Genomic DNA, 144,179 nt, shown 5'->3' with positions numbered 1-144,179 from the left:
TGTTGTGAGGATGAGATGTCACAAGTCAGATCAAGTATGTGGCCCAGTGAATACGAGCTATTGTCATTATTGTTGCTCATCCAAATCTTGCTTACCTGCAGGGACCAGTTCAAGCCCACCTCTGAAGACCCCTTACTGCTAGGGCACCCTCTGACCTCTCTCTTTTTAAACACCTCTGAGCACTTCTCATCATCACTGCAGGTCACTTCCTGTCTCCCACCAGTCTCCAATTGGTCCATATGTGTATCTGTCTCTTTAGCTCCATTGTAAGTCCTCAAGGGCCATCACTGAGTCTGTATCTTTCCTGAATCTATGACAGTGACTAGCTCTGATCTAAATCCTGAGTGTTAAAAGCCATCCACTGAACTAAAACGGAGGACTCGATGCACACTATTTGATCCTTTCTTAAGGAGTAAATATTGAGTCTTTGATTTCAGCTAACACCATGGGGATATGCGCCACAAGGGAAAACAAATCAAGATGACTTACACCTAGGTGTCAGGAGTTGCACTCTGGTGTTACGGACATCCCAAACTGTTCATAGTAGGGAAAAATCCACAGCAAGCTTGTTTGGTTTGGTTGGACTATGAATGCAGATACTCTTGGACACTTGCTAGTGTGCCACAGTCCCCACATCTCCCAAATACTTAAACTCATCCATGTATGTTACCTGTCTGGCTCCCGCAGCATCAGAGTTCATGACCCCCTCCCGTTGCTTAGAGCTCAGGAAAAACAACAACTTCATAGTCTGTCAGTCTGGCTTTTTTCCATGTGTTTCTAAATGCATTTTATCATTAAAGTTATCCATTTCCCCTGGAGGCTCCAGTGATGACTCAGAGGTCACAGGAAAACCTGGCAGCTTATCATCCTTATATTTCCCTTTACAGAAATACACAGTGGCTGTTCAGTGTTCTGTTACTTTAAAATGCAGTAAAAAGAGGAGCCCTAACTGCGGGGTCCTCACAGGTCCTCCAGAAGGCCCTGGGTGACACAGCTGCCCTGTGGCTCAGAGCTCCTAGCTTTCTCAGTGCCCAGTCTCAGGGGCTGAGAGCTGAGGCAGCCCAGTGCTGTCCCCAACCCCACAGGGATACCAAACCCGGAATCACAAAGGCATCAGCAATTCATCAAATGTAATCATCACAAATTATATCCACAGGGACTGGATGGAGTTAAGAAGCTGCAGGATAAGAGGCTACATTTCTGATTAGAATTTCTCAGCCCTGAGCTACCGAATGTAATGAAAGTCATCACAGGGGAAATAAAAGAAAGGGAGAAGGAAGGAGGGAGACAGGCAGGCTGGCAGGCAAGTTTGGTCCTACTCTGATCTCTAGATAGAAGGAACACAGGGTTTCTCTATAATTCATTTTCCCTCGGGCTCCTGCAACCTCATGTTTCTCTCCTCTGGGACTAGCTGCAGCACAGTCCCACAGAGGTCTCTGTTCTTAACAGAATTTCCCAGGCCTTCACCACACCTACTCAGCAGAATGTCTAAGGATGGGCCCTAGAGCTGTATTTCTCACATACTTTCTGGATTATTCAAAGGCACAGCCAGGTTTCAGAAGCCCTACATTAGTGGAAGGCAGACAGTAATAATAAAGATTGCCCTTTTTGAGTCTTTCTTTAATGTGTTAAAAAGAGTTTTACACATTCTGTCACAAGGGCTCCCCGACACTGCAGCATTGTGCAGTGAATTACATACCCATATGTGAATTACATACCCATAATTCATCATTGTGCCTTGTCCCATGCTCTGCACAAGAGACAGAAAGGTGAAGAAGATCCAGCTGCTGCCCAACAGGAGCTCACGAGTACTCAGGGAAAAGACAGGCAACAGCATGAGGGTGCAGTGTGTTTGTACTCAAAAGAAGGGTGCCATCAGAGTGCCGATGGGAGGGCAGCATAGACACCTGGGGGGAGCCAGAGAAGGCTTCATGGAGGAAGAGATGAGATGGTCTCAGAGAGAACTGGATGGGAAAGGGAGGAGGGCTCCCCACATAGGGGACATCACCAGAGCATCAAGGAGCCCAGTGCTGTAGCAGAGACAACAGTTGACCAGCAAATCCATTCTGTTGCAGCATTGTTGCTAGGCGTATATCTGCTCAGGCAAGCACCACACTGCCCGGCCCCCTTCTGTCCTAAGGGCAGGTCTGAGGATATACACAGGAGTAATGTGAACAACTTCCGAGTCACCTCCCTCTTAAAAGGCCAGCATGCCCTCTGAGGAAGGACTTTAAACAAAGAAGTAATATAATTCATTTGTGTTTGAAAATTCCTTCTGGCAGCCAGTGTGGAGGGTGAATTGTCAGAAAGACAGGAGCCAAAGAAATTTGCAAGAAATTTCTTTCCATTCTTCACACAAAAGACAATGTTCTTCCTGAACTCCACCAGTGGAGGAAGGGAAAGCAGCAGCAAGACACTGGACATGCAAAGATGAAAAGGTGACAGATCCTGAATACCAGTGTGAGTAGGAGGAGAAGTATGGATCTGACTTGGGTGACTAAGGCCACTCCACCTCAAATCCCAAAATACAACTTTTTTATCACATGTTACCTCCACCATTCATTCTATCTTTGTCCCCACATTAGACAGTACCCCCACACACAGCCAGAACTGCTTTCCTGCCAGTGACACAGACCGTGAGACCTGTGGGGATCATCCTGAACATTCCCAGGAAACTGTCCTGAGTTCATCAAGGGAACCTCACCAAGCACATCAAATCCTTTGAGATCACAGGAGCACACACCTCCTAGGAGGATGGATGGAATAACAACAAGCACCTGAAAACAATTCTAAGACAAAATGCTGAATTTCTTCCCAAAATGGTGAGTTAGAGAGAGCATGTTTGGCGAGCAAGGACAGTAAAGGTTTAGAAGAGAGAGTAAGAGAAGCCCTGCACATACTTCATGTGTTAATCTTCATCCATCTCCTGACTCCTCCTCTGGGAGGATTCCTCTCAATTGGAAATAAATAACTCAAGGATTGGCGATATTATCAGAGCTCTTGATCTGGAGTGTGACCTTCTACTTTTCTCTATTTATTTTTAAGATTAATCAGAGTCTTTTCTGGGCTCATGTCAATAAACAACAGGCTTTTCCAATATACACCACCTGCACATCCAATATATCCAAGAAAATAAAAATATGTCAACAGGGATTAGTAGCCATGAATCACCAGAAGCCAAGGCAAAGTGCTGTAGATTTTAATCACCCCAACTATCTATCTCTTCTAAATGGAAAAGAGGTCAGCCCAGCCAGCCCCTGCTTATGAAAAGGAAATGTGATCTAATCTGCCATAGTTTTTACAAAACAGTCACTTGAAGAATACTAGCTGTGTTTTGATGGCTATGTCATGCACAAAAAATACAGATCTCAAAGGCGAAACATAAGTTTAACTGGGATAAAGAAGATAAAGAAGGGAAGGAAAGAAGGTAGGAAGGAAGACAGGGTGAGAGAAGCAGGGAAGAGAGGAAAGAAAGATAGAAGAAAATACCAGCAGAGTACAATGGCTTTTCTCCATGGCCTAGTAGGGAAATCCCTGGACCTCAGACAATGTGACTGGACTTCCCGTCCTGTAGCCACTTCTTAGAACATTGAGAAACCTGCTTCCTTCTCAAGGATTTAGTTTATCCAGCTGTAACATGGTGGACAGAGAAGGCAAACGTGCATAAACTTGACACAGGTGGCTTTGCAAATCATCCCAAAAGGACAGGTCACTCCATACATGGTACTGGAACATTTGATAATTTAAATGGATAACAGTAAAATCAGATTTATTTCTCAAAGTGCCCAAAAAGAAACACAGAAGAATTAGACACCTAGATATGTAAAGCAAAATTTTAAACTTTTAGAAAAAAATATAGGGTATCTTTCAACTCCTAGGTAAGGAAGGCTTTACAAAAGTCACAAACAGCACAAACCATATAGAACACTGGACAATTTGGGGGGAGGAGAGTTATCACTGTGTGAAAGATATAAATGATAAATATCTATTACATTGTTTTGTACACCTAAAACTAATTAAAAAAATAAAAGAAAAGAAAGAAAGAAAGAAAGAAAGAAAGAAAGAAAGAAAGAAAGAAAGAAAGAAAGAAAGAAAGAAAATTTGACTATATTAAACTTTTTAAATTTTTGTACAACAAAAATTATCATAAACAAAATTAAAAATGAAGACACAGACTGGAGGAAAAATCATTTTTTTTGACAAAGACAATGAAAAAGCAACAGGCAAATAAAGAGAAACACTGGCAAGTCCCCCAAAAAATGAAAAGGCCAATAAAAATATGAAAAGATATTCATCCTCACCAGGAATCAGGAAAATGCGAATTCAAACAAAAGCCACCATTTCACAATAAGGAGCAAAGCATGAGGGATGGGGGATCTGATAATACTGGGTGCTGGTGAGAATATGGGGAAACAAAAACTTCTCTTAACAAGCAGCTTTGCATCCGGCAAACCTGACCCCAGTAATTCCATTGGGAATAGTCACTAGAGAAACTCTCACTTATGCACAAAAGGAGACATGTGGACAAGAATGTTGCCAGCAGCTTTGTTTATAATAGCCCCCCCCCCGAAAAAAAAAATGAAAAGACACTGAAGACCTATCAACAGAAGAATGGATAAATGGCTTATGGTATATTCATACAATGGAAATCCCAACAATATAGTTAAAAGAAAAAAGCATGTGCAGAAGGATGCAGTTCTATAATATTGTTTATGAAAAATTTTAAACAGTAACATTTTACAACAGTGGTGTATGCTGTCTGTGACATACAGATATGTAGCAAGTGTGTAAGACATGCATGGGCGTGATAACACCACATTCAGCGTGTGGTTTACCTCTGGGGTAAGACAAAAAGGGATGGGATCTACGAGGGTTAAGTTGGGGAGATTTCCCACAGCTGGCATATTATATTTCTTAACACAGTTGATCAATAGTATACAATGTTATATTTTATCAAAGCGGAAACATGGGTACATATTTATTCATTATCTCATCTCTATATATTTTTAATTCTTTGAATCATTTTATGATAATATTTTTAAATGAAGGGGTTAGTCTTAATCAGCTTTCCCCAGAGTATTTCTGGTGATCTTATATTATTATGAGTGTTCTCCCAAAAAGATTTCACCATCAGATATGTTTGGGAAGGCTGCCTTCCAAATCTCCCTTCTTGAGGATTCAAATGCATGTGAACATATTCAAGGCTCTGAGAAGCCCCAAAGTAAAGAAGTTTTGTTTAACTTCATGAATCTCAGCATTTCCCAAACTTACCTAAACATGGAATTCCTTTTCAGCCTCTCACCTCATTTCAGTTGGCAGGGACCATGAACCTCTAAGTCAATAAAGCCATGTAGGCTCCTTCCTGTGTGGTCCCTTCACCTACACAGTCATTGAACATCCTACCTCTGTGTCTCCCACATGCCTTGAACCCCCTACTCCATTACCCGGCGATGCCCAGGTTCCAGTCTCCACCGTCTGCAATCTGGATGAGAACGTCAGGTTCCTAAAGGTCCTCTGACTCCTCTGTCTCTTCCTCCAGCACAACTTCCAGGCTGCAGGTCACTCTTTCTAGAATACAAAAGTGACCACTGCACTTCCTGAGTCTGCATCACCTTCAAAAGTAAACCCCTTTGCACTCTCTGGACCCTGTTCCCAACTCCATCCTCACCTCCTCTCTTTCATTCCTCCTCACAACTTAAACCCAGGCAATTCTAAATCACTAATTGCTATTCCCAGGACATGCCACAGGCTTCACACCCCCATTCTTAGCTCACCCTCTCCCTGGAAGGCTCTTTCACCTCTTTTGGCCTGGCCAATGGCCAGCTCAGACACCCCCTCCTACAGATGCTCTAATTGCCTTTCCAATGTGTTCTCCAAGCTCGTTGGAGGTAACTTTCTCACATGGGCACACCTTGAAATAAACTGAACAGGAAAATTTAACAGCTATTTTTGCAGCTGGGCACAAGACTGGTGAGAAGTAGTGAGGGAGATACATGGAGAAACTTCAAAATTTTGCTCATGGTGTCCTTGCTGTCTTGGTAAATTTAACTATTCTACACACTTCTAACTCATAAAACAACATAAGTCTAGATTTCAAGATGGGATATTAGATTGCCTTTTTGGCCTCACAGGAACAGTAAAGCATTTTGAGACTTTAAAGTTCATAAAATTTAAGATTTTTCTATTAGTTTTCCCAATTATCTTTTCTCTCCTTCTCAGCACAGCTAACCCATCACACATAAAATGAATAGGAGCCTTAGCTCCCAAGCCAAGCATCTCCAGGTATCAGGGTGGACTTGTGAGAATCAGGTAATGGGCTTAATCAAAATAATATAAATACATTATATTCATATGGAATGTTACACTTTTGCGAAGCATTTCCCTATATCCTAATGTGTTTTGCATTCACATCAATCATGAGACAGATGGAGCAAGTATGGGTTTTCATTTTGCAGAAAACAAAAGTGAGGCCAGAGAGGTTAAATGGCTTGTTTGAATTTCTTGATTAAATTTAAAACTGAAACCCATAAGCTATTTCTTATAAAAGTTAACATGCATCATTTACTGTATGACTATCACGTTCCATGTTTTCCAACTATGAGCTCATTTAATCTTCCCAATCATGTTAGGAAGCGGGTGCTATTATTATCATCTCCACGTAACAATGAGAAAACTGAATTTCTTTCCATTCAACCATAAGTCTACACAAAGAAGGAAACTCCATCAGCCCTTTTTCCTTGTTATAAGTGACAGAAACTGACCCTTGCTGCTGTAAGCAGAGAGCATATTTATTGAAAGTAATTGGATTTGAATGCAAATGACTTCTTGGTGTCAGAAAAAATTCTATTACTTTCATAGCTCATCTTTATCATATTTTTATATTCACTATTGTTTTATCTGAATTTTCTCTCTTTTCTTTAATCAATAAATTTAAAGTTGACTAAAGGTGATACACTTCATATATGTTCCAAGTGGAGTTGGTAATTTCTCACTTGTTCTATTGGAATGTTCTAAAACACTTTTCCAAATTGCAGCACTTTAATCAACTTTCGAATTAATTTTGCATCTCATTTGGAAAAATAAAAAGTACATGGAATGACTGACCAACATTCAGGAGGATACTACGAACCACTATGAAACGGCATCCAGAAGCAAAGCCCAAGTTCACTGTTGACCTGGGCTGCCCTGCCCACACCGCCATCACTCCACCCCCTCAACCCATTGCCCAGGGGCCTGCTGGCTCCCTGCTTGTCATTTAGAGCTGGGGCAACCTCACGACTGGCAACACCCAAGTCCCATGGCTGCCCCAGTGGGGAGGAAAGTGGAAAGCATGAGAGTCTGCATTTCCAGCTTCGACTATGAGTAGCGGGCTCAGACCCACAAGATGGCAGCAAATCTCCCAAACATGGGCAGGGAGCTAATTTAATGCGGCCCAAGGTTCCTTATCTGAAGGTCACCCAGAGGCTCACCCAGAACTGCCAAGTACCCTCCTTCTCTTCAGGCAGGTATGAGTGACATCAAGGGGCCTTGGGCTGCCACCAGATGGCCTATCCTCAGTCACAACTCACCTCCTCTGCTCCTAAGGTGGCAACTAGAAACACATTATGGAGTGATGGGTGTTCATTTTACCGTGACGCAGCTGCCTTCCCCCTTCATCCAGGAGGAAGCCTTCTCTGATCCCTGACCTCTGACCTCTGACCTCCTGATCCCCCTGATCTCCAGATATAGTAAGTAGTCTGATGTTACTCTCACCCTTCCTTTGTGCATCCCTGGTACATACTTATGCATATGTCACACTCCATTTTATGGATTTATTGCATATATGTCTTGAAGCTCCATGAAAACAGAGATAACTTTTATCTTAATGTATAACTTCAGTGCATAACACCATGCCAGGAACATATGTGATTTTAGTATGTAAAATCCATTCTAAGGACTTATCAATCAGAAGGCTGCATGTGCTCACTGATTTCTTGGTACTTACCAAAAAGCAAGAACTTGAATTTTTTTCTATCCAATATTAATCCATAGCTTAGCTACAGAAAACACTATTTAGAGACATTTGCCTGACTAATTTCAGTCCATTTATTTTTCTAAACAAGAATTCACAAACTGGAAGCCCAAGGCAGAGGTTGGTCCTCGGGAGTATTTAATTTGTTCTCTACAGTATTTTTAAGTGTGACTCGAATGCCCTTGCCCAATCTGGTGTTCCCCACAACTCTCTGTTGTCACACACTAGGCACAGACACTATCATTACCTGCCACATCCTGAAGGCATTTGGGTTTTAGATCTGTCCTGCTCAGATATGATGTATGTTACCTTCAGAGTAAGTTCAAAACCAGAATGTGTCATGCCTGGGCGTCATTGTTTCAGTACCATGTCAATTTCCCCTTACTATACTGAGCTGAGAGGGTGTGCCTTCAGCCAACACAGAGATGCAAGGCAAACAGTCCTATAAAAGACATTCCTCCCTGTATTCTTATGAGGATGGTTTTGCTGCTGTAGTCCTTGGAGTAAGGACTTTATGAGCTTTCAGCAGAAGCCACTGGAGACATTTGTGCCAGGAGTATCTGTGCCTCTTGAGAGCTCCTGGTTTATGATTGTTCTCATGGGATTCCATAAATCCTGTAAAGTTGACAGTGTTGTTGATTGTGCTTTCTTCTTGGGCTGGTGTTTAGAAAAAGACAGAGCTACACTTTTGATCCATCTCCAGAAAACTATCTGAGCCCCATGGATATATTTGGGGTAAAAACCATTCCCTGGTTTCATTACATTCCATTTTCTCCACTTTTTAAAAATGTGTTTAAACTGCAATATATCTTTCTAAAGTCTTGTTAAAATAATGTAAACTTACCAGAGGGTAAAGGGGTGAGGTGGGAAATGAGGGTAACGCGGATCAAATATATGGTTATGGAAGGAGAACTGATTATGGGTGGTGAACACACAATGGAATTCATAGATGATGTAATACAGAATCGTACACCTGAAATATATGTAATTTTACTAACAAATGTCACCCAATAAATTAAAAAAAGAAAAGAAAAAAATAATTATAATGTAAACTAAAAACAATAATATTAAAGACAGTCAACTATAATAATCGATCTCCTGGGAACTATCCAAAGGACATATTAGTTGAGGAGGTGGGAAAAGATAAGCAAACCTAAATTCCACTAGTGGAGAATGCAAACCTCATCTGGGACCACGCACCACAGTATATTTTTACTGTACATCTATTTCATTTTTTAAATTATTTCTTAAATGAAAGAATAAGCCCTCAGAACTAAAAATGGAAACAAATCTCTTACATACCCCTGTATGTTCAGACTGACCTGGCATACACAAGAAATCAATACATGTTTGTTGAACAAATAAATGAATGAGTAAATAAATTGAACAAATGAATAAGCAGTGTAAAAGAGGTCTAGAACAGCTGAGCTATGAGAGCAGACTTCCAGAACAGGAAGCAGCATCACCATCTCCATGACAAAGGTAAGCCCATCGGGGAAACAGCCAGCCAGTAGGCAGAAGAGAGTTTCATGCACCTGTAGTTAAGACCAGCCCAGGAAAGGCAACACCCAGCACAAAACCTAGCCGGAGCAGTGAGGATGGTGGCAGAACCAGAGCAGCAGAAGTCTTGACCAACCAAGTCCAACCTCAACACTTGGTCATTTCTCTATGCTCTGCAAAGTTCAATGGTCACTGTGGAGTTGCTTTCCCTGGATTTGACCAAGAGTTGCTCCGGAAGCAATACCAAAGTTGTTGTGGCAACACTATCAGTTCAGAACTCCCCGAAAGCTTTCAGTTCCCCTGATAATGATGTTCAGGAGATGAGGGTCTCCTGAAACATTTGATAATCCCCAGATTTCTGAACACCATAGCATACAATGTCCCCATTAAATATACAAAGTACTGCTAAACACTTATGAATCTTTTGTAACCCCTTAGTAAAAATAATTATGTACTCCAAAATGAACAAAAAATAACAAAACGAAAGGGAGCAGTGCTGTTACAGTCTTAGCAAGGTTCACTCACCAGCTCCTCCATACCAGCTTCACACTACACAGTATTCACATTTTATCTCTGAAAATGACCATTTATCATGGATTAAGGGTCCTTTGGAGGTGCTTTACAAATAAGTAGTAGAAACCACAAATATTAAAGCAGCCAATGGCAAGAGTATAAAGTCATCCTTAGTCCAAAATTAATTTACCAAACTCTTCCTCTCTCTCTCAATATCTCACTCTCTTTCTCTCTCTCTCTCTCTCTCTCTCTCTCTCTCTCTCTCTCTCTCTCTCTCACCCTCTCCCTTCCTCCCATCCTCTTTCCAGCCTCAGAAGAAAAACTATTAAAATGCAGACATTTAAATCCTGAGCAACTTCTGGTCATCAAAATGGCAGTGTGAGGTGAGCCTCTGTAAATCTCCCCTGGAATTTACAACTAATCAAACAACAATAACTCCACAAAGGACATCCTGCACAGCAGACAGGCAAGATGAAGAGGCCCACTATTGAATTCACCTAAAGGTGGGCGAATCGCACTAGCAGAGGAGGACAGAAGGGAGAACTACTGAGAAGAAGCCAAACGAGAGCAAAACGCAGACCCAGCTCAGTGCACCAAGCTCGCTGCATCCTGGAACTACCACAGCTGCGGCAAAGGGAAGAACTCAGACTGGGAGGACTCTGCTTATGGCCCACAAGGCTGAGGGGGCAGCATATAACACAACTGAACCCAACGCTCACAGCAGAGACGTCGGAGAAAAGACTGAGGGAAGAAGGCTGAAAATGGTGGTTTGAGCCCTCACTGCGAGCAGAGAACTGAAGATTTAGACACTGAGAATAGCCGTCCCCACCCTACCCACAAAGCGCTCGCCCCGCCCCCACCTGTCCGGTGCTAGAGCGGAAGAGTAGAAGTGTCAGATCAAAAGAACAGAACATTTGCTGTTCTGAGAACTGTGGACCGCAGACAACGATTCACAGCCCAACTAGTTCCAGCAAAGGGGAGGGAGCTGTGGAAACAGGACCGGGTGTGGTGGTGATCGCCGCCTTTGCTCTGGGCCACCTCTCACAACTTACCCCACCCCTGGCCCACATATCTGGGCAGATCCATGCAGGAGTAAACAGAACTGCTGAAACATGCGGGCTCTGAATCTGGTAAGGAAGAGCTTTAGAACTTCAAAAGCTCTCCGCATACCCACACAGACACTATGACCTGTGACCCAGGCGAACTATTAACAGAGGAGAAGACCATCTCCCAGAGAATCACTCCATTGTGTGAGAAGCTGGAATACTGCAGAGAAAACAGAGCACTACCGTGTGAGAGAGGGAAAAAAAGGCTGCAGTCGGAGAGAAAATAAAACATTCTACCAACAAGTAATAGAAAACAAAAGAAAGATCTCTTCATATCAATCTGTTGCAGAAGCCACTCCTGTAGATGCCTAGGAAGAGAAATAGTAAATCGGTGATTGCCATGAATAACCAAGACAACAAGATAGCTCAGAAAGAAAGTGAAAAGTCTCCAGAAAAGGAACTTAGAGATATGGAAATATGTGATTTAAATGACAGAGAATTCAAGGTTGCGATTGGGAAAAAACTGAACGAGATGCAAGAAAACACAGAAAGGCAGTTAAATGAACTCAGAAACACAATCAAAGAACACCATGAGCATTTTACAAAAGAGATTGAAATTTTGAAAGAGAACCAAATAGAATTTCTGGAGATTAAGAACTCAATAGAAGAAATTAACAATAAAATATCCAGCTTAGGTAGTAGAGTTGACCAGATGGAGGAAAGAATCAGTGACATCGAAGATAGGAACCTGGAATTTACATAGATGGAAGAAGAAAGAGACTTGAGACTGAAAAGAAATGAAAGAACTCTACAAGAACTTTCTGACTCCATCAGAAAGAGCAATATAAGAATAATGGGCATACCAGAAGAAGAAGAAAGAGAAAAAGGAACAGAGAACATATTCAAACAAATCGCCGATGAGAACTTCCCAAATTTGTGGACAGAACTGGATCCTCGAATTCAGCAGCAAATAGAACACCTAATTACCTCAATCCCAACAGGCCTTCTCCAAGGCACATTGTATTGAAGCTGTCTAAAATTAACACCAAAGAAAGAATCCTAAAGGCAGCCAGGAAAAAGAAGACGGTAACCTACAAAGGAAAGCCCATTAGATCATCATCAGATTTTTCAGCAGAAACTCTACAAGCCAGGAGGGAGTGGAAGCAAATATTCAAACTATTGAAAGAGAAAAATTATGAGCCAAGAATAATATATCCAGCAAAGATCTCCTTTAAATATGAAGAAGGAATAAAGACCTTTCCAGACATCCAGAAGCTGAGGGAATTTTCTAATACACGAACTGCACTACAAGAAATACTAAAGGAGGCTATTAGACCACCATCAACAGGGACAACTTGTGGCAACCAAAACATAAAAAAAGGGAGAGTAAAGGCCTGAACTGGAATATGGGAATAAAGAAAGTAAGCGTGCTGAAGAAACTGTAATAGTCTAAATATCAAACTTTATTTTACATAAACTTAAGGGTAACCACTCAAAAAACATCCAGAACTGAAATATATACTGTAATAAAGAAGAAACAGAGAGAAACATCATAGAATACCACCACACAGAAATAATAGACAACAACAAAAAGGCAAAGAAACAATGCAGACACAGCCTTACCAGAAAAACTAAAGATAGAATGACAGGAAATCCTCATGTATCAATAATCACCCTAAATGTAAATAGACTAAACTCACCAATAAAGAGACACAGAGTAGCAGATTGGATCAAAAAACTAAACACAACCGTATGGTGTCTCCAAGAGACACATCTCAGCTACAAGAACAAGCATGGACTCAAAGTGAAAGGGTGGAAATTGACATTCCAAGCAAATGGTACCCAGAGAAAATCAGGTGTAGCCATAATGATTTCCGATGAAACAGACTTCAGGGTGAAAAAGATAACAAGAGACAAAGATGGACATTTCATAATGGTAAAGAGGACTATACAACAAGAAGACATAACAGTAATCAATATTTAGGCCCCCAATCAGGGAGCACCAAAATATACCAAGCAACTACTAACAGAATTAAAGGGAGAAATTGACCAAAACACAATTATACTAGGGGACTTAAATACATCATTAACAGCTATGGATAGATCATCCAAACAGAAGATAAATAACAAAATAGCAGCCCTTATTGACGCATTAAATGAAATGGACATAATTGACATATATAGAACACTTCATCCTAAAACAGCAGACTATATATTTTTTTCTAGTGTACATGGAACATTCTCAAGGATAGACCATATATGTGGACATAAAATCAGCCTCAGCAAATTTAAGAAGATTGAAATCATGCCGAGCAGATTCTCTGATCACAAGGCTTTGAAATTGGATATCAACTGCAAAAAGAAAGGAGGAGAAAACACAAATACATGGAGATTGAAGGACATACTTTTAAAGAACGACTGGGTCAAAGAAGAAATTATAGGAGAGATCAAAAGATACATAGAAACAAATGACAATGAAAATACATCCTACCAAAATTTTTGGGATGCCGCGAAAGCAGTTTTAAGAGGGAAATTTATATCATTACAGGCCTATCTCAAGAAACAAGAAAAATCCCAGATAAACAGCCTCATGTTACATCTTAAAGAACTAGAAAAAGATGAACAAGCGAAACCCAAGGTCAGCAGAAGAAAGGAAATAACAAAAATCAGAGCAGAACTAAATGAAATAGAGAACAAAAAGACAATAGAAAAAATTAATGTGACAAAGAACTGGTTCTTTGAAAAGATTAACAAGATTGACAAACCCTGTCTAGACTCACTAAGATAAAAAGAGAGAAGACACTAATTAACAAAATCAGAAATGAAAAAAGGGATGTTATCACGGACACCACAAAAATACAAAGGATTATCCAAGAATACTATGAAGGACTATATGCCACCAAATTCAATAACCTAGAAGAAATGGACAAGTTCTTAGAAACATATACCCTTTCAAGGCTGAATCATGAAGAACTGGAAAATCTAAACAGACCAGTCACCAGTAAAGAAATTGAATCAATCATCCAAAACCTTCCCAAAAGCAAAAGTCCGGGACAAGATGGCTTCACTAGTGAATTCTATCAAACCTTCAAAGAGGATCTAATACCAATCCTGCTCAAACTCTTCCAAAGAATTGAAGAAGAGTCTGTACTCCCTAACTCATTTTATGAGGCCAACATTACCCTGATACCAAAACCTGGTAAGGACAACACAAAAAAAGAAAACTACAGACCAATATCTCTGATGAATACAGATGCTAAAATCCTAAACAAAATTCTAGCAAATTGAATACAACAATGCATTAAAAAGATTATTCATCACAACCAAGTGGGGTTCATCCCCGGGGCACAAGGATGGTTCAACATCCGCAAATCCATCAATGTGATACATCACATAAACAAAATAAAGGACAAAAATCATATGATTCTATCAATTGATGCAGAAAAAGCATTTGACAAGATACAACATCCATTTATGATTAAAACGCTTAATAAAATAGGTATAGAAGGAAAATACCTTAACATAATAAAGGCCATATATGACAAGCCCTCAGCTAATCTCATAATTAATGGTGAAAAACTTAAGCCTTTTGCTCAACATTCAGGAAGACGACAGGGCTGTCCCCTATCACCTCTGCTTTTCCACATAAAAAAACAGAGGAAGTCCTGACAGAGCAATGGCACGCAAGATAATAAAAGTGTTGTAAGTCCTTGCCAGAGCAATCAGGCAAGAGAATGAAATAAAAGGCATCCATATTGGGAATGAAGAAGTTAAATTATCACTCTTTGCAGATGATATGATGCTATATATAGAAAACCCTAAAGACTCCACCTAAAAGCTGTTAGAAATAATCAACGAATTCAGTAAAGTTGCTGCCTACAAAATCAAGGTACAAAAGTCCATTGCATTCCTGTATACTAACAATGAAATCTCAGAAAAAGAAATACAAAAAACAGTTCCTTTTCAATTGCAGCAAAAAGAATAAAATACTTGGGAATAAACTTAACCAAATATGTGAAGGACCTATATGCTGAAAAGCATAAGACATTTTAGAAAAAATTTGAAGAAGACACAAAGAAATGGAAAGATATTCCGTGCTCATGGTTTGGAAGAATCAACACAGTTAAAATGGCCATGTTACCCAAAGCAATATACTGATTTAAAACAATCCCCATCAAAATCCCAATGGCATTTTTTAAAGAAATAGAACAAAAAATCATCAGATTTGTTTGGAACCACAAAAGACCCCGAATAGCCAAAGCAATCTTAAGAAAAAAGAACAATACTGGAGGTATTGCACTCCCTGACTTTAGCTTGTACTACAAGGCTACAATAATGAAAACAGCATGGTATTGGCAGAAAAACAGACACATAAACCAATGGAATAGAATTGAGAACCCAGAAATAAAACCACATAAATATGGACAGATAAATATTGACAAAGAAGCTAAAAACATACAATGGAGAAAAGACAGCCTCTTCAATAAATGGTGCTGGGAGAATTGGATAGCCACGTGCAAAAGAATGAAACTGGACTGCTATCTGTCACCATGTACCAAAATTAATTCAAAATGGATCAAAGACTTAAGCATAAGACCTGACACAATAAACTGCATAGAAGAAAACATAACTACTAAACTTATGGACCTTGGATTCAAAGAGCATTTTATGAATTTGACTCCAAAGGCAATGGAAGTAAAAGCTAAAATAAATAAATGGGACTATATGAAACTTAAAAGCTTCTGAACAGCAAAAGAAACCATCAACAAAATAAAGAGACAACCACTTAAATGGAGAAGATTTTTGCAAACAGTACCTCCGATAAGGGCCTAATATCCAAAATATAAAAGGAACTCATTAACTCAACAAGAAAAAAACAAACAATCCAATTCAAAAATGGGCAGAGGACCTGAAGAGACATTTCTCCAAAGAGGGCATACATATAGCAAAAAGATATCTGAAAAAATGTTCAACATCACTAATCATCAGAGACATGCAAATAAAAACCGCAATGAGATATCACCTCACCTCACTCAGAAAGGCTATCATCAACAAGACAAATAGCAACAAGTGTTGGAGAGGCTGTGGAGAAAAAGGAACCCTCATACAGTGTTGGTGGGAATGCAGACTGGTGCAGCCGCTATGGAAGGCAGTGTGGAGGTTCCTCAAAAAATTACAAATAGAATTACCATGTGACCCAGCAATCCCTCTCTGGGTATCTGCCCATAAATCTGAAAACATTTGTACATAAAGACACATGTACTCCAATGTTCATTGCAGCTTTATTTACAGTGGCCAAGACATGGAAACAACAAAAATGTCCTTTGATAAATGAATGGATAAAGAAGTTGTGGAATATATGCCCAATGGCATACTATTCGGCAGTAAGAAAAGATGATATAGCAACATCTGTGACAACATGGATGGATCCGGAGAGTATAATGCTAAGCAAAAGAAGTCAGAGAGAAAAAGCAGAGAACCATATGATTTCACTGATTGTGGTATATAACCCCAAAACAACAAAAGAACAAGACAAACAAATGAGAAACAAAAACTCATAGACACAGACAATAGTCTAGTGGTTACCAGAGTGTAAGGGGGGTGGAGGATGGGAGATGAGGGTAAGGGGGATCAAATATATGGTGACGGAAGGAGAACTGACTCTGGGTGGTGAACACACGATGGGATTTATAGATGATGTAATACAGAATTGTACACCTGAAATCTATGTAATTTCAGTAACAATTGTCACCCCAATGAATTAAAAAAAAAAAAATCCTGAGCAATAACTAACAATGCTGGAGAAGCAACAACCTCAGAAAATTACTAAAGACAGCATCAAATATAAATTAGAACACCAATCACAATTTTTTTTTCCAAATTATCAGAATACCTCACCTCTCACTCAATATCATTTGTGTTTTCTTCATTAATTTTGAATTTTACCTCATCTCATTTTCTTCTCTCCCCTCAAATATTTGTATATTGCTCTGTCCGTAAGGTTTGATATGAAGGGAAAATTCAGACTACAAATATTGAATCTGAGCTTCACAAATAGAGTAATAATGGAAAAGTCAGACAGCAAACCTTTGTAATAATAGACTCAGAAAAATAAAGCCTTGAAATCAGCTGGTATAGTGAAGTCTAAATTGTTTATGCAATCAGTTATGCCCTAAGAGCTACCGGGCCTCCTGCCTTTTGATTTGGGCTCTAATGTGTGTCCGAGCATGGATCACCTGGTTTTTTAAAGCTGCTGCCAAAAATTGTCTCTAGGATCACAACTAGAGTATCACCAATTTTCTTTTGTCCATGCCCAGCTCCCAGTCATTTATCAGTCTGATCACTCCTCTAATTTGTTCTGCTTTTGGTGCCATATTCCTCTGGTCTTGCTCTGGCCTGCTCTAAAAAGTGTCATGTGAAATGCTGGTGTCTTTCTGCTTACAATAAAGGCCTCCCCAATGCTGATGATTTGAGGGCCAGGAAGGCCAGCTGAGAGGTAGAAAAATAAATGTTTTTGGAATGTGTTTCATTATTATCTTGTTCTGCAAACAGTAACCCTGACAAGTTAACAAAGTTCCTTAATTTATTTACTATTCCAGCTTAGAACAGCGCTGTCCAATAGAAATACAATTCAAGCCACATATTTAGTTGTTTTTATTTTGTTTTTGTTTTTATTTTTTGTAATTGAAGTTTATTGGGGTGACAATTGTTAGCAAACTTATCTAGATTTCAGGTGTACAATTCTGTAATACATCATCTATATATCACATTGCGTGTTCACCACCCAGAGTCAGTTTTCCTTCCATCACCATATATTTGATCCCCCTTACCCTCATCTACCACCCCCCTTTCCTCTTGCCCTCTGGTAACCACTAAACTATTCTCTGTGTCTATGAGTTTTTGTTTCTTCATTTGTTTGTCTTATTCTTTTGTTGTTTTCAGCTTTATATACGACGGTTCTCAAATCATGGTTCTCAACTTTTTCTGTCTGTCTTATTTTGCTCAGCAAAATAAACTTAAGATCCATCCATGTTGTCGATAATGGTACTATTTCATCTTTTATTATGGCAGAATAGTATTCTATTATGTATATATACCACAGTTTCTTTTTTTGAGGGATTTAGAGTTTATTTTTAATAAAAAGAGAGAAAAAAAACCTAGTCATTCTCATAATTCACTATTTTTTATGTTCTTTTTTTCATGTTTCTTACTTTTTTATCTTTTATTAATTTCAGGTGCACAAGACAAAGTAATACTTAGACGTTTATCATTTATATCCCTCACACTGTGTGGACCCCCTCCCCCCATCTACTATCCCTCTGACATCGCACAGAGCCATTACATTTTCACTGTCTCTATTCCTAATGCTGTAATCCGCTTCTTGTAAGTATATACATATACATATATATGTGTATATATATATATATACATATATATAAATACACATATAGATATAAACTTGTAGTTGACATTCATTATTGTTCAAGTTCAGCTTCAGGTGTACAGTGCAGTGATCAGGCATCTACAGCATCCCTGAGGTGGTCTCCCAAATGGGACAAGTGTCCATCGGATACCCTACAAAATCTTTACAACATTATTGATTACATTCCCCAAATTAATTTTCAACACCCCTTGGCCATCTTGTGGTTACTGACTGTTTTCTAATCCACTTACCTTTCCCCTTATCCCCACCCCCTCCCATCTAGCAACCCTCAGTTTTTCCTCTATGTCTCCAAAACTGTTTCTGATGAGTTCATTCACTTATTTTTTTCTTTAGATTCCACATATAAGTGAGATCATATGGTATTTGTCTTTCTCTGTCTGACTTATTTCACTTAACATAATGTTCTCTAGGTCCATCCATGTTGTTGCAAATGGTAAGATTTCTTTCTTGTTTATGGCTGTGTAATACTCCATTGTATAAATGCACCACTGTTTCTTAATCCAGTCATCTACCGATGGGCATTTTGATTTTTTCCATGTCTTGGCTATTGTGTATAATGCTGCAATAAATATAGGGGTGTATAAAAATTTTTGAATTAGCGTTTTGGATTTCTCCAGACAGATACCTAGGAGTGGAATTGTTGGATCATAAGATAGTTCCCTTTTCAGATTTTTGAGATACCCCCCTACTGTTTTCCATAGTAGCTGCACAAATCTGCAATGCCACCAACAGTGCACAAGCGTTTCCTTTTCTCCACATCCATGCCAGCACTTGTTTGTTGATTTATTGATGATAGCCATTTTGACTGTGGTGAGGTGGTATCTCATTGTGGTTTTTATTTGCATTTCGCTGATGGTTAGTGAGGTTCAGTATTTCTTCATATATCTGTTTGCCATCTCTATGTCCATTTTAGAAAAATATCTCTTCTTGTCCTCTGCCCATTTTTAAACTGGGTTGTTAGTTTTTTTGGAGTTGAGTTGAGTGAGTTTTTTATAAATTTGTAATATTAACCCCTTATCAGATATATTATTGGCAAATATCTTATCCCATTCAGTAGGATCCCTTTTTGTTTTATTGATGGTTTCCTTTGCTGTGAAAAAAACTTTTTAGTTTGATGAAATCCCACATGTTTACTTTTTCTCTTACTTCCCTTGCGTGAGGGGATATATCAGTAAAAATCTTACTCCGGGTAATTTCTGTGAAGTTTCTTCCTATATTTTCTTCTAGGAATTTTATAGTTTCAGACCTTACATTTAAGGCTTTAAGCCATTTTGAATTTATTTTTGTATATGGTGTAAGGAGGTGGTCCAGATTCATTTTTTTGCCTGTGTCTGCCCAGGTTTCCCAGCATCATTTATTGAATAGACTGTCTTTACCTCACTGTACATTTTTGCTTCCATTGTCACAGATTAAATGGCCATATAGGCATGGATTTATTTCTGGGCTCTCTATTCTGTTCCATTGATCTATGTGTCTATTTTTATGCCAGTACCATGCTGTTTTGATTACTGTAGCCTTGTAATATAATTTGATGTCAAGTATTGTTATACCTCCCACTTTGTTCTGGTTTCTCAAGATTGCTGAGTCTATTTGGGGTCTTTTATGGTCCCATATAAATTTTATAATTACATGTTCTATTTCTGTGAAAAACGTTGTTGGTAGTTTGATAGGAATTGCGTTGAATATGTATATTGCCTTAGGCAGTATGGACATTTTAACTATGTTAATTCTTCCTATCCATGAACATGGTATGTATTCCCATCTATTTGTATATTCTTTCATTCCTTTCTTCAGTGTCTTATAATTTTCTGAGTACAGATCTTTTACTTCTTTGGTTAAATTTATTCCCAGGTTAAAAAAAAAAAAATTAACCCAGGTATTTTATAGTCTTTGGAGCAATTGTAAATGGGATTGCTTTTTTTCTTAATTTCTCCTTCTGATGTTTTATTATTGGTATATACAAATGCAAGTGATTTCTGAATATTAATTTTGTATCCTGCTACTTTACTAAATTCATCTATCACCTCTAATAATTTCTTGGTGGAGTCTATAGGGTTCTTTATATATAGTATCATGTCATCTGCATTTGGCAGTTTTACTTCCTCCTTACCAATTTGGATGCCTTTTATTTCTTTTTTTGTCTGATTGCTGTGCCTAGAACTTACATCACTATGTTGAATAGAAGTGGAGAGTGGGCAACCTTGCCTTCTTCCTGATCTTAAGGGGAATGGTTTTAGCTTTACCCCATTAAGTATGATGTTAGCTGTGGGTTTATCATATACGGCCTTTATCATGTTAAGATCTGATCCCTCTATTCCCACTTTCTTAAGGGCTTTTATCATAAATGGCTGCTGGATTTTATCAAATGCTTTTTCTGCATCTATTGATATGGTCATGTGATTTTTTATTTTTCATTTTGTTAATGTGGTGTATCACATTAATTGATTTGCAAATGTTGAACCCCCCTTGCATACCAGGGATGAATCCCACTTGATCATGGTGAATGATCTTTTCAATGTATTGCTGAATTCTGTTCGTTAATATTTTGTTGGGGATTTTTGCATCTATGTTCATTAGAGATATCGGCCTATAGTTTTCTTTTTTTGTGTGGTGTCTTTGTCTGAATTTTTGATCAGGGTGATAGTGGCTTCGTAAAAAGTGTTTGGGAGTCTTCCTTCCTTCTGAATTTTTCAGAAGAGCTTGAGGAGAGTAGGTGATAATTCTTTTTTGAAACTTTTGTAAAATTCACCTGTAAAGCCATCTGGTCCAGGGCTTTTGTTTGGTGGGAGATTGTTGATTACTGATTCAATTTCCCTGGTGATAATCAGTCTATTCAGGTTTTCTGTTTCTTTCTGAGTTAGCCTTGGAAGGTTCTATGTCTCTAGAAAATTGTCCATTTCTTCCAGATTGTCAAATTTGTTGGCATAAAGTTGCTGATAGTAATTTTTTAAAATTTTGTGTATTTGTGCAGTGTCTGTTGTCACGTCTCCTCTTTCATTTCTGATTTTATTAATTTGGCTCGTCTCTCGCTTTTTTTTAATGAGTCTGGCTAAAGATTTGTCGATTTTGTTTACCTTTTCTAAGAACCAACTCTTGGATTTATTGATCTTTTGTATTGCTTATCTGGTTTCTATTTTATTTATTTCCACTCTGATCTTTATTATCTCCTTCCTTGTACTCTCTTTGGGCTTATTTTGCTGTTCCTCTCCAAATCTATTAAGTGTGAAGATAAATTGTTGATTAGTGATGTTTCTTCTTTCTTTAGGTAGGCCTGCAATGCTATGAATTTCTCTCTTAGGACTGCTTTCGTGATAGCCCATAGATTTGGGGTCATCGTGTTTTCATTTTCGTTTGTCTCGAGACATTTTTTGATTTCTTCCTTGATCTCCTGGTTGACCCATTCATTATTTAGTAACATGTTATTCAGCCTCCGTGAATTGGTGTGTCTTCCAGTTTCTTTCCTGTAGTTCATTTCTAATTTCATAGCACTGTGGTCAGAGAAGACAATTGATATAATTTCAGTTTTCTTAAATTTATCAAGACTTGTTTTCTGGCCTAACATATGGTCTATCTTGGAAAATGTTCCATGTGCACTTGAGAAGAACGTGTATTCTGCATCTTTGGGCTGAAATGCTCTGAAAATATTGATTAAATCCAAGTGTTCCAATGTGTCATTTAAGGCTGTTTTTTCTATATTGATTTTCAGTCTGGAAGACCTGTCCCTTGTTGTCAGAGGTTTGTTGAAGTCTCCTACTATGATAGTGTTACTATTGATCTCTGTCTTATGTCGGCCAATATCTGTTTTATATATTTAGGTGCTCCTATGTTGGGAGTAAACATCTAGTAAACATCTAGGGTTATGTCCTCTTGTCAGGTTGATCCCTTTATTATTATATAGTGCCCATCTTTGTCTTTTAATATGTTCTTCATTTTAAAGTCTATTTTGTCAGATATAAGTGTTGCAACTCCAGCTTTTTTCTCGCTTCCATTTGCATAAAATATCTTACTCCAACCCTTCACTTTCAGCTTGTGTGTATCTTTTAATCTGAGGTGACTCTTTTATATACAGCATATACAAGGGTCCTCCTTTCTTATCCACTCAGCCACACTATGTCTCTTGATTGGAGCATTTAATCCATTTACATTTAATGTGATCATTGATAGGTACATAGTTATTGCCATTTTTAAAATTTGTAGTTAGATTCTTTTCATCTTTTTTCTATGTACAGAATTCCTTTTAGTGTTTCTTGCAATGCTGGCTTGGTCGTAATAAATTCCTTTACCTTATTCTTTTCCGGGAGGCTCTTTATCTCTCCATCAACTTTAAATGATAGCCTTCCTGGATAAAGCAATATAGGTTGTAGGCCTTTGTTTTCCATCACTTTGGGTATCTCCTGCCACTCCCTCCTGGCCTTCAATGTTTCTGTAGAAAAGTAATTTGATAGACTTATGGGAGTTCCTTTGTATGTAACCCTCTGTCTTTCTCTTGCTACTTTTAGAATTCTCTCTTTGTCTTTAGCCTTTGCCATTTTTAACTATATGTGTTTGGGTGTGGACCTGTTTGGGTTTATCATGGTTAGAACTCTGCACTTCCTGGGCTTGTATGTTGGTTTCCTTCATCAGGTTAGGGAAGTTTTCAGACATTATTATTTCAAATATGTTCCCAATCCCTTGCTTCCTCTCTTCATCTTCTGATATTCCTATGATGCGTATGTTGTTGCACTTGATGTTATCCCAGAGGTCTCTTAAACCATCTTCATTGTTTTTTATTCTTTTTTCTTTCTGTTGTTCTATTTGGGTGATCTCTGCTAACTTGTCTCCTAAGTCGCTGATTCGATCTTCTGCTTAATCTAACTTGCTGTTAATTCCTTCAAGTGAGTTCTTAATTTCGGTAATTGTGTTCTTTAGTTCTAACTGGTTGTCGGTTATGAGTTCTACATCCTTGTTTATGACGTCTCTAAGCTCCTTAAACATTCTTATCATCAGTATTCTGAACTCTGTCTCTGATATGTTGGTTACCTCTGTTTCATTTGGTTCCGTTTCTGGAGGTTTCTTCTGTTCTTTTATTTGGGACATGTTTCTTTGTTTCCCCATTCTGGCTGACTCTCTGTGTTTGCCTCGATGTATTAGGTAGATTCCCTAGAGTTCTTAGTTCTGCTGGGTTATCTTATGAAGTATATGTCCTTTATATTCTACTTGCACTACTTCATTCTTCTCCTCTGTGTGTGCTCCAAAGGTAACTCTTGTGTTGTGTATATTGACCTGTTAAAAAAGATCTTTAATTGCTTTTCGCTTGTGAGTAGGTGGGGTTAACTCCTAGGCTGACTAGTTGTGAGACTTGGCTCTTCCCACTGCAGGATATTCTGCTGCGTGAGGGTTGACCACTTAAATGTTGTTTGGATTCTATGGGCTCTTGTGCCTGTAGAGAATTCTCTCTGGGTGTGTGACTTGTAGGTCAAACCCGGTAGTACTCTGGTTTGGTCTGGAGTTGGCCTCTGGATATGTTGAATGTTGTGCCTCTTAAGCTGGGCCCTGGTAGGGCAATTTCAGAACAAAGCAAATCACCAAGCACAACAACAAAGAAAAAATCCAATGCATTCACATGTAAAAACAACCGACAACTCCCACTCAACACAGACAGGCAAAGATATCAAAGATATAAAGAAAAAGAAAAAAACAAAACAAAACAAAGCAAAACAAAAAGCAGCACCAGTCTTGGCTTAAGCCCACCAAGTAATCTCCAGGTTGTCCTCTGCTGTACCAAAGAGTCCCCTGCGTATTGTGCAGGCAGAGCTGGTCACCTGGTGCCCAGAGTGATGTTGGGACTGCAGATTTAGACACATGGGGCTGAGGGTTCTGGATGGTAGTTTTTACAAAGTCAGTGCAGTTTCTTCCTTTGCCTGCACATATGCACACTGAGAGTAGCACCATCAGCCCTGTGTCCAGTTCCCCTGAGTCTTAGGGCACTTCTTCCGTGTGTGTGTGTGTGTGTGTGTGTGTGTGTGTGTGTGTGGTGGGCGGGAGATTTCTGAACTGCTGAAAGCCCAGAGCTGCATCTACTATTTACTGCTAATCCCTGGGAGTGCCCCCACAGTTGTAATTGCCCCACCCTAGGCAGGCCAGAAAGAGTGGTGGCTGGGGATGGAGGGGTATTTTCTCTCGTAGCCCAGCCATGTCACACTCTTCCCGCAGGCCAGAAAAGGTGGTGGCTGGGGGTAGAGGAGTCTCTTTTCTCCAAGTCCAGCAAAAATCGCACTCTTCCCAGCCTCTTCCCTGGGTCAGATCTGCCTGCCAGTCTTCCCAGAGCCTGAGCACTAAGGCTTCTCTGTAATCTGACACTACTCCTCAGTTCAGGGGCCAGTTTAAGTCTCTGGAAGGGTGGGGGTAGGATTGGAAGAGTGGGGGGGAGGAGCCCAGATATGGAGTTTGTGTCCTTTGTCCGGCCTAGGGCCCAACTGGAGGTCTCAGCTGAGGTTATTGCCTCAAATAGTGGATATGCTGCCCTCTCTACGGGAGAGATCAGCTGTGGGACACAGGGAAAGAGCCCACCTCGTGGCTTTGTATTCTCTGTTCTTTCCTGGGATCCTCTGTGTCTCTGCAGCTGCAGATGCCGTCCGCGTTTCCACAGCCACAGATGCGGGCTGTGTTTTCACAGCTGAAGTTGCGGGCCGCGTCCCCACAGCCGCAGATGCAGGCCCCATCTCCACTCTGCTCCCTTCCCTCTTCCCCTGCTCGCCCAATTTGCGTACCTTCAAGTAATCCTTGCAGGAGTTTCTTAGCTGTTCTGAGTGATGAGCAGAGAGTCCTTTGATGGTTTATAGGTGTCCCGTTTGTGATAAGATGCAGAGGAGAATTCAAAAAGTGGGCCCCGCTGCCGCCATTCCTATGATGTCCTCATAATTAACTATTATTCAAAAATCAATTAAATGTTCTATCTTGTACCCTGGAGTAAATTGGGCATAATGTAATCCTGGAGTAACAACAAATTTCATGTGCATCTTTTAACTGTGTTGTCAGAGAGTGGGTAGGCATTCCAGGATGTAAGAACAAAGCCTCGTGAATAAATCCAAGGAGGTCAAGCATTTATTGAAAGAAAATATAGTCCCAAAATGCAGTACATAAGTGCAGGAAGAAAGTGACTGCCTATACCACAATTTCTTTATCCAATCATCTATCTAAGGACACTGGTTGTTTCCATGTCTTGGCCACTGTAAATAATGCTGAAATGAACATTGGAGCACATATATCTTTACAAATAACTGTTTTCAGATAGATACCCAGGAGAGAGATTTCTGGGTCATATGGTACTAACAGTCACATGTAAATAAATGAAAACAGATGAAATTACTCTTTAAAATATTTTTATTTAATTCAATATATCCAAAATATTATCACTTCAAAATTTAATCAATATGTCTCCAAAATATGGGGTGTATTTCACACTTTGAACATATATTAATAAAGACACTTATTTGCATCAAAATACTTGATCTATATTTAGAGTTTGTTAAATTTACAGTTGAAATTGTACCCAAATTGTTCACATATGCAAGTTGTTCCAAATGTACATAAAAGCTCTCCAATAACTGAATGGAGTGTGTTTTCAATTTTAAATTTAAATAAATTAAAATTCCAAAACAGTAAAAATTTGTTCAGTCACACTAACCACATTTCAAGTGCTCAAGGCCATGTATGGCTAGTAGCTACAGTCTCAGCAATACATGTTTAGAGAAGGGACTGCCTTTCCAGTGTACCTTATGAGCTGGGCTGTCAAGTCAGTGCAAGCTAGATTGAAATCCTGGCTGGCATACTTACTGTCTGGTGATCTTGGGCAAGTCATTTAACCTCTCTGAGTCTCCTGTTTCTCATCTAGAAAATGGAGCTAACAATGCCTACCCTCACAGAGTTGTTAGATAAAATCTTAGCTATAAGAGGTTCCCTGCTATCAGTACTTAATAAATGCTACCTCCCACTCACCCATTGAAACCTCTACATCTCCTTTTTTCACAAACTGATTTTTGTGATTACATAATGCAATTAACATATAAACTTAATTTAATCAAGTAGGAAGACTTTTCCTCCAAGAACTGCAAAGATTCTACTCAGTCCTATGGTCACCAGTGTCATGTTAAGCCCTCTGGGCCTCTCTACTGAGCAGGTGCCATGGGCACTGTAATTGTCTGTTTACACATCCATTCTCCCACACACTCCAGGAGCCACCAAAATATAGTTTAGTTTTTTAATAAAGGAATGAATTACCCTATGATACTATCTGTGAAAAAAAAGAGTAGGTGGAAAATCCTTGCACTGGAGATGGGGAGGGGGGATGATGACTTCTAAATAGTAGAGATGCATATTATCCATGAAGCTTTCCTCAAAATACTCTGGCCCACAGTATGCTCAAATTGTCTGAAGTCCAGTGAATTTTGAAGGACAACTCAAAAATCCCGCATATAATGCTATGATATTTTTCTCCAGTACTTCCACTAGGCAGCACCTCCTCTCCACTCATCTCATTCTGGTTTATGTATTGGAAAAGCCTTTTCTACCTTCTTTACTATCAGGCATACATTTAATAAATCCTTCAAAATTCAGCTTATCCAGTACTTCCCCGAAGAAGCCTCACCTATACCTTGCCCTTCAGCCCACTGTATTTTCACTACGCCATTTTAAGATTTGTAATAGTTCTCCTTTGCACTTAACGGTGCTACATTTCAAATTGTTCACTGAAGTGTCTGCCTCTTCTCCCAGGACCTGAGTGTGAGCATCCTGAGACAAGAGCTGTGCACCCCCAGTCCCAGCTAAATGTCAGGTGCAGGACTGTGGGGTCAGTGTTTGGGGAACTGAACTGAATTGGACTGAATTCAAATCTGTGAAGTGTATGAATCTTAAATGACTAAAGTTCAAAGAACTGCATTTTATAGTTTTAATTACTGTTTTCTAGAATTCTATTTTTGTGGCATTTCATCTTTTCAGGAAAAAGGACCCAGCATGTGTTACTCTAGTAGTACACCCCAAAAAAATGCAGAGATAAAAATGGGGGTGACTGAAGGTAAGGCAAGATGACAGCAGTATGAACCCCCCTTCACACAAGCACAATGGAGTACACACTTATATAGGAAACTAGTATTCCTGAGAGACAACTGAGGGCTGATTAAACAGCTTCTTAACAATAAGTTAGGGGAAATGATTGAATAAAGAAGGTTGGGAAACCACGAGAGCTCTCTGGGAACTTTGAGGACTCTCCGAAATGGAGGTGCTGGTGAGCAGCATTATTTATATCCACCTCTACTTCAATCGGGTGGACGGAGCTCTGTTCAAGTGCAAGATTGCAATGACACATTCCCAGCCACAAAACCCAGAACCTATTTTTTTTATTAAATTTATTGGGGTGACAATGGTTAGTAAATTTATATAGATTTCAGGTGTACAATTCTATATTACATCATCTATCAATCCCATTGTGTATTCAACACCCAGAGTCAGTTCTCCTTCCATCACCATATGTTTGATCCCCCTTACCCTCTGGTAACCACTAAATTATTGTCTGTGTCTATGAGTTTTTCTTTCTCATTTGTTTGTCTTGTTCTTTTCTTGTTTTTGGTTTATATACCACATATCAGTGAAATCATAGGGTTCTCTGCTTTTTCTGTCTGACTTATTTCACTTAGCATTATACTCTCAAGATCCATCCATGTTGTCACAAGTGCTCCTATATCATCTTTCCTTAATGCCGAATAGTATTCCACTATGTATATATACCACAACTTCTTTATCGATTCATCTATTGAAGGACATTTTGGTTGTTTCCATGTCTTGGCCACCGTAAACAAAGCTGCAATGAACATTGGAGCACACGTGTCTTTATGGATAAATGTTTTCAGATTTTTTGGGTAGATACCCAGGAGAGAGATTGCTGGGTCATATGGTAATTCTATTTGTAATTTTTTGAGGAACCTCCACACTGCCTTCCATAACGGCTGCACCAGTCTGCGTTCCCATCAACAGTGTATGAGGGTTCCTTTTTCCCCACAGCCTCTCCAACACTTGTTACTATTTGTCTTGTTGGTGATAGCCATTCTGACTGGGGTGAGGTGATATCTCATTGGGGTTTTTATTTGTATTTCTCTGATGATTAGTGATGTTGAGCATTTTTTCATATGTCTATTTGCCATTTGTATATCCTCTTTGGAGAAATGACTCTTCAGGTCCTCTGCCCATTTATCAATTGGGTTGTTTGTTTTTTTGTTGTTGAGTTTCATGAGTTCCTTGTATATTTTGGATATTAGATCCTTATTGGAGGCACCATTTGCAAAAGTCTTCTCCCATTCAGTTGGTTGCCTCTTTATTTTGCCAATACTATCTTTTGCTGTGCAGAAGCTTTTAAGTTTCATATAGTCCCTTTCGTTTATTTTAGCTTTTACTTCCCTTGCCTTTGAAGTCAAATTCATAAAATGCTCTTTGAAACCAAGGTCCATCAGTTTAGTACCTATGTTTTCTTCTATGCAGTTTATTGTGTCAGGTCTTATGCCTAAAGTCTTTGATCCATTTTGAATTAATTTTGGTACATGATGACAGATAGCAGTCCAGTTTCATTCTTTTGCACGTGGCTATCCAATTCTCCCAGCACCATTTATTGAAGAGGCTGTCTTTCCTCCATTGTATGTTTTTAGCTTCTTTGTCAAAAATTATCTGTCCATATTTATGTGGTTTTATTTCTGGGTTCTCAATTCTATTCCATTGGTCTATGTGTCTGTTTTTCTGCCAATACCACGTTGTTTTGATTATTGTAGCCCTGTAGTACAAGCTAAAGTCAGGGAGTGTGATACCTCCAGTATTGTTCTTTTTTCTTAAGATTGCTTTGGCTATTCGAGGTCTTTTGTGGTTCCAAACAAATCTGATGATTTTTTTTTCTATTTCTTTAAAAAATGCCATTAGGATTTTGATGGGGAATGCATTAAATCTGTATATTGTTTTGGATAGTATGGTCATTTTAACTAAGTTGATGCTTCCAATCCATGATCACGGAATGTCTTTCCATTTCTTTGTGTCTTTTTCAATTTCTTTCAAAAATGTCTTATAGGTTTCAGCATATAGGTGCTTCACATCCTTGGTTAAGTTTATTCCTAGGTATTTTATTCTTTTTGCTGCAATTGCAAAGAAATTGTTTTGTGTATTTCTTTTTCTGAGATTTCATTGTTAGTATATAGGAATGCAATGGACTTTTGTACGTTGACTTTGTAGCCGGCAACTTTAGTGTATTAGTTGATTGTTTCTAATAGCTTTTTGGTGGAGCCTTTAGGGTTTTCTATATATAGCATCATGTCATTTGCAAAGAGTGACAATTTAACTTCTTTCACAATTTGGATACCTTTTATTTCTTTCTCTTGCCTGATTGCTCTGGCAAGGACGTCTAACACTATGTTGAAAAGCAGAGGTGATAGGAGACAGCACTGTCGTGTTCCTGAATGTAGAGCAAAGGGCTTCAGTTTTTCACCATTAATTATGAGATTAGCTGAGGGTTTGTCATATATGGCCTTTATTATGTTAAGGTATTTTCCTTCTATACCTGTTTTATTAAGTGTTTTAATCATAAATGGATGTTGTATCTTGTCAAATGCTTTTTCTGCATCAACTGATGTAATCATATGATTTCTGTCCTTTATTTTGTTTATGTGATGTATCACATTGATTGATTTGCGGATGTTGAACCATCCTTGTGCCCCGGAAATAAGCCGCACCTGGTCGTGGTGAAAAATCTTTTTAATGCATTGTAGTATTCGATTTGCTGGAATTTTGTTTAGGGTTTTTGCATCTGTATTCATCAGAGATATTGGTCTGTAGTTTTCTTTTTTGTGTGTTGTCCTTACCAGGTTTTGGTATCAGGGTAATGTTGGCCTCATAAAAGGAGTTGGGGAGTACTATCTCTACTTCAATTTTTTGGAAGAGTTTGAGCAGGATTGGTATTAGATCTTCTTTGAAGGTTTGGTAGAATTCACTAGTGAAATCATCTGGTCCCGGACTTTTGCTTTTGGGAAGGTTTTGGATGATTGATTCAATTCCGTTACTGGCGATCGGTCTGTTTAGATTTTCCAGTTCATCATGGTTCAGCCTTGGAAGGCTATATGTTTCTAAGAACTTGTCCATTTCTTCCAGGTTATTTAATTTGGTGGCATATAGTCCTTCGTAGTATTCTTAGATGATCCTTTGTATTTCTGTGGCGTCCTTGTCAATTTTGTTAACCTTTTCAAAGAACCAGCTCTTTTTCACATTATTTTTTTTCTATTGTCTTTTTGTTCTCTATTTCATTTAGTTCTGCTCTGATTTTTGTTATTTCCTTTCTTCTGTTGACCTTGGGTTTCATTTGTTCTTCTTTTTTGAGTTCTTTAAGGTGTAACATGAGGTTATTTATTTGGGATTTTTCTTGTTTCTCAAGATAGGCCTGTAATTATATAAATTTCCCTCTTAAATCTGCTTTTGCTGCATCCCCAAAATTTTGGTAGGATGTATTTTCATTGTCATTTGTTTCTATGTGTCTTTTGATCTCTCCTCTAATTTCTTTGACTTGGTCATTCTTTAAAAGTATGTTGTTTAATCTCCGTGTGTTTGTGTTTTTTCCTGCTTTCTTTTTGCAGTTGATATCCAATTTCAAAGCTTTGTGATCAGAGAATATGCTTGGTATGATTTCAATCTTCTTAAATTTGCTGAGGCTGATTTTATCTCCCAATATATGGTGTATTCTTGAGAATGTTCCATGTACACTAGAAAAAATTGTATAGTCTGATGTTTTAGGATGAAGTGCTCTATATATGTCAATAATGTCCATTTTATCTAATGTGTCATTTAGGGCTGCTATTTCGTTATTGTCATTCTATCTTTAGTTTTCTAATAAGGCTGTGTCTCCATTGTTTCTTTGCTTTTTTGTTGTTGTCTATTATTTCTGTGTGGTGGTATTCTATGATGTTTACCTCTGTTTCTTCTTTTATTACATTACATATTTCAGTTCTGGAAGTTTTTTGAGTGGTTACCCTTAAGTTTATGTAAAATAAAGTTTGATATTTAGATTATTACAGTTTCTTCAGCATCCTTACTTTCTTTATTTCCATATTCCAGTTCAGGCCGTTACTCTCCCCCTTTTTGTTTTGGTTGCCACAAGTTGTCCTTGTTGATGGTGGTCTAATAGCCTCCTTTAGTATTTCTTGTAGTGCAGGTCGTGTATTAGAAAATTCCCTCAGCTTCTGGATGTCTGGAAAGGTCTTTATTCCTCCTTCATATCTAAAGGAGATCTTTGCTGGATATATTATTCCTGGCTCATAATTTCTCTTTCAATAGTTTGAATATTTGGTTCCATTCCCTCCTAGCTTGTAGAGTTTCTGCTGAAAAATCTCATGATAATCTAATGGGCTTTCCTTTGTAAGCTACCGTCTTCTTTTCCCTGGCTGCCTTGAGGATTCTTTCTTTGTCATTGATTTTAGACAGCTTTAATACAATGTGCCTTGGTGAAGGCCTGTTGGAATTGAGGTAATTAGGTGTTCTATTTGCTTCTTGGATTCGAGGATCCAATTCTTTCCACAAGTTTGGGAAGTTCTCATCGATGATTTGTTTCAATATGTTCTCTGTTCCTTTCCCTCTTTCTTCTCCTTCTGGTATGCCCATTATTCTTATATTGCTCTTTCTGATAGAGTCAGAAAGTTCTTTTAGAGTTCTTTCATTTCTTTTAAGTCTCAAGTCTCTTTCTTCTTCCATCTGTGTAATTTCCAGGTTCCTATCTTCGATGTCACTGATTCGTTTCTCCATCTGGTCAACTCTACTACCTAAGCTGGATATTTTATTGTTAATTTCTTCTATTGAGTTCTTAATCTCCAGAAATTCTATTTGATTCTTTTTCAAAATTTGAATCTCTTTTGTAAAATGCTCATGGTGTTCTTTGATTGTGTTTCTGAGTTCATTAAACTGCCTTTCTGTGTTTTCTTGCATCTCGTTCAGTTTTTTCAGAATTGCAATCTTGAATTCTCTGTCATTTAAATCACATATTTCCATATCTCTAAGTTCCTTTTCTGGAGACTTTTCACTTTCTTTCTGAGCTATCTTGTTGCCTTGGTTATCCATGGCATTCACTGATTTACTATTTCTTTCCCTAGACATCTACAGGAGTGGCTTCTGCAACAGATTGACAGGTATGCGAAGAGCTTTTGACGTTCCAAAGCTCTATCTGCACCAGATTCAGAGCCCGTATGTTTCAGCAGTTCTGTTTACTCCTGCAGGGATTCACCCAGATTGGTGGAGTCAGGGGCGGGGTGAGTTGTGAGAGGTGGCTCAGAGCAATGGTGGCGACCACCACCACAGCCAGTCCTGCTTCCACATCTCCCTCCCCTTGCCGGAACTAGTTGAGCTGCGAATCTGTGTCTGCGGTCCACAGTTCTCAGAGCAGCAAATATTCTGTCCTTTGATCTGACACTGCTACTTTATCGCTTCTAGTACCAGGCCGGTGGTGGTGGGGCGAGCTTGGGAGGGTAGGGAGTGGGCAGCTAGTCTTCGTGCCTAAGGCTTCCGTTCCCCGCTCGGCAGTTAGGGCTTAAACCAACGATTTCAGCCCTTTTCCCTCAGTCCTTGCTGCCGTGAGTGTTGGGTTCAGCCATGTTATATGCTGCCCCCTCAGCCCTGTGGGCCATAAGTAGTCGAGTCCTTCCCTCTCCCGCAGCTGCGGTAGTTCTGGGATGCAGTGAGCACGGAGCGCTGAGCTAGGTCTCCGTCCTGCGCCTGCGAGACTCTGTCTCCACACTTCTCCTCTTTCTCCTCCCCAGCTTGCACGATTCACCCACCTGGTGGTGAATTCAGTAGTGGGCCTCTTCGTCTTGCCTGTCTGCTGTGCAGGGAGTCCTTTGTGGGGTCCGATTGTTGTCCGATTCGTTGTAAATTCCAGGGGAGTGCTACAGAGGCTCACCTCATGCCGCCATTTTTTCCCCAGAACCTATTTTTGATTCAAACAAAGGGAGCAATCAGGATCAACAATGCATCACCACACACTTGGCTTCCCTACCTGAAGCCTCTCCAGCTAGGTATGCCAGCAAGTCAGAGCACCAGGCACCATAACCACCCACCTGGCTACAATCAGCCCACCAAAGCTACCCAGCCCACGCAGCCTACACAGAAGTCGCTTATTTACAAGATCACTTTTCATACAAAAAGAGAGAATAACCATGTAGAGAAGACTGGGGAGTTGTGGGAACTCTCTGGAAACTGGGAATTCTCTGGAGTCAGAGGAGCCAGTGAGCACCATTGTGTATGTCCCAGTCCACCTTGGTAGGGTAGACGGGAGCTCTATCCAGGTGCTCTGACCTACCTGCAAGGTCACTGCAGTGCATTTCTGAACACATCTCTTGAGCCCATGTAAGCTCCAAACAAAGGGAGTTAGCAGGATCAACAGAGCATTACTACACACACCTGGCCTCCCTGCCTGGAGCCACTCAATGTTGGTAGGCCAGGGCCCCAGAGATCACAGGCACCCTCTCAGTTCCAACTAGCCTGCCATAAATAAATAAATAAATAAATAAATAAATAAATAAATAAATAAATAAATCCAGCACACATAGACTACACAGAGATTGCTTCTACACAGGCCACTTTTTCAAGGATGGGAGAGATAGCTGTTTTGTCCAATTCATATACACAAACATAGGAAGTCAAACAAAATGAAAAGACAGAAGAATGTCTCTCAAATGAAGAAATAAGAAAAATCTTAGTTAAAAGAAAAAAAACCTTAATAAAACAGAGAAAAGTGAGTTGACTGATAAAGAATTCAAAGAAACAGTCAGAAGGATGCTCATCAAACTAGTAAGTGAAATAGATACCACCTACGGGTGTCACCAGACCCCTACCACCAAACACTTTTGGTCTAATAATCGGAAGAGGCAGTTTGAGCCTACAAGGCCTATATATTTACCATGGTGTTATAGACAATGATTTTACTGGAGAAATACAGATTGTAGCCTCCTCCACTTCCTCTCTCATTTCTATACAACCGGGACAGAGAATAGCTCAACTACTCCTTCTCCCACTCCAGACCACCCATAAATCTGCCAACAATGAGCCTAGAAACAAAAAAAAATTTGGGATCCTCAGATGCTTATTGGATTCAAAATCTCTCCCCCAATAAGCCCATGCTAGATTTAAAACTTGATGGAAAAACCTTTAAAGGCCTTATTGACACTGGTGCTGATGCAACCACTATTAGACAAGAAGACAAGAAGACTGGCCGCTTTCTTGGCCCCTTTCTGACACACTTACTCACCCCTGACCTGGGAGAAACCCTTGTTTTAACATCTGGGTGGTTATCTTGGAATTGGGGCTGAACATGATTACTCCCATTTGGGATAATATGTCACGGCCCCACAGATTTACTGGGAGGTTGGGTACAACGTAAGGTTGTACTGTGCCAGAATTATTTTCTTTATCTAGCCATGTTAGAAACTTGGCGCTTTCTCAGACAACAAATAGAGGCCTTGCAGGCCAAGCCCATACAGGTCCATTACACCAGACTGGAGATGCAAGAGCGAGGAGATCCCTATCTCCAATAATAGGAGTCATAAAACAGGACTCCTCCCCTGTGAGATGAACTGGATAGCCAATGACGGGTAAGAGGACAGCTCTCTAAGTAACATAAAAAATCAAAACCTGTTGCTGTACCAGGTGTCACAGAGATGGACTGTCCCAACCTAAGACAGGCACAGGTCCCTAGGGGCTTAGAGCTCTTTTTTTATAAAACAGAAAAGGGGGACCTGTAGAGGGCGGGTGCCTGTAAGGCACCATCACATGACTGAGAAGCATGAGATAGAGGAAGTTACTTGGGTCTTTAGATAACACCCACATTTCTGTAGGGGGTGTCCGGATGGCTTAAGACCTCTAGCCGGCAGCAACCCTTCTTATGTTAATGCCCCTCCACCCAGCAAAAGAATGTATATAACCCCTGATTGAGCTGCAATAAAGAGAGACTTGATCAGAACTTCTGTCTTGTCTCCGGTCTTTGTGTCTCCTATTTTCCTCCCTTCTAGGTGCTTCGGGGTCCCTCGTGTAGTGTCCCGCGGGTCGGGACAAACATTCACATTATATGGATCCAGAAGAAAAAGAAAGAGGACAAAGAAACAGAAACTTTATTGAAATAAATAATGTCTGAAAACTGTCCTAACCTGGCAAAGGAAATTAACATTAAGGTCCAGGAAATACAGATAGTTCCAAACAAGATGAACACAAAAAGACCCACAACAAGACATATTGTAATTGAAATGGCAAAAGTAAAGATAAAGAGAAAATTTTGAAAGCAACAAGCGGAAAATGACTACTTACATACAAAGGAAACCTCATAACATTATAAGCTGATTTCTCAGCATCAACTTTATAGGTCAGAAAGAAGTGGCAGGACATCTTTAAAGTGCTAAAAGGAAGCACTTTAGCACTATAACCTAGCACTATAACCTAGAATAATCTACCTGGCAAAGTTATCATTCAGAATTGAAGGTGAGATAAAGAGTTCCCCAGACAAGCAAAAACTAAAGAATTTCATCATGATTTAACAAGCTTTATGACATAGGTTAAAGGGTATTCTTTAAGCAGGAAATGAAAGACCATAACCAGAAATAAGAAAATGTGACAAAGGAAAAATCTCACAGGTAAAGCCAAATGTCCATACTACCCAATGCAATCTACAGATTCAAAGCAATTCTTATCAAAATACCAATGGCATTTTTCACAGAACTAGAACAAATAATTCTAAAAATTGAATGGAACAACAAGATACCCCCAATAGCCAAAGTGATCTTGAGAAAGAAAACAAAGCTAGAGGTATCATGCTACCTGATATCAACAATACTACAAGGCTACAGTAATCAAAACAGCATGGTAATGTCATGAAAACAGACACATAGCTCAATGGAACAGTATAGAGAGCACAAAAATAAACCCATGCCTATATGGTCAATTAATCTATGAAAAAGGAAGCAACCATATACAATGGGGTAAAGATAGCATCTTCAATAAATAGTGTTTGGTAAACTGGACATGAAAAAAGTATGAAACTAGATCACTTTCTTAAACCATGTACAAAAATAAACTCAAAATGGATTAAAGACTTAACTGTAAGACCTGAATCTCTGAAATTCCTGGAAGAAAACATAGGCAGTAAACTCTCTGACACTGCTCTTAGTAATACTTTTTCTGATATACTTCCTTGGGAAAGGAAAATAAAAGAAAAAAATAAACAAACAGGACTATGTCAAACTGAAAACATTTTGCACAGCAAAGGAAACCATCAACAGAATGAAAAGACAACCTACTGAATGGGAGAATATATTTGCTAATGATACATCTGAAAAGGAGTTAATACCCAACATATATAAGAAACTTATACAACTTAACACCAATAATACAAACAACCCAATGAAAAAATGGGCAGAAGACCTGAATAGACATTTCTCCAAAGGGGACATGCAAATGGCCAACAGACATATGAAACGATTCTCTATGTCACTAATCATGAGAGAAATCAAATTAAAACCACAATGAGATATCACCTCACACCTGTCAGAATGGCTATCATCAAGAAATTAATAAAAAGCTAGTTTTGATGGGACAACCAAGATGGCGAAGTAGGTAAATGCTGTGCTTACTTTTTCTCACAATCACATCAAAATTACAACTAATCTACAAAACAACCATTATTGAGAATCACCTAAAATCAAGCTGAAATGAAGCCTTTCAACTAAGGATATGCAGAAGAAGCCACCTTCAGAGTGGTAGGAGGGGCAGAGACACAGAATGGGCTGGTCCCACACCCGTGTGTGACCATTAAAGATCAGGAGGGTCCTCCCCACCCCAGAGAGGAGCAAGAGGTCCCAACCCCACCCTAGCCCAGGGTTCCAGTGCTGGGGAAAGAAATCCCCATAATTTCTGGTTGTGAAAATCAGCAGAGATTGTGACTTAGTGAAACTGAGTGCAGCAGCATTCCTAGGCACTCCTTTTAAACGGACCACATGCAGACTTACCAACCAATCGAATCACTCGCTCTGAGCTCCAGTGCTGGGGCAGCAGCTGGAGAGGTGGCAGTGACATACGGTGGGGAACTGTGTTGTCTGGCTTGGGATGTGGGCTGCAGAGGTAGCTTTCTCCTGGACAGGGAAGCCCTCCCCCTTTCCCACATGCAGACACAGGTGGCCTCCATATCTGAGTCTCCGCCAATCGTTCACCATGCCCTGGTGATTTAAGACAACACTTCACCCAACTTTCAGGCCCACCCAGGGCTTCCAGTGTCTTTTTCATAAAAACCACCTGCCTTGGCTCAAGCTGAAGACTTTCTTAGTCTCTCAAAGGTTCACGGAACCCAGACAAGCAGCATCTGGCTTAAGCATGTTCTGTACCTCTAGCTGAGAAGCCCTAAGTGTAGCATCAGTGATAGCCAGCCTTTGTTCATGGCTGGCCCTCCCAAAGCACTTCCAAGCAGAACATCAGTGGCAGTCATCTTCAGATTTCTTTGTGGCTCCTGCTAGGTGGCCCCAAGTGGGTCACGGGTTGTGGCTGAACTTAACCTACAGCAGATCCCCTCCAAAGTGGTCCTGGGGCTGGCATCCCTAGGGGCCAGATTCAAAACGAGCTGGAACATCACCTAGCCATCTCCAAGTACAACACACCCAAGGGGAGGATTGGGCAGGCACCAGAGTCCTGCTGACGCAGATCCTGCTCTGTAGAATCAGTCCCTGCACAACAACTCTTCCACTGTAGTCAAGGCCAGTCCTCACAACCAGTGAGCCCAAGGGTCAGTCCTTCAAACTGATATGAAATTATCAACCAAGGCTCAACTACAAGAGGAGGACACACACAACCCACACAAGGGACACAACTAGAGTGCATGGCTCAGGAGACCAGAAAAACTGTGCCACTGAAACCCACAGCATACCTACTACATAAGGCCACTCTACTAATACTGGAAGACATAGCAGCACTACCTAATACATAGAAACAAACACAGGAGGCAGCCTAAATGGGGAGACAAAGAAACATGTCCCAAATGAAAGAACAGAACAAAGCTCCGGAAAAACAGCTAAGCAAAATGGAGATAAGCAACCTATCAGATGCAGAGTTTAAAACACTGGTTATAATAATGCTCAGAGGTCTCAGGGAGAACTTCAACAGAGAGCTAGAAAGCATAAAAATGGAGATGGAAACCATGAAAAAGAACCAGTCAGGATCAAAAAAAAAATGGCGGCGTGAGGTGAGCCTCTGTAACGCTCCCCTGGAATTTACAACGAATCGGACAACAATAACTCCACAAAGGACTCCTTGCACAGCAGACAGGCAAGACGAAGAGGCCGACTACTGAATTCACCGCCAGGTGGGTGAATCGCGCGAGCGGGGGAGGAGGGAGAGGAGAAGTGCGGAGACGGAGCCGCGCGGGCGCAGGACACAGACCTAGCTCAGTGCTCGGAGCCCGCTGAGCCCGGATCTTCCGCAGCTGCTGCGGGAGAGGGAAGGACTCAGACTGCTAGGGCTCCGCTTACGGCCCACAGGGCTGAGGGGGCAGCATACAAAACCGCTGAACCCAACGCTCGCTCACGGCAGACCTCGGAGCAAAGACTGAGGGAAGAGGGCTGAAATCGGTGGTTTAAGCCCTCACTGCCGAGCGGAGAACGGAAGCCCTAGGCACGGAGACTAGCCGCCCCCTCCCTACCCTCCCAGAGCTCGCCCCGCCCCCACCAGCCCGGTGCTAGAAGCGATAAAGTAGCAGTGTCGGATCAAAGGACAGAATATTTGCTGCTCTGAGAACTGTGGACCGCAGACACAGATTCGCAGCTCAACTAGTTCTGGCAAAGGGGAGGGAGCTGTGGAAGCAGGACTGGCTGTGGTGGTGGTCGCCGCCATTGCTCTGGGCCACCTCTCACAACTCACCCCGCCCCTGGCCCCACCTATCTGGGCGGATCCCTGCAGGAGTAAACAGAACTGCTGAAACAAACGGGCTCTGAATATGGTGCAGAAAGAGCTTTGGAACTCCAAAAGCTCTTCGCATACCTATCAACCTGTTGCAGAAGACACTCCTGTAGATGTCTAGGAAGAGAAATAGTAAATCAGTGATTGCCATGAATAACCAAGGCAACAAGATAGCTCAGAAAGAAAGTGAAAAGTCTCCAGAAAAGGAACTTAGAGATATGGACCTTTGTGATTTAAATGACAGAGAATTCAAGATCGCAATTTTGAAAAAACTGAACGAGATGCAAGAAAACACAGAAAGGCAGTTTAATGAACTCAGAAACACAATCAAAGAACACCATGAGCATTTTACAAAAGAGATTGAAATCTTGAAAAAGAACCAAATAGAATTTCTGGAGATCAAGAACTCAATAGAAGAAATTAACAATAAAATATCCAGCTTAGGTAGTAGAGTTGACCAGATGGAGGAAAGAATCAGTGACATCGAAGATAGGAACCTGGAATTTACACAGAGGGAAGAAGAAAGAGACTTGAGACTTAAAAGAAATGAAAGAACTCTACAAGAACTTTCTGACTCCATCAGAAAGAGCAATATAAGAATAATGGGCATACCAGAAGGAGAAGAAAGAGGGAAGGGAACAGAGAATATATTCAAACAAATCGTCGATGAGAACTTCCCAAACTTGTGGACAGAACTGGATCCTCGAATCCAAGAAGCAAATAGAACACCTAATTACCTCAATCCCAACAGGCCTTCACCAAGGCACATTGTATTGAAGCTGTCTAAAATCAATGATAAAGAAAGAATCCTCAAGGCAGCCAGGGAAAAGAAGACGGTAACTTACAAAGGAAAGCCCATTAGATTATCATCAGATTTTTCAGCAGAAACTCTACAAGCTAGGAGGGAATGGAACCAAATATTCAAACTATTGAAAGAGAGAAATCATGAGCCAAGAATAATATATCCAGCAAAGATCTCCTTTAGATATGAAGGAGGAATAAAGACCTTTCCAGACATCCAGAAGCTGAGGGAATTTTCTAATACACGACCTGCACTACAAGAAATACTAAAGGAGGCTATTAGACCACCATCAACAGGGACAACTTGTGGCAACCAAAACATAAAAAGGGGGAGCGTAAAGGCCTGAACTGGAATATGGGAATAGAGAAAGTAAGCGTACTGAAGAAACTGGAATACTCTAAATATCAAACTTTCTTTTACATAAACTCAAGGGTAACCACTCAAAAAACATCCAAATCTGAAATATATACTGTAATAAAAGAAGAAACAGAGGGAAACATCATAGAATACCACCACACAGAAATAACAGACAACAACAAAAAGGCAAAGAAACAATGGAGACACAGCCTTACCAGAAAACTAAAGACAGAATGACAGGAAATCCTCACATATCAATAATCACCCTAAATGTAAATGGACTGAACTCACCAATAAAAAAACACGGAGTAGCAGATTGGATCAAAAAACTAAACCCAACCATATGCTGCCTACAAGAGACACATCTCAGCTACAAGGACAAGCATAGACTCAAAGTGAAAGGGTGGAAATTGACACTTCAAGCAAATGGTACCCAGAAAAAATCAGGTGTAGCCATAATGATTTCCGATGAAACAGACTTCAGGGTGAAAAAGATAACAAGAGACAAAGATGGATATTTCATAATGGTAAAGGGGACTATACAACAAGAAGACATAACAGTCATCAATATTTATGCCCCCAATCAGGGAGCACCGAAATATACCAAGCAACTACTAACAGAACTAAAGGGAGAAATTGACCAAAACACAATTATACTAGGGGACTTAAATACATCATTGACAGCTATGGATAGATCATCCAAACAGAAGATAAATAACGAAATCGCAGCCCTAAATAACACATTAGATGAATTGGATTTAATTGACATATATAGAGCACTTCATCCTAAAACATCAGACTATACATTCTTTTCTAGTGTACATGGAACATTCTCAAGGATAGACCATATATTGGGACACAAAATCAGCCTCAGCAAATTTAAGAAGATTGAAATCATACCAAGCATATTCTCTGATCACAAAGCTTTGAAATTGGATATCAACTGCAAAAAGAAAGCAGGAAAAAACACAAATACATGGAGATTAAACAACATACTTTTAAAGAACGACTGGGTCAAAGAAGAAATTAGAGGAGAGCTCAAAAGATACATAGAAACAAATGACAATGAAAATACATCCTACCAAAATTTTTGGGATGCCGCGAAAGCAGTTTTAAGAGGGAAATTTATATCATTACAGGCCTATCTCAAGAAACAAGAAAAATCCCAAATAAATAACCTCATGTTACACCTTAAAAAACTAGAAAAAGAAGAACAAGCGAAACCCAAGGTCAGCAGAAGAAAGGAAATAACAAAAATCAGAGCAGAACTAAATGAAATAGAGAACAAAAAGACAATAGAAAAAATTAATGTGACAAAAAGCTGGTTCTTTGAAAAGATTAACAAAATCGACAAACCCTTGGCTAGACTCACTAAGATAAAAAGAGAGTAGACACTAATTAACAAAATCAGAAATGAAAAAGGGGAAGTTATCACGGACACCACAGAAATACAAAGGATTATCCAAGAATACTATGAAGGAGTATATGCCACCAAATTTAATAACTTAGAAGAAATGGACAAGTTCTTAGAAACATATAGCCTTCCAAGGCTGAATCATGAAGAACTGGAAAATCTTAACAGGCCGATCACCAGTAAGGAAATTGAATCAGTCATCAAAAACCTTCCCAAAATCAAAAGTCCTGGACCAGATGGCTTCACCAGTGAATTCTACCAAACCTTCAAAGAGGATCTAATACCAATCCTGCTCAAACTCTTCCAAAAAATTGAAGAAGAGTCAGTACTCCCTAACTCATTTTATGAGGCCAACATTACCCTGATACCAAAACCTGGTAAGGACAACACAAAAAAAGAAAACTACAGACATATATCTCTGATGAATACAGATGCTAAAATCCTAAACAAAATTCTAGCAAATCGAATACAACAATGCATTAAAAAGATTATTCATCACGACCAAGTGGGGTTCATCCCCGGGGCACAAGGATGGTTCAACATTCGCAAATCTATCAATGTGATACATCACATAAACAAAATAAAGGACAAAAATCATATGATTCTATCAATTGATGCAGAAAAAGCATTTGATAAGATACAACATCCATTTATGATTAAAACACTTACTAAAATTGGTATAGAAGGAAAATACCTCAACATAATAAAGGCCATATACGACAAGCCCTCAGCTAACCTCATAATTAATGGTGAAAAGCTGAAGCCCTTTGCTCTACGTTCAGGAACACGACAAGGTTGTCCCCTATCACCTCTGCTTTTCAACATAGTGTTGGAAGTCCTCGCCAGAGCTATCAGGCAAGAGAAAGAAATAAAAGGCATCCAAATTGGGAATGAAGAAGTTAAATTGTCACTCTTTGCAGATGACATGATGCTATACATAGAAAACCCTAAAGACTCCACCAAAAAGCTATTAGAAACAATCAATGAATATAGTAAAGTTGCTGGCTACAAAATCAACGTACAAAAGTCCATTGCTTTCCTATATACCAACAATGAAATCTCAGAAAAAGAGATAGAAAAAACAATTCCTTTTGCAATTGCAGCAAAAAGAATAAAATACCTAGGAATAAACTTAACCAAGGATGTGAAGGATTTATATGCTGAAAACTATAAGACATTTTTGAAAGAAATTGAAGAAGACACAAAGAAATGGAAAGACATTCCGTGCTCATGGATTGGAAGAATCAACATAGTTAAAATGGCCATATTACCCAAAGCCATATACAGATTTAATGCAATCCCCATTAAAATCCCAATGGCATTTTTTAAAGAAATAGAACAAAAAATCATCAGATTTGTTTGGAACCACAAAAGACCCCGAATAGCCAAAGCAATATTAAAAAAAAAGAACAATACTGGAGGTATTACACTCCCTGATTTTTCCTTGTACTACAGGGCTACAATAATCAAAACAGCTTGGTATTGGCGGAAAAACAGACACATAGACCAATGGAATAGAATTGAGAACCCAGAAATAAAACCATATAAATATGGACAGATAATTTTTGACAAAGAAGCTAAAAACATACGATGGAGGAAAGACAGCCTCTTCAATAAATGGTGCTGGCAGAATTGGATAGCTACGTGCAAAAGAATGAAACTGGACTGCTATCTGTCACCATGTACCAAAATTAATTCAAAATGGATCAAAGACTTAAGCATAAGACCTGACACAATAAACTGCATCGAAGAAAACATAGGTACTAAACTTATGGATCTTGGGTTCAAAGAGCATTTTATGAATTTGACTCCAAAGGCAATGGAAGTAAAAACTAAAATAAACAAATGGGATTATATGAAACTGAAAAGCTTCTGCACAGCAAAAGAAACTATTGACAAAATAATGAGGCAACCAACTGAATGGGAGAAGATTTTCGCAAACAGTTCCTCTGATAAGGGGCTAATATCCAAAATATACAAGGAACTCATGAAACTCAACAACAAAAAAACAAACAACCCAATTGAAAAATGGACAGAGGACCTGAAGAGACATTTCTCCAAAGAGGATATACAAATGGCAAATAGACATATGAAAAAATGCTCAACATCGCTAATCATCAGAGAAATGCAAATGAAAACCACAATGAGATATCACCTCACCCCAGTCAGAATGGCTTTCATCAACAAAACAAATAGTAACAAGTGTTGGAGAGGCTGTGGAGAAAAAGGAACTCTCATACACTGTTGGTGGGAATGCAGACTGCTGCAGCCGCTATGGAAGGCAGTGTGGAGGTTCCTCAAGAAATTACGAATAGAATTACCATATGACCCAGCAATCGCTCTCCTGGGTATCTACCCCAAAAATATAAAAGCATTTCTCTATAGAGACACGTGTACGCCAATGTTCATTGCAGCTTTGTTTACGGTGGCCAAGACATGGAAACAACCAAAATGTCCTTCGATAGATGAATGGATAAAGAAGTTGTGGTACATATACACAATGGAATACTATTCGGCGTTAAGGAAAGATGATATAGGAACATTTGTGACAACATGGATGGATCTCGAGAGAATAATGCTAAGTGAAACAAGTCAGACAGAAAAAGCAGAGAACCCTATGATTTCACTGATATGTGGTATATAAACCAAAAAGAACAAGACAAACAAATGAGAAACAAAAACTCATAGACACAGACAATAATTTAGTGGTTACCAGAGGGTAAGGGGGTGGGGGGTGGGTGATGAGGGTAAAGGGGATCAAATATATGGTGATGGAAGGAGAACTGACTCTGGGTGGTGAACACACAATGGGATTTATAGACGATGTAATACAGAATTGTACACCTGAAATCTATGTAAATTTACTAACAATTGTCACCCCAATAAAATTAATTAAAAAAAAAAAAAAAAAAAAAAAAAGAACCAGTCAGAAATAAAGAATACAATAACAGAAATGAAGAATATATTACAGGCAATCAACAGTAGATTAGATGAAACAGAGGATACAACCAATGATGTAGAGGATGTTAGCAGAAAACACCCAACCAGAACAGCAAAAAGAATCCAAAAAATTGAGGAGAGTTTAAGGGGCCTCAAGGACAATGTCAAGTGTACCAACATTCACATTATAGGGGTACCAGAAGGAGAAGAGAGAGAGCAAGGAATTGAAAACCTATTTGAAGAAATAATGACAGAAAACTTCCCTAACCTTGTGAAGGAAATAGACACGGGAAGCATAGAGAAGCACAGAGAATCCCAAACAGGATAAAACCAAAGAGGTCCACAACAAGACACATCATAAGTAAAATGCCAGTGGTTAAATACAGGAGAGAAACGTAAAATATCAAGGAAAAACAGCAAGGAAAAACCTATAAGGGAGCCCCCTAAGATTGTCAGCTGATTTCTCAATAGAAACTTTGCAGGCAAGAAGGGAGTGGCAGGAAATATTCCAAGTGATGAAAAGCAACAACATACAATCAAGATTACTCTACACAACAAAGCTATCATTTAGACTTCAAGGACAGATAAGGAGCTTTTCAGACAAGAAAAAGCTGAAGGAGTTCATCACCACCAAACTCATATTACAAGAAATCTTAGAGGGACTTCTTTAAGATGGGAGGGGGTTAAGGATGGGTGAAAGGGGAAAGGATTAAGAAGTACAAGTTGGTTGTTACACAGTAGGCATGGGGATGTAGGGTATAGCATAAGGAATATAGTGAATAATACTGTAATAATTATGTATGGTGTCAGATAGGTACTAGATCTATCAGGGTGATAGAAGGGAATGGGGTTGGAGACAAGGTGAAAAAGGTGAAGGTATTAAGAAATACAAATTAATAATTAATACAGTGTGGGGAATATAATCAACAATGTTGTAAAGATCATGTAAAATGCCAGATGGGTACTGGACTTATCAGGGAGATCACGTCATAGACTGTGTCCAATGCACTATACACCTGAAGCTGAAGTAGAATAATATTGAACGTCAACTATGACTAAATATATAAGTGTAGTCACAGGATGTGGAGTTCAATATAGGGAAAATAGTCAATGGTATTGTGACAACTATATAAGTTGTCAGAGGGGCAGTAGCTTGGTGGATGGGTTATCACTACATGAGGTGTTTAAATGTCTATTAAGTTGCTTTGTAGAGCTGAAACCAAAAAAAAAAAAATGCATGCTATGTTTCAATGACAGAGTTTCATAACTCCTTCTGCTCACTTAAAGCCCAGCTAAATTCTCACCTTTTCTTGAAATGTTGCAATACCGTAGAACTTCCATGAATTCATAAATGTTGCCACATTTCATCACTTATGATACTGGATTTTGTCATGTTTCATTTTTTTACTCTTTGTGATGAAATGTACATACAAGATCTGCCAATTAAGTTTGCAAACTTGTGGCAACGATGTTGCTAAACTTTTTTGATATCAGAGATATTATTCATTATGAATTTGTACCAACTGGACAAACAGTTAACCAAGTTTACTATTTGGAAGTGCTGAAAAGGCTGCGTGAAAAAGTTAGATAAAAACTACTTGAACTTTTTGTCAACCATTCATGGCTCTTGCATCACGACAATGCACCAGTTCACAAAGCACTGTCTGTGAGGGAGCTTTTAGCCAGTAAACAAATAACTGTATTGGAACACCCTCCCTACTCACCTGATCTGGCCTCCAATGACTTCTTTCTTTTCCTGAAGATAAAGGAAATATTGAAAGGAAGACATTTTGATGACATTCAGGACATCAAGGGTAATACAACAACAGGTGTGATGGCCATTCCAGAAAAAGAGTTCCAAAATTGCTTTGAAGGGTGGACTAGGTGCTGGTGTCAATGCATAGCTTCCCAAGGGGAGGACTTCAAAGGTGACCATAGTGATATTCAACAATGAGGTATGTAGCCCTTTTTCTGGTACAAGTTTGCAATCTTAATTGTCAGGCCTCATATTATTTATGCTGCCTTTAATAATTTGTGAGTATATGAGTTCACAGCATGAATTATAATCACAATGCTGTGTAAGCATCACTACTATCTAGACCCCAATCTTTTTCATCATATCCAACAGAACCTCTGCACTCATTAACAGATCACTCTACCTTAACCCCTACTTCCAGCCTTTGTAATCTCTACTTTCTGTCTCTTTGAATTTGCCTATTCCAGGGACCTCACATAAATGGAATGATACATTATTTGTCTTTCTCTGCCCGCCTGATGTCACTAAGCATCATAGATTTTCAAGGTCCACTCATGTTTTAGTATATTAGAAGATCTAATCCCTTTCATGACTAAATTGCATTCCACACACAAGCATGTACATCACATTTTATTCATCCACTCATCACTTAATGGACTTCGGGGATGTTTCCATCTGTGGGCTACTGTGAATAATGCAACTATGAACATTCCTGTACAGATCTCTGTGTGATATTCCAATGGTGAAAGATATTATGATATTGCCAAAAGTCATAGAATGTCACAGCACAAGAAGTAAATCCTAATGTGAACTGTGCACTTTTTAATTAATAAAAATATAGTTATATTTTTTTAAAAAGCTAATTTTGGTGAGAATGTGGACGAAAGGGAAACCTCATGCACTGTCGATGGGATGGCAAATTGGTACAGCCACTATGGAAAATAGTATCGAGGTTCCTCAAAAAATGTTTAAGAAAATTTAATCTTTTAATAAGAACTATGATATAACCCATCAATACCACTTCTAGGTATTATCCAAAGAAATCCAAAACACTAATTTAGAAAGATGTATGTACCCCTATGGTCATTGCAGCATTATTTACAATAGCCAAGATATAGAAGTAACCTAAGTGTCCATCAATAGACAAATGGATAAAGAAGTTTTGGGGCATATACAGAATGGAATATCACTCAGCAATTAAAAAATGATGAAATATTGCCATTTTTGACAACATGGATGGACCTAGAGAGCATTACACTAAGTGAAATAAGTCAGACAGAGAAAAACAAATACCATATGATTTCACTTGTATGTGGAATCTGAAAAACAAAATAAATAAAAAAACAAACTCTTAGATATGGAGAACAAATTGATGGTTGCCAGATGGGAGGAAGGTTCAAATGGGTGTAAAAAAGAAAGTGAAGAGGTTAAGAATAAACTAGTCATGGGGATGTAGAGTACAGCATAGGGAATATATTCAATATTATTGTAATAACTATGTGTGGGGTCACATGGGTACTAGACTTACTAGGATGATCACTTCGTGAGATATATAAGTGTCTAATCACAATGTTGTACACCTGAAACTAATATAATACTGTATGTCAACTTTAACTAAACATTTTAAAATTAAAAAAAAAGAATTATTACCATATGTACCAAATAAAATTAAGGATAAAAATCATATGATCATCTCAATAAATGCAGAAAGCATTTGAAAAAAATTAATATCCTTTTATGATAAAAACTCTCAACAAAGTGGGTATAAAGGAACATACCTCAACATGATAAAGGCTATATATTACAAACCCACAGCTAATACTATACTCAATGGTAAAAAGCTAAAAAATTTTCTTCTAAGATCAGGAACAAGGCACAGATGCCCACCAGCACCACTTCTATTCGACAAAGCATTGGAAGTCCTGGCCACAGCAATAAGACAAGGAAAAGAAATAAAAGGCATCCAAATCAGGGATATGTAAAACTCTATTTGCAGATGACAGGGTACTAAATGTGGAGAACCCTAAAAACTCCACTAAAAAAACTATTAGAACTAATAAATGAATTCAGTAAAGTTGCAGGATACAAAATCAATGTACAAAAATCTGTTGCATTTCCATACACCAAATAACAAATGATCAGGAAAAATAAGAAAACAATTGCATTTATAACTGCATCTAAAAGCATAAAACAACTAGGAATAAATTTAACCAAATAGGAAAAAAAAACCTGTTCGCTGAAAACCATAAAGCACTAAAGAAAGAAATTGTAGAGGATACAAATAAAATGGAAGGGTATCCCATGCTCGTTAATTGGAAAGATTACTATAGTTAAATGTCCTTAGTAACACAAGTAATAAACAGTTTCAATGCAATCCTTATTAAAATACCAGTGGCATTTTACTCAGAACTAGAACAACTAGTCCTAAAATTTATACGGAACCACAAAAGATCCCGAATAGCCAAGGAAAACTTGAGAAGAATAAAGTGGGAGGTATCACACTCTCTCATTTCAAATTGTGCTACAAAGCTACAATAGTCAGAACAGTATGATACTGGTATCAAAAGAGATATATCAATCAATGGACTAGAATCGAGAGCCCAGAAATAAATCCTCACTTATGTGGTCAATTAATCCATGACAAAGGAGGCAAGATTATACAGTGGAATAGACCGTCTCTTCAATAAGAAATGTTGGAAAAACTGAACCGATATATGCAATAAAGGTGAAATTGGACCACTTGCTTACAACATATACAAAGATAAACTCAAAATGAATTGAACACTTAAATGTAAGACCTGAAACCATAAAACTCACAGAAAAAAACATAGGCAGTAAACTATATGACATCAGTCTTAGCGATATAAAAAAAGCAAGCAATCCTATTTAAAAATGGACAGAAGATCTGCACAGATATTTCTTCAAAGAGGACCTCCATATGGTTAATAGGTGCAAGAAAAGATGCTCAACATCATCACATATCAGGGAAATGCAAATTAACACCACAATGAGATATTGCCTCACACTTGCCAGAATGGCAAGTATCAATATATCAACAAACAGCAAATGTTGGCAAGAATGTAGAAAAAAGGGAACCCTCGTGCACTGTTGGTGGGATTAAAAATTGGTGCTGCCTCTATGGAAAACAGCATGGAATTCCTCAAAAAACTAAAAATAGAGCTGCCATATGACTCAGCAATATCAATTCTGGGTACTTATCCATAGAAATTAAAAACAATAATTCAAAAAGATACATGTACTCCTATGTTCATTGCAGCATTACTTACAATAGCCAAGATATGGAAGCAATCTAAGTGTCCATCAAGAGATGGATGGATAAAGACATGGTATATATACATAATGGAATATTATTCAGCCATAAAGAAGAATGAAATCTTATCATTTGCAACAACATGATGGACCTAAAGAGTATTATACCAAGTGAAATGTCAAACAGAGAAAGACAAATACCATACTATTTCACTTAGAAGTGGAATTAAAAAAAAAAATTAGTGAAGAAACAAAACAGAAACACCTATAAAGAACAAGCTGATTGTTGCCAAAGGGGAAGATTTGGAGACATAGATGATATATTTTTTAAATGAGGTGACTGAGGAAAAGAAGTTGGGATGTTCTACTTTCTGGACACCTACTCTAATCCCAGCACCCACGTTTCCCCGAAAATAACACCTAGCTGGATGATCAGCTCTAATGCATATTTTGGAGCAAAAATTAATATAAGACCCAATATATCTTAATTATATTATATTATAATATATTATATTATATTACATTATGTTATTTTTTTTAATTAATTTTATTGGGGTGACAATTGTTAGTAAATTTACATAGATTTCAGGTGTACAATTCTGTATTACATCGTCTATAAATCCCATTGTGTGTTCACCACCCAGAGTCAGTTCTCCTTCCATCACCATATATTTGATCCCCTTTACCCTCATCACACACACCCCACCCCCTTACCCTCTGGTAACCACTAAATTATTGTCTGTGTCTATGAGTTTTTGTTTCTCATTTGTTTGTCTTGTTCTTTTTGGTTTATATACCACATATCAGTGAAATCATAGGGTTCTCTGCTTTTTCTGTCTGACTTATTTCACTTAGCATTATTCTCTCGAGATCCATCCATGTTGTCACAAATGCTCCTATATCATCTTTCCTTAACGCCGAATAGTATTCCATTGTGTATATGTACCACGACTTCTTTATCCATTCATCTATCGAAGGACATTTTGGTTGTTTCCATGTCTTGGCCACCGTAAACAAAGCTGCAATGAACATTGGCGTACACGTGTCTCTATAGAGAAATGCTTTTATATTTTTGGGGTAGATACACAGGAGAGCGATTGCTGGGTCATATGGTAATTCTATTCATAATTTCTTGAGGAACCTCCACACTACCTTCCATCGTGGCTGCACCAGTCTGCATTCCCACCAACAGTGTATGAGAGTTCCTTTCTCTCCACAGCCTCTCCAACATTTGTTACTATTTGTTTTGTTGATGAAAGCCATTCTGACTGAGGTGAGGTGATATCACATTGTGGTTTTCATTTGCATTTCTCTGATGATTAGCGATGTTGAGCATTTTTTCATATGTCTATTTGCCATTTGTATATCCTCTTTGGAGAAATGTCTCTTCAGGTCCTCTGTCCATTTTTCAATTGGATTGTTTGTTTTTTTTGTTGTTGAGTTTCATGAGTTCCTTGTATATTTTGGATATTAGCCCCTTATCAGAGGAACTATTTGCAAAAATCTTCTCCCATTCAGTTGGTTGCCTCATTATTTTGTCAATAGTTTCTTTTGCTGTGCAGAAGCTTTTCAGTTTCATATAATCCCATTTGTTTATTTTAGTTTTTACTTCCATTGCCTTTGGAGTCAAATTCATAAAATGCTCTTTGAACCCAGGTCCATAAGTTTAGTACCTATGTTTTCTTCAATGCAGTTTATTGTGTCAGGTCTTATGCTTAAGACTTTGATCCATTTTGAATTAATTTTGGTACATGGTGACAGATAGCAGTCCAGTTTCATTCTTTTGCACGTAGCTATCCAATTCTGCCAGCACCATTTATTGAAGAGGCTGTCTTTCCTCCATTGTATGTTTTTAGCTTCTTTGTCAAAAATTATCTGTCCATATTTATGTGGTTTTATTTCTGGGTTCTCAATTCTATTCCATTGGTCTATGTGTCTGTTTTTCCGCCAATACCAAGCTGTTTTGATTATTGTAGCCCTGTAGTACAAGGAAAAATCAGGGAGTGTGATACCCCCAGTATTGTTCTTTTTTTTTAATATTGCTTTGGCTATTCGGGGTCTTTTGTGGTTCCAAACAAATCTGATGATTTTTTGTTCTATTTCTTTAAAAAATGCCATTGGGATTTTAATGGGGATTGCATTAAATCTGTATATGGCTTTGGGTAATATGGCCATTTTAACTATGTTGATTCTTCCAATCCATGAGCACGGAATGTCTTTCCATTTCTTTGTGTCTTCTTCAATTTCTTTCAAAAATGTCTTATAGTTTTCAGCATATAAATCCTTCACATCCTTGGTTAAGTTTATTCCTAGGTATTTTATTCTTTTTGCTGCAATTGCAAAAGGAATTGTTTTTTCTATTTCTTTCTCTGAGATTTCATTGTTGGTATATAGGAAAGCAATGGACTTTTGTACGTTGATTTTGTAGCCAGCAACTTTACTATATTCATTGATTGTTTCTAATAGCTTTTTGGTGGAGTCTTTAGGGTTTTCTATATATAGCATCATGTCATCTGCAAAGAGTGACAATTTAACTTCTTCATTCCCAATTTGGATGCCTTTTATTTCTTTCTCTTGCCTGATAGCTTTGGCGAGGACTTCCAACACTATGTTGAAAAGCAGAGGTGATATGGGACAACCTTGTCGTGTTCCTGAACGTAGAGCAAAGGGCTTCAGCTTTTCACCATTAATTATGAGATTAGCTGAGGGCTTGTCGTATATGGCATTTATTATGTTGAGGTATTTTCCCTCTATACCAATTTTAGTAAGTGTTTTAATCATAAATGGATGTTGTATCTTATCAAATGCTTTTTCTGCATCAATTGATAGAATCATATGATTTTTGTCCTTTATTTTGTTTATGTGATGTATTACATTGATGGATTTGCGAATGTTGAACCATCCTTGTGCCCCGGGGATGAACCCCACTTGGTCGTGATGAATAATCTTTTTAATGCATTGTTGTATTCGATTTGCTAGAATTTTGTTTAGGATTTTAGCATCTGTATTCATCAGAGATATACGTCTGTAGTTTTCTTTTTTTGTGTTGTCCTTAACAGGTTTTGGTATCAGGGTAATGTTGGCTTCATAAAATGAGTTAGGGAGTACTGACTCTTCTTCAATTTTTTGGAAGAGTTTGAGCAGGATTGGTATTAGATCCTCTTTGAAGGTTTGGTAGAATTCACTGGTGAAGCCATCTGGTCCAGGACTTTTGATTTTGGGAAGGTTTCTGATGACTGATTCAATTTCATTACTGGTGATCGGCCTGTTAAGGTTTTCCAGTTCTTCATGATTCAGCCTTGGAAGGCTATATGTTTCTAAGAACTTGTCCATTTCTTCTAAGTTATTAAATTTGGTGGCATATAGTCCTTCATAGTATTCTTGGATAATCCTTTGTATTTCTGTGGTGTCCGTGATAACTTCCCCTTTTTCATTTCTGATTTTGTTAATTAGTGTCTTCTCTCTTTTTATTTTCGTGAGTCTAGCCAAGGGTTTGTCGATTTTGTTACTCTTTTCAAAGAACCAGCTTTTTGTCACATTAATTTTTTCTATTGTCTTTTTGTTCTCTATTTCATTTAGTTCTGCTCTGATTTTTGTTATTTCCTTTCTTCTGCTGACCTTGGGTTTCGCTTGTTCTTCTTTTTCTAGTTTTTTAAGGTGTAACATGAGGTTATTTATTTGGGATTTTTCTTGTTTCTTGAGATAGGCCTGTAATGATATAAATTTCCCTCTTAAAACTGCTTTCGCGGCATCCCAAAAATTTTGGTAGGATGTATTTTCATTGTCATTTGTTTCTATGTATCTTTTGAGCTCTCCTCTAATTTCTTCTTTGACGCAGTCGTTCTTTAAAAGTATGTTGTTTAATCTCCATGTATTTGTGTTTTTTCCTGCTTTCTTTTGGCAGTTGATGTCCAATTTCAAAGCTTTGTGATCAGAGAATATGCTTGGTATGATTTCAATCTTCTTAAATTTGCTGAGGCTGATTTTGTGTCCCAATATATGGTCTATCCTTGAGAATGTTCCATGTACACTAGAAAAGAATGTATAGTCTGATGTTTTAGGATGAAGTGCTCTATATATGTCAATTATGTCCAATTCATCTAATGTGTCATTTAGGGCTATGATTTCTTTATTTATCTTCTGTTTGGATGATCTATCCATAGCTGTCAATGATGTGTTTAAGTCCCCTAGTATAATTGTGTTTTGGTCAATTTCTCCCTTTAGTTCTGTTAGTAGTTGCTTGGTATATTTCGGTGCTCCCTGATTGGGGGCATAGATATTGATGACTGTTATGTCTTCTTGTTGTATAGTCCCCTTTACCATTATGAAATGTCTATCTTTGTCTCTTGTTATCTTTTTCACCCTGAAGTCTGTTTCGTCGGAAATCATTATGGCTACACCAGATTTTCTCTGGGTACCATTTGCTTGGAGTGTCAATTTCCACCCTTTCACTTTGAGTCTATGCTTGTCCTTGTAGCTGAGATGTGTCTCTTGTAGGCAGCATATGGTTGGGTTTAGTTTTCTGATCCAATCTGCTACTCTGTGTCTCTTTATTGGTGAGTTCAGTCCATTTACATTTAGGGTGATTATTGATATGTGAGGATTTCCTGTCATTCTGTCTTTAGTTTTCTGGTAAGGCTGTGTCTCCCTTGTTTCTTTGCCTTTTTGTTGTTGTCTGTTATTTCTGTGTGGTGGTATTCTATGATGTTTCCCTCTGTTTCTTCTTTTATTACAGTATGTATTTCAGATTTGGATGTTTTTTGAGTGGTTACCCTTGAGTTTATGTAAAAGAAAGTTTGATATTTAGAGTATTCCAGTTTCTTCAGTACGCTTACTTTCTCTATTCCCATATTCCAGTTCAGGCCTTTACGCTCCCCCTTTTTATGTTTCGGTTGCCACAAGTTGTCCCTGTTGATGGTGGTCTAAAAGCCTCCTTTAGTATTTCTTGTAGTGCAGGTCGTGTATTAGAAAATTCCCTCAGCTTCTGGATGTCTGGAAAGGTCTTTATTCCTCCTTCATATCTAAAGGAGATCTTTGCTGGATATATTATTCTTGGCTCATGATTTCTCTCTTTCAATAGTTTGAATATTTGGTTCCATTCCCTCCTAGCTTGTAGAGTTTCTGCTGAAAAATCTGATGATAATCTAATGGGCTTTCCTTTGTAAGTTACCGTCTTCTTTTCCCTGGCTGCCTTGAGGATTCTTTCTTTGTCATTGATTTTAGACAGCTTCAATACAATGTGCCTTGGTGAAGGCCTGTTGGGATTGAGGTAATTAGGTGTTCTATTTGCTTCTTGGATTCGAGGATCCAGTTCTGTCCACAAGATTGGGAAGTTCTCATCGACGATTTGTTTGAATATATTCTCTGTTCCCTTCCCTCTTTCTTCTCCTTCTGGTATGCCCATTATTCTTATATTGCTCTTTCTGATGGAGTCAGAAAGTTCTTGTAGAGTTCTTTCATTTCTTTTAAGTCTCAAGTCTCTTTCTTCTTCCCTCTGTGTAAATTCCAGGTTCCTATCTTCGATGTCACTGATTCTTTCCTCCATCTGGTCAACTCTACTACCTAAGCTGGATATTTTATTGTTAATTTCTTCTATTGAGTTCTTGATCTCCAGAAATTCTATTTGGTTCTTTTTCAAGATTTCAATCTCTTTTGTAAAATGCTCATGGTGTTCTTTGATTGTGTTTCTGAGTTCATTAAACTGCCTTTCTGTGTTTTCTTGCATCTCGTTCAGTTTTTTCAGAATTGCGATCTTGAATTCTCAGTCACTTAAATCACAAAGGTCCATATCTCTAAGTTCCTTTTCTGGAGACTTTTCACTTTCTTTCTGAGCTATCTTGTTGCCTTGGTTATTCATGGCAATCACTGATTTACTATTTCTCTTCCTAGACATCTACAGGAGTGTCTTCTGCAACAGGTTGATAGGTATGCGAAGAGCTTTTGGAGTTCCAAAGCTCTTTCTGCACCACATTCAGAGCCCGTTTGTTTCAGCAGTTCTGTTTACTCCTGCAGGGATCCGCCCAGATAGGTGGGGCCAGGGGCGGGGTGAGTTGTGAGAGGTGGCCCAGAGCAATGGCGGCGACCACCACCACAGCCAGTCCTGCTTCCACAGCTCCCTCCCCTTTGCCGGAACTAGTTGAGCTGCGAATCTGTGTCTGCGGTCCACAGTTCTCAGAGCAGCAAATATTCTGACCTTTGATCCGACACTGCTACTTTATCGCTTCTAGCACCAGGCCGGTGGGGGCGGGGTGAGCTCTGGGAGGGTAGGGAGGGGGCGGCTAGTCTTCGTGCCTAGGGCTTCCGTTCTCCGCTCGGCAGTGAGGGCTTAAACCACCGATTTCAGCCCTCTTCCCTCAGTCTTTGCTCCGAGGTCTGCCGTGAGCGAGCGTTGGGTTCAGCAGTTTTGTATGCTGCCCCCTCAGCCCTGTGGGCCGTAAGCAGAGCCCTAGCAGTTCGAGTCCTTCCCTCTCCCGCAGCTGCGGAAGATCAGGGAGCAGCGGGCTCTGAGCACTGAGCTAGGTCTGTGTCCTGCGCCCGCGCAGCTCCGTCTCCGCACTTCTCCTCTCCCTCCTCCCCTGCTCGTGCGATTCACCCACCTGGAGGTGAATTCAGTTGTCGGCCTCTTCGTCTTGCCTGTCTGCTGTGCAAGGAGTCCTTTGTGGAGTTATTGTTGTCCGATTCGTTGTAAGTTCCAGGGGAGCGTTACAGAGGCTCACCTCACGCCGCCATTTTTTTTGATCATTATGTTATATTAAGAGCTGGTCTTATAGTAAAATGGGCTGGGTCTTATATTACATTAAACCTGGTCCAAACATTATAGTAAAATAATATAATATAGCAAAATAACATAATATAGCATAACATAATATAGCAAAAAATAATATAAGACCAGGTATTTTATATTATATTATATTATATTATATTATATTATATTATATTATATTACATTATATTATATTATATTAATTGTATTATATTATATTATAAACACCCGATCTTATAGTAAAATAAGACTGGGTCTTATATTAATTTTTGCTCCAAAAGATGCATTAGAGCTGATTGTCCAGTTAGGTCTTATTTTGGGGGAAACACAGCATATACCCCTCATATGCACCATGACACCAAATTGTCACTATGATCTCTGCAGTAGTTACTCTTATTCTTATTAAATAGGTGGGGAAAGTGAAGCTAAATAACTTGACAGAGCTAGAATTCAAATCCATTTCTGTTGCGATCCAAACTGAGTGCTGTCGGTTCTGCTGTGCTGCTTCCAAGTCTGAAATGACAACTAAAAAGGTGTGGGGGGCGGTTGGGCAGAGGTCGGTAAGACACAGGTAAAGGAGAGGATGGGATTTAAAGGTTTGCCAACTGCCAATCCCTCCAGTCAATGTAAAACAAAAGGAAGATAATTCACTCTGTTTAGCCGGGAAAGTGCCACAGAGAAGAGAAAGAAAATGGCCTGCCAATTTATTTGTTTGTTGCACACATATTTACTTAGTACATAGTAAAACATCAGAGTCAGGAATGAGGGAGGACTTTAAAAAAATAAAAAGTGCATAAGTTTGAATATCAAAGCTGCCCCATACAGCTGTCTCACTTTGGACAATGTACTTAACCTCTTGGCACCTCAGTTTCCCTATCTTCAAAGACTAGTAATCTACCATGCCGATTTGAGTTAATATAAGTAAAGAACTCAGCACAGAGTGTCACTGATAGTTGGTGATCAGTAAATAAAACTGTTATTGTTACTGAACAAAGGTGGTAAGAGTTCCTAGCTCCCCATTTACAGAGAAGCCAAAAGTCTGAGGAAACGTTTTCAAGAAAAGAGTTTATTCATCTGGCCAGCTGAACGAGGAGATCAGACACAAGGTTCAAATTAGTCTCCCCAAACTAAAGCTTGGGGTTCGTTTTAAGAGGTGAGGATAAGGAGAGGTTATACATATTTATCAATGATTTTTTATAGTAGATAAAAATAAATGTACTTTTTATCTTCTTTTTTTATTATTATTAGTTTCAAGTGTACAAAACAATGTAATTGTTAGATCTTTACACCCCTCACAAAGTGATAACCCCCTCCCCAACTCCCCCAATTTACTACCCCTCTGCCATCGTGTATAGCTGTTACAATTCCATTGACTCTATTCCCTATGCTGTACTCCACTTCCTGTGAATATATATATATATATATATATATATATATATATATATATATATATAATATACCTATATTCAGTATAGGTATATTGAATATTGAATATACCTGAATGTCAAATATTTGACATTTGAATATACTGAATGTCAGTTATGATCAAATGTGTCTATATATATATATATATATATATATATATATATATATATATGTGTGTGTGTGTGTGTGTGTGTATATATATTCAATATTATTCAGCTTTAGCTTCAGGTGTACACTGCAGTGGTCAGGCACCTACACCATCCATGAAGTGGTCTCCCTAATAAGACAAGTGCCCATCTGACACCCAACAAAATCTTTACAACATTATTGATTATATTCTTCAAACTGTCTTTCATATCCTCATGACAATACTGTGACTACTAATTTGTACTTTCTAATCCTTTTACCTTCTCCCTCATCCCCATCCTCTCCCATATCACAACCATCAGTTTTTTCTCTATATCTAGAGAATATTATGCTAAGTGAAATAAGTCAGATGGAGAAAGATACATGCCATAGGATCTCACTTGTATGTGGAATCTAAAGAACATAATAAATATGCAAACTAAACAGAAATAGACTCAAATGTACTTTATTTTTTTTAAATATATCTTCCTCTCATTCACATCTAGAGAAAGAGAAACCTAATATACTGAAGTGCTCAGTGTATTTGAAGCAAGTCTTTAAGTTGAAAATCTCAGACTTCCATCTTCAAGAATCAGTACCAGCATAAAACCTTAGAGGGCAGGTAGATGGAGTTTGGTAAGGGCTGAGTGGGGAGGGAAGTGGGGCAAGAAGGGGCGGCAAAGGAGGGCAGGGCCCTTTGTGAGGCTCCAGGCCCAATAGCTCTGGGCAGACAGATGCCAGGATGGGACCGCCTCCTGTCCTTATTCCTGTCAGTCCCGGTAACACTATGCAGTGGAGGACCTGGGAATGGGGGTGAGGACAAGCAAGCAAGCAGTGGAGCAGAGATGTTTGTGGCCAGCAGCCTTGGAGAGCACAGTTCCAAGGAATCAGCAAACTCAGCTTCAGAGATGGCCTTGGACTTGGTCCCTGTGTACCTTCATCCCCTGCCCACCTTCATTATTCAGGTTCCCATCCCACTTCCTCTCATGGGGCCCCTGCAGGGAAAGAATCCCAGATACAAGTAAACTGAGGCTCCAACTCCACATTTCAAGGATTGACCTGGCCACAAACCTACCCCAGTCAGAAGCTCCAGAGTCCACAGCCCTTGAGGCAGCAGATCCATTCCCCAGATAGAGCTGGCCTCCCCTTCTGGCTGCTCGATCCCTCAAGCCATTTCTTTAGATCAGCTGAGTCTTGACCTTTTCTATTCCTTCTTCCTTCTATGCCCTCTTTTCTCCTCCCCCCACCATCCTCCCTAACCCTTTTTGTATTTCCCAGACCAAGTTGGCATTGCCCCCAAGTGAAGCCCCCATCCTAAGCCTTCATCTGCTGGAAACCCTGGAGCCCCTTCTCAATGAGCACTGTGGATGAAAAAAAGTGGTTCTGTGGAAAGTAACTTCACAGGGTAATCTGACCAAGGATTCCTAATTGGGCAGTTCATGTTGGGTAGTCACGCCCCAGGCATATAGTTTCTTTAGTGAGAGGCTTATCTTTGCCTTAAGCAGCCCTGTCCATCATTTCTGTGCGTCTAGGTTAACACACCTTTGAAATGCTTCTTTTCAAATCCTCCTGAAGCTTAACCATCTCAAGAGAGCAAATACTCTAAACTATCCTGTAATCCATCCCCCACCTTGTTTCCTCCCACCTTGGTGTTATCTTTACATTCCCTCCTTAATTTCAAATTTGTAAAATAGAAACTGCAAAACTGTTATTCTGCAGAACTTTGAGATCTTGTATATGTCATCAGTTTGGCTCAAATAAAGTCATAACAATTCTCTACCAGTTTGGACGTTTCTTATGTCGACAGCCCCTTCAGATTCCCTTGGCCAGGCTCTGCCCTTGACACCGGATTACCAGGCCAAGATGTCAATGATCGTGCCCATGACTAGCTCCAGTTCTGTCATGATGCTGCATAGGGACCCATGTTCCTGCTGGGGCTGGCATGGCTGAGGAAGTGTCCATGTTTGTGAATGCTAACCCGGAGGGTCTAGTTGGGAGTCTTGGAACTAAGCCATCCATAGTTAGGGATGTGGAAGGGGCCACAGAGAAAAAAATTCAATCTGTCTGAGTTTGATGTGTCAATCTTATATGTGTCCAAATTAAAACTAGTAAAAAACTATTAGGGTCTGGTTTCAGTGTTAGGGCCCAGTTTCATTATTATTGTTCTTGTTACTGATTCTAGTATTGCAAAGTCAAAATAAGCATCTTGACCTCAGTGAATGTATAGTCAAGTAGAGGAGAGAAACAAGGAAACTAATGATTAAATATATTGCAGCAAGTCATTATGTAGAAATCAAGGAAGTATTCCCACCCCAAGCAGGCTCCCACCCCCAAACAATGGATTTTTCTTGAGACACAACATGCATGTCTTTCCCACTCTCAACCTAGAGATGTCCTAGAGGTGATGTTAGGGCCCTTTCTATACCACCTTTGGCAGCTGTACGCCATGATCCTCAAAGCTGATAGGATGATGGTTTCTCCAAGCAGATACCAGCCTACTTCAAGGAAGCCCTGGCCCCTAACCACATAGGAAATGAGACCCAAAGTCCCCTTGGCTGGGAACAGGCCCTTCACTGACACTTGGGTGAGCTGATCGTGTGCCTGACTTAGTACCATGTAGGACAAACAATAATTAAACAAGCCAGCTTGGCCCAGGCACTCACGCATGCAGAATGGGCATCTGTGTGGACTTGTTTCCAGAGTGATACACATGGCTATTTCTTTCTTTCTTTTTTTTACCCTGACAATGTTGTGACTAATGGCTTTACTTTTAGAGATTATGGATCATTGAGTACATTTTATGGTCATTAGTGAGAGGGAAAACAGCCTGCTTATTCTTCATCAGTTTATCCTCAAAATATTTTCTATCCAGCTCTTTCCATTGCTGTCACAATCAGCATGAGTGCCCTTGATGTGGGTATAATATCATTTGGCTTGCAGTCACCACCGACCAACAAATAAACAGCAGCAACAACAAGGTGCAGATCACTCCAGCATGACAGCCTAGAACTGTAATGGATGTACCAGTCAATTTGTCTGCCCAGCCAGGCACCCCGTCCTCTTGCCCTCCCTCCCCGCTGCCCAGGCCCTTTCTCAGAAAAATCTGCTCCCACAAAATGCCCTCAGCAGGCAGCATTCCAAAGGATTATACTCCAGCACTAGCCAATTAAACCTGTAGTCACTACTTGACACAACTCTAACCAACCAACTGGCCAGCCAGCAATCAAACATACTCTGTCTCTAAAATCTGAATTAAGGGACACAGTTATGCTAATCATTGACAGGCAATGAAAATGTCCTGTCATGCCCACTCAGTGGCCCCTTTGGTTATGTGCATGGCAGTATTCAAAGAGGAACACAAATAAGAGTTTGGCGGACACCAACAAAAGCAGGAATGGAGGCCATTCAGCTCAAGGGCAGAGGACTGGAGAGGAGCTGCCAGAATACATTCCACTGTGTATAACTGGGGCCATAGGTGTCCTGAATGAGCCAAGAATGGTTTATTCAGAAGGCCTTGGAAATTCCTCTAATACAACCACCTCTCTTACGATGGGAAAACTGAGACCGGAAAGGGACATGGTTGACCAGGAATACCCAAGGTGGCAGTGATGGACCTAAAAGTTGACTTTAATGGTTACTTTTATGTATTAAGTTGGCTAGCAAGGGCTCTGCACCCAATTCCAATGTGTGTGTATGTGTGGGGAGGAGGGTTCCACCCCAACAAGCAACTCTCAGACATGAGCTGGGTGTCCTACAGTTAAGAAGAATTCTGACACGATCTACGTGGAGATAGCATCACTTCCCACAGCTAAAGTCTCAATCCTGTGGGTGAAAAGGGGCCACGTACTGAACCTCACATGCTCAGGAGAGGCACGTGTGGTGGGTCTTATAAACTCAGAGATGGAAAAGAATCACACAGGATGGTCTGAACATAAAAATTCCTAATTAAAAGTGGGCCGTGGTAGGTAGTCACATCTTAGGCCTGTAGATCCTTGACAAAGGTCAATCTTTACCTTAAGGAAGCCTGTCCTGTCTTTGTGATCTAAGATAACATATCTTTGAAATATCAGATGAATTTTCTTTTCAGATTCCTTGAGGCCCAACCACTGGCACCAGATCTCGTGGACCACAGAACCCCTCATTGTTATCTTGTTGCTTACATACCATCTCGATGTACTACAAATGTTAACTATTCTATATCCACCAATGCATAAGACGTATGTGTCTCTCTGATTTGCTTTTTATCCATTCCCAGAGATTTTCGTGCTTTGCTTTCTCCTGCCCCATTTATTCACCATCATCAGATCCTTGCATCTCCTCCTTTGATTCTAATATATAAAATAAGTGGCAAAACTGCCATTTTTGGGGGGAGAATTTTCTCAATCAGTTGAGATTTTGCTTCCTGGCAATTATCATCAGTTTGGCTCAAATATACTCTTGTAAGACCTTTCTTAGGTTGGATGTTTTTTGTCAACATTTACCTAGCGTAGTCAGCTGAATTCCAAAGAAGCCCACCCAGGACCATCCTGCAGACCTGGACCAGTGCTAGGTACCAGCAGGAGCCCACTGAGACCACTGGCTCCCTGCTTCACATTGGGTGAGGTTGGGTGCATTTTCTATTGTAATCCAGGACCTCCCCTTTGCTTGTGGTGGCATGACTGAATTTATTTGAGCTGTTGTTAGAAATCCTTGAAGTGGCATTAAAGGATAGGACTTGAAATGGATGGCTGGTTTTAATTTCAGCTTTTTAAATGGAACCACTCATTGAGAGTCTGAACAAAACTTTTTGCTAGATAAATGAGTCTGAGCTCATTCATCTCTGAAAATAAGGGGTATTGACTCCCTCTGCCTTGAATTTCAGGTATTCTTAGATGACTAAGAATCTATGTGAAGGTTCTGAGGTTTCCTTCAAGATGAATAGTAGCCCCACAGGGAATTCCAACACTGTAATTAAATAATTGACTTGTCCAGGTACGTGCACATAAAGGCTGGTTACCTAGTGCTCCAGGGCCACACGGTTGTACTAGACAACTGGGGAGAAAAACTGAGGCATGTAAGAGAGTTGAAGAGACTCAGGAGGTGACAGCTCCTTGGAGCTCAACCCATAAGCAGCACACTTCAACCCACCATACAATATCCCTAGAAATATGTTCAGACGGGGCAGATCTCAGAAGAAAAGGAAAATTAACATGCAAAACTGTGCTTCTAAGGCTGATAAACCCCAAATAAAACCCAGCCTCCCATTAATACTCCAGCAGGCTATGTGTACAATTTTTAGGGAGCCTCAACTTGCAAGTACCTACAGAAATGGGAAAATATCAGCTCGAGATGGCCAAAGTGGGGAACTTTTGACACCTTTGAATTGATTTTTTTGTATGCTCAATTAGAAAAAGCCAGCACTAAAATTAAAATCAATGAATGGAAAGCTTACCTTAATTAGAAGTTAGAGGCTTGTAAGTGGAGCACAGATAAATTCTTTTCTCTACAGGAAGTTAATAAGAAAATTTTAGAGACTATTGCTTAACTAAAGAAGCCTTATGAAGCTGATAAATGCTAACAGCCCATTCCTCCTCCCTCTCCAGCTCCACCTTATCCTTTGCATTCTGAGCTTCCTTATCTGAATTTGCCCTACCCTCCCTTTTACCTCCCCCTTCTATCTCTTCTATATCTCCATCACCATTCCCTATGGACTTAGGGGAAACTGAGAACAGAAAGACAGACCAAGACAGACAAGAAGAAAAACAACAACAAAAGAAAAAGAAAGGAAAAAAAAAAACAGGAATTCTGGCAGCTCCCTTTAGGGAAAAGGCAGTCTCAGCTAGAGGTAAACCTGTAATGTTTAATGTTCCTAAGATCAGAACTGAATTGAGGAATCTAACTAGATTTTTCCCAACCCTCTGCATGACCCTGATGGGTTCACAAAGAAATTTGATTTAACTAGAAGAACATATGATCTTGGCTATTCTGACCTATTCTGATACATCTACTGGTTTCTGAGAGCAAAGCAACAGAATAGCTAAATAAGTTTCACTGGAAAACTCTTGTAGAGGACTTTTTAAAACAGAAAGACATACCAGGAAAAATGCAGGGAATTAGCCCACAAGCTTAACTAAGCAATACCTAAGATTTTTCCCTAGAAAATTGACTGGGCCAAGATCCAGCAAAGTAAGAGAAAACCTGATTTCTTTGAATGTTTCGAAAAAACTTTCAAACAAAATTCAGGTCTGTCTCCAGACACTTTCAAGGATCATCAAACTGATCTCTTACTAAATAGGCATTTTGGGAAGGATTAGAGGAACAGTTTGTAAGTCTGATTAAACAACATAAATTGAACAGTCTGAACATACCTATTGATAAACTAGCAATACTGGCTGATCAACTATCTAAAACCATTCAAAAGAGAGAAAAAGATAAAGCTGCCCAAAATCATGAACTTACAACTCCCACAATTAAACTATCAGGTCAGATCACCCTGAAAGTTTTTTAGACCAAGAGAAAGAAGAGTCTACTTTTATGTTAGAAAACCAGGTCATCAAAGGATTGTAGAAAATTGAAATGGGATTAAGAAAAAGAAAAGAAACAGAAGCAAGAATAGGGCTGTTCTGAGGAAAAATTGAAAATACCATAAAAGAAGAGACTACTACAGCCTTTGTGGATACTGGGGCTACTTTGTCTGTTCTTAACTCTACCCATTTAAGTTGCCCATTTCCTCAGAGTAAAATTTCAGTACAGGACTCCTGCTAGGCAGAATGCCGGCAGTGAGGCGGACTTCTTAAGTTCTCCTCCGGAGCTTACCACAAATTGAACATCTGTAACCCAGCAAAGGACTCTGTGCTCATCTCACAGAACAGGTAAGAGACTCGTATGAGGATTACTTGAAGGTGGGCAAACTGGGTGAGCAGGGGAAGCGGGAAGGGAGCTGAGTGGAGACATGGCCTGCATCCTTGGCTGCAGAGACACAGGGGGTCCCAGGACAGAACAGAGACCACAAAAGCCAGGAGGTGGGCTCTTTCCCTGCGTCCTACAGCTAATCTCTCCCCCCTAGGGGGCAGCATATCCAGCATTTGAGGCAGTAACCTCATTTGAGACCTCCAGCTGCGCCCTAGGTCGGACAAAGGACATAAACTTCATATCTGGGCCCCTCCCCCCACTATCCCAATCCTACCCCTGCCATTCTAGAGACTTAAATTGGCCCCTAAACTGAGGAGTAGTGTCAAATTACAGAGAAGCCCTAGTGCTCAGGATCTGGGAAGACCCAGCGGGCAGCACAACTCTGACCCAGGGAAGAGTCTGGGAAGAGTGTGATACTACTGGGATGGGAGAGAGAAGACTCCTCCATCCCCAGCCCCCCCTTCTGATCTGCTTAGGGCAGGGCAATTACAACTGCGAAGACACGCCCAGGGATCAGCAGTAGGCAGCAGACACAGATCAAAAATCTCACACCCGCCACACACACACACACACACACACAAGCAGAAGAAGTGCTCTAAGACTCAGGAACCGGGGCACAGGGCTGGTTGTGTTACTCTCAGTGTGCATATGTGCAGGCAAGAGCAAAAACTGCACTGACTTTGTAGAAACTACCATTCAGACCCCTTAGCCCCACTCATCTAAATCTGCAGTCCCAAGGTCACTCTGGGCAGCAGGTGACTGACTCTGCCTGCACAATATGTAGAGGACTCTTTGGTACAACAGAGGACAACCTGGAGATTACCTGATGGGCTTAAGTGAAGATTGGCGCTGCTTTTTTTGTTTTCTTTTGTTTTTATTTTCATGTTTGACATTTTTGACTGTGTTAAGTGTGGGTTATCGGTTGTTTTTACATGTGAATGTATTTGGGTTTTTTGTTGTTGTTGTTGTTGATGTTGTTGTGCTTGCTGATTTACTTTGTTCTGATATTGCCCTACACCAGGGCCCAGCTGAAGAGGCACAAGATTCAACACACTCAGAAGCTAATTCCAGAACTAACAAGAGTATTAATGGGGTTGACCTACATGTGACACACCCACACAGAATTCTCTACAGGCACAAAAGCCCATAGAGGCCAAGCCTCATTTAAGCGGTCACCCCTCACGCAGAAGAATATTCTGCTGTGGGCAGAGACACGTCTCACAACTAGTCAGCCTAGGAGTCAATCCTACCTACTCACAAGCTAAAAGCCATCAAAGATCAACTTTAACAGGACAATATACACAGCACAAGAGCCACCTTTAGAGCATATGCACAGGAGAAAAAGGAAGTGGTGCAAGTCAAATATAAAGGACACATACTACATAAGATAACCAGCAAAAACTAAGAACCCTAGGAGATCTACCTAACACATTGAAGCAAACACAGAGAGCCAGCCAGAATGGGGAAACAAAGAAACATGTCCCAAATAAAATAACAGAAGAAACCTCCAGAATTGGAACCAAATGAAATAGAGGTAACCAACCTATCAGAGACAGAGTTCAGAACACTGATGATAAGAATGTTTAAGGAGCTTAGTGACAACATAAAGAAGGATAGAGAAATCATAATGAACAACCAGTTAGAACTAAAGAATACAATAACTCAAATAAAGAACACACTAGAAGGAATTACCAGCAGGTTAGATGAAGCAGAGGATCAAATTAGAAGACAAGTTAGCAGAGATCTCCCAACGGAACAAAGAAAAAAGAGGGCCGGCCCAGTGGCTCAGGCGGTTAGAGTTCCATGCTCCTAACTCCGAAGGCTGCCGGTTCGATTCCCACATGGGCCAGTGGGCTCTCAACCACAAGGTTGCTGGTTCAATTCCTCGACTCCCAAAAGGGATGGTGGGCAGCGCCCCTGAAACTAAAATTGAACACAGCACCTTGAGCTGAGCTGCCGCTGAGCTCCCGGATTGAAAAAATAATAATAAATAAAATAAAAAACAATGAAAATGGTTTAAGAGACTTCTGGGATAACATGAAGCACAACAACATGAGCATCATAGGAATACCAGAAGGTGAAGAGAGGAAACAACAGATTGAGAACATATTTGAAATATTAATGTCCAAAAACTTCCCTAACCTGGTGAAGGAAACTGACATATAAGCCCAGGAAGTGCAGAGAGTTCCAACCAGGATAAATCCAAACAGGTCCACACCAAGACATATTATAGTTAAAATGGCAAAGGTTAAAGACAAAGACAGAATCCTAAAAGCAACAAGAGAAATACAGCGGGTTACATACAAGAGAACTCCTATAAGACTATCAAGTGACTTTTCTACAGAAACATTGCAGGCCAGGAGGGAGTAGCAGGAGATACTCAAAGTGATGGAAAACAAGGGCCTACAACGTAGGTTGCTTTATCTAACAAGGCTATCATTTAAATTTGAAGGAGATGTAAAGAGCTTCCCAGAAAAGAATAAGCTAAAGGAATTTATTACCACCAACCCAGCAATGCAGGAAGTATTAAAAGGGCTTCTGTAAACAGAATAAAGATGTAAACGATCTAAATAATGAAGACCAAAATGGCAATAACTATGTACCTATCAAAAATCACTTTAAATGTAAAAGGATTAAATGATCCAATCAAAAGACATAGGGTGGCTGAGTGGATAAGAAAGCAAGACCCTTGTATATTCTGTGTACACGAGACTCACCTTAGATCAAAAGACAGACACAGGCTGAAAGTGAATGGCTGGAGTAAGATATTTCATGCAAATGGAAATTAAGAAAAAGCTGGAGTTGCAACACTTATATCTGACAAAATAGACTTTAAAATGAAGAACATATTAAAAGACAAGATGGGCACTATATACGAATAAAGGGATTGATCCGAACAAGAGGACATAACCCTAGTAAACATCTATGCACCCAACATAGGAGCACCTAAATACATAACACATATATTGACTGACATAAACACAGAGAAAAATAGTAACACTATCAGAGTAGGGACTTCAACACACCTCTGACAACAACAGACAGGTCTTCCAACAGAAAATCAATATGGAAACAACAGCCTTAAATGGCACATTGGACCACTTGGATTTAATCGATATTTTCAGAGCATTTCACCCCAAAGCTGCAGAATACACATTCTTCTCAAGCACACATGGAACATTTTCCAAGATAGACCACATGTTAGGCCACAAAACAAGTCCTGATAAATTTAAGAAAATTGAAATCATACCAATTGTCTTCTCTGACCACAGTGCTAGGAAATTAGAAGTGAACTACAGGAAAAAAAACTGGAAGACACATCAATTCATAGAGACTAAGTAACACGTTACTATATAATGAATGGGTCAACTATGAGGTCAAGGAAGAAATCAAAAGATGTCTCGAGACAAACGAAAATGAAAACACAACGACCCAAAATCTATGGGATGCTGTGAAAGCAGTCCTAAGAAGGAAATTCATAGCATTGCAGGCCTACCTAAAGAAACAAGAAAAATTGCTAATCAACAGTTTATCTTCACACTTAAGGGATCTGGAAAAAGAACAGCAAAATAAGCCTAAAGGGAGTACAAGAAAGGAGATAATAAAGATCAGAGTGGAAATAAATGAAATAGAAACCAGAAAAACAATACAAAAGATAAATGAATCCAAGAGTTGGTTCTTAGAGAAGACAAACAAAATCGACAAACCTTTAGCCAGACTCATCAACAGAAAGAGAGGACCCAAAATAATAAAATCAGAAACGAAAAAGCAGATGTGACAACAGACACAACAGAAATACAAAAATTTAAGAAATTACTATGAGCAACTTTATGCCAACAAATATGACAATCTGGAAGAAATGGACAATTTTATAGAAGCATATAACCTTCCCAGGCTACCTCAAGAAGAAATAAAAAACCTGAATAGCCTGATTAGCACTGGGGAAATTGAATCAGTAATCAACAGTCTCCCAACAAACAAAAGCCCTGAAACAGATGGCTTTACAGATGAATTTAACAAAACATTCAAAAAAGAATTATCACCTATTCTCCTTAAGGTTTTCCAAAAAATCCAGAAGGAGGGAAGGGTACCAAACACTTTTTATGAGGTCACGATCACCCTGATCCCAAAATCGAACAAAGACAAAACAAAAACGAAAACTGCAGACTGACATCTCTAATGAACATTAGATGCAAAAATCCTCAAAAAAATATTAGCAAACAGAATTCAGTAATACATGAAAAAGATCATACACCATGATCAAGTGGGATTCATCCCTGGTATGCAAAGGTGGTTCAACATCCTCAAATCAATTAATGTAATACACCACATTAACAAAATGAAACATAAAAATCACATGATCATATCAATAGATGCAGAAAAAGCATTTGACAAAATCCAGCAGCCATTTATGATTAAAAACCCTTAAGAAAGTGGGAATAGAGGGATCAGAACTTAACATCAGGAACAAAGCAAGATTGCCCACTTTCTCCACTTCTATTGAATATCATGCTGGAAGTTCTAGCCATAGCAATCAGACAAGGAAAAGAAATAAAAGGCATCCAAATTGGTAAGGAGGAAGTAAAATTGTCATTATATGCAGATGATATGATATTATATAGAGAGAACCCTAAAGATTCCACCAAGAAACTATTAGAGCTGATAATTGAATTTAGGAAAGTAGCAGGATACAAAATTAATACTCAGAAATCAGTTGCATTTGTATATACCAATAATAAAATATCAGGAGAAATTAAGACACCAATCCCATTTACAATTTCTTCATAGACTATAAAATACCTGGGTATAAATTTAACCAAAGAAGTAAAAGATCTGTACTCAGAAAATTATAAGACACTGAAGAGAGAAATTAAAGAAAATACAAACAGATGGAAACACATACCATGTTCAAGGATAGGAAGAATTAATATGGTTAAAATGTCCATACTGCCTAAGGCAGTATACATATTCAACACAATTCCCATCAAACTAACAAGGACATTCTTCACATAAATAGAACATATAATCCTAAAATTTATATGGGACCATAAAAGACCCTGGATAGCCTCAGCAATCTTGAGAAATAAGAACAAAGTGGGAGGTATAACGATACTTGACATCAAATTATACTACAAGGCTACAGTAATCAAAACAGCATGGTAATGGCATAAAAACACATAGATCACTAGAACAGAATAGAGAGCCCAGAAATAAATCCATGGCTGTATGGTCATTTAACTATAACAATGGAAGCAAGAATTTACGGTGCAGTGAAGACTATCTATGCAATAAATGGTACTGGAAACCTGGATAGACACATGCAAAAAAATTAAGCTGCACTACCCCCTTATGTCATATCCATTAATAAATTCAAAATGGCTTAAAGACTTAAATGTGAGATCTGAAACCATAAAATCCCTAGAAGAAAATATAGGAAGAAACTTTACAGACATTACCTAGAGTAAGATTTTTATTGATATATCCCCTGGTGCAAGGGAAGAGAAAAAATAAACATGTGGGATTACATCAAACTAAAAAGCTTTTCACAGCGAAGGAAACCATCAATAAAACCAAAAGGAATCCTACTGAATGTGAGAAGATATTTGCCAATGATATATCCAATAAGGGGTGAATATACAAAATTTATAAAAAACTCACTCAACTCAACTCCAAAGAAAGAAACAGCCCAATTAAAAAATGGGCAGAGGACATGAAGAGACATTTTTTCTAAAAAGGACATACAGAAGGCAAAGAGACAAATGAAAAAATACTCAACCTCACTAACCATCAGAAAAGTGCAAATAAAAACCACAATGAAATACCACCTCACCCCAGTCAAAATGGCTATCATCAATAAATCAACAAACAAGTGCTGGTGAAAATGTGGAGAAAAGGGAAACCTTGTGCACTCTTGGTGCGATTGTAAATTGTTGCAGCCGCTAAAGAAAGCCGCTAAAGATAAAGGTATCTCAAAAATCTGAAAATGGAACTACCTTATAATCCAGCAATTCCACTCTTAGGTATCTATCCTGAGTAATACAAAACTCTAATTAAAAAAATTTTACGGACCCCTATGTTTATTGCAGCACTATACACAATAGCCAAGACATGGAAACAACCGAAATGCCCATCGGTAGACAACTGGATTAAGAAACTGTGGTACATTTATACAATGGAGTATTACGCAGCCATTAAGAAGAAAGAAATCTTACCATTTGCAACAACATGGATGGACCTAGAGAAAATTATGTTAAGTGAAATAAGTCAGACATAGAAAGACAAATACCATATGATCTCACTTATATGTGGAATCGAAAGAAAAGAATAAATCAGTGAAGAAATCAAAACTTCAGGGTTACTTTGGTATTCTTTTTTTTTATTGGGGTGACAATTGTTAGTGAAAGTACATAGATTTCAGGTATACAATTCTGTATTACATCATCTGTAAATCCTATTGTGTGTTCAACACCCCGAGTAAGTTCTCCTTCCATCACCATATATTTGATCCCCCTTACCCTCATCTCCGTCCCCCAACCTCCCTTACCCTCTGGTAACCACTAAACTATTGTCTATGTCTATGACTTTTTGTTTCTCATTTGTTTCTCTTGTTCTTTTGTTGTGTTTGGTTTATACACCACATATCAGTGAAATCATAGGGTTCTCTGCTTTTTCTGTCTGACCTATTTCACTTAGCATTATACTCTCAAGATCCATCCATGCTGTCACAAATGTTCCTATATCATCTTTTCTTACTGCCCAATATATTCCATTTTGTATATATATATATATATATATATATATATATATATATATATATATATATATATATATGACAACTTCTTTATCCATTCATCTATGGAAGGACAGTTTGGTTGTTTCCATGTCTTGGCCACCGTAAACAAAGCTGCAATGAACATTGGAGTACACATGTCTTTATGTATAAATGTTTTCAAATTTTTGCAGAGACACCCAAGAGAGGAATTGCTGGGTCATATGGTAATTCTATTCATAATTTTTTGAGGAACCTCCACACTGCCTTGCATAATGGCTGCAGCAGTCTGCATTCTCACCAACAGTGTATGAGGGTTTCTTTTTCTCCATAGCCTCTCCAACACTTGTTACTATCTGTCTTGTTGATGATAGTCATTCAGACTGGGGTGAGGTGATATCTCATTGTGGTTTTTATTTGCATTTTTTCTGATAATTATTGACGTTTAGCATTTTTTCATATGTCTTTTTGCCATTGGATGTCCTCTTTGGAGAAATGTCTCTTCAGGTCCTCTTCCCATTTTTCAATTGGGTTCTTTGGTTTTTTTTGTTGTTGAGCTTCATGAGTTCCTTGTATATTTTGGATATTAGACCCTTATCGGAGGCACTGTTTGCAAAAATCTTCCCCTATTAAGTTGGTGCCTCTTTACTTTGTAGATGGTTTCTTTTGCTGTGCAGAAGCTTTTAAGTTTGATATAGTCCCAATTGTTTCTTTTAGCTTTTACTTCCATTTCCTTTGGAATCAAATTCATAAAGTGCTCTTTGAACCCAAGGTCCATAAGTTTAGTACCTACGTTTTCTTCTATGCAGTTTATTGTGTCAGGTCTTATGCTTAAGACTTTGATCCATTTTGAATTAATTTTGGTACATGGTGACAGATAGCAGTCCAGTTTCATTCTTTTGCACGTGGCTATCCAATTCTCCCAGCACCATTTATTGAAGAGGCTGTCTTTCCTCCATTGAATGTTTTTAGCTTCTTTCTCAAAAATTATCTATCTATATTTATGTGGTTTTATTTCTGGTTCTCAATTCTATTCCATTGTTCTATGTGTCTGTTTTTCTGCCAATACCATGCTGTTTTGGTTATTGTAGCCCTGTAGTAGAGGCTAAAGTCAGGGAGTGTGATAACTTCAGCATTGTTCTTTTTTCTTAAGATTGCTTTGTCTATCCGGGGTCTTTTGTTGTTTCAAACAAATCTGATGATTTTTTGTTCTATTTCTTTAAAAAACGCCATTGGGATTTTGATGGGGATTGCATTAAATCTGTATATTGCTTTGGGTAATATGGCCATTTTAACTATGTTGATTCTTCCAATCCATGAGCATGGAATATCTTTCCATTTCTTTGTGTTATCTTCAATTTCTTTCAAAAATGTCTTATAGTTTTCAGCATATAAATCCTTCACATCGTTGGTTAAGTTTATTCCTAGGTATTTTATTCTTTTTGCTGCAATTGCAAAGGAAATTGTTTTTTGTATTTCCTTTTCTGAGATTTCATTGTTAGTATATAGGAATGCAATGGACTTTTGTACGTTGATTTTGTAGCCAGCAACTTTACTGTATTGGTTGATTGTTTTTAACAGCTTTTTGGTGGAGCCTTTAGGGTTTTCTATATATAGCATCATGTCATCTGCAAAGAGTGATAATTTAACTTCTTTATTCCCAATTTGGATGCCTTTTATTTCTTTCTCTTGCCGGATTGCTCTGTCAAGGACTTCCAACACTATGTTGAAAAGTAGAGGTGATAGGGGACATCCCTGTCGTGTTCCTGAACGTAGAGCAAAGGGCTTCAGTTTTTCATTATTAATTATGAGATTAGCTGAGGGCTTGTCATATATGGCCTTTATTATGTTAAGGTATTTTCCTTCTATACCTATTTTACTAAGTGTTTTAATCACAAATGGATGTTGTATATTGTCAAATGCTTTTTCCGCATCAATTGATAGAATTATATAATTTTTGTCCTTATTTTGTTTATGTGATGTATCACATTGATGGATTTGCGGATGTTGAACCATCCTTGTGCCCCAGGGATGAACCCCACTTGGTCATGATGAATAATCTTTTTTAATACATTGTTGTATTCAATTTGCTAGAATTTTGTTTAGGATTTTTGCATCTGTATTCATCAGAGATATTGATCTGTAGTTTTCTTTTTGTGTGTTGTCCTTAGCAGATTTTGGTATCAGGGTAATGTTGGCTTCATAAAATGAGTTAGGGAGTACTGTCTCTTCTACAATTTTTTGGAAGAGTTTGAGCAGGATTGGTATTAGATCCTCTTTGAAGGTTTGGTGGAATTCACTAGTGAAGCCATCTGGTCCCGGACTTTTGCTTTTGGGAAGGTTTTGGATGACTGATTCAATTTCGTTGCTGGTGATCAGTCTGTGTAGATTTTCCAGTTCTTCATGGTTCAGCCTTGGAACGCTATATGTTTCTAAGAACTTGTCCATTTCTTCTAGGTTATTGAATTTGGTGGCATAGAGTCCTTCATAGTATTCTTGGATGATCCTTTGTATTTTTGTGGTGTCTGTGATAACTTCCCCTTTTTCATTACTGATTTTGTTAATTAGTGTCTTCTCTCTTCTTATCTTAGTGAGCCTAGCCAAGGGTTTGTCAATTTTGTTAATCTTTTCAAAGAACCAGCTCTTTGTCACACTAATGTTTTCTATTGCCTTTTTGTTCTTTATTTCATTTAGTTCTGCTCTGATTTTTGTTATTTCCTTTCTTCTGCTGACCCTGGGTTTCACTTGTTCTTGTTTTTCTAGTTCTTTAAGGTGTAACATGAGGTTATTTATTTGAGTTTTTCTTCTTTCTTGAGATAGGCCTGTAATGATATAAATTTCCCTCTTAAAACTGCTTTCGCGGCATCCCAAAAATTTTGGTAGGATGTATTTTCATTGTCATTTGTTTCTATGTATCTTTTGATCTCTCCTCTACTTTCCTCTTTGACCCAGTCGTTCTTTAAAAGTATGTTGTATTATCTCCATGTGTTTGTGGTATTTCCTGCTTTCTTTTTGCAGTTGATATCCAATTTCAAAGCCTTGTGATCAGAGAATATGCTTGGTATGATTTCAATCTTCTTAAATTTGTTAAGGCTGATTTTATGTCCCAATATATGGTCTATCCTTGAGAATGTTCCCTGTACACTAGAAAAAAATGTATAGTCTGATGTTTTGGGATGAAGTGCTCTATATATGTCAATAATGTCCATTTCATCTAATGTGTCATTTAGGGCTGCTATTTCGTTATTTATTTTCTGTTTGGATGATCTATCCATAGCTGTCAATGATGTGTTTAAGTCCCCTAGTATAATTGTGTTTTGTTCAACTACTCCCTTTAGTTCTATTAGTAGTTGCTTGGTATATTTCGGTGCTCCCTGAATAGGGGCATAAATATTGATGACTGTTATGTCTTCGTGTTGTATAGTCCCCTTTACCATTATGAAATGTCCATCTTTGTCTCTTGTTATCTTTTGCACCCTGAAGTCTGTTTCATCTTATATCAGTATGCTACACCTGATTTTCTCTGGATACCATTTGCTTGGAGTGTCAATTTCCACCCTTTCACTTTGAGTCCATGCTTGTCCTTGTAGCTGAGATGTGTCTCTTGGAGACACCATATGGTTGGGTTTTGTTTTTTGATCCCATCTGCTACTCTGTGCCTTTTTATTGGTGAGTTCAGTCCATTTACATTTAGGGTGATTATTGATATGTGAGGATTTCCTCTCATTCTATCTTCAGTTTTCTGGTAAGGCTGTGTCTCCATTGTTTTTTGTCTTTTTGTAGTTGTCTCTTATTTCTGTGTGGTGGTATTCTATGATGTTTCCCTGTGTTTCTTCTTTCATTACACTGTATGTTTCAGTTCTGGATTTTTTTGAGTTGTTACCCTTAAGTTTACGCAAAGGAAAGTTTGATATTTATAGTATTCCATTTTCTTCAACACACTTACTTTCTCCATTCCCATATTTCGGTTCAAGCCTTACTCTCCCCCTTTTTATGCTTTGGTTGCCACAAACTGTCCCTGTTGATGGTGGTCGAATCTCCTCCTTTAGTATTTTTTGTAGTGCAGGTCATGTATTAGAAAATTCCTTCCACTTCTGTATGTCTGGAAAGGACTTTATTACTCCTTCATATCGACGGGTTATCTTTGCTGGATATATTATTCTTGGCTCATAATTCCTCTTTCAATAGCTTGAATATTTGGTTCCACTCCCTCCTGGCTTGTAGAGTTTCTGCTGAAAAATCTGATGATAATCTAATAGGCTTTCCTTTGTAGATTATTGTCTTCTTTTCCCTGGCTGCCATGAGGATTCTTTCTTTGTCATTGATTTTAGACAGCTTCAATACAATGTGCCTTGGAGAAGGCCTGTTGGGATTGCGGTAATTAGGCGTTCCATTTGCTTCTTGGATTTGAGGATCCAGTTCTGTCCACAAATTTGGGAAGTTCCCATTGATGATTTGTTTAAATATATTCTCTGTTCACTTCTCTCTTTCTTCTCCTTCTGGTATGCCCATTATTCTTATATTGCTCTTTCTGATGGAGTCTGAAAGTTCTTGTAGAGTTCTTTCATTTCTTTTGAGTCTCAAGTCTCTTTCTTCTTCCGTCTGTGTAATTTCCAGGTTTCTATCTTCGATGTCACTTATTCTTTCCTCCATCTGGTCAACTCTACTACCTAAGCTGGCTATTTCATTCTTAATTTTTTCTACTGAAATCTTAATCTCCAGAAATTCTATTTGGTTCTTTTTTAAAATTTCAATCTCTTTTAATAATGCTCATGTTGTTCTTCGATTGTGTCTCTGAGTTCATTAAATTGCCTTTCTGTGTTTTCTTGCATCTCTTGAGTTTTTTAAAAACTGGAATATTGAATTCTCTGTCATTTAAGTAACATATTTCCATGTGTTTACGTGTTTTTTTTTTTTTGGAGACTTTTCACTTTCTTTCTGAGCTATCTTGTTGCCTTGGTTATTCATGGCAATTGCTGATTTATTATTTCTCTTCCTAGACGTCTGTAAGAGTGGCTTCTGCAACAGGTTGATATTAAGAGGTCTTTCTTTTGTTTTCCAGTACTTGTTGATAGAATGTTTGATTTTCTTTCCAACTGCAGCCTTTTTTTTCTGTCTCACACGGTAGTGTTATGTTTTCTCTGCACTATTCCAGCTTCTCAAAGAATGGTGGGATGCCCTGGGAGGTGGGCTTCTCCTGTGTTAATAGTTCACCTGTGTCACAGGGTGCAGTGTCTATGTGGGTATGCAGAGAGCTTTTGAAGTTCCAAAGCTCTTCCTGCACCAGATTCAGAGCCCATATGATTCAGCAGTTCTGTTTACTCCTGCAGTGATATGCCCAGATAGGAGGGGTCTGGGGCGGGGTGAGTTGTGAGAGGTGGCCAAGAGCGATGGCGGCAACCACCACCACAGCCAGTCCTGCTTCCACAGCTCCCTGCCCTTTGCCGGAACTACCTGGGCTTCCAATCTGTGTCTGCGGTCCACAGTTCTCAGAATAGCAAATATTCTGTTCTTTTGATCTGACACTGCTACTGTTCTGCTTCTAGCACTGGGCATGTGGGGGCGGGGCGAGCTCTGGGAGAGTAGGGAGGGGGTGGCTGGTCTCAGTGCCTAAGGTTTCTGTTCTCTGCTCGGCACTGAAGGCTTAACCCACTGTTTTCAGCCTTCTTCCCTCAGTCTTTTCTCCAAGGTCTCTGCCATGAGCGTTGGGTTCAGCTTTGTTATATGCTGTCCCCTCAGCCCTGTGAGCCATAAACTGAGCCCTAGCAATCCAAGTTCTTCCCTCTCCCATAGCTGCAGCAGTTCCTGGATACAGCGAGCTCAGAGCACTGACCTAGGTCTGTGTCGTGCACCCGTGTGGTGGCTCTGTCTCTGCACTTCTCCCTTCCCTTCTCCCCTGCTCTCATGATTCTCCCACCTTCAGGTGAATTCAGTCGTGGACCTCTTCATCTTGCCTTTCTGTTGTGCAGGGAGTCCTTTGTGGAGTTATAGTTTTTCGATTAGTTGTAAATTCCAGGTGAGATTTACAGAGGCTAACCTCACGCTGCCATTTTGATGATGTCTAAATAAAGGTCTTTTTAACGTTTTGAAATTTTATTAAATATTTTTCGTCACTCCAATAAATACATTTAAAAAATATTTTACATTACTCATCTAAAAATAAAACTATTTATGATTGTGTCATTCACTGTCTATCTCAATGCCAAAGTAAAGAATAGGTATCATGTTTTCTGGTGTGGTGTCTACATATGTACAAATTTGAAAGGTGTTCCTCAGCTATCATTTGCAATTTTTGTGAATAGTGTCCTAATTGGTGAGTACTTCCAATTGGAATATGAAAAGAAAAAAAATGAATGTCAACACTGTTTAAAATAACACTTTGTTTTGCAAGACTCTACTGTATTCACATGTCCTGAGACAAAAAATTATGACTATTTAATTAGTCTGTCTTCACGGGAAAGCTTGACAGTTTTAAAGATAAGGGAAAGCTTATCTTTACCTTTACTTAAGTGCTTCTGAAACTCAAATCCTCCTGGTCTCCCAAAGCAGTGTTCATCTCCAAAGTCTGCAGTGGCACAGCCCAAATTTTGACGTCTGCCAACACAGTTGTCTGTTATTTTGAGACAATAAAAGCTGTGAAGAAGTGTTTCCGTGTGGGCTGAATGGTGTTAGTCACCAGAGTGGATGTCTAAAGGTATAGTCACTCGATGCCAGTGTTAAGCTCCAAGAGACAGAAGGTACCACGTATTCTCAAATAAACATATTCTGTGTGTCTGTGATATATAAGACTGTCTAAAACATAGCACCCAAAATAGGGTTACCCTTGCCAGTGTTGTAGGGGAGCATCAGGATGCAAAGCCAATCATCCTGGACCTGAGTTCATTCACTGAACTCCACCATTTTTCAGTGTGTGCATTCGGATGAATAGGAAGCTCATCATATACCACTAGACTATCAGTTCCTCTACTACCGTGGACTCTAAATTTCTGATAGCCAACAACTTAGTCTGACTTTCACCACTGTACACTCAGCACCTAGCACAGTAATTTGACACAAAACTTGGGCTCAGTAATTACTTGACTAATTAATTGAGTTCCTAAGCTAACTGAGATCCTTATTTTTTAAATCTTAAAATAGGCACAGTTATACCTTACCTGATTAAGATGGTTTTGAGGATTACATGTGATAATGTTTGTAGAACTACAGAATATTCTTTGACATGTGATAGGTACTCTATTAATATTTGATAAATTAATTATAATAAGTAAAGTTAGTAAGCTCCCAGAGGACTCTTTTCTCATTTACAAAATGGAAGAAGTGATACCTGTGTTGTGAAGACTGTTTTAAGAATTAAATAAGATAACGTATCTGGCACATATTAAGGGATCACTACTGAGTGGTAGCAGTGTTGATTACAAGATGATGATAATGATGACAATGACAGCAACTCCAAGCTTGATGCCAAGCACATCTCACTGCACTCACTTCATAACATTATGAAGCACTCCAAAAGGGCATAACAACAAGACAAAAAACCAAGAGCACACAATATTATTTAGACCACAATATTTTAAAATTATTATTGTTCTCTTAATTATTAGTTAGTCATGAAGTATTTATTTATGTAATTTTCACTAATGCAAGAGAACAGGCACAGAGAAGAAAAACTAGATTAGTTTCCATGGGAGCATATATTGTCCCATTGAGAAGATGACTTTAAAATACAAAGAAAGACTTTTTTTAATAACATAAGACAGCACATAGCACTAAGTCAAATGTTAAATTGTATAATTCTGACTACCTAAAACAGGAACGCTGAAGGAAAGGTGGTCGGTGAGGCTGGAACAATCAGAGTATTTGTAATTGAATGACAGAAGAAAGGAAAAGAAAAAAGGAGGGGAGGAGAGAGAGTAAAAAAATGGGAGGGAGGGAGGGAAAGAAAGAAGGAGGAAGTATGGGAGGGAGGAAGGTGAGGGAGGGAAGGAAGGGTTAAAAAAGAAGGAAGAAGGTACCAGAGTTGAGGGGACAGCGATGAGTAGGGATGTTACAGTGCACATGGGTTTATTTCAATAACGGGGAGAATGGAAACGAATACATTAAAATCAACATTCCCCTTCTCATTAGGTCTAGTTACTAGTTTTTTCAGACTTTAAGGCTGAGGCCCTGTCCTTTGAGGTTAAATGATGCTAGTAGGAGGAAGCAGATGGTCTTCATGTAGCAGAAATAATCACCGCATTGATCTTGGATCCATATGGGAACTTCAGTTAACACAAACTTTGACATACACTTTTATTGTTCTTTCTTTTCTGATTATTACCGAGTTTGTTCACTGCAGCTCCTGGTATTTAAGTACCATCAGTTGGCATTCTCGTTATTATTCACCATTAATTCCTCGGGCACTCCATGGCCACAGTAATTATTAACCATCTGGTCCATCCTTCCACTTTTGCATGTTGCTTACATGTGGCAATTACCCAAGTAAATGTGGCCATTTAGACAGATAGGTTTTCACTCATTTCCAAAACACAGTTACAGGGATAAAAATTTGTCAATATTAAAACATTTTAACCCCATCTCCTCATTTTCCAATTGCAACATCCTATTTCCTGGACTGAGGCTCATTGCTCCTGGACAGAGGGTGGCCAGACCATGACTCCTTTAACAAAACAATAAGTTTAAGTCAGACATTGAAAAGAAGAGAAAGGATTTTCTAAGTTTATTTAGAGTCTATTCACTACCTCAGGAGCCAGGACTGGGAGACTTCAGACTCTAGCATCTTTTTGCAAGGAAAGATCCAATTGGAAAAGGAAGGGAAAACCACCTCTCCAGCCCAGGGAACTATGGGAAAAGAAGGCCACCAGGGAATGGAGGGAGCAGAAGGGGAGGGATTTTAGATGAGGGGCAGGGACCCCCAAGGTCTGTGGGCCCTGCCCACTCATAACAAGAGATTCTTGGAAGGAGCCACCTCAAATGTCCTTCCAAGAGTCCTTCTTTTTCCTTCACCCCAGGATACCAGTTGCCAACTTGAAGAAGAGTTGGGAGGGAAAAATGTGAAAATAAAAAGGCTATGCATTTTTTTCCTAAAAGATTTAAATATATTACCTAATGAATTAATCAGGTCAGACAGTGTTAAACCTTGAAGTACTTAAAAGTCAATTTAGAGAAAAACTAGAATTATGGAAAACATAAAGAAAATATACTTTTATCTACATATCTGAGTAAATTTGTTTTCTGCAACATTCAGTCACTTTTGTCAATGCGTATTTTCTTCACTAATGTTGAATCCATGTGAATTTAGATATACAAAATTGATGCATTCATCTAGGGACAAGATAACTTACTGCGCTCATCTTACAGAGTAAATCAAATTATGGGAGAAATATTTACCTACTTGAGAGAAGAAAACTATTAAACATCTCAAAAGCACAGTTTGCTCACAAAGAATGTAATCTCAGCTAAAGAAGCAGGATGTGATGCTCAGACTAGTGTGTGATATGCTAATACATCATCTAATATGAATTTATTATTAATGTAAGCTAACATTTACCGAACCTTTATATGGCCAGTCAATGTGCTAAGCACTTACATTAACTCCAACCCTAGGAAGGATGCTATTATCTCCCTTCATAATGAAGGATCAAAACTACAAGAAATATCTGTTGTATTTATTGAACTTCTTGTACAAAACTTTTATACTTTATGAGGAAGTTACTGGCTGGTAAAATAGTCAAATCCATCGAATAACAAAGTACATATTATAACAGAGGTCAACAGTATGAGGGCCTTTTATTTGGAGAATAAAATTACCCCAGGGGTTAATTTTTGGATAAACAACTTGGAGTTTATTTTCAGACCATTTCTCCCATCACTGAAATGCAGCTATCTCTGCTGTAGAGATAAGTGGCTCTTGACCCACCCACAGTAATATGAGTCTCATTTTGCCAAAATCCTATCATAGGCAGGGTTATAGATGTTACTGCTCACTTTTCCTGATTAGTTTTTAAGGTCAGAATGCAGTAAAACCCCACCCACCTCAGTAAGAAAATCCATTTTTGTTTATTCCAAAGTCTTGGTTGAAACCTCCCAAGAGGCTGCTCCATGAGGTCATCACTCCCTCACTGCATCTCTGCCCACCCACAGGAAGCAGTCTGCCGGGCCTCACTCCTTCTTGCACCCCATTCCAACCCCAATGGGCTCCTCACTAGTCTGCTTTTAGCTAGATACAAGCCTCCTCAGTACCCCTGTGCTCTGTCCCCTCTGCCTGGGGATGCTTCTAGACATTCCCATGGCTCATTCGTTCAACCCCTTCAATCTTGGCTCAAAAGATACCTTCTCAGTTGGTCAGACTACCTTTCTGTAAATGGAAAATGCCCCACTCATCCACACACACAGCCTTGGCATTCCCTATCTTTATTAGACAGATCTATTTTCTTTCCATCATGCTTCTAACATTCTAACATGCCCTAAAACTAACTCTCTCCATGGACTAGAACTTAAGCTTCATGATGAGGGCAGGGTTTTTGTCGTTTTTTTTATTTACTAATATATCCCCAGGACCTAGAGCAGTGCCTGTACTGCACACAGTAAATACCCAGTAAAGATTTGTTAAACTGAATTGGATTTTTATTCACTTAATACAGCACAAAACTTGCTCCTCCACCATTAAATATTCATCTTTATCATCATCTTAGTGACAGTAAGGTATAGCATCTGCAGATGCTGTACATTTTTATTTTACCAAGCTAATTATGAAAATTAAAGGTTTTGGGGGTTTATTGGTAAATCCGATTATGTCTGGATCAAAGGAAATGTAAATTTGGGAGTCTTTGGACATATATTGATATTCTAGGGGTGCAAAAAAAATGTACACAGGGCCGGCCCAATGGCTCAGGCGATTGGAGCTCCATGCTGCCGGTTCGAATCCCACATGGGCCAGTGGGCTCTCAACCACAAGGTTGCCAGTTCAATTCCTCGAGTCCCACAAGGGATGGTGGGCTGCGCCCCTTGCAACTAAGATTGAACACGGCACCTTGAGCTGAGCTGCTTTCCAGATGGCTCAGTTGGTTGGAGTGCGTCCTCTCAACCACGAGGTTGCCGGTTCGACTCCCACAAGGGATGGTGGGCTGCGCCCCCTGCAACTAGCAATGGCAACTGGACCTGGAGATGAGCTGCGCCCTCCACAACTAAGACTGAAAGGACAACAACTTGACTTGGAAAAAAATCCTGGAAGTACACACTGTTCCCCAATAAAATCCTGTTCCCCTTTCCCAATAAAAAAATCTTTTAAAAAAAAAGTATACACATTCACCTTTTCTTATTGATATATATTATTACAATTTTAATATAGATTTTTTCCTTTCTTAAAATGTGTATACATTTTTTTGGCATCCTCTGTATTGTTTTTCCAGTCTTAGATTTCCCTTTATAAGCAAAATCTAATTAACATTGTACTTACAATTTTATATCCATTTGATATTGATTCATTTAAATAAATTCCTGGAAGTGAAATAACTGGGTGAAGGGGTATGTATTTTTGTTATTACTTTGATACATAGAGACTGTACTTTTCCTAATTGTTGACTAGCTGGATCGGTAGATAATACATCTTATTCCCCTGCATAGTCTCTCTGTCTCTCTCTCTCTCAATCCCACCCAAGCCTCCTATACAAGATTCTCTATAAGTCGCTTGGGTGACACCGGTGTGCATCTGGGGTTTAGACTTACTGGTGGAGGGGCTGAGTGGCCCTGTCATTGGGAGGCAGCCCTGCCAGTAGGGCTCCCAGTGTCTGATCAGGGATGCCGCACTTTCGGCCCCCCACAACTTCACTGTATCCACAAACATGTCTATATGAAACTGTCAACACTGCCCAGAGGACAGCCTTCAGGTCAGAGGCCAAGAGGGGCCAAGCTAACAGAGTCTGCTAGAAAAGGGACAAGGATGTGAGCTGTCAACTCCCAACGGGGCACCAGAAAAACCTGTCCACGAAGCAAAACTAGTCTCACTGCAACAAAGGACTCAGACTCACCCACCTTGGCAGTCTTAGTGGTGCCTCAGAGTAGGAAATTGGGGAGGAGGATTCCTAAGGTTCTGAAGGCTTGGCCTGGATAATTTTAAGGTGAGTATTACAAAGTGGAGAACAGACTGACATACGTCGAGTTTTGACATAATAGCTTATGTTGGTAGGCATAGTAAGGTGAGGGTCTGGAAGCAAGTTTTGGTGGAAAAGCTGTTAATCTTCTTTGTTTATCATCTTATCTTCCAGGAACAGGCATTTTCTAGAGTAAGCAGCTAAATTATTTTGTCTAGTCCCAAGATTGTAAGCACAAAATCAGGAAAGTGTGCTTTCCATAGAATTATTTAGCACAAGGCCAGGAAAGTATGTTTGTTCCCTATGCTGTTTAACATGGTGAAGCTGCTTTCAGTTCTCAGGGAGAAGACATTACATGGCCTCCTTGCTTGGGGCTTAAAAATACAAATTACTAAATCTTTCTTAGAGTAAAATGGATCTCCTTATCTTTAATCAGAGTCTAATTTGTTTTAATTTATTGGGGTGACAATTTTTAGTAAAATTACAAAAATTTCAGGTGCACAATTCTGTATTACATCAGCTATAAATCCGATTGTGTGTTCACCACCCAGAGTCAGTTCTCCTTCCATCACCATATATTTGATCCCCCTTACCCTCATCTCCTACCATCCACCCCATCTCCTTATCCTTCCTTACCCTCTGGTAACCACTAAACTATTGTCTGTGTCTATGAGTTTTTGTTTCAATCAGAGTCTAATTTAAAGCTCACAATTACAAAGGTTAGGGCAGCTGGTTGGTGCTTGGCATAAGCCTTTTGGGTTGGTGTGTGTGTGTGTGTGTGTACACGCACATGCACAAGCACACATCTGTGTATGTATATATCTGCTTACCCACCAAAACCAAGGTAGGTGCCCCTAGGCTGAGCTCTATAGAGCCTAGAGTGCATGTTTGTGACTTGGCATTTAACAAAAGTCATTGAAATCACCTGTCCACCTGTCTAGATTGTCCCCTGCACTGAAAGCACATAGCTTAGCACCAAGGGTTGGGTTCTCTCTGTCTCTGAAGTTCTTGACACAGGGTCTAGCATGTGAGAGGAATTTAATATGTGGTTTTTACAACTGCACGTTGTGGATCTTTTTCTTTTTTTTATTGGGGTGACAATTGTTAGTAAAATTACATAGATTTCAGGTGTACAATTCTGTATTACATCATCTATAAATCCCATTGTGTGTTCACCACCCAGAGTCAGTTCTCCTTCCATCACCATATATTTGGTGGACCTTGTAGATCTTAGGGCAGTTCTCCAGGGCCAAGGAAGACAAGCCTTTTTCAGGAATGTTCCTCCTTGAGGAGTGAGGTTTCAGGCTGGGAGTTCAGGACAAAAGACATAGCCAGAGAACCCAGTGTCCAGCCAGGCCATGCTTTAACCTAGAGAGGGGAAATGCCATCCTTAGGGCCCAGACCCTGACAGCTTGTAGCAAACATAGCCTGGCAACTTTGAGGGAAAGGGACTGAGAGATGACCCTGGGACTCATGTTACACCATATGTAACTCTTGCTTTTTTCTACTTACAGAAGAGGTCTGTCATCGGATCTCTCCTAGTTGCACTTTTTGAGGTTGTCCTTCTAGAATGCATAACTGAAGACATTTATGTAGAGGCTAGAGTGTAACTCAGTCAACAATGCTGAACTCAAACATTTATGTAGAGGGTAGAGTGTAACTCAGTCAACAACGCTGAACTCAAACTGCCGAGCACATGGCTTCCATCTGCATTGCTGGGGAAAAGGCCACTGGCTTCACTCTGACATCCAGTCAGTGTGGCCTGTGCCAGGAATCAGAGAGGTGGCTTCTCTGTAAGCGATTAAAGAGGAAAAGACACCCAACTGTCTAGAATGCGTGGCTGTGGTTGCCAGACATGGGAGCGTAAACCAAAGTCCTGGAATTCTGTGATTATAAACTCCAGTATAGATAAATACCTCTGCAGAGGGATTTAACTCCCCTTTGCCTCACTCAGTTTTCCCATTGACCAAGTACTTTGCAGTGTTGCCATGAGGATTAAATAACACATATAAAGTACTTGGAACAGTACCCAGCACATAGTGAGTGCCGCAGAAGGGACCACTATGGGTGTTTTCTAATACCCTCTGTGAATCTTCATCCTCATTTTCATCATTGTTCCATCTCCATGTCTGCAATATATTTCAATGGGGTAATTGAGGGGGGTGAAAACATCTTACTCTTTTTGTGTATAAAGCACAAATATATACAGTACATAAACAGATATACGGTATATTTGTGGTATTAAAAATTTCGTGGGAGAGGGTCAATTTAAAAAAATCTCCTTGGGACAGGGCAGAGAGCAAGGGGTAGGGGGGAGCATCAATAATGAAAAAAAGTTGGAAAGCCTACCCAGAACTGTGAGGCCTGACAGCAGACCTGCTGGCTCCTGGAACGCCCAGCCTGTAGCAGAAAACCTGCAGAAAGTACAGTGCCCATAAATAAACTCACTTCAGTCTCAGGTGATCCCTTAAAAGCCCAGCTTTCCCCTGAGGACACGCTAGTCTCAGGATCCCATAGAATGCACTGCCAGAGGCAAGAATCAGGAAATGAAGGGAGCCCTAGAGAAGCAATTTAACAATAGCTGGTACCTGGGACCTATGGGGACTCCACCCACCAGATCCTCTCACACAGCACCAGAGGCCTTTCATGCCAGCTCTTAGGAAAATACCAGCCAGGCAAAGGGGGTCTGCAAGGCCTCTGCCTCCCTTTCAGCCCCCAGCAGTTACCAGCAGCCTAGGACCCACCTCAGCAAACCCTCAACCAAACTACCCAGGTCCACACCATGAGGGTTATTGATCAGACAAGTCAACTGAAGTAAACATGCTGATGGCTGATACCTTTAACGATTTCGCATCTCAAATCTGAATAGAAGATAATACCTGCACCCTTAGGTAGAATACAGTATGGTGGGATTTCAGGCATCTGCTACAAGTCATTACCGGTGTTTTGTTTGGGGTTTTGGTTAGTGTTATTTTTACAATATTTTGTTGTTTTGGGAAGCTTTTCTTGATAAAAGAGATGCCTTTCTTGGTGCCTTGAATCACACCAGGCAGCTAAGTTACTGAGTTGCCTTAGTATAGAGCTGGCCTGGTTAATACCATTTGGTTAGAAACGTGCTAAAATCAAACAAGAATATCCCAAAACAGAGGCCAGCACGGAGTAATCGTTCAACACATGTTCATCAACTGTACGTAAAGCACAGTTTTTTTAAGTCTTGGCTATTGGTAACCTTTAATTTTACAACAGGGAGAACAAGGGAAGAACTCCATACCGTGTCACCTGCCTAAGTCACTCAACCCATGCTCAGTCTCCTGGCAGTGCTTGCAATAGGCAGCAGAAATGGGGGTCCACTGCGACTCCTCTGCCCGGCCTATGTGAAATGACTGAGGGCCCCTGGTTGGGGTCTGTATACATGGAAGCAGTATCATCCATCACAGACTCTCTGGAAGCTGCGTCCCTACCCTGCCTGTAGCTCAGTGAGGTGAGACAGCCTGAGAAACCGCACACATAAAAGTGCCTGGGAGGAGGCCAGGAGACCCCCGGCACAGGGAGATCTCTTCAACTGAACCCTAGGAGGAGGCGATGAAATGTACAGTTGTAATTACAGAGAGCAGGATCCTTTATTTACCCTTTTTCTTCACTCATGTCTTTAATGAGCTCCCGCTAATGGCACATGTGAATTGAAAAAGCCTTAACTGCACTTTCTACACCTTGTCATTCTTATGAGCCAATTACAGGGAACTGCTCATTGCTGAGTACAGCAAACTGCATACTCATTACACTGAACAGGTGTCTCTCTCCTACCAATAATAATGATCATTATGGCCTCCTGCAGACAGGTTGCAGGAGGAATCATAATGGCAATGGAAGGACGACTCTGCCCTGCTAGTGACAACTGCCGGTGGTGTGGTGCCATCATGTGATTCCTCCATCCTCACCCGTGCAAAAGGCTCTCCTCACTCTTCCAACATCCCACCCACTGTGTTCCAGATATTGCTTTAGCTAAAAGGTACAACGCTTCCCTGTCCTCAAGAAGCACTTTCCTTCCTTCGTCCGAGCCAGGCGCTGGGCTGCGTGCTGCCGGCATGCTCATGGAATCCTCACCACAACTTTATGAGGTGGGAATAGTGCTCCTGTTCTATGGACAGGAAACTGAGGCTGTTGGTCCAATGCAGTGAATATTGAACTTTCGGGACTTCAGAATCACCTGGGGGGCTCATTAAAGCATAAATTACTAGGCCCACACTCAGAGTTGATAATTCAGTAGGTCTGGGGCAGGACCAAGAATTTGCATTGCCAACAAATTCCCAGATGAGTGATGCTGCTTGTCTGGGCTCACATTTTGAGAACCTCAGGAATAGAGGGATACCTACCAGCTGAAGTTTAACATAGACTTAGGCTCAAGTATAAACCCTATTTATTACCTTCAGTATGACAATTGGCATGTTACTAAACTACCTGAGCTTTGACTCTAAAAATGGAGATAACGGAGCCGCGGCCCGGCAGTGCCCGCACTTCCAGGGACTCCCGGGACCCAGGGCGGAACAGAGAACACAAGAGCCAGAACAGCTAAGAGACTCGTGGAAGGTTTGCTTAGGGGTACGCTAGTTGGGCGAGCGGGGGAAGAGAGAGGGGCGCGAAGTGGAGAGGCGCACTCCCCCAGTAACGCGCACACCCGCAGCTCCAATGACACACGGGAGTCCAGGGCGGAACGGAGAATACAAAAGCCAGGAGAGCAGTTAAGAGACTCATGGAAGGTTTGCTTAGGGGTGCGCTAAGTGTGCGAGCGTGGGAGGAAACAGGAGGGTGAGAGAAAACGCGCCACGCGCCCCCTCCCCCCACGGCGGAGCCGCGGCCTGGCACCCAAAGCCCCACGGACTCCCGGGACCCAGGACGGAATGGAGAACACAAGAGCCAGAAGAACAGCTAAGATACTCGTGGAAGGTTTCCTTAGGGGTACGCTAGTTGGGCGAGCGGGGGAGGAGAGAGGGGCGCGAAGTGGAGAGGCGCAATCCCCTGGTGGAGACTTGCATTCCCCCAGTAAAGTCCTGCCGACTGGCAGCGCACAAATGACAGGAGGGTGAGAGGAAACGCGCTGTGCGCTTCCCCCCTCCACGATAGAGCTGAGGCCCTACAGCACGCCCAAAGCAGCGCAGGAGTCCAGGGCAGAACAGAGAACACAAAAGCCAGGAGGTGGGCTCTTTCCCTGCTGCCCACAGCTGATCGCTCCTGCCATGGGCAGCCGGAGGGCCCTAGGGCAGACAAAGAACAAGGACTCAACACCTGGGCCCCTCCCTCCGCTCTTCCAATCCTCCCCCCACCCCCCACCCCACCCCCCCTTCCAGAGACTTAAACTGACCCTGAACTGAGAAGTAGTGTCAGATTACAGAGGAGCCTCTGTGCTCAGGCGCTGGGAAGATTGGCAGCCAGCTCCAACCGTCAGAAGAGGTTGGGAGGAGGAGTGGGATTTTTGCTAGACGAGGAGAAAGGAGACTCCTCCACCCCCAGCCACCACCTTTTCGGGCCTGCGGGAGTAGTGTGACTCAGCTGGCCTGGGAAAGAGAAGACCCCTCCATCCCCAGCCCCCATCCTTTCTGGCTGGCCTGGGGCGGGGCAAGTGCAACTGCCGAGGCACTCCCTTATCAGCAGTAAGCGGCAGAGGCAGCTTCTGGCTTTCAGCAGCTCAAAAATCTCCTGCCCCCCGCCCCCCCCCACACACACATGGACAAAGTATCCTAAGTCTCAGGAAAACTGGACACAAGGCTGGTCGTGCTACTCTCAGCGTGCATATGTGCAGGCAAGGGCAGAAACTGCACTGACTCTCTAAAAACTGTCATCCGGACCCCTCGGCCCCTGGAATTTAAATCTACAATCCCAAATTCACTCTGGGCACCAGGTGACCCGCGCTGCCTGCACAATAGGCAGAGGACTCTTTGGAACAGCAGAGGACAACCAGGAGATTACTTGGTGGACTTAAGCCAAGACTGGTGCTGCTTCTTGTTTTGCTCTCCTTTGTTTCTTTTTTTTCCTCTTTTTTTCTTTTTTTTTTTCTTTTCTTTTTCTTTTTGTTTTTTTGTTGTTGTTGTTTTTTTTCTGGGTTTTTTTTCCTCTCTTTTGTTTTGCTTTCTTTTTTCTTTTTCTCTTTTATTTGTTTGTTTTTGCTTTGTTTTTGTTTGTTTCTTGTTGGTTTGTTTGTTTTCTTTTGCTTTGTTTTGTCTTTATTTCTTTGATATCTTTGTCTGAGTTGAGTGTGGGTTGTCGGTTGTTTTTTACACATGAATGTACTTGACTTTTTTTTCTTCTTCGTTGTTGTTGTTGTTGTACTTGGTAATTTGCTTTGTTCTGAAACTGCCCTACCAGGGCCCAGCTTAAGAGGCACAAGATTCAACATATCCAGAAGCCAACTCTAGACCAAACCAGAGTACTACTGGGTTTGACCTACAAGTCACACACCCAGAGGGAATTCTGTGAAGGCACAAGACCCCATAGAGGCCAAACCTCATTTAAGTGGTCAACCCTCTCCCAGCAGAACACCCTGCGGTGGGCAGAGCCAAGTCTCACAACTAGTCAGCCTAGGAGTTAAACCAACCTACTCACAAGCAAAAAGCAATTAAAGTTCTTGAACAGAACAATATACACAATACAAAAGTCACCTTTGGAGCACAAGCAGAGGAGAAGAATGAAGTAGTGCAAGTCAAATATAAAGGACACATACTACGTAAGATAACCCAGCAAGAACTAAGAACTGTAGGGGATCTTCCTAATACACCAAAGCAACATATAGAGTCAGTCAGAATGGGGAGACAAAGAAACATGTCCCAAATAAAAGAACAGAAGAAACCTCCACAACTGTAGCCAAATGAAGCAGAGGTAACCAACCTATCAGAGACAGAGTTCAGAACACTGGCGATAAGAATGTTTAAGGAGCTTAGAGAAGACATAAAGAAGGATATAGAAATCATAAAGAACAACCAGTTAGAACTAAAGAACACAATTACCAAAATTAAGAACTCACTTGAAGGAATTACCAGCAGGCTAGATGAAGCAGAGGATTGAATCAGCGACTTAGAAGACAAATTAGCAGAGATCACCCAAACTGAACAACAGAAAGAAAAAAGAATAAAAGTCAATAAAGATGGTTTAAGAGAACTCTGGAATAACATCAAGCGCAACAACATGCGCATAATAAAAATATCAGAAGATGAAGAGAGGAAGCAAGGGATTGAGAACATATTTGAAGTAATAATGTCTGAAAACTTCCCTAACCTGATGAAGGAAACCAACATACAAGCCCAGGAAGTGCAGAGAGTTCCAACCAGGATAAACCCAAACAGGTCCACACCAAGACACATTATAGTTAAAATGGCAAAGTTTAAAAACAAAGAGAAAATCCTAAAAGCAGCAAGAGAATGACAGAGGGTTACATACAAGAGAACTCCCATAAGACTATCAAGTTACTTTTCTACAGAAACATTGAAGGCCAGGAGGGAGTGGCAGGAGATACTCAAAGTGATGGAACACAAAGGCCTACAACCTAGATTGCTTTATCCAGCAAGGCTATCATTTAAAGTTGATGGAGAGATAAAGAGCTTCCCAGAAAAGAACAAACTGAAGGAATTTATTACCACCAAGCCAGCATTGCAAAAAATACTAAAAGGACTTCTGTAAATAGAAGAAAGATGAAAACAATCTAACTACAATTTTTTTTAAAAAATGGCAATAACTATGTACCTATCAATAATCACTTTGAATGTAAACGGATTAAATGCTCCAATTAAGAGACATAGGGTGGCTGAGTAAATAAGGAAGCAAGACCCTTGTATATGCTGTTTACTAGAGACTCACCTCAGATCAAAAGACACACACAGGCTGAAAGTGAAGGGTTGGAGTAAGATATTTCATGCAAATGGAAGTGAGAAAAAAGCTGGAGTTGTAATACTTATATCTAACAAAATAGACTTTAAAATGAAGAACATATTAAAAGACAAAGATGGGCACTATGTAATAATAAAGGCATCAATCTAACAAGAGGACATAACCCTAGTAAAAATCTATGCACCTAACATAGGAGCGCCTAAATATATAAAGCAGGTACTGACGGACATAAAGACAGAGATCAACAGTAACACCATCATAGTAGGGGACTTCAACACACCTCTGACAACAAGGGACAGGTCCTCCAGACAGAAAATCAATATGGAAACAACAGCCTTAAATGATACTTTGGACCACTTGGATTTAATCGATATTTTCAGAGCATTTCACCCCAATGCTGCAGAATACACGTTCTTCTCAAGAACATTTTCCAAGATAGATCATATGTTAGGCCACAAAACAAGTCTTGATAAATTTAAGAAAATTGAAATCATACAATTGTCTTCTCAAACCACAGGGCTATGAAATTAGAAATGAACTGCAGGGGAAAAACTGGAAGACACACCAATTCATGGAGGCTGAATAACATGTTAGTAAATAACAATTGAGTCAACCAGGAGATCAAGGAAGAAATCAAAAGATATCTCGAGACAAATGAGAATGAGAACACGACAACACAAAATCTATGGGATGCCGCGAAAGCAGTCCTAAGAGGTAAATTCATAGCACTGTAGGCCTACCTAAAGAAACAAGAAACATCACTAATTGACAGTTTATCTTCACACTTAAGGGATCTGGAAAAAGATCAGCAAAACAAGCCCAAAGGGAGCACAAGGAAGGAGATAATAAAGATCAGAGCAGAAATCAATGAAATAGAAACCAGAAAAACAATACAAAAGATCAATGAATCCAAGAGTTGGTTCTTAGAGAAGATAACAAAATTGACAAACCTTTAGCCAGACTCATTAAAAAAAGGAAAGAGAGGACCCAAGTTAATAAAATCAGAAATGAAAGAGGAGAAGTGACAACAGACACAACAGAAATACAACAAATTTTAAGAAACTACTATGAGCAAATATATGCCAACAAATTTCACAATCTGGAAGAAATGGACAATCTTCTAAAGGCATACAACCTTCCAAGGCTAACTCAAGAAGAAACAGAAAACCTGAATAGACTGATTACCACCAGGGAAATTGAATCAGTAATCAACAATCGCCCAACAAACAAAATCCCTGGACCAGATGGCTTTACAGGTGAATTTTTCAAAACGTTCAAAAAAGAATTATCACCTATTCTCCTCAAGCTCTTCCAAAAAATCCAGAAGGAGGGAAGACTCCCAAACACTTTTTACAAAGCCACTATCACCCTGATCCAAAAATGAGACAAAGACACCACAAAAAAAGAAAACTACAGGCCCTTATCTGTAATGAAAACAGATGCAAAAATCCTCAACAAAATACTAGTGAACAGAATTTAGCAATACATTAAAAAGAGGGGGTTAGGTGGAGGGAGATGAGAGTAAGGGGGATCAAATATATGGTGATGGAAGGAAAACTGACTCTGGTGGTGAACACACAATGGGATTTATAGATGATGTATACAGAATTGTACACCTGAAATTATATAATTTCATTAACAATTGTCACCCCAATAAATAAATTTTAAAAAAATCATACACCATGATCAAGTGGCATTCATCCCTGGTATGCAAGGGTGGTTCAACATCCACAAATCAATCAATGTGATACACCACAGTAACAAAATGAAAAATAAAAATCACATGATTATATCAATAGATGCATAAAAAGCATTTTATAAAATCCAGCAACCATTTATCATAAAACACTTAAGAAAGTGGGAAGAAAGGGATCCTATCTCAACATAATAAAGGCCATATATGACAAACCCACAGCTAACATCATATTCATTGGGGAAAAGCTAAAAACCATTCCCCCTAAGATCAGGAACAAGGCAAGGTTGCCCACTATCTCCACTTCTATTCAACATAGTGTTGGAAGTTCTAGCCACAGCAATTCAGACAAGAGAAAGAAATAAAAGGCATCCAAATTGGTAAGGAGGAAGTAAAATTATCATTGTATGCAGATGATATGATACTATGTATAGAGAACCCTAAAGACTCCATCAAGAAACTGTTAGAACTGATAGATGAATTTAGTAAAGTAGCAAGATACAAAATTAATGTTAAGAAATCAGTTGCATTTGTAAATACCAATGATAAAATATCAGAAGGAGAAATTAAATAAACAATTCCATTTACAATTGCGCCAAAGACTACAAAATACCTGGGAATAAATTTAACCAAAGAAGTAAAAGATATGTACTCAGAAAATTATAAGACACTGAAGAAAGAAATGAAAGAAGACATAAATAGATGGAAACACATTCCATGTTCATGGATAGGAAGAATTAACATAGTTAAAATGTCCATACTGCCTAAGACAATATACATATTCAATGCAATTCCTATCAAACTACCAACGACGTTTTTCACAGAAATAGAACATATAATCCTAAAATGTATATGGGACCATAAAAGATCCCGAATAGCCTCGGAAATCTTGAGAAATAAGAACATAGTGGGAGGTATAACGATACCTGACTTCAAATTATACTACAAGGCTACAGTAATCAAAACAGCATGGTACTGGCATAAAAATAGACACATAGATCAATGGAACAGAATAGAGAGTCCAGAAATAAATCCATGCCTATATGCCCATCTAATCTACGACAATGGAAGCAAGAATGTACGATGGGGTAAAGACAGTCTGTGCATTAAATGGTGCTGGGAAACCTGGACAGACACATGCAAGAAACTGAAGCTGGACCACTCCCTTACACCATATACAAAAATAAATTCAAAATGGCTTAAGGACTTAAATGTAAGATCTGAAACCATAAAATATCTAGAAGAAAATATTGGAAGAAACTTCACGGACATTACCCGGAGTAAGATTTTCACTGATATATCCCCTCGGGCAAGGGAAGTAAGAGAAAAACTAAACACGTGGGATTACATCAAACTAAAAAGTTTTTTCACAGCAAAGGAAACCATCAATAAAACAAAAAGGGATCCTACTGAATGGGAAAGGATATTTGCCAATGATATATCTGATAAAGGATTACTATCACAAATCTATAAAAAACTCATCAACTCAACTCCAAAAAAACAAACAACCCAATTAAAAAATGGGCAGAGGACATGACGAGACATTTTTCTAAAAAGGACATACAGATGGCAAACAGACATCTGAAGAAATGCTGAAACCTCACTAACCATCAGAGAAATGCAAATAAAAACCACAATGAGATACCACCTCACCCCAGTCAAAATGGATATCATCAATAATCAACAAACAACAAACGCTGGCGCAGATGTAGAGAAAAGGGAACGCTAGTGCACTGTTGGTGGGATTGCAGATTGGTGCAGCCACTATGGAAAACAGTATGGAGGTATCTCAGAAATCTGAAAATGGAACTACCCTATGATCCAGTAATTCCACTCCTAGGCATCTATCCAGAGAAATCTAAAACTCCAATTCAAAAATCTGTATGCACTCCTATGTTTATTGCAGCACTATACATAATAGCCAAGACATGGAAACAACCGAAATGCCCATCAGTAGATGACTGGATTAAGAAACTGTGGTACATTTATACAATGGAGTATTACGCAGCCATAAAGAAGAAATCTTACCATTTGCAACAACATGGATGGATCTAGAGAACATTATGTTAAGTGAAATAAGTCAGAAAGAGAAAGACAAGTACCATATGATCTCACTTATATGCGGAATCTAAAGAAAAGAATAAGTGAATGAACTAATCAGAAACAGTTTTGGGGACAAAGAGGAAAAACTGAGAGTTGTTAGATGGGCGGGGGGGTGGGGATAAGGGGGAAGGTGAAGGGATTAGGAAACAGTTGGTAACCACAAGATGGCCTCAGGATGGTTGAAAATTAATTTGGGGAACTTATTCAATAATGTTTAAAGATTTTGTAGGGTATTCGATGGACACGTGTCCCATTTGGGAGACCACCTCAGGGATACTGTAGATGCCTTATCATGGCACTGTATACTAGAAGCTAAACAATAATGAATGCCAACTATAATTTTATATATATAGTGTGATTGCTCAGTGCGAGGTCGGTTGGAGGGATAGTGGGTGGGGGGAGGGGGGTCCACAGTGTAAAGGATATAAATGATGAACGTCTATGTATCACCTTGTCTTGTACACCTGAAACTAATAAAAAATAAATTAATAATAATAATAATAATTTAAAAAAATAAAAATGGAGATAACGGCATCTACTTTGCAGTGTTGCTCAAAGAATTAGCAATAAAGTGTGGAAAACGCCAAACTAGGACCCAGGCAGGAGGCACTCCACAGGGCCTTCCTGCTGTTGGAGATGCGCGCTTCTCGCTGCTTTGCATTGAGCCAAGCACAACAGCCAGAACTAAAACCAAGCTTGCTCCAGAGCTTGGCTGTTCTCCTTGTGAGGCCTTCCTGAACTCTCTTATACCCAGTCCTTTCCCCCCAAATCCTGATTCCCTTAAGGACATACCAGGAAATGGCACTCATGATTCTAAACAGTGTGGCTCAACCAGTATTGTTTCCTACATGTATCTTACTCCCCAGCCAAATGTACATCCCTTGGGAGGGAACCATGCTTTATACTGCTCTATATCCCCCTCTACAAGAAGACTGACACAGACCCCTCGTGGTAGTCCGTGGGCACAGAGGCCTTCCCTCACTGTTCCATCCCACTCCATCCTCAAGGAATGGCCCCTCCTCTGTCTCCATTTTCACCTGTGTTTGTCAAAGCACTTAACACACTGCATGGTCACCAGTTATCTACCAGACCCCCACACACATTAGACCCTAAGCAGCACAAGAGAGATCCTCAATAAGTATCTGTTAGAGGAACAAAGTCCCTATTTGAGCCCATTGGAAAGATTTTCTTCTTTCCTATATTGGATATGGAAAATTCTAGAAGTAGGGAGATGACCTGATGTCATCATTGCTGGTATTCAATGTTAGAGGTCTCTGGCTAGGGTATCTATCATCTCATTTTGCCCAGAATGGTCCTGGGTTTCACTTGGGCTGTGCTGTTCACCTCGGACAGTCCTATGTCCTCTGTTATAACACTCTGCTTCACTCTAAAAAGTGTCCATATTTGGAGAATAAGTTATATGGCCACTTTATCACTGGTCTAAAAGAGAGCTGGTGACAACACAGCTTTCGGGATCCAAAAGCAAGTCATTGAGATCTTAAGGACATACCATGAAATGGCACTCATGATTCTAAACAGTGTGGCTCAACCAGTATTGTTTCCTACATGTATCTTACTCCCCAGCCAAATGTACATCCCTTGGGAGGGAACCATCTCTCTGCCACTACTGGCAGTGAGAGAGAAGTTTCGAAGTGCAAACTCATCCCACCTTCCAACCCTCTGCCCTTCACAGCTTTAAAAGCAAGTGTAAAACATACACTCGACCTCACTTGTCATCTCTGAGCCAGAAAGGTCATTGCATGAAATTATGGACTGCTTCTAACACGTTGTTGTGGACCACGGGCTCAAGATGAAGCCTTTCCTATTATAGAGCTTGACACCTCAAGGAAGGAAGGCACATTCATCAATGCTTTATGTGCCCTGCCTCTCTCCCCATTGCATAGTCTATAAATTAGAGAATGGGAGGGAGATGGAGAAAGGGAAACAGAATTGCTATTTACTTGGAGCAAGGTCACCCCCATCCCCATCCCACACAAGCCTTCTTCCAGCAAAGCTGTTGAGGCAGCTGAAAATGTGGGAGCTGCAACTGCAGCCTGACTCTGCCAGCCTGCCTAGATTTGTGCCCATGACTAACACACACCCCAAGCTAGACATTCACACATTATCCAACTGTGGGGGCATAGCTAGAGGAATACTGAAGAAGTCTACAGCCTGCATTCTAGTTTGGGCAACAAGATTAAAACAATGAAATGTATGGAGTAAAGTCCAGTCCTCTTGGGCTTTTACTGGGTTGAATGGAAACATTCTGGTATTCAAAATGTGTCTTAGCTCAGACTGCTATAACAAAATATCATAGATTGAGTAGCTTAACCAAGAAATATATCTCACAGTACTGGAAGCTGGAAGGCCAAGATCAAAGTGCTTGCAAATTCCATGTCTTGTGAAGGCCCGCTTCCCAGGTTACAGTCACGTTCTCACTGCATTCATTTGGTGGCCTTTCCTTTGTGACTAAGCATGTGTAATGAGAGAGCCCTCATGTCTCTCTTTCTTTTTCTAAGGGCACTCATCTCATCAAGAGAGTCTTACCCTCATCTAAACCTAATTACCTTTTTAAAGGCCTCACATCCTAATGCCATGATATTGGGGTTGAGGGATTCAATGCCTGAATTTGGGAGAGACACATTCAGCCCATAATAAAACTCCTATATTAGGAGACTAGTCATTCAACAAACACTCATGCGCATCAGCCGTGGGACAAGGTCTATTATGGGCACTGGAGATATATAAGTGTTTATGGGAATCTTCCTGCCCCCATAGAATGCACATTACAGTGGGAGGGCTTGGAAACTGCCCAGCAGCAGTTAATGCAGCTGCCAATATGTTCATGGACTTGCACGCAAAGCAAATCCACCAGAGTCACAGTATTGGACACCATTCCCTGGTAGGAATTGTTGGTGTTTCACCCTTATCCTTTTGTCACCCCTTTATTCGTCACCACACCCAGTATTACCCAAGCATGGGAAAGGAAGCTGTCAAGGTCAAAGGGACTGGAAAGAACTTTTGGTGGATTGTCTCACCTGTCATTACAACTGCTCTAGTTTTACTACCTAAAAGCTCTGATTTCAACTCTCAGAATTCTGAACAAAATTTCCATGTAGGTAAATGCGTGGTCCCACTGGGCTTGGCAGGATAATACTGTTTAGCTTATTACCATCACTTTGAACGTTCCCTATTTGAAACCATTATTAGTCATATTGTCTCTCCTGGAGGAAAGGTAAACTGAATAATGAAGTGTACAAATGACTTACTGAAAGCCGTTGTGATATTTATATCACTGAAAACCTAAATTCCATTCACCCTAGTTCTTTATGTCAACATCGGCAGTAGTGCTGTGTTGTGGCAGACCCACAGCTTTGGGGACAACAGACATGAGGTCACACACTGATGTGACCTTATGCAAGTTACATGAACTCTCTGAAACTTTGTTTCCTCATCTGTGAAATGAAAGCAGAGAACTTCTAAGTTTATTGCACACTATATGCAAAGTGCTCAGCACGGAACAATCACAAAACAATTGGTACAGACTGCTGATGCTACTGTCATCATTGTTAATAACCATCACTAGTGATTACAGAAGACACAATCCTGCAGATATATTCCTTAAAATATCTTAGTATGAACAGCATGATGTAATTTGTATACACATAACTGTCATCTATACCCAGGGGGTGGTAGAAGAACATTTGAATCATCTCATCATAAATCCATGCTCCAGAAGTGAGTAAGGTCTTGCCTTTCAGTGTTTTCATCTATATCTATACCGGAGGGTGCATTTATTAGCCTAAGGGATGAGAGATAGTACAAAGTGTCAAGTTGTCAAATAAGACTCACATAAATTGGAGCTCTTACCCAGTATCAAGACTTCCTAACAATTTCAAGGATACAAGTAACTGGGAGGCACAGGTAAAACAAAGGGAAGCCTGGAGCCCCAGAAGAACACCCCAAGTCCTTCCTTCTTACATTGCATGCATTTTGAGGTCTCTAAGTATTGCATGTGGCCCATCACTTACACAAAGGGAGATGTGTAGGTTATGAAACATCTCTGCTTTTATACCCAAATTGTCACATAGCCTAGATGACATTTTCCAGGAAGTCATGGGCCATAAATCCATAGACTCTAAGTCTCCTTACCATAAGCAGTTTTACACAGACCAGCGACATCCTGTTGAAAACACTCCTGTCAGCCACCATTAGTGTTACCATTAATGGCTTGCCAGAAGGTCTGAAATTGGCATGTTTTCAAGAGATTTTACCCACCTTCTTTCTTTGCCAAAGCATCCCAGCACCCCTGCAAGAAAGGAAAGGACTAGATTACAGGCCTGCTCTTAACCATCCTTTCCTCAATGTTAGAAGCACATTTTCATTGGTTGCTTGAATTGTGCTCAAGGAATGTGGCTGGCTAGAAAGACTGACAGGTATTACTGCCCTTGCAAAAATGAGGTATAAGAAATAAACTATCAAACTCCAAAGGATTCACCTCTGGAAAAGTGTTCCAGGTCTAGAGTGTGCCCTTCCACTTCCCTCAGCTTAACAAAAGATTTTGTCCTCTGTGTAGAAAGTTCTCTGATTCTGCCACCAGAATATTGTGGCCTTTGCCAACAAGTGGACCTTTTGTGCATGGTGCTTGTCAAAGAGCCTAAGAAAGAGTATGGACTTGACCTGAGTTTAGAGAAAGACGTAGAACTCTTCTTTGCTGCTATTCAATAGGACTTTGTAATAAATGTAGTACTGTAGCAGAACTAAATGTGAGATTTGTTTTCATTCTAATTCACCACCTGATGGCAAATGTGGGGGGCAGGGCATAATGTCCTACCTTCCTCAAAACATCAAATTTGCCAAAGACCCTAGCAATTATCAAAAGGACGAATTAGTCGATAGCAGGTAGCAGAGAAGTTGGGAGACCCTGATCCTTGTGCTGCTCTGCCACTATCTAACTAGGTCACTTTGGCTTAGACAGTGCCCCTTCTTGCCTCAGTTTCCTCATCTGGACTAAGTCCTACTCAGATCTCTGTTCACAGACTGATTTTCTCCTTGTTGTGACACCTTTTGTCCTACTAGAGGGCACAATGATAAAAAATAGGAGAGGAGGGAGGGAAGGAGATAGCAGAAATTTACTTAACTGAAAAATGATCAATAAAAGGGGAAAGCTAACTGTTGCCATGTGGTTGTGGAGATTGAGGGGTCTGGATGGCTGGGGGAGAAGCTTATTCTTCAATGACCCCTCTTGTCTTTGAGAAAGTTGAAATAAGGGACCTGAAGAAATTCGAATAAGCAGAAGGCAAAAAAAAACCTGTTAATATCTAGGGTGATTATATAAATTGTTGTCCAAACTAGGACTCTTTTGACAGTGTTAGGGGATATTATGAAGAATTACTTCAGAGCAGACATAAACTATAGCTGTGCCAGGCACAGCAGAATGAATCGTAGCTGCTTCAGAGCTGGCCCCACGTGCACATGGACATAAAAAAGTTAGTCAAGCACTACCTACCACAAGGAAGGATGAGCCAAGGTAACAATTTCTTTCAAAATACTTATTTTAAAAAATGAAAACATTCAAGCAAATATGGAAATTTAAAAAATGTAACTTGCTATTGTCATTTTTTACTCTTAATTACTATTTTAGTTTAATTGATGGTCTTATTTTATCTCTTGTCCTTGATAAAGAACTTTAACCCTCAAGAAATAAGAGAGAGAGGGAGGCAGAGAGAGTGGTTTCCTCTCACCAATGGTATGAATATTTTAAGTAGGCAAACTAGAAAGTATTTTTCAAGCTTCAATTAAAAGGCTACTCAACTAACCAGACTCCCTTTTATATCATGTTCATCATTAAAAATTAATCTAGTAATTTCAGCTTTTCAAATAAATTAGGGAAAGTAGTACCTTGCTTCAGGAAAAAATATATATTTGTGAGAGCAACACTGAACAGAGTGAAACTGCTAAATCAAAAGGGGTGTAATGTAAATGTCAACTACAAGAAATGGTTAAATAAATTGTAGTGCACTCATATAATGGGGAAATTGTGCAACTATGAAAACTAATAATTTAAAATGATATTAACAAAGAAAGATGTTTATTATATATTATGTTCAAAAAAGGAATATTGAAACACATCAAGTATTTTTAAATCTATGAGTTCATAATGATACCAAACGAAAAAAAAAAAGAAAACCTTCTGGTTCTCTTTGGAGGGATGATAATGAACCAACCATTATTTAGAAATCTAGGACATAAAGGAAAAGAATCAAGCATTTATCTTGCCCTTGGGTTAATTATGCCTATGGGTAACCAAATAGTTGGTGAGGGGAAATTTATCTTGACAGAAGTATCTTAGCCAATAAACAAAAAAAGATGTGATAGGATTAGAGTATTGCTATTTTATATCTTCTAATGAATTTATACATGTACTAGGTTTCTTGGGCTGCCCTGACAGAGTACCACAGAATGGGTGGCTTAAACAACAGAAATTTACTTCCTTACAGTTCTGGAGGCTAGAAGTCCAAGGTCACAGTGTCCACAGTGTCAGTTCCTTCTGAGGCCTCTCTCCTTGGCTTATGGGTGGCCATTTTCTCCCTTTGTCTTCACACGGTCATCTTTCTGTGTGTGTCTGTGTCCATATTCCCTCTTCTTATAACGACACCTAATGACCTTATTTCAACTTAACCACCTCTTTAAACACTCTATCTCCAAATATAGTCATAATCTGAGGTACTGTGGGTTGGGACACAGTTGAATTTGGGGAGGACTACATTTCAGCCCATAACAATAGATCTATGTAACATTACAATAAGAGAAATACAAGACATCATATACCTCTTGATGGATGTACACAATGCCATTTATAAAGTAGACTTAACTAGTAAGAACAGAATCTGAATCTGATCAAGATTTGAGATCTAATTAGCAATTTAGAGGGACATTATAAATGACACCATGGGGAAGAAATCAGCAAAATTCAGACTGAGAAACACTATAGAACAGATGATCAAGTTTCTTCAATAAATAAACTGGAAGGGGAAAAAAATAGAGGAGTACATAAATAAATAAAAAGTCTGCTGCCTTCAGTACCTCTTGTGGGTGGCAATTCTAGTTATGCTGATGGGTAGAAGCTTATTGCTTCACTAATCCTTCTTGCTATTGGAGTTTGGGGCCATTAAGGCACATTCCCCTGTGGAGTAATATAACATCTGAGATCATGTCAAACCAACATTTGAATGGTGAAAAATGTATGTTTCACAGGCATACCACAAAAAATATAATTATACCCATTAAATATGAAGCATATGAATTCCAAAGGTTACTGAATAAATGATGTTATTTAACAGAGTGAAATTGGATATGAGTTGATTGAAATTAGAGCTTATTTCCCTTCTGAAAAGTCCATCTGTGCACCCCAAGAAGAAAGATTCATTTGATGTGAACACCAAGGAGGAATTTATCTGCTAAGATGAACTCCCCATGGTCAACCAAGGGCCCAAATTTTGTAAATAATGAGTACTATTTGCTAGTGGACATTCTCACATACTCTGTATACTGGGAAGAACCTTAGACTGACCTCTCAACTTCCCTCACTATGCCAGCTTGTTTCCACCTTCTGAGTTAACCACTGCAGGGAAATAGTGATTTTGTCTTTTGATCAATAAACTGAGACCTGTCCTGTCCAATCAGAACTGCTCCATAACAACCATCAGAAGAAGTAATACTGACCGATCAGGACTATGCTATTCAGACCAATCAGAACCATATGAATTTGGATACCTCATCTACATAAAACATAACTAATTGGAAACTGGGGTGGGAACTTTCCATTTCAACACGGTCTCCCCTTTGACTCAGTGGAGCACACTTTTGGTTTCTACCAGAGGCTGCATTTCCCCAGTTTGCAAACTGTTTCACCTGAATAAAATTTCTCATTTTCTGAACCTCTTTGAGAATTTTGGATTACACATCCCTCTCTTTAGAGAGTGAACAGATGGGAGCATTCTCTCCAGCCCAGCACTCTCCTATCTCACTTGAGAAAGTCTTGAAGGAATGGTCAAGAATTGGCCTGGTAATACCCCTCTCTCCTCCTGTGTGCACCAGGAAACTTCATTGGGGCTGGTTCATACACACTTATTTAGTGCCTAACATACAGAGAGTTCTATTTGGCAGTAGGGTGGAAGGTTTGAAGGGCTAGGAGGATGGGGGTAAAAAATAAAATGACTTTTTAAACACTGGCCTAGCATCAGAAGATTGAAAACTAATTGAGGTCACACACCACTAATACTAGAAAAACAATTACATTATTATAAGCATTCCGGCTATTATGGACTTAATTGTACGCACACAAACACACACACACACACACACACACACAAATCTATAAGTTGAAGCCCTTATTCCCAATGTGATTGTCTTTCGACAGAGAGCCTTTAAGGAAGTAATTAAGGTAAAATGAGGTCATAGGGTCGGGTCCTAATCCAATAGGACTGGTGTCCTTACAAGAAGAGGAAGAGACACAAGGAATGAGCCTGCAGAGGAGAGGTAATAGGAGAACATGGTCATATGAGAGACAGCATTCTGCAAGCCGAATAGAGAGATCTCACCAGAAACCAATCCTGCTGGCCCCTCGATCTTAGACTTCCAATTTCTAGAACTGCAAGAAAAAAATATTTATGTTGCTTAAGTACCCAGTCTATGGTATTCTCTTGTGGCAGCACCAGCTGACTAAGACACCTGCAATTCAAATTTCTTCACTTCACAGGAAGTACTTCACATTCTTCACTTTCATCTACATCTTCACTCTTCAAGAATAGCCACTCCTACAGACCTATATCTCTGATGAATACAGATGCTAAAATCCTAAACAAAATTTTAGCAAATCGAATACAACAATGCATTAAAAAGATTATTCATCACGACCAAGTGGGGTTCATCCCCGGGGCACAAGGATGGTTCAACATTCGCAAATCCATCAATGGTATACATCACATAAACAAAATAAAGGACAAAAATCATATGATTCTATCAATTGATGCAGAAAAAGCATTTGATAAGATACAACATCCATTTATGATTAAAACACTTACTAAAATTGATATAGAAGAAAAATACCTCAACATAATAAAGGCCATATACGACAAGCCCTCAGCTAATCTCATAATTAATGGTGAAAAGCTGAAGCCCTTTGTTCTACGTTCAGGAACACGACAAGGTTGTCCCCTATCACCTCTGCTTTTCAACATAGTGTTGGAAGTCCTCGCCAGAGCTATCAGGCAAGAGAAAGAAATAAAAGGCATCCAAATTGGGAATGAAGAAGTTAAATTGTCACTCTTTGCAGATGACATGATGCTATATATAGAAAACCCTAAAGACTCCACCAAAAAGCTATTAGAAACAATCAATGAATACAGTAAAGGTGCTGTGTACAAAATCAACGTACAAAAGTCCATTGCTTTTCTATATACCAACAATGAAATTTCAGAAAAAGAGATAGAAAAAACAATTCTTTTTGCAATTACAGCAAAAAGAATAAAATACCTAGGAATAAACTTAACCAAGGATGTGAAGGATTTATATGCTGAAAACTATAAGACATTTTTGAAAGAAATTGAAGAAAACACAAAGAAATGGAAAGACATTCCATGCTCATGGATTGGAAGAATCAACATAGTTAAAATGGCCATATTACCCAAAGCCATATACAGATTTAATGCAATCCCCATTAAAATCCCAATGGCATTTTTTAAAGAAATAGAACAAAAAATCATCAGATTTGTTTGGAACCACAAAAGACCCCGAATAGCCAAAGAAATCTTTAAAAAAAAGAACAATACTGGAGGTATCACACTCCCTGATTTTTGCTTGTACTACAGGGTTACAATAATCAAAACAGCTTGGTATTGGCGGAAAAACAGACACATAGACCAATGGAATAGAATTGAGAACCCAGAAATAAAACCACATAAATATGGACAGATAATTTTTGACAAAGAAGCTAAAAACATACAATGGAGGACAGACAGCCTCTTCAATAAATGGTGCTGGCAGAATTGGATAGCTACGTGCAAAAGAATGAAACTAGACTGCTATCTGTCACCATGTACCAAAATTAATTCAAAATGGATCAAAGACTTAAGCATAAGACCTGACACAATAAACTGCATTGAAGAAAACATAGGTACTAAACTTATGGACCTTGGGTTCAAAGAGCATTTTATGAATTTGACTCCAAAGGCAATGGAAGTAAAAACCAAAATAAACGAATGGGATTATATGAAACTGAAAAGCTTCTGCACAGCAAAAGAAACTATTGACAAAATAATGAGGCAACCAACTGAATGGGAGAAGACTTTTGCAAACAGTGCCTCTGATAAGGGACTAATATCCAAAATATACAAGGAACTCATGAAACTCAACAACAAAAAAACAAACAACCCAATTGAAAAATGGACAGAGGACCTGAAGAGACATTTCTCCAAAGAGGATATACAAATGGCAAATAGACATATGAAAAAATGCTCAACATCACTAATCATCAGAGGAATGCAAATGAAAACCACAATGAGATATCACCTCACCCCAGTCAGAATGGCTTTCATCAATAAGACAAGTAGTAACAAGTGTTGGAGAGGCTGTGGAGAAAAAGGAACCCTCATACACTGTTGGTGGGAATGCAGACTGGTGTAGCCGTTATGGAAGGCAGTGTGGAGGTTTCTCAAGAAATTACGAATAGAATTACCATATGACCCAGCAATCGCTCTCCTGGGTATCTACCCAAAAAAATCTGAAAGCAGTTCTCTATAGAGACACGTGTACTCCAATGTTCATTGCAGCTTTGTTTACGGTGGCCAAGACATGGAAACAACCAAAATGTCCTTCAATAGATGAATGGATAAAGAAGTTGTGGTATATATACACAATGGAATACTATTCCGCGTTAAGGAAAGATGATATAGGAGCATTTGTGACAACATGGATGGATCTTGAGAGTATAATGCTAAGTGAAATAAGTCAGACAGACAAAGCAGAGAACCCTATGATTTCACTGATATGTGGTATATAAACCAAAAAGAACAAGACAAACAAATGAGAAAGAAAAACTCATAGACACAGACAATGATTTAGTGGTTACCAGAGGGTAAGGGGGTGGGGGGTGGGTGATGAGGGTAAAGGGGATCAAATATATGGTGATGGAAGGAGAACTGACTCTGGGTGGTGAACACACAATGGGATTTATAGACGATGTAATACAGAATTGTACACCTGAAATCTATGTAAATTTACTAACAATTGTCACCCCAATAAATTAAAAAAAAAAAAAAGAATAGCCACTCCATGTAGGCCAACAGTGGCCATGGAAATCCCCTTGCTTGTCCTCACCACCTTGTGGAGTCCTTTTCCAAATGTACTGTGTCTGGAATGCCAAAACCCAGGAACATAGTGAGCCCAGGTAGAACCTTTGGGTGAATTAGAAAAAGGCCCTTTGTCTGAGTCAGTATAGCCCTGGAGGAGTCCAGCAGGGTGAGGTGACAGTACCTATAGAATAATCAGAAAATCGTGCCCCTCCCACTGTACAGACCCAGCCCCATGCCAAGTAACAGCCAGCAAGTAGAACTCTGTTGGGCTGCTTGGCCTGATGTTGTTGTGTACAACTGCATGCAGAGCTCCAGCCCAAACCCTTGACATACCTATTCAATGGCCATCCTCTTACCTCAGGCCAAGGCAGCTCCCATGGGGGAAGATGGCAGTTGGATAGACACAGAGATAGTTAACCCCCGAAAGTCCCTCCTCCTCATTCTCCATCACTGGCTCCGGCCCTAGTCCCATCAGCAGGCAGAAGCCACGGTCACACTGACCACCCATTCCAGAACCTCAGCCCAGCCTAAGTCTGGGTATCCCTGTGACCTTTAGATAGTGCCTCCTTCACCCCTTTCACCCCATGTGCATTTGTCATCCCTAAATGATAAAGGGGCAAATGATTTACCATATTTTGCCATGTGTAATGTGCACTTATTTGCCCAAAGTTGTGAGGAAAAAGTAAGGATGTACATTATACATGGTTGGTACTAATTCCGTATCCATATAAATGTTTTTAATTCTTTTATGTATGCTTGTGAGTTAAAAGTATAACCCTAGAAATCAATAATCATATCCGTATGCAAAATAATACCTGGAAATATAATCATCGGTTTTGTTGAACTTACAATGAACTTGCAACGATGAAGAGTTTTTGGCCTTCTGTGAGGTGTCAAGATCATAAATTTGTTACCAGTATATAAAATTTCTTGTATCATAATATGTTAAAAAATAAATGCTAAAATTCCCTTATAATACAAAATCCAAGTACCTAAATGTAAACAAATAAAAATTTGAATTAAAAAATTAAAATGAAAGATTTTTTTCCCTGAAAGTTTAGGACTAAAGTATGGGTGCACATTATACAAGGGAGCACATTATACACGGCAAAATATGATAATGTCCCCAGAGGCACTTAGGAGGGAGCTTCTTACATTATCTGTTTCTTAATTGTTGCTGATAGAGAATTCCCCTGGAGGCTGCCAAGGTGGTCAAGAAGGGGAGGGGACCATCACCCCTCAACTCCGCAGTGGCCCCTACCCCCAAGGCTCTCAGCCCAAGCAGAGACTGTCAAAGCTCTTTCAGAAAGGGTCACCTGTGCAAAATTAACATCCTACTGTTACCCTAGTGGTATCTCCCATTCGAAAGGATGACCCATGTAAGGGCAGATTGAAGAATCTAGCTCAATATTGATTTTTAAAAAGAATGAAAGTGCACCAACACTGTCATGGAAAAAAATGCAAATTCTGACTGAAGGTAATAATTGGGCTCCCCTTAGTCTTCTAATCCCTTTCATTCTGTTCATGAACAGCTCACAGCTGATCACTACTCTTCTGATACCACATCTGAGGATCAAGAATGAGGGTCACATACTTCGTCTTGGATGTGATCATGAACGAGGCTAATCGATGGACAACAAACTCCATCAAAAGCTTGGTGGGATTTGAAAGAATTTTGTAAAAAACTTCCAGCCAAAAAGGCTTCCTTAGCTCCTTGTCACAGGGCTTTATTCTTTTGGCCTCATTCTTGGCTCTTTTAAAATGCACCCATTCTGGAAGCAATGGCATACGGAACTCTTGCTACCACACATCATAGGACAGCCATTAAAAGAATGGGTTGTGAAGACAGGTTTAGGGGTTCAAATCCTGGCTTCTCCACTCACTGGTGTATTACCTTGGGAAGGTTACTTATCTTCTTCTGGAGCCCATTGCTTCATTTGTACAGTGAAGGTCATGAGTACTATCTTCATAGGCTTGCTGGAAGTATGAGAGGAGGGAATATGTAAGTTGGTTAACATAGTGACTGACATGCAGTAAGCAATCAATAAATGTTAACTATCATTAGTTTATAATACTCAAGTATAAATTAGTCTATCAGCTCTGTTCCTTAAAGGATGGCAAAAATTTAGACATGATTGGTTTTAAGTTAACTGACTAAAGAGTCAGTGATTCTAGCTTCTCTCAGTTGTCATCTGCTTTTTCTCTAATGTCACCCCCTCTCAGGCTGATGTCACCCTCCCTCTCTCCAAAATCAGTCATCCTCACTGCAGTGCCACTACTTACCCCCTGTTCCTTGGGGCTTTACATCCCACACATAAGTTGAAGAAGCTTCACCTGGTCCAACATTTAGCCAAGGGAAAACATTTAGGCAAGGGAACATTAGCCTTTGACAGGAAACTGGAATGTAAGACAGAAAATACTGAGAGTTGTTGAAAAACCAAGTCAGGGACACTTCGCTGAGGGCAAGATAAATATGGCTGAAATCCTGTCCCTCTCAAGTGGCTGTAAATTTGATTTAATCAGAAAAGCATGGGTTAAAGATTTAATGGAAACCCACCTCCAGTTTGGAAAGAAGAAGAGTAAAAAGAGAACAGTTATTGACATTTTTACTGCCTAGCAAGGGATGCATGTCTAGCCCAAGCGAGTGAATCAGGGTTTCCATAAGCATTGGAAAATGGATAACGTGCCAATCAATCTCTCTCCCACTAAAATGGAGCTGGCAGCAACAGTCAAGCTGTTCACCAGGTGATCACCAGCTCTGCTCCTAGACTTACAGGGCCAATAAGGACAGTTGGGCTGGAATTTAGTTGAAAATCTATGATAGGGATTTGTTCTGTCTCATCTCTGATATGGGCAGCCTTCAAGATTTGAAGCTGAATCTCCCTAGCATACAGGTGAATATGTGCGTCTCTGCAAATTATCTGAAGATAGCAGGAATCCCCACCACGATTCCAAAATACCTCCTCTACCATTCGAGTCATTGAGTTATCTTCAGGTGGGCTGCTTTCCTAACACTCTTTCTAAAATTATAAATATTCTAGAATGATAATGAAATAAAATGTTATCAGATATTAATGACATAGGGTGAATTGGTTATTCATTTGCTTCCCTCGTGGTGGGGAGTCAAAATCTGGTTTGGGGGGAAGGGATTTGGCATTAGAAAGAATAGCAGAGATGGCTGAGGACCAAAGAAGGCCCATGCTCCACCTCCACAGCATCAAGTTGTTGCTGGGGAGCCAGCCAAGGACTATATTTATCAGCTGCCCTTGCATTTGGGTGGAACTACATGTCTTGCCAATGGAATGTGGATGGAAGTGATATATGTCACTTCTGGACTGACACAGTTGGGTATTAGATGCATGATTCTCCACACCCTTCTCCTATCTGCCAGCTGGATGACACCAGGCCTGCCTTATTGTAGCAGATTAAAACAGCTTGGATCCCTGAGCCACCCTTGGAAGACAACTGTCTGATTCAAGATGGACTGTGACAGTGAGATTGGGGGGGGGGGGGATTGTGCAGCCATTAATATGACTTCAAGAAAGGGGCATTAACAGAGAATAGGCCTGTGTAAGGAGCTCTCACAGATATGATTGTGGGGAGAGCGGGCCATGGGCATATCAGGAGAAGAAGAAAGGTGCACAGCAAGTGACTCATGCTTTTGTCAGGAATTCCAAGATGGTAGCCACCACAGTCAAGTCACATGAGGTCACTTGGCAGAAGGAACAAGAATCCAATGCCCCAGATAGGACTTGTTTTGTCAGAGAAACTCTTTCCTGCATTTTGTTGAGAATGATAGGTTGTTTTAATTTTTATTTTGGTTTTGATTTGGCTTTCAAAAGACTGGAAAAGCCATCCCAAATAAATGTAGTTTATCCCTAAACTTCTCTGAATACTTGGAAATAAAGCTCCAACAAAAGTGTCTCCTCAATCCAAGTAAGAAAGGTCTGACAATTAAGTTCACGAACTTATTGTTAACCTCTTTTGATATCAGAGAGATTATTCATTATGCATTTGTACCAACTGGACAAGCAGTTAACCAAGTTATTTGGAAGTGCTGAAAGGGCTGCATGAAAAAGTTAGATGAAAACAACCTAAACTTTTCGCCAACAATTCATGTCTCTTGCATCATGACAATGTACCAGTTCACACGGCCCTGTCTGTGAGGGAGTTTTTAGCCAGTAAAAAAATAACTGTAGTGGAGCACCCTCCCTACTCTCCTGACCTGGCTCCCAATGACTTCTTTCTTTACCTGAAGATAAAGGAAATATTGAAGGGAAGACATTTTGATGACATTCAGGCCATCAAGGGTAATACGACAACAGCTCTGATAGCCATTCCAGAAAAAGAGTTCCAAAATTTCTTTGAAGAGTGGATTAGGTGCTGGAATCAGTGCATAGCTTTCCAAGGGGAGTACTTTAAAGGTGACCATAGTTTTATTCAGCAATTAAATATGTAGCACTTTTTCTAGGATGAGTTCGCAAACTTAATTGTCAGAACTCCATACATGCTAATGTACTCATTTCAGTGGTTTTTGAACCTCCAAACTGAGATTTGGACCTGGTGCTAGAGCAAGGTGAGGCAAAGTCATTGATGGTAAGCATTTTACCTTTTAGTCATCTATTCTTAGTGCCTGTCATATGGCACACTTCCTAGCGCCAGGAACTATTCTAGGAACTTGGCAAAGATCAGTAAATGTCTGTTGAATAAATAAATGAAAAGATTTCCAAAACCATTCATCTTCTCTGTCAATCAGTCAAAATATCTTCTAAGTGGCTTCTATGCAAGCAAGACTCCCCCAGCCTCCTTTCTCTATAAATGCTGGGAAGGGGGTAGGGTAAGACAAAGTGGAAACAATCTCAAACAATACTTTTCTACATCATAGTTTTGGTTAAGGGTTGGCCCACATCGGAATCAGCCCATTCATCCCCTTGACAATTTCGCCCCAAGCCTTCTTAGGATGTCTACAGATGAATTAACTTGGTTCTTTCTCTAATGAAAGCTCTTGAAAATCCCAATTAGTAATATCCTCAGTGAAGTCCTAAAACACACACACACCAACACATGCATGCACTGAGTTAGATAGTATTGAACTCTTTAACAATCAGTGTTCTAGGAGGCAAACAACAGAAAACAATTCCAGCTAAGTTAAGCAGAAAAGGAATTTATTAGCAGTGCATTGGCTATCTCACAGAATCAATGGAAGTTTGGAGAATCTAGTTCAGAAGAAAGAGAAGAGCAAAGGGAAATAAAGCACTAAGATCATACCCAGAGAACAGTCTTCTTAGAACACTATCACTGATGCTATTGTCACTGGACTCTTGTATATCTCAGCCACAGAGAATAACCTCTGCATATCATATGCAACTGTCACTCAAGCTTCCAAGTCCTAAACAGGAGCATCCAATTGACTCAGGGTAGGTCACATGCCTACTCTTTAGCTGCCAGGGAGCTAGGAGAGGTGATAACTGTTCCATTTCATTTTCTGAAGTAGGTTATTTGGAGACTACATGTCAAAAATAACATATACCTGTTGCAGTCCATCCTTTTGGTGCCCCAACATTTCCTCATACTCTTATTCCGATATTTAAATGACCTAAATGTTCCTAACATAACACAACTATCCTTTAAAATACCGAAAGTACTTTCAACTCTCCTCAAGGAAAGCTCCCATAGTATATCAGTAATTCTGTGCAGCTCAAAGATTTCTAGACCATATCCATTCTGCTTCCAGTTCTGTTGCCATCCTCTCTTGATATTCAGTATTCTAGGTATTAATTATAAAATAATTAATTAATAATATCAATAATATTATAGTCAAAGAGAGAAAGGGAAAAGAAAGGAAATTAATTATAATTATAAATATATATTATACAAAACAAAGAATTAGTAGAGAATACAGTCCATGCTTCTGATGTGATGGAGATATCTCCCAACCTTCATTGCTTACTTCATGTTCCTTTGCACCCTGGCACCCGTTATAAGCTATTGACCTGGAAATATCTTTTCCTCTATTTCAATGAGCAGGAAAGTAAAATAAAACAGAATTTTAAAACCCATATAACTTGCTTTTATCTAATAGTGACAATACACCATCACTGTCTTTCTTTGGGGATATGTCATATCATCAGTTCTGTGCCATACTCGAGTTCACAGTAATAGTTTCCACACCACTATCATCTAGGATAGTATACTCACCCACAGTACTGATGGATGAGAGTGTGCAGAAATCAGAAAGCTGCTTTTACTAGAGGATTTTGTAAATACACAGAATCAAAAATAAACACCATGAAAATACTTGGGCTTGTCATCTCAGTAAAGTTTCCAGGGCCCAGTGATCTAGAACGTTGATTTCCATGCCTGTCAGTCTGGAATACTCTAGTTTTAAAGTTTTGGTATTCAAGGGATAAATAATTTACCAGAGGACACAACAATAATAATGGCCTCTTCGAGATGTCCACATTCTAATTCCTAGAACCTGTGAATATGTTTGGTTACATGGCAAAGGAGAATTAAAGTTGATAGTCAGCTGACATTAAAAGAGGGAGATTATATTGATGGGTACACTTAGAGTCATATTATGATGTTTACAATAATTCACAATTTTTAAGTCCTGCTCATGTTCTGCACTAGCAAAATTTGATAGAAATCAAGACTTTGATGGCATACTAATTTTTGCACTTCCCCCAAAACGTAGTATTGCTTTAGTTTACTATATTAGTAGTGAGGGATAATTCTCGGGGACTTTATTTGACCATTCCTCCCATAATATCCTTGACTTCATGGATCAGAGAGACAACATGGGGGTTCTAGCTTATATACATAGATGATAGATGATAGATAGATGATAGATAGATAGATAGATAGATAGATAGATAGATAGATAGATGATAGATAGATAGATAGATAGATAGATAGATAGATAGATAGATAGATGATATAGATATACATATACAGATATAATCTTCCAACTTAACACTCACACAATGGAAAAATAACCACAGGCTGTGGTTTATTGTAAAGCAAAGCAAACTCAGGCCAAAAATCCATAAATTTGACCTCCTTAAACTCCCAACAAAACCAGTAAATGACATTGACATTCTGATTCCATAGAAATTAGCCTTATCTTAAAACTAGTGTTAATAATAATTCCACAAAAGGACTAAACATTACCCTACCCCAAGTGCAGAGTTACCTTAGTAAATACACATGGTCCCTTTGCAAATTATTTAAAGAAAGAATCATGGCACATGTGTACTTGTGCTGATACTACAGTGTCCTCCTTCTAGGAAGTCTGATTCACAGAGTTTGGGTCTGGCTGCTGACCTAGTCTTAGGTGTTAGTTAAGGGCCATGATTTGATCACCACCTTTTAGGGACTTTTTGTTTGTTTGCTTTACAAATCAGGTAGACTCTTAGTGGGATGACTGTCTTTTTTAACTCTGGAGTCCCTAAAATTAACTAGCCCCAATGTGGACCAGAACATTTAAATCATTGCTCTTGCTACACACTAGCCATCATTGGGTAGCAATTTTGATTCTCTTAAAAATAGCTCTTTGGCCTCTTCCATTCCAGAATTCTCTCACTTTGACTGAAATCAGGAGAAATCCATTTCAGCTATGATGTTTCCTACCAAAAGATAGAAGAATCCCATACAGCACTACTACTTCCTCTCACCGATCTATTTCATAATGCCTTAATGAAGAGTAATGCGTAGGCCCTCTTGAGTGGCATTTTCAGTACCACCCTTAGTTCCAAGAAACCACGTCCCTTGCACTAGACTCTGCACCTTATAGGACCCCATTCTGGTCTTCCTCTGACTGTGCCCTGCTCAATAGGTGAGGTGTCTCCAAAGGTTACGGTGGTCAACTGTCGCCAAAGCTGTAGTTTCATCTGAAGGTTCAGCTGTGTGGGGAGTTGAGAGTGGATCTGCTTCCAGCCTCATTTAGATGGTTGTTGGCAGACCTCTGCCCCTCACAATATGGGTCTATAGAGTGTCCCATAATATGGCAGCTTAATTCTCCCAGAGCAAGTGATGTGAGAGAGTGAGAGAGAGAGCCCCCAAGTTGGAAGCCCGTGTGTTCATAACCTAATCTCTGAAGTCACATTGTGCCTGCTATACTCTATTTATTAGAAGGACTTCACTTAAACCCAGCCCAACACAAAGGGAAGGGATTACACAAGGATGCAAATACCAGGAGGCTAGTTACTGGGCAATCTTAGAGGCTGCCTAGCACATGTTCCTTAGTGGGGGCTCAGGAATATTCCCTAACAGGAAGAGTCTTTGTATAGGCAATAAAACAATGAATGTATATTAGGTAAATTCAATACCCATGAGTAAGGAAACCAATACAGACCCTGGAAAAATAAGGTAAGAGGTCATAGAACAATTTTAGAAGTTCTCCATTCCATTTTGGTTAGTTCCTGTGACACTTGTACAGGCCTGGACATTTGTGTGTGTAGATAGATAGTGCCCACATGGTGTGATTCAACAAACACAAAGAAAGTCTGTCTCCTGAGACAAAGGGGGCCTCTACCCCAGCTCCCGTGCTTCCACTCTCTTTTTCTCACACTTTGTGCATTCCAATATTAGAAAGATGTTCTTTGAGCATATGACTCTTTATTTAAGGCAAACACTTCTGAGTCTTTTAACTTGGGAAAGTTTTATCATTCATACCTTTGTATGAATTTGGTGACTCAGATCATTTCTTGAACATACTTTGATTTTGAAAGAAGAGTATAGGAAAAAACAAATACCAGCAGTATTCCTAAATATGGTTGTGAGATGGCGATTCCACCCAAGGGAAAAGAAGGAGCATTGAGAGGAGGTAGGTCAAGCCCAACATTCATTTTTTTTCATTTTGCCCACAATTTTGAGCCAGTAACAGCCAGTAACAAATAATAATGTGGTACTTATGTATAATTCTTGCTTTACCTGACATTTTTGCCTTATGACAAAATGTTAGGTAGTTATCATCTCCCCTATTTAATAGAGGAGGTCAAGTGACTTTCCCAAGTTCACATAGTTATCTTGTTATTTTACAGCAGAGTCAGAATTACAATCAAAGAATATATGTTCTAATATAAATGCTCTTTCTACTAATTATCCTCCAGTCTAAGGAAGGGAGAGTACCAAAACTGGAGATGAGGGATAATAAAATGGGTTTTCACAATGATTACTAGGGGAAAACTCATGAATGACAAGGAGAGTTGTCACTTCTTGTTACACTGACAGCACAGTAAAACAAATCCCTACTTGAATTGATGGCTAACCATTTTCTAGGCATTAAGGATTTTTTTACTCTAATCTTGAACATTCAAACTTAACTAGATGGAACATTTGTGAAAGGGCAGTTTAAGTTGAACAGAAAGCCATATAGTTTTGACACCAAAGCATGCAGACTGTGAGGGAGCTTTGGCATATCATGGCTTCTATAAATAAAGTTTCTATCTCAGCAGCAGTATTTTAGAGCCTAAAAGCACTTCATCATTTTCAATGCCTCATCAAGATACAGCCAAGGATAAGATGGTACTGGGATAAGCCATGAGATTTAGACAACTTGTTAAGTTCTTATTTTTATCTTTTCTTCCAAACTTGAGACTAAAGAGCCAAAAATATGTTGCTTAAAAACAAAGATGGGCAAACTTTTTCTGTGAAGTGCTAGCTAGTAAGTATTTTAGACTTTATGGGTCAGGGGGGTCTATGTCACAACTATTCAATGTACTGTTCTAGGGCAAAGGTAGCCATAGGCCATAGACAAATAAATGGTCATGGCCAGGAATGACCCTGCACTTAGACCTAGAGAATGAGCATCATCTTAATCTTTGCACCCTGGGCACCTTGCTTGTCTCACCTAGTCCCAGCTTTGGATGTGGTTGTATTTCAATAAACTTTTATTTACAAAAACTGTCAGCATCATAATAGTCAAATGGTGGAAATAACTCAAATGTCCATCAGTTGAGGAGTGGATGAACAAAAGTGGTATATCTATCAATGAAATATTATTGATGAGTAATAATTCACTCATAAAAAGGAATGAGGGATGTTCTGTTCAAGATGATAGAGTAGGAAAATGCTGTGATTGACTCCTCCCACAAACATATCAAAATTACAACTAAATTATAGAATAATCAACGTGGAAAATCATCTGAAGACTAGCTGAACAGAAGTCCTATACCTAAGGATATAAAGAAGAAGCCACATTGAGACTCATAGTAGGGGAGGAGACATGAAACAGGATGGCCCCACACCCATGTGTGGCAGTTTAAATCAAGTGGATCCCAAGCCTCGAGAACCAGTGCAGAGAAGAGGAGAGTCACAACACCTGGTTGTGAAAATCAATGGAAATTCCAATCTTCTGGGTGAGATGGAAGGCTACTAGAAACCCAGATGTCCTGTTAAAGGGCCCACACACAGACTCTCTCCATTCCAAGTACTCATCCTGGGTTCTGGCGGATGGACAATGGCTCAGGTGGCACCAGAGACATTCAAGGAGAAAGCAATGAGGGTTGGAGGGACAGCTGCCATTGTCCCTGTTTTGAGCCATCCTCCTGTGAAGCCTGCATGTGGGCACCATTTTTCCCCTATTGAGTCCTCCATCCACACAGCCAAATCTGAATCTGTATTAGCCTGGTAAACTCTACTTGCTCCACCCTGATGACCAGCCTTGGCTGGTTGATTGGTTACAGTCTTTCTTTAAAAATATCTCAAAAGTCCTCAGGCCCTAGGCAGGCCCTACCTTGCGTCAGTATGCCCTTTAGTTGATTGGCCCCAGGCTCAGCACTGGTGACAAATCTGAATCGGCATTAACCTGGTCAACAACAATCACACTTCCCTGGGTATGCACTGAGACCCTGCCTCACCCAACTCTCGATCCACCCAGGGCTCTTTCATAGGCTGAGCTTTATGGGCAGCCAGCATGCAGCAGCAGGCCTTGGGGTGCCCTTTGCCTTTTGCTGAGCAATCCCAGACCTGGTACTGGTGGCAGCAGACCTCAGTTTGCAGCATGGCCTCTCCCATGAGCTTACAGGTTCAGACCAGGCAGCTACCAAATGCCAATCACTTTGTAGCTCTTACCAGGTAGCGCCAGGCCAGTCACAGGAAACAGATGATGTTGACCTGCCCTGGAGCCTTTCCCAAGAGACCCCAGAACCAACATGCCCAGTGGCCAGCTTTGAACCAAAACAGAATACCATGCAATCAGCCATTCAAGAGGCACACCCAAAGGGTAGTCTCAGCAGGCACCAGAGTCTACTGGGGCAAATGCCACACCATGGGGTCAATCCCCTCACAGTAGCTGATACTCTGCAGTGGTAGCCAATCCTCAAAACCAGTCAATCTGAGGGTCAATCCCACCCAATGACATGCTAAGAGCAATAAAGGTACAATCACAACAGGAGGGTACTTACAACTCACACAAGGGACAGACATAAAGCACGTAGCTCAGGTGACCAGAGAGACTCCATCACTGGGTCCCACAGGACACATTCTACATAAGGCCAGACTGCCAAGACTGGGAGACATACGGGAACAGTTGATTCTATGAATCAACCTAATACATAGAAACAAACACATAAAGCAGACAAAATGAGAAGACAAGAAAAAACATATCCCAAATGAAAGAACAGGAGAAAACTCCAGAAAAATAATTAATAAAATGGAGGCAAGCAATCTACCAGATACAGAGTTCAAATTGCTAGTGTCACGCAGGAGACCCTGCTCGCTGCGCCATTTGTCGTGCAGGGTCTCAGCTCCTACTCCCCACCCAAGAGCGCAGGACACGGTAAGGCCAAAAAGGAACACCCACGGAGCCATAGATAGGGGAATCAAACCAATATATTCTCGCTGGCGGCTGGGCTGGAGACACAGGAAGCAGGATCTACATAATCTGCCTAACAGCAGTCCGCGCTTGCCAGCCACCATCTTCTTGCTAGCCCCCATTCCATTCCTGCTAGCGTAGCCACAGCAGTTATATTAGTGGCCAATGGCCTACGGGTTACAGCTGACGGCCAACTAGCCACAGCTGCTGGCCGTCTGATCACAGTTGATGGCCATTTACTACCCGAGCCAGCACCTTTCTATGTGAGGCCGAGAGCCTGGAAACTGTTTTTGGGGTTTTGTCCCCACAGCTAGTTATAAGGATGCTCAAGGAACTTAGTGAGAACTTCAACAAAGACATAGTAAGCATAAAAAGGACATAGAAGCCATAAAAAAGAACCAGTCAGAAATGAAGACTACAATAACTAAAATAAAAAACACACTAAAAAGAATCAACAGCAGATTAGATGAAGCAGAGGACTGAATCAGTGATCTGAAAGACAACATAGCACAAAACAATCATAAGAGAAAAAAATAATCCCAAAAATTGAGTATAGTTTAAGGACCTCCGGGAAAACATCAAGCATAGCAAATCATACATTATAGGATACCTGAAAGAAAAGAGACAGAGCAAGAAATGAGAACCTACTTGAAGAAATAATAATGAAAAACTTCTGTAACCCAGCAATGGAAATAGACATCCAAGTCCAGGAAGCACAGAGAGTCCCAAACAAGATGAACCCAAATAGGCCCACACCAAGACATGTTATAATTTAAATGCTAAAGGTTAATGACAAAGACTCTTAAAAGCAGCAAGAGAAAGGCAGTCAGTTACCTACAAGGGAGTTGGCTGATTTCTCAACAGAAATTTTCCTGGCTGGAGGGAATATTCAAAGTGATAGAATTAAGGGAACTACAACCAAAATTGCTCTATCCAGCAAAGCTATCATTTAAAATTGAAAGAAAGATGAAAAGCTTCACAGACAAGAAAAAGCTCATCAACAGCAAACCAGTACTACAGGAAATGTTAAAGAGACTTCTTTAAGAAAAAAAGGGGGTAGAAAATCATAAATATGAATAATAAAATGGCAATAACTATGTATCTTTCAATAATCACTTTAAATGTAAATCAAAAGATATAGGGTAGCTAAACGGATAAGAAAATAAGATCCATACTTACGCTGTCTACAAGAGATCCATTTTAGATCAAAATTGTTCTACCCAGCAAAGCTATCATTTAAAATTGAAAGAAAGAGCTGCAATAAACATAGGAGTGCATACTGATTTTTGAATTGGAGTTTTGGATTTCTCCGGGTAGATGCCTAGGAGTGGAATTACTGGATCATAGGGTAGTTCTATCTTCAGATTCCTGAGATACCTCCATACTGGTTTCCATAGTGGCTGCACTAATCTGCAATCCCACCAACAGTGCACTAGCGTTCCCTTTTCTCCACATCCGCGCCAGCATTTGTTGTTTGTTGATATATTGATGATAGCCATTTTGATTGGGGTGAGGTGGTATCTCATTGTGGTTTTTATTTGCATTTCTCTGATGGTTAGTGAGGTTGAGCATTTCTTCATATGTCTTCATGCACTTTACACAATAGCCAAGATATGGAAACAACCGAAATGCTCATCGGTCGATGATTGGATTAAGAAGCTGTGGTACATTTATACAATAAAGTACTACGCAGCCATAAAGAAAAAAGAAATCTTATCATTTGCAACAACATGGATGGATCTAGAGAACATTATGTTAAGTGAAATAAGTCAGAAAGAGAAAGACAAGTACCATATGATCTCACTTATATGTGGAATCTAAAGAAAAGAATATGTGTATGAACTAATCAGAAACAGTTTTGGGGACACAAAAAACTGAGAGTTGTTAGATGGGCGGGGGGGAGGGGGTTGGGGATGGGGGGAAGAGTGAAGGGATTGGGGGGTGGTTGGTGACCACAGGATGGCCTCAGGGTCTTTTGAGAATTACTTTGGGGAACTTACTCAATAGTGTTTGGGGATTTTGTTGGGTGTCCGATGGACATGTGTCCTGTTTGGGAGACCACCTCAGGGATGCGGTGGATGCTTGGTCATGGCATTGTACACCAGAGACTGGACATTAATGAATGCCAACTATAATTTTATGTGTATAATGTGATGGCTCGGTGTGAGGTCGGGTGGTGGTGGATGGGGGGAGGGGGGTTCACGGTGTGAGGGATGTAAAAATAAAATAAAATAAAATAAAACTAAAAAAAAAAAAAAAAAAAAGAAAGATAAAAAGCTTCCCAGACAAGAAAAAGCTCATCAACAGCAAACCAGTACTACAATAAATGTTAAAGAGACTTCTTTAAGAAAAAAGGGGAGTAGAAAATCATAAATATGAATAATAAAATGGCAATAACTATGTATCTTTCAATAACCACTTTAAATGTAAATCAAAAGATATAGGGTAGCTAAACGGATAAGAGAATAAGATCCATACTTATGCTGTCTACAAGAGATCCATTTTAGATCAAAAGACACACACAGACTGAAAGTAAAAAAAATAGAAAAAGATATTACATACAAATGGAAATGAAAAGAAAGTTGGGGTAGCAATACTTATATCAGACAAAATAGACTTTAAAGTAAAGGATATAACAAGAGACAGAGGACATTTTATAATCATAAAGAGATCTATCCAACAAGAGGATACAACTTGTAAACATTTATGCACTCAACATAAGAGTACTTAAATACATAAAACACTCTTAATGGACATAAAGAGAAACACTAACAGTAATACAGTCCTTGTAGAGGATTTTAACACCCAATTGACATCAGTGGCTATATCTTCCAGATAGAAAATCAACAAGGAAACAACAGCCTAAAATGACACATTAAAACAGGTGGATTTAAATATTTTTAGAACATTTTATCATAAAGCAGCAGAATGCACATTCTTTTCAAGTGTACATGGAATATTTTTCAAAAATAGAAAACATGTTAGGCCACAAAATAAGTCTCAATAAATGTAAGAAGACTGGAAATCATATCAAGCATCTTCTCCAACCACAATGATAGGAAACTAGAAATAAATCACAAGGAAAAATAAAACTGGAAAAGCACACAAACAAAAGGAGGATAAATAACATGCTACTAAACAATGACTGGGTTAACAATGAGATCAAGGAAGAAATCAAAAGACACCTTGAGACAAATGAAAATGAAAATACAGCAACTCAAATTCTATAGGATTCAGCAAAAGCAGTGCTAAGAGGGAAATTCATAACGATGCAAGCCTCCATCAGGAAAAAAAATCTCAAATAAACAATCTAAGCTTACACCTAAAGGAATTAGAAAAACAACAAACGCAGCCCAAAGTGAGTAAAAAGAAAAGAAATAATAAAGATCAGAATGGAAATAAATGGAATAGAGTCTAAAATACAATACAAAAGATCAATGAAACTAAGACTAGATTCTTTGAAAAGATAAAATTGATAAACCTTTAACCAGACTCACCAAGAAAAAAAAAAAGAGATGACCCAAATAAGTAAAATCACAAATGAAAAAGGAGCAGTGACAACTGAAAATACAGAAACAGAAAAGACTATAAGAAAATAATATGAGGATATCATCAAAATGACGGCATGAGGTGAGCCTCTGAAACCTCTCCCAGATTTTACAACAAATTGAAAAACTATAAACCCACAAAGGACTCCCTGCACAGCAGACAGACAAGATGAAAAGTCTTACTACTGAATTCATCTAAAGGTGGGCAAACTGCACCAGCATGGGAGGAAAGAAGGGAAAAGTGTGGAGACGGAGCTATGCAGGTGCAGGACGCGGACCTGGGCTCAGTGCTCTGAGCTCGATGCATTCCGGAACTACTGCAGCTGCGGGAGAGGGAAGAACTCCGATTGCTAGAGCTCCGTTTATGGCGCACAGGGCCATATAACACATATGTGTTACATGTAACTCATATACCACAGCATATAACACAGCTGAACCCAACGCTCATGGCGGAGACCTCGGAGCAAAGGGAGGGAAGGAGGCTGAAAATAATGGTTTAAGCCCTCACTGCCTCAGAGAACCGAAGCCTTAGGCAATGAGACTAGCTGCCCCTTCTCTATCCTCCCAGAGCTCACCACGCCCCCACCTGCCCAGTGCTAGAAGTGGAACAGTAGCAGTGTCAGATCAAAAGAACAGAATATTTGCACTTCTGAGAACTGTGGTCCACAGACACAGATTCGCACCACAACAGGTTCCGGCAAAGTGGAGGGAGCTGTGGAAGCAGGACTGGCTGTGGTGAGGGCCACAATTGCTCTGGGCCAATTCTCACAACTCTCCTGCCCCTGTCTCCACCTATCTGGGAGCATCCCTGCAGGAGTAAACAGAACTGCTGAAACAAACAAGCTCTGAATCTGGGGCAGGAATAGCTTTGGAATTTCGAAAGCTCTCCGCATCCCCACAGGGACATGGTGCCCTGTGACCCACGGGAACTATTAACAGAGGAGTGCCCACCTTCCGGGGAATCCCCCAATTGTGTAAAAAGCCGGAATAGTACAGAGAAAATATAATACTATAGGGTGAGAGAGAAAAAAAGGCTGAAGTCAGATGGAAAATAAAACATTCTACCAACACCTCCTGAAAAACAAAAGAAAGACCTCTTCCTATCAACCTGTTGCAGAAGCCACTCCTATAGATGTCTAGGAAGGGAAATAATAAATCAGCAATTGTCATGAATGAACCAAGGCAAGAGGACAGAACAGAAAGAAAGTGAAAAGTCACCAGAAAAGGAACTTAAAGATATGGAAATATGTGACTTAAATGACAGAGAACAAGATTGCAGTTCTGAAAAAACTCAACAAGATGCAAAAAAACATAGAAAGGCAATTTAATAAACTCAGAAACATAATCAAAAAACAACATGAGCATTTTATGAAAGAGATTGGAATTTTAAGAAAAAACCAAATAGAATTTCTGGAGATTAAGAACTGAATAGAAGAAATTAAGAATGAAATAGCCAGAGACGTCATCAAAATGGTGGTGAGAGGTGAGCCTCTGTAAAGCTCCTCTGGAATTTACAACTAATTGAAAAACAATAACTCCACAAAGGATTCCCTGCACAGCAGACAGGCAACACAAAGAGCCCCACTACTGAATTCACCTAAAGATGGGAGAATCATGCGAGCAGGGAGGAGGGAAGGGATAAGTGCAGAGACGGAGCCGCCCGGGCGCAGGATGCAGACCTAGCTCAGTGCTCCCAGCTCGCTGCATCCTGCAACTACCACAGCTGCAGGAGAAGGAAGAACTCGGACTGCTAGGGCTCCGCTTATGGCCCACAGGGCTGAGGGGGCAGCATATAACACGGCTGAACCCAACGCTCACGGCAGAGACCTTGGAGAGAGGACAGAGGGAAGAAGGCTGAAAATGGTGGTTTAAGCCTTCACTGCCAAGCAGAGAACGGAAGCCTTAGGCACTGTGACTAGCCGCCCCCTCCCTATCATCGCAGAGCTCGCCCCGCCCCCACCTGCCCGGTGCTAGAAGCGGAACAGTAGCAATATCAGATCAAAAGAAAAGAATATTTGCTGTTCTGAGAACTGTGGACCAGAGAAATAGATTCAGAGCCAAACTAGTTCCAGCAAAGGGGAGGGAGCTGTGTAAGCGGGACCAGCTGTGGCGGTGGTCGCCGCCATTGCTCTGGGGCACCTCTCACAACTCACCCCGCCCCTGGCCCCATCTATCTGGGTGGATCCATGCAGGAGTAAACAGAACTGCTGAAATATGCGGGCTCTGAATCTGGTGCAGGAAGAGCTTTGGAACTTCAAAAGATCTCTGCATTCCCACATGGACGTGGCGCCCTATGATCCAGGAGAACTGTTAACAGAGAAGAAGCCCGTCTCCCAGGAATCGCTCCATTGTGTGAGAAGCTTGAATAGTGCAGGAAAAATATAGCACTATTGTGTGTGAGAGGAAAAAAGGGCTGCAGTCAGAGAGAAAATAAAACATTCTACCAACAAGTACAGAGAAAAAACAAAGACCTCTTCCTATCACAGGTTGCAGAAGCCACTACTGTAGATGTCTAGGAAGAGAAATAATAAATCAGTAATTGCCATGAATAATCAAGGCAGACAGCTCAGAAAAAACTGAAAAGTCTCCACAAAAGAAACATACAGATATGGAAATATCTTCTGACATAAATGACAGAGAACTCAAGATTGCAGTTCTGAAAAAATCCAACGAAACGCAAGAAAACACACAAAGGCAATTTAATGAACACAAAAACGTAATCAAAGAAAAACATGAGCATTTTAAGAAAGAGTTTGAAATTTTAAAAAAGAACCAAATGAAATTTCTGGAGATTAAGTACTCAATACAAAAAATTAATAATGAAATAAACATCTTAGGTAGTAGAGTTGACCAGAAGGAGGAAAGAATCAATGACATCGAAGATAGAAAGCTAGAAATTACACAGATGGAAGAAGAAAAAGACTTGAGACTTAAAAGAAATGAAAGAACTCTACAAGAACTTTCCGACTCTAACAGAAAGAGCAATATAAGAATAATGGGTATACTAGAAGGAGAAGAAAGAGAGAAGGGAACAGATAATATATTCAAACAAATTGTTGATGAGAACTTCTCAAACTTGTGGACAGAACTGGATCCTCGAATCCAAGAAGCAAACAGAACACCTAATTACCTGAATCCCAACGGGCCTTCTCCAAGGCACATTGTATTGAAGCTGTCTAAAATCAATGACAAAGAAAGAATCCTCAAGGCAGCCAGGGAAAATAAGACGGCAACCTACAAAGGAAAGCCCATTAGATCATCATCAGATTTTTCAGCAGAAACTCTACAAGCCAGGAGGAAATGGATCCTAATACTCAAACTATTGAAGAGAGAAACTATGGGCCAAAAATAATATATCCAGCAAAGATATACTTTAGATATGAAGGAGGAATAAAGACCTTTCCAGAAATACAGAAGCTGAGAGAATTTTCTAATACACAACCTGCACTACAAGAAATACTAAAGGAGGCTATTCGACCACCATCAACAGGGACAATTTGTGGCAACATAAAAAGGTGGAGAGTAAAGGCCTGAACTGAAATATGGGAATTAAGAAAGTAAGCATGCTGAAGAAAATGAAATACTCAAATTATCAAACTTTCTTGTATATAAACTTAAGGGTAACTTCTCAAAAATAGATCCAGAACTGAAATATATACTGTAATAAAAGAAGAAACAGAGGGAAATATCATAGAATACCACCACACAGAAATAATAGACAACAACAAAAAGGCAAAGAAACATTGGAGACACGGCCTTACCAGAAAACTAAAGATAGAATGACAGGATATCCTCACGTATCAATAATCACCCTAAATGTAAATGGACTGAACTCTCCAATAAAAAGGCACAGCGTAGCATATTGGATCTAAAAACTAAACCCAACCATATGCTGTCTCCAAGAGACACATCTCAGCAACAAGGACAAGCATAGACTCAAAGTGAAAGGGTAGAAATTGACACTCCAAAGAAAGGGTACCCAGAGAAAATCAGGTGTAGCCATAATGATATCAGATGAAACAGACTTCAGGGTGAAAAAGGTAACAAGAGACACAATGGACATTTCATAATGGTACAGGGGACTATACAACAAGAAGACATAACAGTCATCAATGTGTGCCCCCAATCAGGGAGCACCGAAATATAACAAGCAACTACTAACAGAAGTAAAGGGAGAAATTGACCTAAACACAACTATACTAGGGGACTTAAATACATCATTTACAGCTATGGATAGGTCATACAAACAGAAAATAAATAACGAAATAGCAGCCCTAAATGACATATTAGATGAAATGGACATAATTGATATATATAGAGCACTTCATCCTAAAACATCATACTATACATTTTTTTTTAGTGTACATGGAACATTCTCTAGGATAGACTATATATTGGGACATAAAATAAGCCTCAGCAAATTTAAGAAGATTGAAATCATACCAAGCATATTTTCTGATCACAAGGCTTTGAAAGTGGATATCAACTACAAAAAGAAAGCAGGAAAATAACACAAATAAATGGAGATTAAACAACATACTTTTAAAGAACGGCTGGGTCAAAGAAGAAATAGAGGAGAGATCAAAAGATACATAGAAACAAATGAAAATGAAAATACATCCTACCAAAATTTTGGGGATGCAGCAAAAGCAGTTTTAAGAGAGAAATTTATATCATTACAGGCCTATCTCAAGAAACAAGAAAAACTCAAATAAATAACCACATGTTACACCTTAAAGAACTAGAAAAAGAACAAATGAAACCCAAGGTCAGCAGAAGAAAGGAAATAACAAAAATCAGAGCAGAACCAAATGAAATAGAGAACAAAAAGATAATAGAAAAAACTAATGTGACAAAGAGCTGGTTCTTTGAAAAGATTAAAGAAATTAACAAACCCTTCGCTAGACCTACTAAGATGAAAGGAGAGAAGACACTAATAAAATCAGAAATGAAAAGGGGGAAGTTATCATGTATGCAACGGAAATACAAAGGATCATCCATTAATACTATGAAGGACTATATGCCACCAAATTCTTTAACCTAGAAGAAATGGATGACTTATGAGAAACAATTAGCCTTCCTAGGCTGAACCATAAAAATTGGAAAATCTAAACAGACCAATCACCAGTAACGTTATTGAATCAGTCATGGAAAACCTTCCCAAAAGCAAAAGTCCGGGACCAGATGGCTTCACTAGTGAGTACTACCAAACCTTCAAAGAGGCTCTAACACCAACCTGCTCTAACTCTCCAAAAAATTGAAGAAGAGTCACTACTCCCTAACTCATTTATAAGGCCAACATTACCCCAATACCAACAGACAACACAAAAAAAGAAAACTAGAGACCAATATCTCTGATGAATACAGATGCAAAAATTCTAAACAAAATTGTAGCAAATTTAATGCAACAATGCATTAAAAAGATTATATATCACGACCAAGTGGGGTTCATCCCAGGGGCACAAGGATGGTTCAATATCCGCAAATCCATCAATGTGATACATCACATAAACAAAATAAAGGACAAAAATAATATGACACTATCAACTGATGCAGAAAAAGATTTGACAAGATACTACATCCATTTATGATTAAAACACTTAGTAAAACAGGTATAGAAGGAAAATACCTTAACATAATAAAGGACATCTATGACAAGCCCTCAGCTAATCTCATAATTAATGGTAAAAAACTTAAGCCCTTTGCTCTACGTTCAGGAACACAACAGGGCTGTCTCCTATCACTTCTGCTTTTCAACATAGTGTTGGAAGTCCTTGCCAGAGCAATCAGGCAAGAAAGCATCCAAATTGGGAATGAAGAAGTTAAATTATGACTCTTTGAAGATGATATGATGCTATATATAGAAAACCCTAAAGATTCCACCCAAAAACTATTAGAAACAATCAATGAATACAGTAAAGTTGCTGGCTACAAAATCAACGTACAAAGCCCACTGCATTCCTATATACTAACAATGAAATCTCAGAAAAAAATACAAAAATCAATTCCCTTTTTAATTGCAGCAAAAAAAATAAAATACCTAGGAATAAACTTAACCAAGGATGTGACAGACCTATATGTTGAAAACTACAAGAATTTTTAAAAGAAATTGAAGAAGACACAAAGAAATGGAAAGACATTTCGTGCTCATGGATTGGAAGAATCGACATAGTTAAAATGGCCATATTACCCAAAGCAATATACAGATTTAATGTGATCCCCATCAAAATCTCAATGGCATTTTTTAAAGACGTAGAACAAAAAATCATCAGACTTGTTTAGAACCAAAAAATACCCCGAATAGCCAAAGCAATCTTAAGAAAAAAGAACAATACTCGAGGTATCACACTCCCTGACTTTAGCTTGTTCTACAGGGCTACAATAATCAAAACAGCATGGCATTGGCAGAAAACCAGACACATAGACCAATGGAATACAATTTAGAAACCACAAATAAAACTACATAAATATGGACACATAATTTTTGACAAAGAAGCAAAAAATATACAATGGAGAAAAGAAAGCCTCTTCAATAAATGCTGCTGACAGAATTGGAAAGCCACATGCAAAAGAATGAAACTGGACTGTTATCTGTCACCATGTACCAAAATTAATTCAAAATGGATCACAGACTTTAGGCATAAGACCTGAAACAATAAACTGCATAGAAGAAAACATAGGTACTAAACTTATGGACCTTGGATTCAAAGAGCATTTTATGAATTTGACTCCAAAGGCAAGGGAAGTAAAAGCTAAAATAAATGAATGGGACTATATGAATCGTAAAAGCTTCTGCACAGCAAAAGAAACCATCGACAAAATAAAGAGGCAACCGACTGAATGGGAGAAGACTTTTGCAAACAGTGCCTCCGATAAGGGGCTAATATCCAAAATATACAAGGAACTCATGAAGCTCTACAAGAAAAAAACAAACAACCCAATTGAAAAATGGGCAGAGGACCTGAGAAGACATTTCTCCAAAGAGGACATACAAATGGCAAATAAACATGAAAAAATGCTCAACGTCACTAATCATCAGAGAAATACAAATGAAAACCACGATGAAATGTCACCTCACCCCAGTCCGAATGGCTATCATCAACAAGACAAATAGTAACAAGTGTTGGAGAGGCTGTGGAGAAAAAGGAACCCTCATACATTGTTGGTGGGAATGCAGACTGGTGCAGCCGTTATGAAAGGCAGTTTGGAGGTTCCTCAAAAAATTACGAATAGAATTACCATATGACCTAGCAATCCTTCTCCTGGGTATCTACCCAAAAAATCTGAAAACATTTATACTTAAAGACACGTGTACTCCAATGTTCATTGCAGCTTTATTTACAGTGGCCAAGACATGGAAACAACCAAAATGCCCTTCGATAGATGAATGGATAAAGAAGTTGTGGTATGTATACACAATGGAATACTGCTCAGCAGTAAGAAAAGATGAAATATGACCATTTGTGACAACATGGCTGGATCTTGAGATTATAATGCTCAGCGAAATCAGTCATACAGAAAATTCAGAGAACCATATGATTTCACTGATATGTGGTATATAAACCAAAAACAACAAAGAGCAAGGCAAGCAAATGAGAAACAAATCTCATAGACACAGAAAAATGTTTAGTGGTTACCAGAGGGTAAGGGAGGTGGGGGGTGGGAGATGAGGGTAAAGGGGATCAAATATATGGTGATGGAAGGAGAACTGACTCTGGGTGGTGAACACACAACGGGATTTATAGATGATGTAATACAGAATTTTATACCTGAAATCTATGTAATTTTACTAACATTTGTCACCCCAATAAACTTTAATTTTAAAAAAAGGAAGCCATTAAGGAATAAATGTGAGGTTAAAATTTTATTTTTTAGGTTTGTAAATTCAGGAAAAGGAAAATTGCCCATTTGTAAGAGAACTGTGAAGAATGTTGTTTTAATAATCCAGTCATTATAAGTGAAAAATATATACTTTGGACTCAGACAAATTTGATCTGAATTTGAGCTTTACAATTTTCTACCTATGTCATCTGGGGCTACTCAATTTCTCTATGCCTTGGGTTTCTAATCTGTAAGTAGGTATAAGAAAATTTACCTCCCAATGTTGTATTGAGGATTAAGTGGGACAATGAATATATTGTAATATTAGTAACTTATTAATATAAGTGTTAACTGATTTTATTAACTTATTGTAATGAGACTAGATGCCCAATAAAGCCCTAGCCAGCCCAAAACAAACAAACAAAAAAATAAAGTGGCTAAATGGATAAGAAAACAAAACCCTTCCATATGCTGCCTACAAGAGACTCACTTCAGATTGAAAGACACACACAACCTGAAAGTAAAGAGATTTAAAAAGTTATTTCATGAAAATGGAAATGGGAAAAAGAGAAGGCTGGGGTGGCAATACTTACACCAGAAGAACTGTAACATGAGACAAAAAAGGACGCAGTAATCCCACTTCTGGGTACTTACCTGAAGAAATCAAAAATGCTATTTTGAGGGGATTTGTGTATTGATATGTTCACTGCAACATTTACAATAGCCAAGATGTGGAGGCATCCATTGATGGGTGTCAGTTGATGGGTGATTGGATGAAGAGGAGGTTGGACACGTATACAATGGAATATTGCTTGGCCAGGGAAGGAAATGGGTTCTTGCCATCTGTCGTGACATGAATAAACCTGGAGGGTACTGTGCTGAGTGATTGCAGACAACAAAAGACAGATGCAATGTGATTTCGCTTACATGCGGAATCTAAAGAACAAAATACACAAACAAAACAGAAACAGACTCATAGATACAGAGAACATTTTGATGGTTGCAGGTGGGGGGGTGGAAGGGGTGAGTAGGAAAGGGGAGGGGATTAAAAAGTACAAATAGGTTGTTACACAGTAGTCATGAAGATGTAGGTTGTAGCATAAGGAATATAGTCAATAATATTGGAATAACTATGTGTGGTATCGTATGGGTACTAGATTTATCAGGGTGATAGATGAGAGAGGGTTGGGGAACAGGATGAAACAGGTGAAGGGATTAAGAAGTACAAATTGGTAGTTACAAAATAGTCATGGGGATGTAAAGCAAAGCCTAAGAAATATAGTCAATAATATGGTAATAACTATGTATAGTGCCAGGTGGGCACTAGACTAATCGAGGAGATCACTATATAAATTATATAAATATCTAACCACTATGATTTACACTCAGAATGAATATATAATAATATTGAATGTGAGCTGTAACTGAAAAAAATAAATAATCACTTAGTTGACAAGGTGAGGACCAGAGTTCCTGCTGATTTCAGAGGGATGCCCTTTAGGGCATCCCTCGGACAAAAAAATCTCACCTCTTATCTCCTCCACTTGTGTGGACCAGATCCCTGAGAAAGATAAGGATGCAATAAACTGTTTATTGATTTAGTTTGTATTTAGAGAAAAAATATTTTGTAATAGTTAAGAATACAGACTGTAGAGCAGGACTGCCTGGATCCAAACTCCAACTCACAACAGCATGACCCTGAGCAAATCACCTCGTCTCACTTTGCCTCAATTTCCTTGTCTGTAAAATGGGGATAATAAGAATTGCTATCTGATAGGATTGTTGTGAGAAATTAATGAATTGTACATATAAAACAGAACAGCGAAGCAGATTGGCTACTATTAATTATAGGCGATGCTTCCCAATCGTGTTGATTCTCTCACAGGGAATGCAGTCTATTCTAATGATGGGTGTTTCTGGCATCAAAAACAGACCAGGGAGGAAAATTGGGGGGATAAAGGAGAGGTTTGGCCCTAGTCAAATCACACTATAAACAGGTGTTTCTCTTCAACCAAACTGACGACACCCCCAAGGATCCTGCTGTCCAGAGTGCACAGGACATTTGGGGTAATGGGCGGCCTCTAGAAAACAGGCAGAGGAGGCATGCTTTGCCTGCCTGTGTGGTGGGATGGGGGCTGGGGGTAGAGTGTACACCAGCCTTCTGCACTCAGCATCGTCCAGCTGCATCTCCCATTCCATTTAGTTTATAATAGCAGATATGAAAATTTCATCAGGTTTTCTGCTTTACTCTAGTGAAATATTAAACATTTAATAAATTATTCATCCCAATGTAAAATACTACAAATGTTCATAGATTTCATCAAGCAGTACTTCAGAAGCACATTTGTTGCAGGGCTATTTCAGGGAAAGCCACCTGCTCCAGTAAGGGGTGCCTTGTCTCTTCTTCCCTCTTTGTGCTCTTTAGTAGGGAAATGTCTATTCTGGGAGTCAGGTGCTACAAGCTCATCAGGAAGCAGGGATTCTGTATAAGTAGCTGCTTCACCTTCAGGGAAGACTGTGGGCAGGATCTGGAAGCTGTGTCTAGGGGAAGGGAATGGAGCTGAAAGGGTGGGGCCTGAACTTGAGATAAATGACATGGGTTTGGTGTCCCCAAAGTGACGTTTTCTTTTAATTCTGGAGCAGAAAGCTCATCGTGGGCAGGAGTTGTGTCCACAGGAACTTCTGATAGCCTAGGAATGTATGTTTGGTGACATGATCAGAAGTAGCTGAATCAAGGTTGTTTTCCTAGGAGACCCACTGTTCCTGAGAGAACTCAAGCTAGCTGAACAGGTGGCCCAATGAGAGATGCCCGTTTGCTGGGAAGCTAAGGGACCTCTCTGAAGAGCTCCCCCTAAGAACATGTAAAACCCTTGCATTTGGTTGAAAGAAGGATTTCTGAGGCCATCACTGTTGCTGCTTCTGAAACTTCCACGGTCCAGCCTCCTGAACACGTATCTGGGTCAGAAAAACAGAGATGTCTCTGAGAGAAACCCAAAATAGAAGCCCCACTACACTGTGCTACACATTAGGGCCCAAGCGACTCTACTTGGGGGCCTTTCTTTTATAGAATGTCCTGAAAAGGAGAGGCACTTTGCCCTGCTTGTCACAGATCACCACACAGCTCAGCACACAGATGACAGTCAAGCACAGACGGGAACACTGGCCACAGGGCAGTGTGGAGCAACACTGGAGGCTGCATGGCATGGCCATTCCCAGGATGGCAACACAGACACAGGTGGAGTCAAGCCTCTGAAGAAAGCTGGAGGGCAAAGGGAGCGGTGCCTGCAGGGCATCCCAGCCAGCCCTGCTCCCCATCTACTTCCCCAAGAACTAAGGCTGCACCTTGCCCTTTCACCTCCTGCCCTACCCGAGGAAGTCCTCCTGGTTCCCAACCCAAGTGTGCTCCTTCACGCCTCCATCCTACCCTCCTCTCTGTCTGCCTCTGTTTCTAACTCTCTGTCTCTATGTGCATGTGTATCTGTGTATAGGTATCTGTTTATACAATTTATTTTGTAAATCAGTGTAGCATACTACCCAGCAAGAAAGAAGGCTGTGACAGGAATGAGTTTACCTATAAATAATAGAAACCTAACCTGCTGTGGCTTAGCACGTGACAAGAGTTCTTGCTTACTTCACACATGGCTGGTGGTAGGTGAACACGAGGAGCGAGCTCCGTCGTTCTTTCACCACTTTCTATATTTCTTAGAGTGTTGACTCTTTTCTTCATGTGATCACTTCATGCCACAGATCTAGGCACTGTGTCTTCCCATGCAACATCAAGAACAGTAAACCTGACTTCAGTAGTTTAAACAAACAGGGCCTGTCAGTATTGTTCTAGCCACTCAATAATGCTGCCTGCCACCTTCTATGCTTGCACATGTCCATCCTTAGAAGGTTGGCTTTCACAATGCTCTCTGTCCATGGTAACAAGATGGCTGCTTCAGCCCCAGACATCACATCTGCCTTCAAGGTAGGAGAGGGAAAAGTGTATAGAGCCAGCTGCAGCTGCATATAGCTGTTTTTACCAGAAAAGCAAAAGACATATGAGGTGTAATCAAATAATATGGTGAATGCTGCTCCAAGTGCCATCCAACTGAAAGGAAGGGATCTTCAATACAAGAAGCGGCATGTCAAACTTTAGTAACAGTGTGGGACAAGTTTCAACTTTTTCAGTTCAGTCGGTCGGGTGTGAGCCCTGGTTGAGAAAAAGTGTGTTTCAAAGTGTGCCAACAAATCATCCTCCATCATGACAATGCTCCATGTCACATATCGCTTCTGTTATACAGCAATTTCTGTCACATAAAAACATTACAGTGTGTCCTCATCTACCTTACTCACCAGATCTGGCACCTTGAGACTTCTGGCTCTTCCCCAAAGTCAAAATGATTCAGGACATCAAGGGAGCCACAACAGAGCAACTAACGACACACACGAAAGAGGACTTCCAGAACTGCTTCAGAAAGTGGTAAGAACAACGGGATGTGTTCAAAGCAAGGGGGAATATTTTGAGGGGGATTAATGGCAATGTGCCTTTTACTGTACTAAGTTGTTGGTGGTGTTGTTTTTTAATTTAAACATTCACCATAGATTTTGATCACACCTCGTATTCACGATGACGCTCTTATCTCTATCAGCAGTCTAGGCCTCTCTCCTCTAGTGACACAAATCCACATTAAACTGTCTACTGAACATCTCTTGGATTCCCACAGATACCTGAGAAAACCAGGACACCTGGGTGTGAGACCAAGCTATGTCACTAGCTGGTAGCGTTGGAAAAAGAACTTAACTTCTCTGATCCTCAGTTTCCATCTAATGCTGGGCTAATATTCCCTGCGCACCCCCACGGAGCTCCTACGAGTATCAAACTAGATAATGCAAGTTAAAGTGCTTTGAAAATTGTAAAACACAGTGCCAGCATTTCCTCAAGTATGTTCCAAGATAACAGAAATAAACATGTCTGTTTGTAGTCTTTCCTACTACCCTCCCCTCCTTCCAGATTTTTCTTTGTACTGTCACCTCACTGGCCCTCTTTGTTGGGCAGAGTCCCAGCAACAGGCTGATAATCCAGAGAAAGCAGCTGCACAGCTCACATCTCAGGCCCTCTCCCAGGTGAGAGGTGAGATGGGAGTGGTGAGATGGGAGGTGTATTAGTTAGCTCTGCTTCCATAAGCAAGTACCACAGGCTCAATGGTTTAAACACTGAAATTTATTTTCTCACAGTTCTGGAGACCGGAAGTCTGAGAGCAGAGCTGGTTCCTTCCGAGGCCTCGCTCCTTGGCTTGCAGACGGCCTCTTCTCCCTGAGTGTTCACATGGTCTCCCCCAGCACCCCCGTGTGTGTCTGTCCTAATCTCTTATTCTCATAAGGACACCATCATAGTGGATTAGGGTCCACGCTAATGACCTCATTCTACCTTAATTACCTCTTTAATGACCCTATCTCCAAATACAGTCACTTTCTGAGGTGCTGGGGTTCAGACTTCAACAAGAGGGTTGGTGGAAGAAGGTGGCTATGAAGGGGGAAGAGTCTCTGGGGCATCTTGAAGTCAGCAGGAAAACCCTCACCCAGATCCGCCTACCGATGCCACTCACACCTCCATTCCTCCATCCGTCCCTCTTTCCCCGTGTTCGCCTAGTGGAGCAAAGGCTGCCATGAAGGACAGGACTTGTGGGGACAAAGCAGCCTGCTGGAAGGAGAATTTTTCACAGCTGCCACATGTGGAGATGGGCTAGGGGGAGAGCTCTAGAGAGGCCTTCATGGGAAGGTTAGGGCCCCTCCACAGGCTGCTACACCACTTCTGGGTGAGAACCCCTTGGCAAGCCCCAGGCTATATTCAGATGACACAGGAATACTACTAGCTCCTGAGGAAATTCATGGGTGTTAATGCTTTAGAACAGTTTGGACGACGTGTTTAGGATATTCTCGCTGCAAGGATATGAATCTGGTTTCTTTGGGTGGAATCTCTCACCCCCAACATGAAGGCCTGAGCACAGAATATGCAGCGTTCTGACCTGCTGCACCTTGGAACGCTTGGAGGGTTGGTCTGGTTTCTCCACAACATGTATCTCAGGACCAGTCTTAAGTGAGAAGCACAGGAAACTACATCCCCCCTCACAGTAAGGCATGGTGGCATTCTTAAGCCAGTCCCAGAATTCAAACAGCCTGGCTCTGCCTTTGAGGGGTCCCCAGTCTTTCTTTACTCACCATCCCTGTCTCTGCTCAGGCAGTGCAGTCTACCACCTCCCATACCCTGAACTGCACCCTGCCCTCTCTCCTTGCCCCCACCCTCCACTCTGCTGCCCGCACCCCCATTGCTCACCTAAACAATTCTCAAGATCTCTGACAAGGTATTCCTGCCACCAGTTTCCCCTCTTTTCTCTCACCTGCCAGTCCTCATGAGGGAGGCAACCCATGACCTAATGAAAAATTTGGGAGCATTATTCCTAAGGGAGGCAGGAGGCACTTTAGTGGGGCTGGGTGATGGACCAGGAATAAGGTGCGCAAGTGAAAGCCCAGGGTACCTCTATTGACCTCTGGCACCCCTCTTTCTTCTTCTCACCACAAGTTGGCCTATCCATATGCCTAACCTCAGAGATGCTGGGAACCTATATGGCACCTTTACACACACGCAGGTGTATACACACACACACACACACACACACACACAATCTCCCGTCTCAAAACACTCCATTTCCGTTCACTGTAAAACTGTCACCATTTTCTTTATTTATTCAAGTGAGACACATTATTTCCATTTTCCAGGACTGTCTTACTAGACATATCAGTCTGTGGTTTCCATGATGTGAATGGTACCCCCTTAGACGTGGAATCTTTGGATAGTGCCCAGCCTGCACAACTGACACGAGGCTCTGTCCAGCCTTCTGTCTGCTAGTGCTAGAGCTGCGTTCTAGAGCCTGTCCGCTTCCCTCTCCTTCTAGTCATTGACAGAACCACCTCTACACACACACACGCACACACACACGAGCCAACTGCCCACCTGAGTTCCAAAACTATCTGCTACTCGGACATCTCGCTTGCAAGCCCAATTGGCACCAGAAGCATGCTGACTCGTCTTGCACCCTGTCAGATAGTCCACATTCTGTGCACAGGAAATCCTCTGCAGTCCCATGTCCCCACTCACCACCTATACTTTCTTCTCCTTGTTTGGAAACCACCCTCCAGGCACCCCTCAGCACTCTGCTCAAAGCCCCCTCCTTCAGAGTGTGTACCCCAATGCCCAGGTGAGTGAGAGGCTCCCGTTTCTTGTCCCCACTTCCCCCACACATGTCTACCATTTCACTTACCAGCTTGTGCCTTATCTTTTTGTGTGTTTGTTATCCCCAACAGAAGGTGGCTCCTTGAAGATGGGCCTGTTCCTTATCCATCCTTGTAGTTTCCCGGTTACACCAAGCCCTGCAGTGCTGGCCACAGGAGGGATCCCTTGTCCAACAATGATGAAATTTGTCTCATTCTGCACCCTCCTGGTTTATGGAGTGCACCATGAGCTCAGGGTTGGGGAGCTGGGTGCAGAATGTAAGCTCCTGTCATCAGGTGTACAGAGAGGACACTGCGAAGGCTGCGTTAAATGCAGTGATGTTTAGAGCAAATGTAGTGATGCGTTTATGGTAAAAGGATGCTGCCTATGTCTTATATTATCCTCCTTCGTGAGGAAACTGTCCTCCAAGTGTCATCAGAGACGTCCTGGTCCCCAGGCCTCCGGGGGCCTGAGTTTCCTAGTCTTCTTGTCTTTCCTCGCGTGGAGGAGGAGAGAGGCAACCTTGGTTCCCTGAGGGGCAGAGGCTAACGGATGCCCAACTCAGTGACTTTCACACTGAAAAGCGCTGGCTAATAAAAATCACCTATAGAAAACTAGTGAAGACTTTGCCTTCTCACTCCCCAGTCAAAGCCTGATCATCTCCAAATGTTACGTTCATGCGGGTCGAAGAGGCTGGCCCACCCAGCTGCAAACTCGTACCCACGCCTCCAGATGCTCCCAAATATGGTTCCATGTCCACTGGCCAGACTCATTTCTCACCTCAGGTTTGGCCGCCTGTGCCTGCCCTGGCCTGCCCTCAGGGCCACGCATCGCCCTCCATGCTTTTCCTGCAGCTTCTGTGAGGGACGTAACAACTCTGCACCACTGCAAAAGCACTCTTACAGCTCAAGGTCAAGGCTGACCATGCTGCTTTTGGTCTGTGCTACCTCTTCGCTAAACATCAGCATGCTTAGCTCTGTGGGGACAGAGCCAGGAGCACAGTTTCCAGGCTCTCACCCTCACGTGGAAAGGTGCTCACTCCGGTATCAAATGGCCATCAATTGTGATTGGCTGGCCATCAGCTGTGGCTAGTTGGCCGTCAGCTGTAACCAGTGAGCCACTAATATAACTGCTGTGGCTACGCTAGCAGCAAATGGGGACTGGCAGGAGCATGGTGGCTAGCTAGCAAGAGAGGATTGCCGCTAGCAAGTGAGGTTGGTTACTAGAGAGAAGTGGATGGCAGGTTACTGATTGTGTGCCTCCTGTTTCCTGTGTCTCCAACCCAGCTGCCAGCGAGAATATAGTGGTATGAACCCCCTATCCATGGCTCCGTGGCTGTTCTTTTTTTGGCCTCACCGTACCCTGCGTTCTTATGTGGGGAGCGGGAGCTGAGACCCCACATGACACCCTGCATGACACTCATTAATCCGCTTGGTTCTGTGAAATGAGCTATTAATACCCTCATTTTCTGGAAGAGAAAACTGAGACTTAGGGAGCTGAAGCAGTCTGCCCAAAGCCACACAGGAGTCTGCCACTGAACTCTGAGCTTCTCAGTACTAAGGTCGAATGCCAGCCTCTTCAGTAGACTGATCTGATTTGTCTGTTTTGGGTGATTTGCCCCAGCCTCTGCCTCCTCCAAGGGGGCCGCAGCCCCACCCTCAGAGTAGATACTGCAAAGAGGAGGGAAGGTTCCAGAACCTATCTGACTAGTTGGTCTGCAGAGTGGGAGGAGGAAGGAGAGATGGACACACAGCCTTTACGGTGTGGTAGTTTCTGTTCTTGGAGCCAGGCTGGGGCTTCTGTACTCTCAGTAGCTTCTGAAAATTCCCCTCTATTCTAGGCTTCCATCCTAGGATAAATTCTCCTTTTATGCTTAGGCAAGCTCAAGTGGATTTCAGTTACTGGCCAGCAAATTAGAGTTTGTCTCTACTTGATGGTGCAAAACTTTAGGATAAATTAATCAGAAATTTCCATATTTGTTTATTCCTAAGGGTATAATTATCGAATACAATAAGCAGTCAGAGGAAAATAGAGTGTATGATGCCATCCTTCTCTCCTTTTTATGCATTTAAACGTAATTTGGTTAATAACACAAAAAACATTAAATAAATACTAGTTTCCTGCCCTTCAGCCCCAACCTTCACAGCAGTGCCTCTCAGAGCAGTCTCCCGTCCAGCAGCACTGGCATTACCTGAGAACGTGTTAGAAGTGCAAACTCCACCCTAGACACATCCACGCAGAAACGGGCCAGGGCCCAGTCAGGTGTATTTTGATAGCGTCCAGGTGATTTTGGTGTGTGAGACTGTTTGGGACCCACAGGTTTACTAGTTACCAGATGCTTTCACATAGAGCATCCCAGCAGCTCCTCAACATAAGCTTGTGAATAACTCCTCTTATCCCAGCTTCATGGGATTTGACTTGAGAAAGTCATGTGTCTGGACCAGGGGTCCTGGCAGGCACACTGGACATCTGGCCTGGTGCTGTCCTCTCTTCCATTCCCCCCATTTAGCCCTCCCTGGCACTTCTCCCCTCCCACCCACTCAGGAGGCTTAGTCACCTCCTGGGTCCAGCGCAGACCCACAGGAGTTGTTTTTCTGCCACCACCACACACAGGCTTTCCCATAAGTCAGTGTCATGCGGGGACTCTGGTCCCGCTCCCTGCACAAGAATGCATGATATGGTGAGGCCAAAAAGGAACACCCACGGAGCCACAGATAGGGGAGTCATACCACTATATTCTCGCTGGTGGCTGGGCTGGACACATAGGAAGAAAGAGCCACGTGATCCGCAATCTATCGTCTGCTTCTCTGCCAATCAACCAACCAACTAGCGTAGCCACGGCAGTTATATTAGTGGCTAATGGCTGACTGGTTACAGCTGACGGCCAACTAGCCACAGTTGATGGCCATCCAATCACAGTTGATGGCCATTTACTACCTGAGCCAGCACCTTCCCACGTGAGGCCAAAAGCTTGGAAACTGCACTCCTGGCTCTGTCCCCGCAGTTAGTCTCGGGGGTTGTTCCCTGCCGATCCCACTCATCACAGCCCTGTCATTCAGGCCCCCCCCTTTTTATTGGAGGTTGTCCTATAAGGACAGAGACTGTCTTCTTCACCTTTGTGTCTTTCCCAATGTAGGGACAGAGCCCCAGAGAGCAGTTTCCAGGCTCTCGACCTCATGTGGAAAGGTGCTGGCTTGGGTACTAGATGGTCATCAGCCATAACCAGTTAGCCAGTGATATAACTGCCAGGGCTGAGCTAGCAAGCATGGATTGCAGTTAGCAAGGGGTTGGTTTGTTGGTTGGCAGAGAAGGCAGGAGATTGCAGCTAGAAAGTGGGGTTGTTTGGCAGAGAAGCAGAGGGTGGATTGCGCATCATGTGGCTCCTGCTTCCTGTGTCTCCAGCCCAGCCGCCAGCGAAAGTATAGTGGTATGAACCCCCTATCCATGGCTCCCTGGGTGTTCCTTTTTGGCCTCACCATGTCCTGCATTCTTATGTGGGGAGTGGGAGCAGAGACCCCGCGTGACACCCTGTCACGCAGGGGACCCTGCTCGCTGCGCCATTTGTCATGCAGGGTCTCAGCTCCCACTCCCCGCCCAAGAATGCAGGACACGGTAAGGCCAAACAGGAACACCCACGGAGCCATAGATAGGGGAGTCAAACCAATATATTCTCGCTGGCGGCTGGGCTGGAGACACAGGAAGCAGGATCTACATAATCTGCCTAACAGCAGTCCGCGCTTGCCAGCCACCACCTTCTTGCTAGCCCCCATTCCCTTCTGCTAGCGTAGCCACAACCGTTATATTAGTGGCCAATGGCTTACGGGTTACAGCTGACAGCCAACTAGCCACAGCTGCTGGCATCTGATCACAGTTGATGGCCATTTACTACCCGAGCCAGCACCTTTCTATGTGAGGCCGAGAGCCTGGAAACTGTTTTTTGGGGTTTTGTCCCCACACTCCACCCCTACAGGGTCTCGCCTCACAATCTACGCGACAAGCGTCTTCTGCGAGGGTCCCTGTGCAAGGAGCCTGGAGGTGAATGCAATATCCTGGACACAGCCAGGCTCTCTGGGCACAGCCAGGGTTTCTCAGGGCACCACCAGTACTTCTGGGCACAGCCAGACTTCCTGGGCTTCTTAAGGTACCACCAGTCTCCCCGGGCACAGCCAGGATTTCTCAGGGCACCACCCCAGTACTTCTGGGCACAGCCAGACTTCCTGGGCTTCTTAGGGTACCACCTGTTTCCCCGGGCACAGCCAGGTTTTCTCAGGGCACCACCACAGTACTTCTGGGCACAGCCAGACTTCCTGGGCTTCTTAGGGTACCACCTGTCTCCCCGGGCACAGCCAGAGTTTCTCAGGGCACTGCTACTCTCTCTGGACACAGGCAGACTTCCTGGACACAGCCAGGGCCTCAGGGCACTGCCACTCTCTCTGGGCACAGCCAGACTTCCTGGACACAGCCAGGGCCTCTCAGGGCACTGCCACTCTCTCTGGGCACAGCCAGACTTCCTGGACACAGCCAGGGCTCTCAGGGCACTGCCACTCTCTCTGGGCCTCTCGGGGTACTGTGCTGGAACAACAGCGGCTCACATCAAGGTGCTTACATATTATCAATGGCGGCCAGTCAAGACACAAAAGCAAACATCAAACCAGTCCCACTACATGGTGGTATGTTCCCAAACAGTCAAGCGTCCATTAAATTAGGGATGGAAGGCAATTCCCCATAGTCCATAGTCATTCGCCAGGGCTGTCCTGGGGGTGAGGGATGACCTTGACCTCACCCTCATGTCCCACGGAGGACTCAGCATGCATTTCCTCCTGGGACAAGTCCTGCATCCGGGCTGCTCAGCAAGCAGTTCCCAGCCCACAGGGCAGCAACAACCTTCGCTTTCTCCGCTTTCTCCGGCCTCTGCTGGTTGGGGAACCATCCACATCTTTCCACCCCTCCACGGGAATCGAGCTCTCCGGCAGCTGCTCCTCCTGGTCTTCCTCAGACTGAGCTTTCTTACGCACAAACTGCTCCACCGCCCTTCGAAAAGCTTTGGCTGGCACCGTATCCTGCCGACTACGCCATGTGTCACGCAGGGGACCCTGCTCGCTGCGCCATTTGTCATGCAGGGTCTCAGCTCCCACTCCCCGCCCAAGAATGCAGGACACGGTAAGGCCAAACAGGAACACCCACGGAGCCATAGATAGGGGAGTCAAACCAATATATTCTCGCTGGCGGCTGGGCTGGAGACACAGGAAGCAGGATCTACATAATCTGCCTAACAGCAGTCCGCGCTTGCCAGCCACCACCTTCTTGCTAGCCCCCATTCCCTTCTGCTAGCGTAGCCACAACCGTTATATTAGTGGCCAATGGCTTACGGGTTACAGCTGACAGCCAACTAGCCACAGCTGCTGGCATCTGATCACAGTTGATGGCCATTTACTACCCGAGCCAGCACCTTTCTATGTGAGGCCGAGAGCCTGGAAACTGTTTTTTGGGGTTTTGTCCCCACACACCCCGCATGACAAGGTCTCTTTCCAGTTTGCCTATGATTTTACAATTTTGAGTCCTTCTGATACACGGACTACCACGAGGTTGGAAGTCCTTCCCTGGAAGCATGTTTTACCTGCTTAGCATTAAATTTGGGCAGCAATGCTGCATCCTTGGAGAGAGTTCACCCTGAAGCGATAACAGGTCGTTTATGTCTAAGTGTGAATGAAGGACTTGAGAATTAGTAGAAACACTCCCTGTGTGTTTCAAAGCTGGCTTTATCAGCACATTCACCATGCTGACCAGAAAGAGGATGAGAGAAGAGCAAGAGAGGATTCTGCTTCCCTGGAGCCCAGCCTTGCTGACAGTGGCACTTATCAAAACCAGGGAGAGAGGAGGATGTAGAGAATATGAGCAGGTGGGAAAGACTAAACACCCAAGGTCAAAGTTGTAGACAGTCTCCAGTCTCTTTCATAATAGCAGCACCATCAAGCAGGTCCCCCCGGACAATCTGAGTTTCTGTTGCTTACAGACTGTCTGCTTCTGGCCATCACCTTACTCCAGCTGGGACACTGTCATGCGGGATGGCCTGCGGGGTCTCAGCTCCCGCTCCCCACATAAGAACGCAGGATATGGTGAGGCCAGAAAGGAACACCCACGGAGCCATAGGTAGGGGAGTCAGACCATTATAGTCTCGCTGGTGGCTGTGTTGGAGACACAGGAAGCAGGAGCCACACTGTTTGCAACCCTCACTGCACCGCTTGCAGGCTCAGCCACCATCTTCTTGCTAGCCCCCATCTTCTGCTAGCGTAGCCATGGCAGTTATATTAGTGGCCAATGGCTCACTGGTTACAGCTGATAGCCAACTAGCCACAGCTGATGGCCATCCAATCACAGTTGATGGCCATTTACTACCTGAGCCAGCACCTTTCCACGTGAGGCCGAGAGCCTAGAAACTGCTCTCTGGAGCTCTCTCCCCACAGATACCCACCTGGAAGAATATGGACCCAGACACCTGAGCACACAAGGCCAGAGATCCTGGGGGAGAAACAAAAAGGACAAATATCACGTCTGCGGGGCTTCTCCCTGACAGAGATTTTCTAGGGTCACCTCAAAAAAAGCCCCCCGCCAATCAGGGTACT

The 144,179-nt window shown here is 40.4% G+C and overlaps 1 long non-coding RNA gene across 1 annotated transcript; it reads right to left on the bottom strand.

Annotated features, from left to right (window-relative positions):
• Positions 1 to 30,893: 30,893 nt before the first annotated feature.
• LOC308498725 lies at positions 30,894 to 138,534 on the bottom strand. The gene is made up of 3 exons (XR_013993507.1): positions 137,606 to 138,534; positions 109,009 to 109,091; positions 30,894 to 33,485 (listed from the first exon to the last, which is right to left on the bottom strand). It is a non-coding gene; the product is annotated as an uncharacterized lncRNA (long non-coding RNA).
• Between the last annotated feature and the right edge of the window lie 5,645 nt (positions 138,535 to 144,179).

The sequence above is a fragment of the Rhinolophus hipposideros genome, assembly GCF_964194185.1.
Source record: "Rhinolophus hipposideros genome assembly, chromosome: 6".
Taxonomy (NCBI): domain Eukaryota; kingdom Metazoa; phylum Chordata; class Mammalia; order Chiroptera; family Rhinolophidae; genus Rhinolophus; species Rhinolophus hipposideros.
This window is presented reverse-complemented; position numbering and strand designations above follow the sequence as displayed.